Here is a 144179-nt window from a genome sequence, read left to right on the forward strand (position 1 = left end):
CTGTTCTCACTAACGTCCCCTGCAACTGAAAGCCCAACCCTGCTCAGCATTGCAAGAAGCCACAAAAAAAGGAGATAACAAAAATATCCAATTGAAAAGCATTTTGACAAAAAGTAAATAGACCCAGAAGCAGTATCCATGGCTGAGAACATGAAGAAGACAAATAAATCTGCATAAATACTCAAAATTCTTTCTCAGGGTCTTAAGTTAGATTTCTAGCAGGCATTGAGCAGGCCTTCATGAAGAACAGCAATCCCTGGTCCCATAAATCCTGTTTTCCCCCCCAGAAATGTACATTCCCATCCTGATAATCCTGCAGAACAGTCTGCAAACTTCTACCTGTGCAGCTACAGAAGAGGGACGTGTCACTGCCTGTATGGTCTCCTTCACCCTCCATCAGTCTTGGAGGGAAGGTTTAAAATGCACGGCAAAGAACAGAGAGGAAAAACATTTGTTCACTTGACTGGCACTTATCTGCCAAACCTCCCCACCCCAGACCAAGAGAAAACCCTCAAAAAAACCCCACTTATAAAGTGCTTAAGAAAAAACAAGGAGGATGTTCTTACAGGTGGACCCGAATACATAATTTTCTGCAGGACATGGGTTTACCATCCCTTGGCTCCTGTTGGTGTGTACAGGCATTTTGGGACTGGCAGCACCAAAGGGAGGGGCTGGGTTCAATCTGCATCACTCCCAGCACCGAAGACACAGAAATATTTAAGCTGATGCACGCTCTATCCTGGCATTCAACAGAGAGCAATGCCAACTTCTGGAAAATAGAGGAGCCCCCGGGCAGGCTAATAACAGCACTACTTAAGAACGTAAGACAATTATTACCTCCAACTGTGAAGGAGTCTGAGTAATTAAAAAGGATTCTTTATTTTGATTAAAAAAGATTCCTTTCAGTCCGTTTGAATCTTTAGTAAAAGCCCTGAACGATATTTTTAGATGCCAGAAAAGACACTCTGCAATTGATGAAAGATGCATAGCAAACTCATTTGAAAGATTCTCCTATAATCATCATCTTATTGTCCAGAATCAATTAATTTCTCATTCTTTCACCACATCACTTGCTGGAGAAAATGCAGGTCTAACCCAAAGCCTCCAAAACCTTCTTTGGATTAACAGAAATCCAAAATTAATTTGGTTTAATTACTATAAATTTCCTTCCCAATAAAATCTCAAGAATTTCCAATCATGCTGATTTATTTGAGTAATTAGAAAGCCATTCACAGATGTCACACTGTTAGGTAGTGTGGATAATGTGGGTTTTGCTTAACTGGATCCTGATACCACAGCACTGTGAAGAATGATGACTAAAAAAAACTCCTATAAAAACCAGGAGAGTAAGGGAAGGCAAACGGCACAACCTCAGGCAGTGCAGGCAGTGCCAGTGGCTCCTTGGAAACTCCTTTCTGTCCATTTGCTGCTCCAATATAACTTGTTCTGGTCCTTGCATTTTGCACCAGTAAGTCTTGAGGGGTTCTGAATTCTTTTCTTTTCAGAGGAGGAGGCCAAGGGTCCTAGAGATGATGCATCTAAACTAGGGTCACCCCTAAGGGTGGTTTCAAAGGTAAAACAAGAACTGAAATTAGGCTTGCAAGGGGTTTGGATGGGTCCTACATCTTCACAGGGGAAGGTGGTGCAGACACAGCAGACCTCATTCCCCAGGGGCTCATTATTTCATGAACCTGCAGAACAAATGGGATCATTTCTTGCAAAATTATTTTGCAAAGCAGGTGGTCTGTACCTGTGTCAAGGTGGAAATCATCCCATCCACATTCAGACAGTCCCTGACTGCTCTTGACTGTTATTTGTAAGAGTTCTGAGAGCTCCAGGAATTTAAAAATTGTGGAGAGTAACACAGATTTCAGGTTCTCCTTCCCTCCAAGTGAAGAGGAAGATTTGACACCCTCTCCCACCAATGAAACACCCTTGATTCCATTAGAAAGGTAATTAGTGAATTAAAAGAAAGCAGGGTCACCAAACTTGAGAGGAATGATTTAAGTTGCAGTAAATATAAATAACAGTTAATAAGTGGGGAAAAACATATTTTTAAAGACTCAGTTTTGAAGCTGAATCTAACAGCTTAAATCTGAGCCTTGACAGTGAATTCCCCCCTTCCCCAGTCCTCTCTCTCCCCAAATTATCTTGGGTTTATACATGCCAGTATTTGACTAATAACATAATATTTAAATACCACAGTAATCTTAGCATTGTAATCCTGACACTCACAGTTTGTCTTAAATAAGGGTCAACTGAAGAACATGGTGTTGTCCAACCCCCCGAGGCTGTCAGACATCCTCAGCCATAAGAAAATCATCTTTACTTTTGGCTTGAGCCTTTAATGGCTCTGAAAGCTGCTGCTTTTGTCTAAATACATACATTGTGCAGCAGTTTAGGAAATAGGTGAAAAGGCTTTAATGGAGAGATTAGTGCTAGACATTGTGAAGCTGCAACTAGGTCATAAGAGATTTCAGAGGTCAGGAAATTTTTTGCAGGGCTTAAGTGTTTTGTAATGTAGTTTAGTTTGCCCCTGGACCAGGGCATAATGGATGCTTCAAAACTTGATCAACATTGGTTAAAAATAATGAGACTGGTACTCTGAGCTAAGAGTCACTTGACAAACTCCATCATGCACCAGCAACTGCTCTGGTTCCTGCAATCATTTTAAAGGGTTGGGGACAGGTGGGGCAGAAAAGGCATTTCTTGCCAAAGGAAAGGGCCCGAAAGTCAATGAGTCAGAAAATCAGACAGTTAACAAAACCAGAAGCTTTTTTGCCCCTCTTGTCATAGTAGTAGTCATAGTTTTCCTAGTCTTTGGTCGGATGGATTAAGGAACATCTCATTAAAAAATTATGTACCAACCATTTAAATAAGGTATTCGTTGGGAAAGGAGGGGTTTAAGTGCAGAATGAGCCTTCCGTGTAAAATCAATGCTGTTAAACTCCATTACTCTCTCTCTCCCCCATGTCTGAGTAACCACCTTTCCAATACCAGCCAGAACATAAACAACCCCAACCAGCACCAGCGACGGGCAGGAAAAGAAAGAATTCATGCTTCAGATGAAACATTCTGGACAAATATTTAAAAAATTATATCTCAAAGATATTGACCCTTGTATCCTTTGCTGATCTTTAACCAATTTTCCTGTTTTCTGCTCTCCCACATTTGTATAATTCAGCAGAGATTCAAGGGGAAGCAAGGGAGACACACCAATATGGGTGAACATGAAATCAATCAGTGTTAGGTTCGTGAGATGCTACTGAAGTCAACCAATAGCACAGATGTTGACATCTCTGTGCATTCCTACTTACATGTCCAAAATGATGCCTTGGTGCAAATTTATTTGGGTCTATAGAGCACGTGGGTCATCAATAACCCATGGACATCGTCTGAGAAAAGTCATTCTGAAGTTTAAGGGGGAAACACAAGCTGTGCTCATAGAGAGTAAAAAAAGCACATGTCAGAGTCTTGTTCATGTTCAAAGGTAGCTCTCACCCTGGAGCAGTTTCTCAAAAAATCATCTTTGAAAAGGCCTGGGTTGGATGAAAAAGCTTTGAAACCAAGACTTGTAATGAGTCATGGTCACTTTGGAGGGAGACTCAGTGCTGAAAAGGCCTTTATGCATGAAGTAGAGACTGATTCTGGAGTATTGAGTACATCTCCCAGCCTTAAAACAGATGAGATGCAAGAATTCACCGAGATACAAAAAAAATACCATGGACAATTTGAAACTGACAGAGAGAAAGAGCTCCATTCACTAGGCATATACAGAGTGAGAGAGGAATTACTACCCTCCATCATGATACCAAGAACTTGCCCTTCCCAGGAGGAAAGTACAAGATTCGAGATAAGATCTGAAAATCTGCAAGGAAAGGCACAACAAAAATCCATGTCTAGAAGTAAAAAACCAGGAAAATCACAGCACGGCATGAGAAATCATTGATAATTCTAAAAGTAATTAACAAAGCATCAAGTAATAGCAGTGTACCAGGGGATATGGTGGATTCACCACTGATTAGTATCTTCCAGCCAAAAATGTGGTTGCTTCCCAGTAAGATATACTTCAGGCAGACACAAGTTCTTGGCTCAATCAAGAAGGTCACCAGACCGAGGTACAGAGGAAGCCAGACTGGCTGGCATTCTGGCCCTCATAAATCTCCAAAATCCTTCCACAGGGACTTGCCCTGAGATGCCAGAGATACACAGGCTAAGGCCGAAGTGTTGGGTCAGCCATGTACATCTTCACCAGTGTCTTCTCTCCCTCCTCCCTGGGCGAAAGGAATGGAAGATGCAGCTATCAAGCTGAGGGCCAGTTTGGTTAAGAACACTGATAATGCACTTCCAGTTCTTTCTTCGGAAGATCATGCGGTTTCTCAATGTGTGAGGCCAAAAAAGATGTGTGGCCCAGTGCACTTTTGACAAAAGCATAGATTCACTAAAGCTTACAATTAATATTTAATACCAACAAGTCTTCTGTGATGCTGTGCGGATGTAAATAAGTGGAGAGAATGTGATATTTACCCCACTATAAAACATTCATGAGAGCTAAGCTATTTACAAAAGCTAAATACGACACTGTATTTACTGTAGGTCACCTCCTAGGGTTAGAGATGAAAAGTTTTTGGTCTAATGGAAAGTAACATAATACACCATAATAACACAACCACTGTCTCGTCTGCAAAGAAATATCTCCTGGCTCCCTCTTTCTATTGCAATTACAGGTGGGTAAAGCCACTACAGGGGGAAAGAAATAATAATAATAATAATAATAATAATAATAATAACCAAAAGAAAAACAAAAGGAAAGGGTGCCTTAAGGAGACTTGATACCTTGTGCCTTAGGGACACTGGATACCTTGGGCTGTTACACTGTGTGCTCTCCGTGCTCATTATCAAACATCGTCATGTTCATGCAGGAACTCAGGTCAGTAGACAGGTATGCGGGATGACTTCACTTTAATTGAAGTTACACTATCCCAGGATTGCCAATTAAGTATCAAAGTGCATTGACGTGATCTGGGGCTTTCCTTCTACTCCAGTGGAATTCAAACTCACCCTGAAAAAGGCTCCTTTTTATATACCCAAACCTGCAATCAATATAGATGGTTAAATGGGATTGTCAAAAACTTAAAATGCCAATATGCTGGGAGCAAATTCACTGATGAAAGTCTCATGGTGTTAGGCTCAGGATTTATAGACCAGGATAGTTAGGAATTTGTTTCCACAAACCAGGCCCCACAGTGAAGCCCCTCAGCAGCCAGCTGCATTATTTGCTCCAAGTCTCGGAAATCATTAAAGAATTGTCAAATCCAAAGCAGAGCCCTGATTTAGGAAGCATTTGGGTGAAGCTGTATTACAAAGACTAACAAAAAAAATTGCTTAAATTGATGCATTTATCTCAGATTCCTGGATTGTTGCTTGGTTTGACATCCAAAAGCAAGCTGAAAAAATGATGTGAGTAATTTCTAAGGTGATAGTAATTTCTGGTGGAGCAACAATAAATGGAAAAAGGTACAGAAGCTTCAGCCTTTGGTGCATAGGAGAAGAGAATGTGGGTTATTGTAAACAAATTAGATATGGATCAACACCCTCTACCTCTGCAGGGAATGGTCACAGCCCAAAGGCTGAGAGAGCTCCAGGAGAATTTGGGCAATGCTCTCAGGCACAGGATGGGATTGTCAGGGTGTCTGTGCAGGGACAGGAGTTGTACTCAACGAGCCTGATGGGCCTCTTTCAGCTCAGTATATTCTATGATTGTTTTCCAGTTGGTGACTCAAAGATAGCAGTCTTCAGCCCTTTAAAGGTTTTCCAGAGAAGGCAAATTTAGGATGGCTGGATGGGCTTGCTTAACATTAATTTGGCAGATACTAAATGAGAGATAAGGTAATATCTAAAAAGAATAGAATCACAGAATCATTTAGGCTGGAAAAGACCTTCAATATCACTGAGTTCAATCTCTGACTGATCACCACCTTCTCAACCAGACCATGGCAGTAAGTGCCCTGTCCAGTTTTTCCTTGATCACCTCCAGCTGTGGTGACTCTGCCACCACAGCTCATGAATAATTCATTTGGAAGGAACCTACAATGGTCATCTGGTACAGCTGTCGACCAAATAAAGTTAGAACGGCAAAGATGACTTCCTTGTGCATCAGAGAGGATTTTGAGAAAGCAGACAATAGAAATGGAAGTAGTAGCTGACATCTCCCCTCCTTCTCACGTGCAGGACATCTCCCAGTAAAACAGGACTCCCCATCACATACTTGCCAAGAACCCTTTCAGTACAGATGCCTTTCCTACAGCTGCCCCAAGACACATTGCTCCAATGGACAGAAGAATCCCAATGCCACTCTGGACACCACCAAGTGACGTCTTCTCTCACTGCTCCTGTGTGAAACCCTGCAGTCTTTCCACCTCCTGTCTCTCCAGTGCACTGAACCTCAGGAGCTGAAAGGGAAGCACATCCTGACTTGAGTAGAGTCAAAATCCTCAAAAAAACCCACAATTTCCCATCTGTGTCAACAAGTTTGTAGAGCCAATGTAGTTTTGGTGATCTGGGGGCAAGTGGCTTGCCCGAGGCGACTCCACCGAGTTGGTGACAGAATCTCAAAGCGCTCTCCTGCTCTGGTTACTAAGGTGTGCTCCCTACACAGCCCTCTGAGATCAAACCAGAGCTGGAACCAGTGACAAGGTAATGAATAGGATGGTGGCCTATAACTAAGGCCCGGGGTCTATTTCGTGGGAGTAAATCCTACTACTGATATGCTCAGTGGACATACTTCAGGAGAGAAGATCTATCACCGTACAGTGGAAACCCTTTGCGATACCTGCTTACTGAATCCCCACAGAGACTAGTGAAGTTTCAACGTGATTGATGAAACAGGATCAGTAGGAATAGGGAGGCCTGTGCAGTTTGAGAATTATTTAAGATAAGATATCTCACCTCATAGCCTCAAAATTTTCCACGAAGATTGGAAGATTACTCTTAAGTGATCCTCAGGCCATTGGCAGATGGAGACACTGTGAGTGAGGCCAACAGCAGAGATTACATTATCACCCTCCTTTGCAGCCCAAAGATAGTGCGATTTTGGGCTCATCTACAAGTTCAGTGACATTTGGTGACATTTGGACCCATTGACAACATGCTGTAGGAGCTGTGAGTAGCCTTGCTGCTCAAACATCTCATCCATTCTCCAATGATGTACGTCATGTGGATGGAGATCAGTAAGTCTCAATGCATCCTCCAGAAAAGAGAGGTTGTACGAAGCCCAATTGCAAAGCAGATGGGAATGAAATTCCCAAAATCAGGTGTCCAGATGTCTCAGGATTACCCAGAACACCTCTAAGTGGGGGCAGATTGAAGTTATGACCTCAGGTTGTAGCCGGGTTGTGGTCCATGCAAGCATGGTGACCAAGTCAAACTGGGGGGGATCTCTGGGCCAGAAAATCAGTGAGAAGCTATCTTCAAGAAACCCAAAGCCAAAGCAAATAACTGCCTAGGTTCCTACCTAAAAAGCAGAGTGGTCCATAATATCTGAGATATCTTCACTGAGAATATATTTCCCAGGAGCAACGCACTTTTGGTAAACACGAAGTATTTCTCATACTGATTATAACAAGATTTTATACAACGAAACAGAAAAACTTTTTAGAATACTGAAATGTCTCATTTCAAGAAATTTTATTTCATCTCAAGTCATATTTCTTTTCATGCCTTCAGCAGACTTAAATTTAAATTTAGGAGTTCTTTTCAATTAAATAATCAGCTGAGTTTTTCTGAAAAGGTACAAAAATATTTGCTTATATTTGATTTCTAATTTTTATCGGAATTCAGCAAAATGTGAATTCTGAAAGGTTGAAGATTTCAACAAAATGAAAAAAAAAACTTTTCTCTAACCTGCTTTACACACAAAGCAACACCCCAAAACTAAGGTGCTCAAAAGCACTGTCATTAAAAGTTCTTGTCCCGAGACCCAGTTTTTGGATCTCATTCCTCCAAGGGTATTGCTGTTCTCTCAAAAACTGCTCTGGAGCACATTCCTTTTGCATCACTTTTTCCTACATTTCCAGCTGTAGTGTAGGGAATTACAGACAAACACTGGTGCTGTCATCACTTACACTCTTTATTTGGGAGCTATTCACAAGGAAGGAGAAACAACCCCAAATGGAGTGGAGGAGATGTTTGACTATAAGTGCTTTGAAACACTCCTTCTAAAGCCAACCCAGAGAGTTTCTCTACTGCAGATTTCTTTGTCAGCTGCAGAAAAGCAACATTTCTCATTTATTATGAGAGGTGACTCAGTGGAATGCTGGTGAGAGTTTGCTCAGCATCTGCTCCAGTTGCGGACTGCCTTCACCTGGGAGCAGCCCCTAACCTGGCATTTCTGCAAATGAACCCTACCAAGAGACATGAACATGGTGTTGTGGCACCTTGTGCTGAGACATAATTAGTGAAGAGATGATGATAAACACAACAAAAACTGGCTGCAGTGTGCAAAGGTGGATGGACAGCTCTGCAGCCCAGAAAACCAGCCCACGCACTGGGGCTCTCCTGCCACGTGCAGCTTGCAGAGATGATGTGCAGGATTTACTCCAACCTCTTTTCTGTTGTGCATCTTAACACCACTCTGCAGCACACACCGAATCGCTGCCACTTCATGGGAGAGGAAATATTTCTCCATTTACCCTGTCCATCAACACCAAGAGGTTCACAACTAAAAAGTAATTCATACAATGAAATGCCATCAGAGGAGACACGGGGGGAAGAGAAGATGCCCCAAATTGTAGTTCTGCCTCCAAGATATGGAGAAACCTTATTTTTCTTTTCCCAACCCCCTTTTCCTTAGTCTGATACCCCATATAGATACAGAAAGGCAACTCCTTTGAAAGGCTGATGACTAGAACTATGACATTGTGAAACTGATAATGCAAAAAATATTTAAATATCCTCCCTGCCAAGCTGTGCTGAGTAAGTCAGGTAATCACTAAGGGGTGCACAACCATTTTATGGGTCATCAAGTGATAAAGCTAATATGCTGCTTAAACTCCCCGGGAGAGAGGTCTCATTTGGTTGCATCAGGCCATTACACAGGGTTGTAAAAAATGCAATTGTTTGATTTGCCTAAATACAGGTGAGATGTAATAAAACCCCTTATTTGCCATCCCTTGCTGTGTTATGATGGCAATCTCAAAGCAGGGACTGACCTTTTTATTTGTTTATGAAGCACTATTCTTACCTATAGTACTGTAGAAATAAAACTTAAGTATTTGTATGCATACACATAATCTATTAACGGGATGGAGGGGAAGGGGGGAGTGAAAAGCAAGAGGCTTTTTCAAGACAAAGCCACACAGATAAGGAAACATGATTTCCTCGAGTTCATACCAGTATCTTCGGGCCTGGGGGAAGGGAGGAAGAGGAGAGGAGAGGGTAGTGCTCTCTTGGTTAAAAGCAGAATGGACCCAAACATCCCAAACACCAAAGCAAAAAGGTCAAAGAGGGAGAAATAAAAGTGTTCTCAACTGCGGTGGGGGAGAAAGAGAAAGAAAAAGACCCTGAGAGCATTACATCTTGATCAAGGAATGACTGATAATATTCCAGTGCACCATCTTTCAGGCCCCTCGTTTGATGACAAAGCACGGCCAACATCCCACATCCATTATCCGTTTCCCTCCCCGAGGCGAGCGCATCAATAACGCTCCCTCTGCCTCTCGGTGCCGCGTCCCCCCGTCTGCGCCGCGGCCGCTGCCGAGGGCTGGTGGGCATTTCCATACAGCCCGCGCGCATCATTACAGCCCACCAATCCTTCACCACTCACGCACAGGATCCTGCTGCTACACCCTGGCCGCAGCTTTAACCAGTTCCTCTCCTCCGGAGACGCTCCCTCCATCCCAGGATGAGTGCGCAGGCCAATCTTTTACCATGTAAGGTCCATCTCTCCTCGCTGTGCACCTGATTACAGGTGATGAAAAACCGCCCGGCGTTTGGGCACAGTCACCCCTTTTCTGGTTTTGCTTTGATTTTACTTCTCACCTTTTAATTAACAAGCAGCCTCATCCAAGGAGGCGAAGAGTGTGAATTTGAATGCAAACATCCTCAAACTTGTTGCTGTAATTTGGCTGGATTAACAGTCATGTTTGTTTGACCATCTGCTGCCATCCAGGAGCCAAGTAGGATCCTGGCACACAGGGTCCCATCAGCCTGGTGGCCCACACCTGCTGGACAGGAGGGTGTTTTGATTTTCTTCCAAACCTGGCGATGGGATCCAAGACCCTTGGAATTTAGGGGCAGATCTGAACTGCTCACCTACCAGCTCTGGGTGAAGATGTAATCATTCAGCTTGGGAAGGAGAGGAGTTATATACTCCACTGGGAGCCTGCTGTGGGTCTTGGCAGCACTTTAGAGGGGTGCTCAAGCCTGCAGAAACCAGCAGCGGCAATTTTCTTAAATAATTGACAATGGATCTTCCCCAAAGCTGCAACTGAGGTGTTATTGGTGTGATGGAGATGAGGAAGGTACCAAGTGAGGGGAGCAGATTTGGAAGATGTGGTGGTTAAAGCTCTGACTAGCACAAGGTGAAGAAAAGGTCTGTAGCAGACTGCTATCTGCCTGGCTTTTCAGCAGCCTTGAGTGACTCCTCTCAGTTGCTTCTGTACCTGCATTTTCCATTTCACAGAATCCTAGAATGACTTGGGTTGGAAGGGACCTTAAAACTCATCTCATTCCATGCCCTGCTATGGGGAGAGACACCTTCCCCTGGACCAGACATTTATACTGAACAAAAATGTGCAGCTTCAGGTGTGGTAAAGATCAAAATGGAGACAGGAGTCACCTGGCTGGAGCTGTAACAGCAGCAGCTTTTGCACCTCTGCCATGCCCAGCTCAAAACCGATTGTTCGTTACCCACTGGAACTGGCAGCAATTCCTTTTCTCCCTCTGCAGAAGCCAACCACCACCTGCCCATTCAGCCTCTTCATCACGGTCACCCAACAAGATGCCTGGTGGTGGAAAGCAGAGCACACCTAAGAAAAGCAGCAGAAAGCTTTTCTTCAAATTACTGGTTCAAATCCCAGCAGGATCAGTGGTGGATTTGAAACTAGATCAGGTAACTTCCAGGCAGCTTCGTGAGCTGCAGGAAAAGACTACGTAGTTCAAGTCCTTTGAAAATAAAAATTCAGCAAATCAGGAAAATTTTTGTCTCTTAACAGAACTCCCCACTCACTCCTAGGGCAAATAGGAAATATTCCAGGCACATCAGCCAGTAACATCAGTAATGAACCTTTGACAGTGCTACAAAACACATGGGGATTTTTAGAGGTGGTGCATCCCACTGTAATGAGAGAGAGAGAAAAATAAAGTTCCTCAAACATCCCAGATCCACCAGGGTGTTTATTTTTTTGCTCTTGAAGGAGCAACACAGAGCTCAGCCCATTCCTCCTGCCTTCCCCACCACAGGTTTGCACTGCCTACACGCTACAATTAGAGCCAGGGCTCAACCATCACTCCATCAGCCCTACACACACCAAAGCCTTCCCCTCTGGCAGGAAAAGATATGATACGTTGGACTGAAACCTGTACTTAACAGGAAGGGGTGAGGGCCAGGCACTCTCCAACCTGTCACCTGCTCCAGGATGGGCTGGGAGGGAAAGGTCAGCTCCATCAAAGCAGCCAGCAAAGTAAACCAGTTAATAGCAAACCTGTTTCTAATTGCTTGCTGTATTATAGCTACACCTTTCACCACCTGAGACCACCAGGAACCCATTCACAGCCTTGCTTCCTAGCTTATACATAAGCCTTTCATGTTTTATTATAACCCCGACAATTTTTTACTTTCATTTATGTGCAGGAGAAAACAGCTCTGTCTCTAGCCTCAACAGACAGGGGAGACTTTTTAAAGCCTTATTTCCACATACATTGCTTCCAGAAGCCCCCAGCAGATTCAGGTTCAACCCACCACACCCCCCCATCCCGGATCCCTGCAGGCTGCTGTCAGTGCATGAATGCGACGCCAGCACCCTCAGCAGCAGGATTTTCAGCTTTCTCCCTCTGCATTCATGAGGGCGATGGAACCACCCCGGTGCTCTTCACGCCGTGGTCGCTCTGTGGTTAAGTGCAGACTGTTATTTAACTGCCCTCCCCTCACAATGGCAGCAGCTGCCACGGTGTGGAGGAGGTGCTCCAAGGAGTTCTACAAGTGCTCTGGGCGCCGGCAGCTCTTACCACGGCCTCTCAGGTAGGTCTAAATCCGTGCAAACTCCTGTGGTGCCATGTGTGAGCTACCTCTGTCCCGCTCCAGCTGAGTCCAGTTTCCCTGCCATGTGATCCAAGCAATGGGTCAGGAAAGAGTTGGGGTGCAGAGCATGGGGAGCAACTCAGCCCCACAACGTTTCAACTCCTGACCATCAGACAACCACAGAATCATTCAGGTTGGAAAAACCCTCTATGGTCATTGAGTCCCACCATTCCTCAGCACTGCCAAGGTCACCACTACCCCATGTCCTCAGGTGCCACATCCACACGGCTTTTAAATCCCTCCAGGGATGGGGACTCCACCACTGCCCTGGGCAGCCTGTGCTGCATGGAAACAGAAATAAATTTTCCATAAAGAAATTTTCCTAATAGCCAAACTAAGTCTTCCCTGGCACAGCTTGAGGCTGCTTTCCCGAAGTCCAACTTTGGGGTTTTAAGTCCTGTAGGAAGCACCATGAGCTGGCTGTGTTCTGCTCCACTCCCCCAGGTTCCTAACATCTGGGCTGCCCAAAAAGCCCCTTTTTTTTTGCTGTTTTCTTTTGTTTTGTGGTATGGCAAGCCCTGGCCAGGTGTGGCGGGGAATTGCATCCTCTCCCCAGACCAGGTCCCTGGCACTGAGCAACTCTTCCCTGCCTGATTCACTTTTCCCTTGACGGCCTACACCTCTGACAGTTAATTCCTCATCACTGACTATTAATATTTCATGGCAACACCAGGACAGCACCACGACAGCTGCTTCAGAAACACGGGCAGACCATCCAGCTACCCTCATCAATAAATGGGTTAAGGTTGTTCTGGTATTGCACGGTGATTTTTTGGCATGGCTCAAGGTTATGGCAAGGGCCACTCACTGGCAGCATCACCTTGCCCTTACTTTTCAGGCAGATGTGCGAATTCACCGAATTACGGCCAAACCCAGCCATGCTCAGCGCTTAATCCTGGCTCAGCTGAGCCCCAGCCACCTTGTCTCTGCTTCTTTTTTTTTTTTCCTTTTCCCTGTTATTTAAATCATTTTGAGCAAGAAAGTAGGCCATGAAAAAGGGGGTAGCATTGTTTTAATAATTAGCAATTACGATTGCTGCAATATTAATTGCATATTTCCATAGCAAACATCCCCCTGGAGGGGAAAAGTGAGCGGTGGTTAGAGACCGCCGAAGCCTAAAACTGGAATTCCTGGGAACAGGGAGGGGAAAAAAAGGGAGAGAGAATATGAACTTCTTACATTCAAGTAAATTACTACAGGGATTCCTCAGAAACCTTTAATTAGCCCTGCTCTGCTGTCGCATTGATTGGTCTGAAACTCATCAATTATTCAATGGCAGCAGCTCTTTCTCTCTCTTGCTTTTTCCCCCCCTTCTTTCCATCCTTTAGGTGGAAGAGCCAGTTCTTAACCTGCTGGGGCATTTCTGTTTCCATGCAACTGAGCCACGGGCCAGGGAACTCGGCTCGATTTCCAACCTCCAGCCCAAACCCTGCGGGGACAAGGTCTGATCCTCATGCTGGAGGAAAGAGGTTCCGTGCCCTTGTCATGCTGTGGGGCCAGCACACTTAAAGGTGGTCCATGCTGGTTTTTAGGGATTGCTCACCAACCCTGGATGATTCCCATCTCAGGTTATTATTGCTCATCAGCCTCCAGAAGTAGGGTTTTCCAGACGACAAGGTGCTCCTTACGCCTGGCATCCCTGAGGGGTGGCTGCCACCTGAGGGAAAGAAGGTGTCATGGCTCTTCCCAAGCAAGGGGTGCACTTCCACGTGGGGAAACACGGTTTACAGAAATCAGAAAAATGAACTCCAGCAGAAACTCCCTCATCAGCCTCAAGGTGAAAACAGAGCTGACCTGGATTTGACTGCTGCTCCCTCAAATTTGTCCTGGGAAGAGTAGAATCCTGCGTGCACAGCACTACTTGCAAATCATTGTTTCCCTGGCTCGTGGCTGGAAAATCAGTGATGTCTGTCTCAAGTTGGTCACTTTCTCCAAAAAGACACAGATTCCACGTGTCCATTTGCTTCATCCCTGGAAATGTTCAAGGCTGGATTGGACAGGGCTTGGAGCAGCCTGGGGTTGTGAAGGTGTCCCTGCCCATGGTGGGGGAGCCGGAATGAGATGGTCTTTAAGGTCCCTTCCAAGCCAAACCATTCCATGACTCTGTGATTTCCCAAATGAGGCACAGCCCTCCTTAGATGATCCCTATCTCATCTGCACTGTGCCAGCACCACCTCGCTGGGGTCATTTATCCCACCAAGTAGCAAACCCCTGTATCTGTTTGGCCACCAAAAGCACTGACAGTCCCAGTCCTTCCAGCAGCACCAACCCACGGCAGCATCTCAGCTACAACCCACAGATGGAGAACTTGCAGCAATCAAACTTGCAACAATCAAAACTCATCCCTGGCTGCCTTGCTCTGCTTAAACTCTTAGGAGAGCAGCTTTGCTGACCCTGTGTGTATTAGCCTGTGTTTTTTTCCCCATTTTGTCCCCAAGAATTCTCTCTAAGGTCTGGCTTCTGGAGAGCCCTACATATGGTCCCATTCTCAGACTGCACAGCTCAGAGGAGCAGCCTGCTCACATTAGGAAAGAGACAAACTCACTGGGAATACAGTGCACAGACCTCGTCAAGAGTTATGTTTTTCAGGCTTTGGTCTAAACAGACTTCCACTATCCCAGGTTGGTCCAAACCCTGTCCAAACTGGCCTTGAACACTTCCAGGGATGGGGCAGCCACAGCCTCTCTGGGCAACAATTCAATTACGGGAGTAACAATTTGAAAAGTAGTTCTAGGCACTTGATCATGCAAATGGCTTCAGCTTTTCCCCTGCTGTTGCAAATACAAGGAAATTTTGTCCTCCTGAAGTCTTTTATCTCATCCTACAAGAAAGACAGAGGGATTTTTTTACAAGGGCATGTGGTGATGGGACAAGGGGGAATGGCTTCCCAGTGCCAGAGGGCAGGGATGGATGGGATATTGGGAAGGAATTGCTGCCTGTGAGGGTGGGCAGGCCCTGGCACAGGGTGCCCAGAGCAGCTGTGGCTGCCCCTGGATCCCTGGCAGTGCCCAAGGCCAGGTTGGATGCATGTGATAGGAGAGAAGAATTTGAATGCCAAACCATAAGAGTGACCTGTCCATGCTTGTACCTACAAAAAAACCATATTTAAACTAGCAGGGAGACAAAGTCAGGGCAGAAAAACCCCTTTGCCTTGGATGCTGGTGGAGAGATGAGCCATTCAAATGTCCATCCTGCCCAGAGCACTCCATGTCCTCCCCACCAGCTACGCACTGTCCTAGGGATCAAATTGAAAGGTTCTCCCTTTTTTTCCCAGCCCCTCAAAAACTGGGAGAAAAACAGCATGTGAAACCAATAAGCAAAGGGGGTTTATTTTTCTCTTAAAGATATTAAAAATTATTTTAAAGGGTTGTTTAAACCCATCTTGCTTCATTTTTTTTTTTTCAAAGACAGCAGAGGTGACAGGGGCTTCACATTTTCTGAGTAATTTTGGATCATTTCAAAATACTATTTAGAAATTTAAATATGCCATTTAGATTAACTTAAAATGATGCTTTGCCTCTTAATTTTTGAGCATTTTCTTTCTAGAAAAAATCTGTTTAATTTGATGTTATTTAGTAAATGCTATTTAGTGAATTGGTTCACCTTCTGACATGGGAATGATTTGTGCTCTCCTCCAGCTTTCATTCACCTCTAATATGCTCCATAGGTTCTTTGCAGTTAAGCTTGGTTTAAAATTTGCTATTTAAAGCAAAGAAAGGAATTAGTAATTGAAGTCAACTTTTAAAAAAAAATTTAAAAATAAGAAATATATTACATTATCCAAAATCAGGACTTCTGGTGCCTCAGAGAAGCCCATCCCCGAGTGTCAGGGATGTGCCTGAAGACCCTGGGAAGGTTGAGATGGTCCCACCAGGTACCCTGAGGTCTCCCTGTTCCTACTCTCACATTCAGGGATAGCTGCAAAGAAGTCACAGACGAACACAGGCAAGAAAAGAAATCCAAACCAAACAAAACCTGAACCCTTTGCCCCAAGAGGGGGATAAGAAATGATGCATTGACTATGAATTTCATTTATCTTCCCACCTTCCCCGGCTCGAGCCGTTGCAGCGGCACCGCTCACAATGCGTGTACACATATTAGCCTGTGTATTTCCCATCCTACTTATCCCCTGGAATTTATTCTAAAGCTCGCTTTTGGAAACCCATAAGTAGGACATAATTCGGAGGATTTGATATTCTGGTCAATGTTTTGCCAAGTAGTTATTCCGCAAGCCTTGATACTGGGGAGAAATATGTCCTTAAATAAATATCTATATATATATATATATAATATAAGATACACAGAAATATATATAATTTTACTTACATTACATTTTAGTAGTTAATTATAATATATAAAATCAGTCATACAGATCGCATCCAGAAACACCGAGGGCATTTGGTTTGCCTATGCTGGACAGGTATTTTTAACCTATTTTACCCTCAAATAGAAAAAAAAATGTGTTTCCTTGCTCAAGGCAGCTCTTCAAGCTCACCACAGGCAGTCACGCATGGCTGTGACAGCCAGAACTGGCAGAAAGGTCACCAGTTAGAAACTTTTTTATTATGGATAATTATTTCAATTCCTTTATGGAGATCTGAAGCCCACTTGCTCATCCCAGCCCCTTCTGCAGGACATGGGATTTCCTGTGTATCCTGTGTTGAAACTCACTGTGTAACTATTAAAAGTCATCAGAAATATTCATACTACAAGCTTTTTGAAAACCACTGGATTATTTTGTCTGGTTCTGAGGGTAATAGGAGGAAAAAGGTGACAGCTCTTTCCTGGCTCTCCATGAACCATCGCCCCCATCTGCCTCCTGAAAGCAAGGGAAGAGGAAGAAAAATTGAGAATAATATTTTTTCCTTATTTTTCCACTTTTGTTTCCCTTTATAATTCAAAGTACAGATGGGAAGCATTACTGTTTCCTAAGGATAAAGACAGGGGTGCTTAAATTTTGTACAAAGTCATGACACTGCTTAAGAAATGACCAAAGAGAATTGGTCAAAAAATTAAACAAAACCACACTTTCCCCTTGACAGTGAACGCATAATTAGAAAAAAAAAAAAAAAGGAAAAGAAACCAAACTACAAACCTCTAAGGTGTCTTAAGAACAAGTATTATTTTGGAGAAAGTATTTAATTGGATTTTTATGGGATATATAGAAAGAATTTGCTTCAAATGCAGTTTTATCTTTGCTGTTATAATTTAAATTTCATGGCTTAAAAAAGAAAAAAGTCAGATTTTTTCTCTTTAAATCCTTACCCACTCATCAGAGAGGAGGGTAAGGATTTAATTGTTGCTAATTTTGTTAATCCCCTGATCAAGCCACCATTGATCCCAACCACTTCCCTCCGCATTGCTAAGATGTAACCCCTTCCCAGAAACACAAGTTGACACCCTGACTGAAAAGAGGAAGGGTTGTGTGGGCTACAGACCCACAAAACTTGCTCAAAGACACTTAGAAAGGTGGGGTAGAGGGGCTGAGAGTGAAAAATCAACTTCTCTGCCCCCAAGGAGCCTTTTTTTCCCAGAATCAGCCTTGATGCTGCAACCTTGTGCCGCAATGCAAAGAGGGACACTGAAACCCCACCTGCCTCACAATTTTTTTTCCTTTAAGCTGGTGGGTTTAAGGCTGGATCTCTACTGTAGGTGAGAAAAGGCTTTTTCTGTTGATTTTTTTTTTCCTTTTTCTTTTGTTTTTCCCAGTTTCCTCACTATCACTAAAGCAAAAAACACATGTGCGCATCCCTGCCTTTAAGAGAACGAGGGTTTCTTCGCTCCTCTCCTCCCTGCCCCCCCGCCAAAATTCAAGGAGAACATACAGCTCATGAAAATTTAATGCCATATGTAACAAAGCAAAATGAATATTTAATTGGGGCTTTTATGTGAAACCAGATAACAAAACCAGTTACACACAGAGGGGGGGAAAAAAAAAATAATAAAATTAAGCCACTCTAATGTTTGATAAAAACTGGTACTGAAGCAGTTAAGCTATTGGCAACAAGCAGCTCCTAATAAACACTCAGCTAATTCTGTAGGAAAAGCACTAATTAGAAAAGCAATAATAATCGGTGTAATTGCTCTAAATTACCCTCCTCACAGAGAAGTGTGTTTGGATACTGCAACGCAGCTGCTCCTGCTCCATCCAGGCGCTTGCAGCCAAGGGTGCTCTGCTTTTCTCTGCTGCCCTCTCCAGGTCCAGGAAGGTGGGAGAGCTGTCACCTCTCACATGCCAGGGAAAGACAGGAAAATCCCACACACTGGGCACCCTTGGGTGTCCCAGCCTGCTCTGGTTGCATCCCCTGGATGTTGCTGGCTCCAGAAAACACAGCACTGAGCTCCAGAGCTGGGATTAGAGTGGATGAGGACCTACAAGGGAGGTTGGCAGGTCCCACTGGATGTCCAGCCGCCAAAAAAACAATAAAGCTTAATGATCTGGACACATTAGGCAGGACAGGGTTTCATAGATGTTTTTTATAGTGTGGTAGGGCTTTGAGCAACAGCTGGGGAGCAGCATCCCTCTGTGGGGATCACTCTCTCCCCACATCACATTGACAAGGGCACCCACAGGCATCCAGAAGCACAGCAGGGACAAAATCCAGAGCTCTCAGATACCAAAACGCAGCAGAGAGCCCAGAACTCAGCTCTTGATGCAAAAAGAGGAATATTAGCTCCTCTCCAACCTAGAACAGAGGTGCATGAAGACCTCATATCCTCATGGTGCACCCAGCAGGCATGTGAGGGCTGGCTGGATGGGGCCCTGAGCAACTTGATTTAGTGGCTGACCTCCCTGATGATGGCAGAAGGGTTGGAACTAGATGATAACTAAAGTCTCTTCCAACACAAGCCATTCTACAATGGTTCTGTGACTGAATCAGCCTTTCCTCTGCAAGAGGCTCCCACCATAGGAATGAAGATGAGAACCCTGAAGATGGTCTGTTTTCCACTGCTCAGATTAGAGTTAGATTTTAGATATTTGGAGCCCCCAAGTGCTCTCCCATGCTGGATACAGATCATGGAAATCATCGGCGCAACGAAGCTCTCCTGTGCAATATTTTTGATTATTGGCAAATGTGTTTACGTTAGCTTAAGTAATAATGAACAGAATAACAAACTTCCATTGATTGTGTGTCTGCACCAGACAGTGAGGCTGCACTAGGGCTGATAACTGGCATTTTCAGAGCATTAAATTACCTCCCCATGCAGTAAAGGTCAGTGATTGGAGATGACCAGTGTACGGAGGAGGCTTTAGCCCAACCATGCTGTTTTCCTCCAGCTACAATGCTGAGATCTTCTTTCTCAAAAAAAAAAAAAAAAAAAAGAGCAGCAGACCAAGAAGCCACACAGTGAGTTACCAAACTACATACCTGAACAAGTCAAAACTGCAGCAAATTCTCTGGCAGGTCAGCTAAAATGGTCATTGAGTTCCCCTCTGGAAGTGAATCTACAGATGTCAGATACAGTAGGACAACTCCAAGATCCTCTCCAAAAGTGGCATGGTTTTTTCATTCATATCACCGCCAACAACTCCCACAGCTGTAGAAGCAATGATCTTTTTTTTCCTTTTTAATTTAATTTCACTGATCTTGATGAAATCATTAGAGAGGAAATCATTCCAGGAACAAGGTAAAAAGGTCAGAGCCTGTCCCCAGAATTTTCTCTTTAAGCAGAAAAGAAATGCAAAAACCTAAAATGGTGTTTTGGAGTCTAACCCCTCCTGAGCTTGGTTTAATCCCCTCCCTTCCATGCCACAGCCTCCAAGATTGGACAGTCACGCTCCAAGTCTCCCTGTGTAATTGTGTTTAAATCCTCGTTGCTTCCATGCATGCTTCAGCGTTATTCATATTGGTTTAACGATCCATTAAACAAATACTGTACTTTGGGAAGTGCTACTTTGCTTATGAACAATTACAGTTTCTCCAGCGTTCAACGATGTTAACCACAAGATAGAGGACGGTGGTGCAGAGCTGGCCTGGAGTAGGGGCTTGGGGCTTCTGGGGGCTTGGGGAATGGCTTTTAGCATTATTAACATAACCCTTCCTTGGGTTTGTTTGTATTTCAAAAAGTAGTTTGAGGACATTCAGAAAGATTTTTTTGCTTTGGTTGTTGTTGTTTTGTTTGTTTATTTGGTGGTGGGTTTGTGTGGGGGTTCTTTTTGTTTGTGGCTTTTTGTTTGGTTTGGTTCGGTTTTAAAAAAACACCTTTCTGTAGTAACCCAAATTAATTGTAACCTGATGGCACTCAAGAGGAGACTCCTACTTGGCAGGATTTACTCCACTAGAGCCCAATCCTACAAATACTTGCAGAGTTTTGGTGCAGTGGACAGGCTCCAGGCGGTGAAGCACATCCCATGAGAAAAGCTCACCTTCCTCATCACAGACACTTTGTGTCCCGCTGGGCACACTCAGTGCGTCCCACAGTGACCATGTGTTTGGCCAAGAAGGGAAGATGTGGCCCTGTGGTGAGCAGCTGTCCTCAGCCCTGAGATGACCATGGGGTGAGAGGAGCCCACAAATCTGGGGCTGTACCAGGACCTTGGGAATGGGGAGCATTAGGTTTAACTAAAGTGGGGCTCTGAGGGCAAGAGGTGTAACGAAGGAAATCCAAGTGTGAGGGAAGAGATGGGGTTGGGGTCTCCATCCTTCAGAGGCAGATTTCAGCTCATTAGCAGTGGGATGTAACAGGCACAGCAGTTGCTTGCAAGCCCATCATTTCTGCCCACAATTAATTTAATTAATTTAAATATTTTAATTGATTTTTAAAACTTTTAAATGGTCTTCAGTGAGGCAGCTGAGCTTGTTTTATCCACCCAGTTTCCTGCAGAAGGGAGGAGAGTGAAAAGGAACTGAAGGTATAGGTGGGCAGAGACTATCCCATGACAAAGTGGTGCATGGGGACGATTTGGGATATCAGGGGGATCTCCCCCAGCCCTGGCAGCTTTCCAGGCTCTGGGATCCCATGAGCACTGGCAGCAGCTCAGATCTGCAGAAGCCGGGGCACAGTTTTGTGTTCCACTTAATTAGGGTGGCTGGATCTACCTGAAAGGCGTGCTGGGCTCTTTCATGTACCCAGTCACCCTTTACTCCTTTCCAAAGTGCTCTCTTGTGTCTTAAGGCCTTGTCTTATTGTGCTTGGCCTGGCAGAGTGGAAAATTTAATTTTAAACTAATTAGTTTCTAAGTTGCTGAATATCCTCAAATTACCGGGCATCACCTTTCCCAAAGGGGAAGAACAACATAACTCACCTGTATCCAACATTTGACACTGCTGGAGTCAAGAGCATGGAAACAAAGGACCCCCAATTGCTTATTGTCTTCGCTCAAAGGTCAAGAGTCATTTCTGACAAAGCTCTAATTAATAGTTTATTACCCGCAACTGACCATAGTCTCTTTTGTTAGCATTTAATATTATTAGCTAAAGGTTCTCTTTGAATGCAGAATGAGATTATCTTTGAAATCAACTTGTTCAGCTTTCCTTGGTCTTCAAACAAGGCTGCCCTCCCGCTCGTCACTGCGTGTTCCCAACTGGTCTTCACCTGACACCAAATCAATGATGTGCTGTTGCTCTGATTACTTGGTCCCTGGAAGGTCATATGGATATAAATACTATTTTCCAATTATTCTCATCAATGGGCCAGTAATCACACAAAGACCAGACAGCTCTTCAAAGCTAACAACAGCAGCAGTGACCCTCCATGTTTGATTTTTCAAGTTCATACAACATCTGTATTACTCTGCCAGCACAGAATCACAGAACTGTTCAGGTTGGAAAAGCCCTCCAAGACCATCCAGTCAAACCATTCCCCCAGCACTGCCAAGGCCACCACTGACCCGTGTCCCCAAGTGCCACATCCATATGGCTTTTAAACCCCTCCAGGGATGGGGACTCCACCACTGCCCTGGGCAGCTGTGCCAGGGCTGGACAGCCCTTTACAGAAATAATTTTTTCCTAATAGTTTTCAATAAAAGCAATGTTTTTCAAATAGTTGTGTTTGGATTTGTTCCTTCTTGGTTTTTTTTTTTTTCCCTTTGGTCCCTTGAAACACATGGAAACAAGAGCCCAGGCATTAGGGATAGGCACAGGATTTACCTTTGGGATGACAACAAGCTTCCACTCCCTGGTTGGTTTTGGAAGGGGCTTCAGGTTGAAGCAGCCCCATGTTTTCATGGCAGCAAATCATCCTCTCTCCTGGCTGGTGACCTGAGCTGATGGCAATGGTGGGGACATCCCAGCAGGGTTTGGGGAGGGAAGGTGCAGGACGGGCTTTGCACTTTTTTTTCAAATGGAGCACTTAAAAGTACATTTTTTCCCAACAGAATCAAATTCCAAAAGGAAAATATTTTACATACAAAAAGTTATTTTGCTTTAAGAGTGCTCCTTTGAGACATTCCCTAAAACTTTTCTTGACCACCCCTCCCATGACGCAAAGTTTGTCAGAATAGAAGTCAAAGTCACAGGATCATGATTATTCCTCAACAAGAGTTTCAATTAAGGAAAAAAGAAGTTGTCTTCAGTGCAATGTGCCACAGATGGCTGCCATGTCTCTGTGGCACACAGGAAGACCCACATCCTTGCCTATTCCAGCAAATCCTGGAAAGATGCTGATCATATGGCCACAAAAAGCTGTTTGTGCTCTGCAGAAAGGTGCCTGCTACAAGTTGTGGTCACTGGTCTCACCTCTTTCCCCAAGACCTGCATTGATACCAACCCTTCTCCTGCTTTTCAGTTCTTCTGTCCCTTCTAAAACAGCTCCCCAGTTTTGCTTTGAGGGCTCTTCTGCTCGAACACATCATGGGAAGTGCCCAAATTCCCAGCTAGGTCTATCCATGTCCCGTTCTCCCACTCCCCCTGATACCGACAGCCACCACCAGGATCATGCCCATGGCTGAAGGGACAGTGTCTCGAGCCAGCACCACTTGCAGGGGCCACTCTGGGCACCCAACCTGCAGCTGTGCCATCACAGCTCTCTGCACATGGATTTTGGAGATGCTGCTGCTGGGCAGAGGCCATCCTCCAACCACACCAGGCACCTCACACTGCTCATCGTGCCCTGGCATCCCCAAAAGCGGTACCTGAACCCCACGTGGACTTTTCCTCTCCAGGAGGGCACACAGATGATGTGAGTGAGCTCTTTCAGGGACAGGGTACATCGGCTGTTGCCATGGAAAGGCCACATCCCCAAAGCATGTTCCACATTTTGGGGATCCCCCGATGCACGTTGCGCACTGAGCAGCCAGCGGGGCTGGCGACCGCTCACCCAGCCCAGGCTCTCCAATTCCCCGTTCTCTGCTGCCATCAGGTGGATATTTCATTTTATTCCACTAAAAGCTGCAAAATCCGAGCGCCTTTTGCCTGGATTTAACCATCTTGCCCACAGGCAGCTGATTCCCTGGCCTCTGGTCACATAGGCAAAGCCACAGGAGTCTGAAGACACGGAAAGATCCCTAATGTTTCTGCCGCTGATTTTGGACACCACAGAAGGCTGCCAAGACTCAGCAGTTAGTTGTCAGGTCTTGTTCTGGTCTCTTAGGTCTCACCCCACCTGGGAGAGCAGCGTTATTTATTGCTCCCCTTACCCAGCATCTCCCTTGTAAATCCACCCCAGGAGAGGAAAGGTTTTAGGCAGTGTCAGGATTCAGCACTAGCACCCACCTTGGCATAACACCAGCACCAGAACATTTCCTGCACCCATTTGTTTCAGGACTTGGCAGTTTCCTGCACAGATGCCAAAGAAAACACAGGGTAAGGTTTATGTTCAGCAGAGTGTTTGGAAGATCTTCTGGTGCTCAATGCACTACAAGTGAAGCTGCTGGCAGAGAAAGAAAAGAAATGCACATCTTAATTTCCCACCAAACAGCACAAATCTGCCCCAGACAAGAACTGGTCCTATCTAATATCACAAATTCATGTTCTTAACAACATGGCACATGACTCAGAGTCATGAAATAGAATACCAGGGTGGTTTGGGTTGGAAGGGACCTTAAACCTCATCTCATTCCACCCCTTGCCGTAGGCAGGGACACCTTCCACTGTCCCAGATTGCTCCGAGCCCTGTCCAGCCTGGCCTTGGACACTGCCAGGGATCCAGGGGCAGCCACAGCTTCCCTGGAAAACACGTGCCAGGACCTCACCACTCTCAGCAGAAAAAACTTCTTCCTTTTACCTGCCCTAAGTTGACACTACTTCAGTTTAAAGCCATCACCCCTTGTTCTGTCACATCAGGCCCTGCTAAAAAATCTGTGTCCATGATTCTTCCAAAACCCCATTAAGTACAGAAAGCCTGACATAAGGTGTCCCCAGACCCTTCACCTGGAGAACACCCCCAGCTCTCCCAGCCTGTCTCCAGAGCAGCGGTGCTCAGCCCTCGGAGCACCTCCGTGGTCTCCTCTGGACTTGGTCCAGCAGCTCTATGTCCTTCTCGTGCTGAGGACCCCCCAGATGCAGAACTTCAGGTGGAGCCTCACCAGAGCAGAGTAGAATTGCATGGGCTGCTGGAAACTGCAGCATTTGCAAAGATTTTTGGAATTGTTTTGCACTCCTATAGAAAGCAGTAGCTAATTTAAAAGGTGTAAACCAGTATTATTCATGCCACAGCATGAAAAAAGCCCAGAGCACTGACACTTGAACAAAATATGATTATGCAGAAAAGCTTTGGTAGTCTGATGGAGGAGCCAACCAACCTGATCCTGCTGAGGCCCAGGGCACTGCCAAGATGCTTGGTGTCAATTGCAGCATGATGTGAGTTGTCACCCATAACCCAGGCTAATGCATTATTAAGCCTCTGAGCATCCACCTGTGGTGATTTATTCCCAGATCTTCCATTGCATTTCAACCCCTTCCATAGCTGGGGAAGGCACCAGGGAGAGTTTTCCCACTGATCACATCTCCCCTTGCCAGGCTGGAACCCGTGACTCCTGGCTGGCCAGAAGTTAGTGGTTCACCAGTGGCAGACCAAACAGAAGAGAAACATCAAGCTCACGTTGTGGCAGGGTAAAAGGTGTGGATCTTCCTTGAGGTGGCCCTAGAAGATCAGACAAGACCAATCCTCCTTTAGACATGACCTGAATTGGAGGGTGGGTTCAAGATGCCGTGGGAGGGGAGAGCCCGGACTGGCAATGGTGCAGGCACAATTGTGCCAACTCAAAAACCCACAGGGGACATTCTAAAGTTACCCAGAAAATCCACAAAGCAGAAAATCAGGATATTGAAGAAAGTATCTTAAATTTTGCCAGTAGATTTTGATCATCTATGAGTCATCAAGCACTCCTCTTCCCATTTTGGTGAAAAGAGGCCCTGGCATAGGGTGCTCAGAGCAGCTGTGGCTGCCCCATCCCTGGCAGTGTCCAAGGCCAGGTTGGACGGGGCTTGGAGCAGCCTGATCTGGTGGAAGGTGTCCCTGCCCATGGCAAGGGTGGAACCAGATGAAATTTTATGTCCCTCCCACCCCAAACGTCTCTGTGATTCTATGAAAATAAATCAACACTAGTGCAGGAGCCAGATCCACTTCTTGAAGCACCAGTAGAGCCAGAAAAAGAAGGTGGCAAAGGCAACAGGAGAGGGAGAGAAAGAAACAGCCACAAAAACTGTCTCCAGCTTCGCAGGTGCACAGAGTGCTCGTGGCCTCAAGGCCATCTGCCAGCTCCTGTTTTTCCCTCTGCCCCTAAAGTAAACAGGATGCCCAGGTGTTGACAAAAGACTATCAGCAGAAAGCAAGGTTAAAAAAGCAATAATTCAGCCAACTAACTGCCACCGCTGTTCCTCCCTATCTCTGCATTCTTGATAAACAAATTCATAACAAGATTTTACTGCTCTGTTCCCTGGAGCAGTCTATTAGTCTGTCGCTCAACATGCACTACCAGTCGAAGCCAAGCTCCCTCAGTACAATATCCCTTAAGATGATCTCCTTTGCATTCACTATGATGTAATTATGCTAATTATCCAGCCGGCTTTAATATCCTCATATTTTCCAGGAGGTTTACGATCAAACCTGTTCCCTTAATTTACTTTCCCTGCCGTCGGAGCCAGGGTGTTTTGATGCGCTCTGCCACACGTACGTCTCTCCGCGGCTTCTCAAGGCCATGGGGAGCTTAGGCACATAACTTCGTCCCAGCTGACAGGAATTTTAAAAATTATTTCTCCTAACTAGCATTTAGCCAATGTTTGATGTCTTCCCCCATCCATAACATTACACTGATAATGCCCATCTGCATTTCAAGGTTTCATCCTTTTTCTTTTTTTTTTTTTTTTTTTTTAGCTTGCAGTGTATTACATTTCCTGGGAAACCTTCACATATTTACCCTTCCACTTGAAATGAAGGCCCTGCCTGTTAGATTAACATTTATCTGTGCAAAAAAACAACCCAAAACCCTAGAAATTTTGAAGTCTGGGTCCTCACAGATAGTATAAAAATGATGCATATTATAAAACAGATGAGGCAACTCAGAAATCAATCTGGAACAAATTGCTTTAAGTAAAACATATGAAAAAATATTATTTGACATAAAAATCTCATTCTTTTCCCCGACTGCCTGAAATATAGAATGGTTAAAACCCTACCAGAGTGGATCATAGAAAGTCCTCCTTATTCAAAGAGCATTAGCTTACTTAAGAATATTTTCTTTCATGTTTATAAAGTTTCAGTGCAAGTGCTCGGTGGGGTATGGATTTCATTAGCTTTTTCATTTCAACTTCTGCTGTGTGCTTTCTTTTCTTAAAAAATACAATGAAATCTGAATTTTCATGGCTTGGGACTACCACAGATTTTTTTCCGTATAAAATGTGATTTAAATAGCAAGAATGGTCGGCTCTAATCAGAATAGGAAAACCAAAGATGACCCAGATCCCTTTTCCAGAGTTTTTTTTGGTGTGCATCATTTACATAAGTTCCTAACACATGCAGTGGCCATTGGTACTGCATAACTCAAAAGAGTTTTCACTATTTCCTGGTTTTTTTCCCCTCCATTACCATTTATCTGAATGACCTCACAAAATCACAGAATGGTTTGGGTTGAGAGGGAGTTTAAAGATTATCCTGTTCCACCCCCTGCCATGGGCAGGGACACCTTCCACTGTCCCAGGTTGCTCCAAGCCCCTTCCAACCTGGCCTTGGACACTGCCAGGGATCCAGGCGCAGCCACAGCTGCTCTGGGCACCCTGTGCCAGGGCCTGCCCACCCTCAATTTAAAAAAATCTATATTCCTTATATGTGATTAAGTGGTTAAAATTATGTTCTTTTCAGATTTATTTTTGCAGATTTATTCATGGGCTGTGCAGGGGGATTGCTCTGTATCTCCCTGCAACCACCCCAGCACAGCTCTGGAGACATGGAAAGGGTGAGGTGACATCTGCAGAGCCTGGACCAGTGCCCACAGCTCACTGCATGGGTGGAGGAAGGTCCATCCCACCTATTTAATTTTCCTTTCAGATACAGAAACCCAGCTCCAGCCGACTCCACACGTGCAGGTGGGAACACCAACCAGTGTGCACAGCTGCTTTTCACCCATGCGTGATCCTATCCCCACCTAATCCCATCAGTTCCCGTATGTCACTAATTCCAAGGGCAGAGGGTCAGCCAAAACGCTGCCATGGAGCTGCTCAGCCCAGCACTGACAGTGCCATCAGGGCTTCAGAGAGGGGACTCTGCTTGGAGAAGACAGGGAAGATGACAGGATCAATCTCTTGAGTGAATTACACATGGGCTTGGAGGGAAGACTCTGAAGGAACACTCCTTCCCTGAGAGCTGAGCTGTGCCAGCCACGAGGAGCCTGGTTTCCTCCATCCCCTCATGACAACCCAAGAAAGCAAATGAAGGACACAGATGCCCAAGACACAGCCAGGACAAAAGATCTTAAAAGAGCCAGAGGGGAAACACCAGCTGCTGGCTCCACCAGGTGTCCCAAAATACTCAGAAGCTGTAAGGGGAAGAGGGGAAAGCTGCTTTTAGGAGACCCCCTTTCCTTATCTCTGACCTCTGGTACTACAGGGGAAGAGGAATTAGCAAACAAGCAGACCTGTAGGACATCCCAGCTCTGAGGTACAGAATTTTAGAGTCAAGATGAAGCAAGCGGGCAAATCTCTGGCTCAGAAGGTCAGGGATTATCCCACACAGATTTCAGGACTTTGGTCTTTAGCAGACTGTGACAGGAATACTAAGTCACAGAATCCCAGAATGGGCCAGACTGGAAGGGTCCACAGTGTGTGTTGGTCCCACCTCCTTGCTCCAGCACGGCCATGCCAGAGCACAGGGCACAGGATTGCATCCTGATAGTTCTGGAATATCCCCAGTGAGGGAGACTTCACACCCTCCCTGGGCAGCCTGTCCTATGCTTGGTCACCGCTCAGGGAAGAAGTTCTTCCTCATCTTCAGCTGAAGGTGGAACTTCTTGGGCATCAGTTCCTGCCCATTCCTCTGGTACCATTGCTGGGCACCCCCCAGCAGAGCCTGGACCATGCTCCGAGCCCTCGCTGCAGACAAGGAAAGACATTGAAAATGGTCTCCAAACTGCTTCACTGGCCAGAATCTTCGGACCATCATTGTGTCTTCTTCAGAGCTTCACAAAGCAATAGCAAAGCTCAGGAGTCACAGAATCACAGAATATCCTGAGCTGGAAGGGACCTACAAACATCACCCAAGTCCAACTCCTGGCCCTGCACAGACACCCCAACAATCCCACCCTGGGCATCCCTGGCAGCGCTGTCCAAATGCTCCTGGAGCTCTGGCAGCCTCGGGGCCATGCCCATTCCCTGGGGAGCCTGGGCAGTGCCCAGCACCCTCTGGGGGAAGGACCTTTCCCTGATCTCCAACCTAAACCTCCCCTGGCACAGCTCCAGCTGTTCCCTGGGTCCTATCACTGACTGCCCCTTTGCTTCCTGAGAGATTCTGGGGAAGTTCAACCATGCAATCCAGAACATCTCAGAAAGACCCTGGGCATGAGCCTACTCAAAAGCAGAGGCATCCACCTTTCCTGATCACAATAGAAATAAGCAGGCTGGGTTTATTTACATTGGGCTAACCCCACATCACACATGACTTTGAGATAATTTCAAAATAGATCCCCTACCTGGGGGAAAAAAAGCAGAACTCCACTCAGTTCATCTCCTAGAGCACTCAAGGACAAGCAGGAGGGGAGCTGCTGAGACAAGCAAATCCTGTTGTCCTTACCCCAAACTCACAGGGAAATCAGGACTGCCTGACAGAGGAAAAGGTAATAGTTTTTGATATAGCAAACTGTGGTTGACAGACCAGAAAGCTTTGCATGAACGCCTTTTAAAACAGCCCAGAGCTTTAGGGCATGAATGTGAAATTTCTGTGTGTACCAGGACCATGCCAAGGCTACTGAAGTTGCCTGTATGAGCTTCTCTGACCAGAAAAGACGGCGTTTGCTAACACCAACCCGGGGAGAAGCAGGCTTTCGCTCCCAACCACCCAACAGGTCCTGCCACGGCACAAATGGTGACCAGGCTGTTGTGGGAAAGTCTGGCAGGAAAGTAAAGAGAGCACAGCTCCAGCTGGGAACACCTGGAGCAAAGCTTACAGATGAAACCTCAAGCGAAGAACAAAGGCCATGTGCCCACGAGCCACAGACACCATCCGACCACGGGGCTGGCTGGGATGTCAGCTGCAGGATCAAGTTTAGCAGAGGGGAAACCATGCCCATAGGAAGTCAAGATTGCCTTGCTAGAGAGTCACAAGATGCTCTAACAAACTCCATTCTCACAGTAATACATGATTCCAGTCAGATTTGGAACCTACCTAAGATCCCACCAAGCAATACAGTACAATCAATGTAGGATGTCTTCAAGTTGTGTTTTTGCGGCTTTTTTCCCCCAAATTCTAGCTTGGTGAGACCTAGAGTTTTGAAAAACCATCTTGAGAGGGGAATATGTCACCTTTCAATGACACAGATTAAAGGATTGCATCTCCAGGTTGTGAGATAATGAGGTTGGAGAGTTAAAGAACAACATAGCATGGACAATTTTTGGAGGACAAGACAGTCCTGTTAGGAGGTAAGGACAGGGTTTAGAAGTAGCCTGAATAGAGCAATTTTGGGAAATTACTGTCATGTAAACAACCACAGCTGGAGGAACTTCAGAACTGAGTGCCGCCCCCCCGCTGTGGAAAGAGGGATCATTTCCATGTTAAAAGGGAAAGGAAGATCCAAAGAGAGAAATATTCAGCAGGCTTGTCAGAAAAATTTAATTTTGAAATAGCTGGAGACACATGGGGTGACATCAGCTCAGGGAGGTTGTCTGCCTGGAATGATGGCCAAGGGACCAAATTATCTGCTTTGCTTTTATTCAACAGACTCACATAATCAACACTTTGCCATGTAATATTTCAACTTTGTCAAAAGTGCTAGGCACTTTTTTCCCCCCCTATTCTTAATCCAAATATAACAAAATTTGGTTGTTTCTCTTGCGTAAATTGAAAACGATCACCTAGCACTCTTCAATAAAGGCTTTCTTGATATTTTAAATTTCTTAAAACATTTTAATCAACAAAGGTACCCTCATTATTTTTTTTTAAATAGTAGTAATTTTCAAAGAAGTGGGTTATTCTTAACTCAACACTAAAGTCCAGATGAGAATTTGCTTTTGTTGTCTCAGACTTCTCCACTGTTATAAGCCCCAGGTTATATTTAAAACCCTGCTGGCAGTGACACAGCACGCTGTGTCACTGTCCATCCTCACCCACCTTCTCTGTGAGGTGAGAAGTGCACAGATTGTTTATCGGATCTCTTTGGAAACACGTGTTGGGTTAATGCCCAAGGTCAAATGAGCTTCTCTTACATAAGGAACCAAGGTCAGTGAAGGTTCTCAGGACTTGTTCAAAGCAGCTTTACCCTCCCCACAAGCAAGGGCGGCTTGTAGTGGTGTCACATCTGCAAATTCCAAGATTACCCAGAACAAAAATAGTCGGTCAACAGCTGTACAACCAGTTTCACAAATATCAACACCTGTTTCTCATTATTTTGACTCTTTGAAGAAGATACTTTCCCGTTTCAGCTGGTCAGAAGGCCAACCCCCCCTCTTGAGTTACATTCTGGTCACAGCACCTCCACCACTGTCTCATTAACCAAGGACAAGAGAGACCCTGATGGGTCTCACTGGGCTCAAACCAAACCAGCTCCACAAGCCAAAGGAAGGGGGCACAAAGCAAAACAGCTCTGTAGCCACACACAAGTCACTTCAAGGTTTCCATGACTCAGAGTTACGGGCTGCCAATGGTGGTGCCATCAGAAAAATACTGTGGCTTCATGAAATCAGCCTGAGGCTGGAAGGCAGGAAGACGTGGGTTTAAATGCTGGTGCTGCAGACGCATCCTCGGGTGATGGCAACAGAGAAACTCCCCAGGAGTTTAACCTTATTTGAAAGTACATGGGGCTGACACAGGCAAGAAGTACCCGAGGACTCCAGCAAAACAAGGGCATAAAACACTACCCACTGACTGCACTTATCTGCTTTCCATCTGTACACAGATACTGCTCATCTCAGTCTGCCTCCCCTGGCACTCCTCCACATAAACTTTTAGCAGATCGCTTTCCCTCCCATGGCTGTGGAGGTTTGACGCCCGCGTGCAGAGAATCTGATGCCTCTTCTGGATGAAACAACCCATACAAACACCTTTTAAGGGAGTGAGGCTGAGAAAAGAGATCCCTTTTTTTAACTTCTGAAATTACGGTATTACCTCGATCATGTTCAGTATGAGTATTTAATTGGTTTTTAATCTGCACACTCAATCAGTTCTTTTCTGGAGGGAAGAGGCTCTGAAGGACCTGGCTTGTCACAGAGTTGACATTTTCTTGACCACATGGATAACAAGAAGACAAAATACAAAAAAAATCCCATACTACTCAGTGAAAGGCTTTTTCACCCAAGCCAGCCAGAGCACAGGACAGTAGAGAATATAAAATGAGGGGGAATACCTGCTGTACACCTCAAAAGGCACATCTTGAAAATCATTAGTTTCAGAATTGGCTCAATCACAGCTGGGGAAAAGTCTTACAGACAGAGCTCTTTGGATGAAGGCACACCAGTATTAGCATCCTGTACATGAATTTTGGGTTGAACTGGATGTGCCACTAAAACACCCCCTGCCAAGGGAAGAAGTCCACAAATTAGTCCCTTGCTCCTCCATTGTTTTAATGCACCTCCTTAACTAGATGATTTTTTCCATAATTAGATGACTTTCAATGATTTGGATTAATATCAAAGAAATATAAATGCTTTTCAAAAGTTGGCCCACCCACAGAACTGGCATTTGACAGGGCCATGGGAAATTTTAGGCTAGCAGCACCCTCTGCAAGGACACTGGAGCTCCTCAGGCCACAGTCAGAAAAACATCTGTCTTTATTTTTTGTTAGACACACAGCTGGACACAACAGGCCCATCACTAGCAATTGGTGTGACCAGTGCCACCTACTGCAGAGCTAATTAACAAGACATCAGTTTTAAACACACCCAGATCTTTTGACAGCAGCAGACCTGGAGGCTGGGGGCAGACAAGGGGAATCTTTGCTTCTCCCATGCCAGGGATACAACTTCCCAAAATTCTGCTCATTGTCCCAATGTCAGGATAAATCATTCTGTCTGCTCGTGTGTCTCAGCCCTTGGAACATGCCTGGGGGAAGCACTGGGTACAAACAGATCCCAAAACGTTACAGTCACCTTTTGGATGAGCTCCAGGGTTTTGACTCCCAGGGGTCCAGTTGTATAAACTCATCACAGCAGGTAGAGCTCAGAGAGAACACAAAAATTATGGTCATTATCGTTTAATTGTGGCATTACTGCAGGAAACCTCTGTTGGACCCCCTTGATTTCAACATGATCAGAAATAAGGTCCAAGAGGGTACGTGTGAATGTGCACATGGGAAATGAGAGTACTGATCTTGAGTTTGCGTCCTTGGGATGGTACTGAGATCAGAACTGCCTTCCCAGAGGCACCAAGTTAGTTTCTTACATCACACAAAATCAATAATTCAACCGATGGCTGACCTGTTTCCAAGAGTCTTCAGTGGAGAGAGAAAACCTTTGTCACACCGCCTTTGTCAGCCAAGTAAAATTACACAGAACAAGGGTGTCTGTTGACACAGCAAACTAAAAATACAATGCACATTTAGGACCAAGTGTCCTATGCTTGAAATTAAGTCTCTTCAAGCTTCAGTTTGTCAAGGCTTTGGTCCATCAGCCAGGCAAGTTTCAACCCAGTGCAATTCAAACACAATTAAAATCTTTAAACTGTTACTTGCACGCTAATTCCATTCCTACCTCCCCCGCCCTGTTTTAAAGCAGAAAACTTTGAAGCTGGTTTTTTCTTCCCCCTAATAGTACTTCCTGCTATTGGCAACTAAGTATTCTGGAAAAATTTCCTCTTTAATATTCTTCCTCAGGGCCTCAGAGGAGCATAGTGTTTTCTCCACATTTTACAAGCGTGCCTGCTGTCATGCAACACTCCACTAATTTTGTACTAAGCATTTTTAGAACAAAAGCAGGAGACAAAAAAGTTTTTTGACTTACTTTCAGTAAGTCAGTCTCTCTTCCAAATCCCTCAAATACAAAGCTATCCCTCCCAAAACCCCACCACAAAACACCTTCACGCTACAGGATGAGATGTATTATTTGCCAAGGAGCACTTGAACACTTCCAAGGACTGTCCAAGCATTAAAGAAAAAGCTAAAAACGTCTTTTTCAGAATAAAAACTAATGCAGACATTACAGAAAACCTCTTCCCACAGAGGTTGTGGGGTATTTATTATAATTGATTTATAAGACTGCTTATCCTCGTAGTCAGGTCACCACCAGGAGACAGGACAAGTCCTGTCAGTTCTTCCGTCTTGAACTCAAGTTGCTCCAGAAGAGACGATGCTGAGCCTTATCTTTGACAATAAGAGAAGCAAAACTGGATTTGTGCTCCTCAGCCCCATTTCCATTTAACCTGCTCCTGTGCTCCAACAACTCTTTCAGTGCTGTAACAAAAGGAAAATGAGTTTTATGATCTTTAACGAGCAGATGCCTATCACGAGCGTTCAGGGAGCTGCCCAGAGTGCCTTTGTGGCCACGTATCACTGCTGAGGCTGAGCATCAGCCACCCTCTCATTCTTTTTTTCAGCTCCACCACTTTTCCTGTTTTACTAAACCTTAGTATTTCTCAGCCTTGGCTCTTTGTCCATTTTAATTTTGTACGCTGCACAAACCTCAAAGTCTGAATACATTACGAAGACATTTTCCCTCCCATCAATACTAACAGCAGCGTTGCTAATTGCTGTGGTTTTTCTTCCCATTGGACTCTTAGACTTCTGAAGCTGTAGAAGAAAAGATAAGTGTACTTGTCTACAAGGAAATTATTGTTTCTAAATTAATGTTATCATTTCCCAGGCCTAAGTACCAACAGAGATGCTGGGTTATGAACATACACCTCCATGATGGAGATGCATCTCCTGTGCAAAACTGGATCCTGTTAGGAATGTCCAGTCTGGATGTGGACACTCTCCAGAGTGACCACAATGCTTCCCAACCCACAGCCTGCCCCAGTGCCTGAGAGTCCTGACATGCTGCTGAGCTCCTCAGATGCCTGACAACTCTTCATCCAAAAGACATTTTAATTTGTTCCTCACTACAATTATTTTTTTCTTCCAGGACCTCCTCTACCAAACTTAATGCCCATTGCTATTCATCAGACCACTTACAAAAACACATGGCAAAAGTCCTTTTTCCACTGTTAGGCAGCAGCCTGGGTAGTGATTATTCATTCAGCCCTCAAGTGGATCTTGTTGATCAGTACCCATTTATGCCTGCAGGGGAGACCAGCCCAGGCCCCCCACCTTTGCCAGCTTTGGAACCAAGCACATGAGGAAGCACAGCACAGGCACACAGCACAACTAATTCTATCTGTGAACAACCTGGCTCAGGCCTGTAAGAAGTTTCACTTGGGCCTGTACCTGAATCAACAGGCCCTGTGACAGTACACTGTTCTTCACATGGTGTTACCCAGCAGGGTAATTCTTCCTGCAGCTCACAGATCTCTTCGCAGCAAGATCAGGGTGATTCTTCCCAGAGCTTCACTACAATCACGTCCTGCCCCTCTCCCAAGAAGCTCACCTCTGCTGCCTGAGGCTTTTTGTTCTTAACCACAGACTCCACCAGTGATCGCATGGGGGAAAAAAAATACACCAACACACAGGTGTGAAAGAACCGGGGAATCTGCACTGAGTAACCCCCACATGAATCTCACCAGCTCACACACACATTTTTCTCAGCTTCACTTTGTGAATTCTGAAGATGCACTCTTCAAGGACATGCAACACAAATGGAAGAGGAGACAGGACTTTGAAGTGTTTCTAAAGTCATTATGCATTGGTGTCATTTCAAAGTCATTAATGGGTCTAGACAATTCCAGTGTATCTGTCCAACTGTTTGGTATCTCTGAAGAGTTCTAAGTGTGTGGCAGATATCTGGGGTGCTCGCAATTCCCTGGTCCAGGACTTGGCTCTACACCTTGACCGGCCTCTACTCCAGTTTCCTCAGAAATTGCATGCACATTTGAGGCACCAGCCTCCCTGTGTAGTTACTCCTTAATCAAAGGTGACCATCTTCTAAACAACTCCTCTTCAAGATTAAATATGAACTGATATTATGATATATAACTGATTACCCAAAGATAAACTGCAACTGCTGGCAACCTACATTTAATAAGCCTCTACACTAAGTGCACAACAGCTGTTCTTGGAATTTTACTTCAAAATGAAAAGGCAAGCAAACAAGACTTTAAAGCAGAGTTAAGTTTTAAAATCAAACTGAATTTGCAGCCTCAGGTACACATTACTCATAAGCTCAATTAATTCATGAGACATAAATTCTTTATGATACCTTATTATAGTTTTAGGCAAGCAAATAGAGCAAAAATTCTGCTGCTAACAGAAAAATCAAGAGCGTCAGAAGCTTGCTTTGTTTCACCTTCCCCTGCTGGGAAAACAGTAGGGCCAGAATGTCTATGCCCATAGACAGTTTGGGTCCTATTCCAAAAGGAACAGGATAAGCAACTGGGCTTTATCAAATCCATTCTGACTCAATCTTCTACACGGCGGAGAAGGATCAAGAGGACCAAGGTCTGACATCATTACATATCTGTTGTCATTCACTTTTCTTCTGCCAGCTATCTAGATTTAATCCTGATTACAGTTAATGAAACAACAGCTAATGCAACATCAAAGACTGCTCTCAGCTTTGAAGCCTTGGTTCTAGCACCTGTAGCTGTGACAATCCAGGACTAGAACCTTGCTCCACACACTGTGCTTTCCCAGGAGAAGAAATGTCAACCTTACTCAGATAACTTTTTACCTAAGAGAGATGGAAAAGAGGGCCAACATGACTGAAGGGTTTTTTAAATGGCCTTCTTTAATATGGTTTATGACAGTTATTCACTAGCCAAGCTTAAGTGGTCAGGGAAAACACATTTAATATTTTCTTAATAGTGATAAAGTTTCAGACCAGCTGCAAATTAAATCCCTGAGAAGGTCCTTCCAGAAGCAGTTACTAATGCAGCTGGCATGTTATTTGCTATTTTTATAATTTTTTTAACGAAGACAGTACTTCAATGATGCTTCAGAGCTAGCACTGAAGCTTCAGCCTCCCTAAAATTAGGCAAGTCAAACTTGTTTTGGTAAAAAGAAAAGTGCTTCATACTCAAGTAGAACACTGTGTGGGTGGAGTATAGTGAAATCCTGTATTTCACAGTATTTTAACTCAAAACCCAGCTGCAGTAAGCTTTCAGTTTGCAATGCTAAAAAAAAAAAAAAAAAAAGCTGTAACCACAACGAAGTGTGACAAGTTCGAAGGCTAAAACAAAACACAGTTCATTGTGCCAGCTATTCAGAGCTGCAGATGATTATCAAACCCCCAAACTTCACACCCTCCCACTTCAACATGAGAAGTTGGACACATGAAAATAAAGAGCTTGGTGAAGTATAGTAGTTGTGATTTCTAGCTGTGTGTTAATTAGTTTAAACCTATTATTCCTAAACATCTTAGCTGACTACTTTGATAGCTTCAGAGAACCTTTTAAGGGAGATATTTATATTTACTTTATGCACTTAAAACAGGCCCCTCAGCCAACAGCCTATGCTACCAGACAGCCAAATTCAGATTTTACCTCTCCCTGTCGATTTCACAGGGAGTCTGAAGTTAAATTATTTACTCTCCTTGCCTGCAATTGGTCTCAAGGAGGTTAAGTTCTGGTTAAACACAATATTCTGAATAAAAACAAGAGAACACTACAGCTGTCAAGGTGTTCTGCATTTGTGCAGCACCGCCTGGAAGTCAAAGGACCCCACACAAAATCATGAAGTACAAGAGAATTCCTGTTGCAGGGAGCTTGCCACCTAAACAGGAACCATGCACAACAGGAAGGGGGATGACTCTGCTATCAATTCTCACAGTTTAAAGCTGCAAAAGTCCAGGCATTTGACATTGCTATCACAGCTTCAGCCCTGAGACAACTTATAAACGAAATCAGGTTTTTCTTTGGAGGAAGAGTTCAGAAAAGTCAACTCTGCGCCTCCAAGCTGACAAAAGGCAACTCAAAAGTTATTTTTAGGCTTAGATGTTTACATCAACTACCTGGTGTTTGGTCACTTGGCTTTGGCAATACTATGAAAATCAAGCTCAGGCAGGGCTAGTGACAAGAGATCAGGACCCAGGCTCATGGAATTAAAGTCAATGCAACCCAGAGTCTGTACAGAGTTTTTCCAGCTCTGATACAGGTAAGGAGCTGGCTACCCATACTTTAGTGAAAGCATCTCCACTCGAGTACTCCCTGCTTGCTATGTGTTATATTCTAGAAAATAGCCTCACTGAAAAAAAAAATTAACTTTTTATTTGTATTTTGGACATCAGTACTTTGGCAGAACCGGAGAGGGAGGAAGTCACATTCCTTAGATACAATGGGCATTCTGCATTAAGATGCTGGGGTCATCTGCATGATTTTGAAGAAGAGCATAACAGCACTGGCTAAGTCAGAAAGGCAGTGGATTAAGAAACAGGGGTAGGTTAAAGTTAGTAAAGAACTGCCAAAGGCATTTAAATGGAACACAGACAAGCAAACATTACAAATACAGCTAAGTTCCCTTGTACCTCTAATCTGTGGCTGGCAGCAATGGCAGAACATTTCAGTGGCACAAGCAGAAGTCAAAAACAGTGACTTCAACACAGACCAGAATGGTCCTGCACACAGGCAGCACCACAGGCAATGTCTGCAGGGTCCTGGCACTCTCCTTGGAAGCACCCACCACGAGGAGGCAGAGTCAAGATTACTACAATGTTCAAGGCAAAGCAACTAACACTGCTACAGTGTTGGGCACATTCAGAAATCCACAGCAAGGAGACCACAGAATTAGGCCACCCAACTGATTCAAGTTGCAACCTGCTCAAAAACGTGAGTCTGACCCAGACAAGTTGCTCTTATCTGTCTCAAAGGTGAAAGTAAACACCGGAGATAGTACGATGCAATTTGATTGCGGTAGGGAAAAGCAACTGCTTCAATAAACTCCATCAGGAGTAGGAGTCTGCACCACCAAACACACACAGACCCAGAACCTCCACAACAGCTGCATGGAAAGTGGTATTAATATCTAAACTCTACCTTTCCACCCACCACATGAAGGACACTTGTGTCATTTATCTGGGTGGGTTAGGGTAACTTCTAACCTTCAACCAAAAAATAGACAGCAATTAATTAATTTTAAAAAAACCCAAAAAAACAACAAAAAACCAAACAGCCATTGTGAGAATTAAAATTTTTATTAGTGTATTCACATATTAGGCAAATGCAACACGCATGAAGCTTATCTCTTAGGTTCACAAGTTCTACCAATACATTAGTCTACTGGTAAAACTAGCACAAACTGGTAACTGCTTTGCCAATTTTTGAAAGGTGTCTGGCCCACTTTTTCAAGGCTTGATTTTTGGTATTGCTTCTATGCCCTAGTCATTATGGCATAAAAATATCCATCACTATCATCAATTCAGTCAAGTGATTAAAAGCTGTAACACTGGCCACATTTTTGTTCTCAAAGCTAAGTTATCACTAGCTGTACTTACGAAGTACAGAACTAGTGTAATTGATGAAACAATGGAAAAAAACAGACAAAGGCAATCCTGCTACTGCCACAATAACAAAAGAATGACAGACAGCTAGATCACAAGATTGTTAGTAAGATGTGTATTTTTCAAGTCAGAATAACCCTTCTATACAGTTTCCCAACCCAGCCCCAACCCAGACTTATTTGTAGAATATATTTCAGAATATTTTTAATATGGTGCAGCTGTAGTGTCCAAGGGTTCACAATAACATGCACTGTCATGAAGAACCTGGAAGTCCTCCTTCGCTGGTCATACCTCAGCAACCACTATCCTAGAGGTTTTGCAGAAGCAACTACTTTTAATAACAAGGCCCATTATGACATAATGAATGCATATGATCTGGTGTGTAAGTAAACTATAGAAGCGACTCAGATAAGAAATTTAACTTCTGTTACTGAAATATGTTAAGAAGCTGCATCTATTTAAAACCTAAACAAAAAGAGTCTAGCTTACCCCAGGAAATGATTTCTCAAGGTATATGGCTCCAAAAACTAAACCCCATTATTTTTAGTGACATATGAAAAAAATGAAAAAAATACAGATAGGAAGGGGTAAGACTTATTCAATGAAAAAAATACAGATGTAAGGTTTAAGCCAATAACCTTGTGCACTTAATCAAATATCCAAAGCCATGGTAAATTCCCATTCCATGAGAAAAACCACTCATTTCAATGATTCAAGGTACAAAAAAAGTCCCAAATTACAGCACTGCCAGCAATACTGCTGGCAACAGATGCATCAACTCAGATGGGTATCAAAAAGTAACTGCTAGTGTGATGGATACTCAGAATTTTTAATATGAATTCACTTTAGGCCCCATTAAGTATATAAAGTGTCTTAAGCCTTCACAGATGAATCTCAAGACGTTTCTTTCCCTTCCAATGGAGGGACTTTCTTTTTCTTTAAGAACGCAGCAAAAAATTAAGCTTTTCTATAAGGAAAGTTTTTTTATGATTAGGACAACTTGAAAACCTGCTTATATAAAAAAAAAATATAAAAGAATAAGGGAGCAAAGTCTTGGAATTTTATGGGATACTTGCCCCAATCAAAAAACCAAAATGACTATTTATGGGAACTAAAATGTAGAACAGCACAATACCGTGATATTTGAGATCGTGATACATTATCTGTATATATACTTAGCTATTCATGTTATTGATAACCATTAGGACACTCAATTATATACCCAATAAAAAACACCATTAAAGAGTCTTTAGAACTGTCCCTTCTTTCTGAAGAAGGCTTTTCTATACACTAAATTTTCATCTAGTATCAGAGTATAGGAAACAGAATCCACAAGGTGCTTTAACTGATGAGACCTCAAGTGCTGTTTTTTCTTTTTTTTTTCCTTTTCTTTTTTTTTTTTCATTTTCTTTTTTTTTTTTTTCTTTTTAAAAAACCTTTTTAGATAGTAAACAGTTCATGGGGACCACACACAAATACTACGACAGACGAGCTGTTATATTAAGTCTGTTGACTGGACTTGAGTTTTAGCCCACTGGTGAGAGAGGAGAGTTTTAGGACATGCTGGAGCAGCGAACTGAAGGGGAACCCATCTGAGTCAATACTTTGTCCAGCCACTGTAGAGGCCCGTTCAGGTGAAGCTCAATCCAGCAAGGAGTGCTTGTTACTGTCTGCCGCCTAGAAAACAAAGAATAGGGAAAAGTCACTGTACTGGGTTGGGGTGGCCAGGTTTTGGTAGTTGCAGGGGTGGCTTCTGTGAGAAGCTGCCAGAAGCTTCCTCCATGTCTGGCAGAGTCCATCCTTGGCAGCTGCAAAGATGGATGTGCTGCTGGTCAAGTCTGGGCCAGTTAGGAATGGTGATGCCTCTGGGATACCAATTTAAGAAGAAAATAAAGTTGTTGCCCAGTTGTAATTGTGGCCAGAGAGAGAGGGGTGAGAACATGTGAGAGGAACAACTCTGCAGACACCAAGGTCAGGCCAGGAGGAGGAGGGGCAGGAGCTGCTCCAGGTGCCAGAGCTGAGATTCCCCTGCAGCCCCTGGTGCAGCCCATGGTGAGGCAGCTGTGCCCCTGAGGCCATGGAGGGCACCAGGACGCAGAGATGCACCTGACTGCAGAAGTTCATGGTGAATTGTTGCCCATGGGACAGACTCACACCAGAGGAGTTCATGTGAAAACTGTCTCCCATGGCAGGGACCTCACACTGGAGCAGGGGAAGGATTCCAACTCCTCCCTAAGCAGTGGCAGGAACAACATGTGAGGAACTGACCATGACACCCATTCCTACCTCCCTTCACAGCTGGGGGAGGAGGAAGAGCTGGCAAGGAGGGGAAGGTGCTTAAAGTCTTATTTTACTTCTCATTATCTTGCTCTGATTATGTTAGCAATAAATTCATTCAATAACTCTGATTCAAGTCTGTTTTTCCCACGATGGTATTTGGTGAGGGATCTCTCACGGTCCTTATCTCAACTCACGACCATTCTGCTACATTTTCTCTCCCCTGTCCAGCTGTGAAGAGGAGTGAGAGAGCTGCTTTGGTGGCTGCCTGGAATCCAGCCAGAGTCAACCCACGACAGCCAGAAAGCAGGTTAAGCTGCCACAAATTCTGCATCATATGAATAAATACATTTCAGAGAAAAAACAGAGATATAAAAATCTGTAACCATTATTATAACTGTTACTAAACTTTTTCCAGGGGGAAAAAAAAAAGCCTCAAAACTCCAAAGCACTTCACTTATGTAAGACACATCAATAATTACATGTTTGTCCATAATACATCAAGAGAATATTCCACTCTGGAGAATAGTAACAGCAGTATTTCCTTCAAGTGCCACACCAAGCGCCTTACTTCTAAAAGGAAATTAAGAAATGAAGGTTGTCCAACCAATGCAGTGTTCACACCACAAACAACTGTGTGCAGCTGTATCTCAACCTTCCAGGAGTCTGCATGCATAACTGGATTTGAATTTTACAGACAGCTACTGAGAAATATAGAATAAAAACCCTTGGCTCTGCACTGCCAGGTGGCAAAATAGCACAATGCTATGGTGATCATAAGGTCTGGCTTTTTGGAGAAAATGACATGACAAATGTATAAGGAAATTGGTAGATGTTGTCAGAAACACTGTATCAAAACACAGTGTGTGGTTATACTCTGCTAACTGACGGTATCTCAAAAGAACACCAAAGTTTATCTCTGATTTCCTGTAATCTTACACTTCTGTATGTGTTTTGTACTGTAACATCCTCACACAAACAACTGAAGCAGATATTGTGTTTCTCTTGTCTTCTATACTAACTTGCCCATAATTTTCCACAATAGAAGCCCTTAATTAAACACCATATAGCAACTTCCAGTAAGGACTGGAAGGACTGACAACCATGAAAGCTTCATTCTCTCTCCCATGTTCCTTTGTTTCAGAGACCTGTTATTCAAACATCTTCCTTCTCATCTCCAAAGTAAAGAAATCAGTATTGGACATACTCTGACTGAGAAATCCTGTTATTTCACTGCACCCACTCCAGGCATGGGAGTTTTCCCTAACTAGATTGGCAAGACTGTTGTTGCTAAGCCAGTTTTTCCTAGTAATTCCAGCTATCCCAAGATTCAAAGGCAGCAGATTAGTCAGACACAAACCCAGCTCCTTCATTTTTACAGTCGGCACTGCAGTCCTTTGCTTTAAGGAAAGCTGTTTATATAAACAGAGGAACTGGAAAGGCAGAAAGATTAAGACAGTGAAGATTGATTTCAAAAGTTTCACATTTTCTAGGAGAAGACAGCAGCTGGGGTCTGTGCTCTTTCAGCACTCTACAAAACAGTTATCTTAGCCCCAAATGCCTATGCCAGAACAAAGTGATACAACAGAAAAACAAGTCTGAACCACAGGAAATATAATTCCATTTACTCTTGAATCCTCTCCCAAAAAAGGAAGTTCATTATTCCACCACTGTAAACTCCCCTACGATGTATTTCACAACACACTTCCTCAAAATTTTACAACTGGGTCTGTTCAACAACCCTGGCTTTGCACTAGGCTGGTAAAAATTGATTAAATACTGACAGTCACTAAGTAACCATCTTAAAGCTAAAAACTCATCTTCTTCAGCCCACAGACTTCCAGTTAAAAGATCACTAATTACCTCTACTGAACTTTCTCTAAAAGATGATCCTGGATCTGGATAGTTCCTGCATGAACATGAACACTTAACTGGTGATCTGACCTTCTAAACTTCTACCATCCCCAATTTGGGCCAACATGTAACACAGCAAAAAGCTTTGTAAGGTATTTTGTCTACCAAGCCTATAAAACGTATTACCTTGCCATACCTGCACATTTATGCACATATGCCTAAAGTGCAAGCAATGCTTTGCCTTTGCCCAAGCCTGTTCTATGAGAAACACTTTCACATAATAACAAAGCATGGAGGTTTTAACAAGAGTGATGGGGTTTACAGTGTTCTTTGGTCTATTTTGACAAGTCAGACTATGTTAATTTAAATTCAAGGTTGAGTTTGCTGGAGCTACCTCTTCTTGCTCTAATCCCAACTGCAGCATATTTACAAGCTTTGTGTATCAGTAATTTATTAGCATCATCTAAAAGAGAGGTGCAAAGAAACTAGTTCAGTATTACTCAGCATCCAGTTTTTGTGCTATTTTGGCAGTGCTACTACTGCACTTTTTCAATCCTATGGTCTACAAACAGTTTATAGACCAACCACCAACATTCTCCCCACTCAGAAGTAACTTTAACAAAAGCCTCCCCACAGTTTTAAACCAGCACTTACACTCTGTTCACTTCAAGATGCTTCTATATAATCTGCCTGATTAAGCCTTTTTTCTGCTCAGATTTGAATGTTGTATTTAATTATGTCTAAGTGTATACATACTCCTCCAGAGCCAAATCCAATAGCTCTTTAAACCTGAGCCAGACTTTTTGTGTACCTCTTCGTAACAAAGAGGTACCAATTTATTCCATTACTCAAATTTCTCATTTCATCTCATTAGACTATTACAAAGTTGGCTTCATTTAGCTGAGAAACCTCCCCCACATACTGGCACTGCTATTTACATGTATGTATTTCAAGAGCGGATAAAGGAATCAACTCAAGTGGAGCCTACATGCCATTATTCAACTTCAGAAATTATACGGCATTAAAAAAATCATTATGTACTGCATTAGGGTACAGACAGGTCAGACTTCATTCTTTCAGAGGACAGTTTCTAGAGAGGTTTAAGAGATTTGTTTAAAACCTCAGTTACAGTTCTCCAAAATAATGAAATCTTTAAAACTGCTCAGTTAGAAGTCAATTCCTTTTCTTCCTGAATTTCCATACTACATTAAAAACAGGCACTGTCCTCAACTACAGCTTTTTATTTGTGCTAATAGAGAATACAATTGGAATCTACTCAAAAGCAGATAGAGTGCTATTTTTTCCACTCAAAGAACTGTTTTTAGAAGTTTTACTACATAAACAGTCATCTTACTCCTGCAAAGCTTTTTCCACTACAAGTTCCAAAATACTTGCCATCCCTTAGATGCATGCTCTCCACAGCTATTTCATTCTGCAATAGGCACTGCAAGTCTCTCCGTTGGGTACCACCAACCCCATCCTGCATCAAAACCTAAGGAACTCATGCTACATTGCAGAACAGGACAGAGACCAAAATGACTGCAGGTCTAACAAACAGCAAATAATCTCACAGCACAAACTGTGAAACTTCAAGATGTTGTCATGGATTTCACCACAACATGCAAGCCAGCAGGACTGAGCAAGGGAACGGAACTTTGACAACACTCCTTGCTCAACAGTTGGCTTCAATGCAACACTAAAATCAGTTTATGGACTTTGTAACTTAGCGGTTCCATAGCTGAGGGAGACAAAAAAGGAAAATATGGGTTCAATTTGCAGACAGCATATCCACAATAGCAGCAAGAAGTGTGTAAGTATTCTGTACGGCTTTCAAGCCAGACAGAAATGGTATACTAGTGAAAGAACAAAAATAACTAACTCTAAATTTAAGAACAAAGGGTTTTCTTTTCTTACCTGTATTCAGCCCCCCATCCTTTAACAAAGCTCATTCTTATGGTACACATTCTAGTAAGCTGATAAACTGCTTCAAAGCCCTGATTCACAGATTGAGCCAGAAGAGCAGCAAATTCTTGGTTATTAAAGATTTTTAGATTGCATCCTATGAAGAGTCAAAAAGGTACAGTTAGTGAATACATTTGTGTTTGCTACACAGAAGACTGAATCAATGAAGAAATTACAAAAAAGGAACGCAAATGTCCTTCAGTGAATAACTCCACTGGGTACTTTCACACGAGACTTTTGGTAGGCTACTAACCTGGTGGAATTTTGCACACAGTTGCAGGATGCCAGCCGTATCTTTGATTACAGTTGGGGCTCTGAACGAAGATCGCGCTATCACTCAGGCACTCGGCAAAAACTTCTCCGCCAATGTAATACAGACGCACTCCCCTCCCTGTAGCAAAATCCAAAGGAACTCTAGTTATGACACTAGCAGATTAGGGAAAAAGGGAGTTTATTTTTCAGAGAAGGCCAAGGTTTTTCTTTACAACAAAAACAGAAATCAATTATCTACAGAACCTCACTGCTGTGCTAACAGCTGTAGCAGGAGCAGAACACAATTAAGTTGCACTTTTTTCCCACGAATGCACAATATATGAAGGAGAAGCAGAATTATTTTTGGTCAAAAGTGAATTTTCCAGCCAAATAATGGCTTGTAACGAAATCCAAGCTCAGAAGCAGTGTTCATTAAAACAGAATTAAAACTTGTGCTAATATTAAAGCATTGTATGTGAAGCAGTACAGGCCACTATGGTCAAAAGAGAAAACACAAGATCACCACTGCAATACTCTTGCTTACATGCACCCACAGTTTCACAACCTACTGCATACACCCCCATACAAAACCGGTATGATTTCATTTAGCCCTATTACAAAAAAAAAAAAACCCTGAGAAAAAACCCCCAGTTGCCCACTTTTAAATTGTTATTTTGTTCTGTCCCTCTGAGTGGAAAAAAATCTGCGTGGTTTATTTCTAGCAGAAAGTAAATAATGTGCAATTGATCTCCCAGAGAGAACTATTTATAATTAACAGACCCTTTATAGCCCGTAGTTTCCATTTGCCTTTTTTGTAAAAACAATTTTTCAAACAAAATGTGAGCTCCTCTATCAGAGAGTGAGGGCTCATGAGATTCTTGCTTTTCACCATCATTGATCATTTTGACCAGTCAGCACAGGCACAGCCTGTGTTTCTGCACATGTAAGATTTTATTAAGATGAGCATTTGGATTTGGCATTTGGACTTGGCATAAAAGGTATCAGTTCTACTGAAGAGGTTGAAATTTTACTGAAAGTAAAAACAACAACAACAACAACAAAATCTCGTAAGTGTTGCTAATGAAAATATCCAGAAAAAAAAAAAGAATGAAGGTAGTTTACTGAAGAACCCAAAGTCAAGACACTGCGTTTTGGAAAACAACATTCTTGATTAACTGTTACAAAGAAAATCTTAATCATGTCAAAACAATGTGCTCTCAACAATAGTTTTTTCTCAATAGCAGCTTTTCCCATTTGAGAAAAGAATTCAGAATTTCATCCTGTCAGTGTCCATTCTGCATTTTATAAACTACAATAAACTAAGCAACATGTTAATATTTTGTAATTAAAGCTTAAATTTCAATTCTGAATATAAATGCTGCCCAGGGCAGAGCAGCCCATTGAGGAGCCTGGGACCCAAGAATCTGCCCCCCAGGATGCTTTGGTGCATCATCATTTCCAGAAGGCAAGAACAGCAACGTGAGCAACAGGAATGCCATACAGCAGTGGCTTCCTCCTGTGCTGCTCTCAGCGTGACAGCTGTGTGACTGCTGCTGCCACCAGCTTAGGGGCTACTGAGTGAGGAAAGGCAGCTCCTTTCAGCTCCAGACATCACTACATCTCTTCCCAATTTAAACTGGCTTCAGTGGCAGAGGATGCTACATTTATCCCTAATTTCAGAAGCAGTGACTCTGTGTCTTTCCACTTCTGTTCTCAGCCAGAGAGACCAAACTATCCTTGACAAGCCCTGAGATACAATATAAGGCTGATGGCTGGCTGCACAAGGGTGAAAGGAACCCAGCACACATCCTACCTGGATCACTCCAGACAATTTAACCAACAAAATGAAATTAAATAGTTAAAAGATCAGAGATCTTTACCTATATGTCGCCTTGTCATTTCCACTGTAGCATTTCTGTTTACATTGGAAAGCAGACCTAGACAAAATCGTTCTGAATTTGATGGATCTGTAAAGCCATCTACAGTCAGGGAAGGCTGAGACGCATGGAAGGTTTCTCCCACTCTTTGATTCAATTCATAATATGCTATTGAACACCAAAACGCAGGCTCCGAGTAAGTAACTGGTTGCAAGTCTAAAAAAAAATTTTAAAAACCAAGCTTAACACAGATTTTGAGGCTGAATGTAGATCGATCTACCCTGCTATTTGTCTCTCCCAGAAATGAAAGCAGTAGTCTCCTCAAACTACTTAAACTATATTTTGCTTGCTGTCCTTTTTACCTACTTCAGTAAACAGAATGGAATTCAATCTTCCACACAAGGGAAGGAGGAGGGGAAGAAGGGGTGATCTAATCTGACCACAGCTCATTTAGTTCAGTACTTGCATTTTGCTCAGCAAAATGATTAAGCTAATGGTGCTCTGAGCGCCAGACGTTGAGACATTCCTGTTGCATTTTCTATAGCTTGCAAACATTCTGGCAGCATTAAAGATTAAACTATCAAACACTGAACAACAAAAAGGGGAAAAAAAAAATGAAAATCACGTTCTTTTGTATTACACTATCTCTTTAGATAAAGGTACTTCTAAGATATTTCATTGTCCCCTGCTAGAGTGCAGTATCTTCCCAGTGTATCTCCAGTCTTTTCTTCACTGCTTCCCCTTTTTACCTACCCTAATTACTTACTCAGCGTTCTGAACAGCATTTTCCTGTCACATCCTGTCACCATTCCTTAAACAAACCCATGGCAATCTGATCTTCCTGAGGCACTTACACAGACACACAGCAATGGCACCGGATCAAAGCAGGTGGGCTACTAATGTGGGAGCAACAACTGTGCTGTGGTTATAGGTGAAACAGTACATGAGAAGAGCAGCAGAGCACACACACAAGGGAGACAGCAAGTCTAGCCAGCATTATGGACAGGCAAACATCCTTTAAGCTATTTATTTTATAAATGCAATTCTTGCACACACAAAAATATCACTCTTTCTCTTTGCTAGGAGCTCAACAGGTACAGAAACACAGTAATTGTTAACAAGTGATTAACCCAGCCCCATCATACTTAACATCAGGAAGCCAACCCAACAGTCACCTCTTAATATAGCCCTTAATTTCTTACAGTGCATTTTCACTTTTAAAGTAATTACATACATAATGAAGTGTCACCACACATAGAGAAATAATTGTAAGTATTTCCAGCTTACCCAGGCTATGATTAACTGGAGAGAGAGTACTAGGAGACAGCTCTGCCGGAGATCCTGTTGAAGCAAGACAGACAGGTTTCAGAGCAAATGGTTTTCATTATTTCAGATCAGTAGGCATAACCATTATCTAAATCAGGTTTACATTTAAGTTTTTCAGAGTAAGAAACCTCAGTTTTCTGGAATATCACACACTCACTCTGAATTAGGATTTCATTCAATTTTCCAGACTTCTGAGAACCCACCCCTCCTCATAAAGACTCAATTAACTTAGCATTGTATTTGGTAGAACTCTCACTTCGTGCACACTCTTTAACATTATTTATGCACTTATCCAGTGAGAAGGTAGTGTCTTCCCAAATTCAGTGAAAAAGCAGGTAAGAAAGAGAGGATGAGAGAAGACATATCTGTTCTCAAAGGAGAAAGTTTATCTTGAGAAAGACCTTCCAGTATCTGAAGGGAGCCTTCAAGAAAGTTGGAAAGGGACTGTTTACAAGAGTAGGTGGTGACAGGACAAGAGAGAAAGGCTTCAAACTGAAAGAGGAGAAATTTAGATTAGATATTGGGAAAAAAAATCTTTATGCTGAGGATGGTGAGGCCCTGGTACAGGTTTCCCAGAGAAGCTGTGGCTGCCCCATACCTGGAAGTGTCCAAGGCCAGGCTGGACAGGGCTTGGAGCAACATGGGGTAGTGCAAGGTGTCCCTGGTGGAAAGAGAGGGTCTCTAAGGTACCTTTTATCCCAAACCATTCTGTAATTTACGATTCTATGATCTCCAGAAAAGAGCAAGCTAGATTTCCTCATTTGAGGAAATAATTCTTTCCCAGAAGGAGGATTAAAAACTCAGAAAAACATGAACCCTACAATACAATTTGCATACAAAGCAGCAAAATACAGAGACTTTCACAGAAACATTCCTACAGTGACTGCTGATGTCAGGCTGTTTTAATTAAGGTATTTATTGTCACATAAGTGGGAAAATATTGCAGTTCTTACAGAAACTGGTGCAGCTGATTCCAACTTACTGAAAATGGCTGCTAACATTAGCTAACCAAGCACACTCATGTCTGCCAACACTCAGTAGGAGGTTCTTACCCAGCACATTAACTGTGCTTTGTCCAAGTCTAAGGTCAACCACATTATCTAGAAACTCTTACATACAAAGGCACAAATGCTGCTACTTTTGCCATAGAACCTTCCATGCAAGAATTAATGGCAGAAGTGGTAAGTTTGTCAGTTAGAGACAGGTTCTCAGAACACAGATTGTCTATAACTTGTTTAGGCCAACAGACATTTTGCTTCAATGAACCTGTTTACTGGGGAATGGTTGAAACCAATTAGCTATTAAAATCTATTTTAAGGCTTTCTGGTGAAGTCTTAATTAGACTTGTATACTTCTGTTACAAAACAAATGTAATATACTTAATATGTCACAGAATGTTTTAAAAGCATTTCTCTGGCAAAAAATTGTTTTGTTCATTAAGGACTGAAAGAGGTATTTTAAGCAGAAAACACCAGGTTTTACAGAGAAAAACTGTGACCATCTTTTGGGCTGAATTCATGCCCCTATGCAGAGGAATCACAGCTAGTAATCCAAAGCCTGGAAAGTAATGAAAAATAAATGTTACCTGTATCCATGCTTTGGTTCAGCTGCTGGTCACTTGTTTCTCCATCTTCACTGATATATCCTGGAGGAGGTGTTTCTATTAAAAAAAGAAAAATCCACCGATTTGTAGAATGACTGGGAAAACTTCTGTAAGATTTAACTCTTGTGCATTTTGCCATCACATCTTCATGAGCTCTGTAACACCTGAACACTGAATCAGAATGTCATTTTGCTGTCTCTTTTTTCTTCAAGTAGGACTTCAAACACATTACCTGCCTTATTGGTATGTAAAATGTATCTTCACTTGTATGTCACTCAACTGCTCAAATGTGTTATATAATTACCAGAATCCTTGTTTGTTCCATTTAAGACAAGATACCGTCACTACAATGAGTAATAATTTTGCAATTGTGATCAACAGCTTTCATATTTAGTATTTAGTAGAATTACAAATGAAAAAAACCATCCGGTGACTTCCACAAAAAAATGTGAGCTGTCTTTATGTAGGATAACCATCAGATCAGATACCCTCCCACACCTTATTGAAGTTGTTAAATTTAAAGGTTATTTTTCAGTTCAGTCCCCAAACATGTATTTCTTCAATACCCAACTGCTGATTTGACTCATTTGTAACTATATTAATTTAGAACATTGCACAAGTTCTATTATTACTACTACTAATACTTCTAAACTCTATTAAAACTACCATTAATTCTTTTAACTAGCTTTCTTTAAAGACAGAATTTCACAGACTGAAGTAAACTCAGTACCAGCTTTGAAGTGTTCTGATACCAGAAACTGTGTCTAATTCCTCAGAAATATCTTCAAAACCCAGGAGAGTATGTATGTACATCTTCTCCATTCAAAATGTTCTTTGTAATCCAGATAACGAGTTAACCAACTGCCTTTCAGGAAATAATTTTCTTTGAACTGGGAAAATGTCTTTTCCTACATATTAAAGGCAGAACCTGCATTTCTTTAGTGAAAGTGTTTGAAGCTAACTATCTCTACAATCACTTTAGAATTGTCCCTGAAACTTCCAGGGATTAAACACCTTTAATTACATTATTACCAAACAGCAGAAATTTAAAGATAAAGCCTTTTTGCTTAAGAAATAAAATAAAATTATAACAAACATCATGTCTGAGATGTACTGCAATATCATGAGATCAGAAGGAAATTAGTGAGAGGAAACTAGATTAAGGCAGTTGATTAAATTAAAATGAACTGAGAGAATTTTATCTTTGATTCATCCTGTGTGCTAAATATAGATGTGACAAAATTCAAGTGAGAATTTAAAAGGACAATTAAGGGAAATCTTCACTAGTACGAAATACGATAACAAAAATCATACCCATTTTGAAGATTTTTACAGCATTCATTGTGATAAAAGGGACTCCACCCTTCTCCAAATCATTTGCTATAGTTAAGCCCACAGCTGTGGCAAAAAGTCAATACACATTTCCAATCCAGCCCATAACTCCTGTTTCCAGCTGCTAATCTAGGCTCTTTGGCACGGATTATTTTCCTTGTCTAGCCTCTGCCTGAGCAGAGAAGATTTACTCCACCTAGTACTATTAATAGTTTAGGGTCAGAGGTTGAGCACCACACAGCTGGAAATGAACACTCAGGTGGGGTACTAAGAATCTGTAGTAGAGCCTGAGCGCCGCCAGAAGTGTGGACGATGCAGCTCAGCCCATCCAGAACCTGAGCTGGAACACGCAGCTCCCAAAGACCATCCTGCACCTTTCATGATCACCAAGCTCTCTTGCAGATCAGGTACTGAGACAGGACTGGGGTGCAAATACCAGATGTGAGCCTGCCCTACCACTAAAGAAAACGGTTCTCTGAAGAAGGCTGTCAAGGAAATAAGGCTTATCAGAGCCCAGCCAAGCGTTCCGGATTAAGTCAGCAAGGTCAAATAAAGTAAGATACCACGATATGAGCAAAAGGAGGGTGTCAGTGACAAAGAGAAGGAGGTGTAGTTACCTGTGATGCCTTCTCCTGGTCTTAAAATCAAGAGTCAGACACAGTTAGAAGGGGAAAAGGGATTTTACCTTGGTATTTATTTTAAGGATCCTTAGGTGCACTATGTCCAGGTCAAATGCACATCCCCAAAAGATCTGGTATAACGCTATAGGTCTTACTAATTAGCATATCTATCAAAAATTCCCCAATGAGAAGCTTGAATGAGCCCCCCCCCCTCCCCAAGGAGCCTTCCCCTGGATGGTTCTATCTTAGTTTACAGCATGTGCTCTGGAGAGGACCTTGGGGTCTGGGGCACACTAACCCCTACCTACAAAGCCTCTAAAGTGTTTAGTCTCTCAGCTTGACAAACAAGTCCAAGAATGTAGGCAAAAAGCACTAGGAATACAGAAGCTGTAAAAAGGTATAACAGGGGTATAAAAGAAAAGGCAAAAATCTTCATGGCATCACCTGCATAAACATGTGAAGATCATGTGAATTCCTACAATCACCCTGAGCAAACTTCCTGGAAATAACTACTTTAGCTCATTTCCATAGCACTGGATTTGCAAAAGGTGGCTTTCCAGTAAGTTGTTTGCAATTGTTATCAAAACCCTTCAGTTTCAGTCAAAAAAGTACACACAAGAAATCAACACCAACTTCTAGCACTTTAAATTGCTCTATAAAGGTGGCAACACATGTGGCCAAAATTAAACAGAAAGGTCAAATTAATTGATTGTCTAATGCCATTTCAATTCTTGGATATATTTAAAGAAAACACAAGCAACATTCTGCTTAACACCTGTAGGTACAATTTTTACATTGCACATATTTGAGTTCTGGGGCAGTCATCTCATTCTTTCAGAGATTCCAGATGTGAATTTTCAGCTTATTTGTAACATGAATGAATGTATTAAACATTTATGAGCAAACTTCAGCTTTACTTGGTTTTACACTCCAGGCAACTTCCTGAAGAGATACGAACAGGAAGCTGGGGCAGGAAACAAAGGTCACTGATTTTATGTTTCAATGAGGGTTAACAAGGTTTTGGGTGCAGCAGATTAGCATTGGCGTTTGTTCTGGGGTGGAAAAAGGGCCAAAGAGGGGGAGGAGAAATTCTTTAATAGTTCAATATTGTTAGGTTGTTCTTTCATACCAAAAAGACAAAACTGTATGCACACAATAGTAACAAAAAGCTAAAGCAGACCATTACTGATGTGAACTACAGATCAAGACACTTTTTAAGTCACTGCTTTGCAACTTAAAGGTTTTCTCCACATATTACATATGATGAGATCGAGCATCAGTTAATTACGCAACCTGCAATGCACAGCATTTGGCAACCCCTGTATGTTTGTGGAAGAGGCTTAAAGCATAAGGTGAAGATCTACTTTGCACTTATTAGCATTCTGAATCTTAAATAAGCTAATGAAACCAAGTAAGCTATTGTGAAATGACAGCAATATGGTTTCACACAGGATCATGTTCTGCAAACAACAGGGTTTAGGTATTTCCATTGGAATTAACACACAAAATCAACTAAATCTAATTTACTGGTGTGTATTTCAGTTAATTTGATCACTTACAAGGATGAAATGACCATCTTTGTTCCAGTGGCACAACGTGAGAACACACTGTCTACAGGCTGTGGGAGTTCAGAAAATACCTGGTATGTAATTGCTCTGTGGTTCAATCCCAGCTGGAAAGTTAGTGTTCTCAGGAATGGAATGAGTATAGTCATCCAGAGGCGGCAGCTCCGTTAGGATCTCAGTGTGGCGCGGCACAAGCACAGGAGGCAAGACTGGAAAAGTAAAATTCAAAAAGCATTGGTAATCAAAATACACTACTCTGTGAGCTAAAGGGAAGAAAATAAATCTAAAAGACCTAACAGTTTCGTCAGATGTTTTGAAATTTTCTGGAACTCAGCACTGCTAATACTACATTTGCACAGTTAGTTACTGGAAGAGATGGGATTCCTGGGGTGCCTTAAGTAATACTATTCCACATTAGCAAAGGTAAGTCAACTTTTTTGTCCTATTCAGTCTGAAATGCACCTGGCCAGCTGGAAACTGCTAGCAGTCTTGGAAGTGTTTATAAACAAATCTGTAAGAATTTTTCAGTAACTTTACTATTAAAAACTTTCAGGGATATGATCTCAAAACTGTATCTCTAAGAATCTTGCACTTCTATCAAGAGGACCTTTCTCTTATTTTTCATTTAAAACACTATGCTGAACAAGCACACACAGATGCTGCAACAGAAAGTCGGAAGCAGTCCTCCTACCTGGTGTCTCCACTCTCTGGTAGTGGTAAGGGTTTACACATACTTCATCCTTTTTAAGATTAAAAGCATATTCACAGTTTTCAATTGCCTTAAGTTCATGGTGGCTGTGAAGGTCTGGCCAGCGCCACAGGCGGCAGTAAATGACATGTGGCAATCCCTTGCGGTGAGACACCTGCAGACGGCCATCGAGAGATCTGCAGGGGAAAGATGTTGAGAAGCGTTTACAGACTGCGTGCCGCCTCGGTCACTCGAGCAACAGAGCACACACACGGCTAGTTCATTCTCAGAATTCAGTGCATTGACTCTGCTAGTGACATTTACACTCTAGTTAAAAGGCTTCAAATGCAATGAAAATGATAGTATCAAGCAATGACAACTTATTTTTGAGCTGCTCCAATTATTGCCAGTGAATTTAGTGTTCATTAAAAGCCACTTACATCCAACCAAGTATTTAGAATGATTGCTTCATATACTTTTTTTTAAATGCAGAAGACAGTTGTTAAAAATAAAATCACACACTTAATGGACCCTTCCACTGCTAAAGGCACCTCAAGGCTTTGCTGTGGCATGGATGCTTTATGGTTTTAAGCATAAGAATTCCCACAGGACTGCAAATAAGCCTATAAGCAGTCAGCTGCCCAAGTGATCCACATGGCAGTATACCGGTAATGCAAAAAAACATGAATGCACATCTTGTAAGGGCTGTACAGTTTATCTTCTTCACTTCATCTGCCTTGCTACCAGCTGAAAACGTTTTGCTAGTTTTAAGACAGACTGCATATGCTTACACAAATGCAGATGTTTATGATTGTTATGGGATGGGAGACAAACCTCAATACACAAATCAAGTAATGTGACATGAAAAAATAAAGACCCTGTTTAGAATTTGCCCACCATTAACTACTAAAGAATTTACAAACAATTCATTAGTAGCTCGTATCTGAGCCAAATAGCAAGATTTAACGGAAAGCTTGTGGCATACAAAGCAGTTTAAACACTTTGTAAGATTAGGTCTAAAGAATTACGTTTTCCAACTTTGTTAATATTAATACCAAATCATGTTAGAGCTTGCATTTAACAAGTCTTCCCATTCTTTCAATAGCACTGGCATGAAAAAGGAGTAATTGTAGAATTAAGAGTTTCATTGGTCAAAACATCAGCTGTGAACACACTGATTCCTACATTGGCAAGGAAATACTTCAAAATGCTGCACCATGAGAGGCCTAGGAATCATTTTAGTCTATTTTACAGCTAAAGCATCCCATTACAGACCCTCCAAAGCCAATCCCTCCCACAAGATTTTTATGATGCGAGAGAGGGCAGAATATTCACCTGGTTTGTTCAGAGAAGCTGTAAAGGCCTGTTGTATCCCACTGATCTATCGTGTTTGGTGTACTCAGTCCCCAAATTTCAGAGCAAGTGCTGTGCATAAATTGAAAACAAAAACAAAAAATTGATATGAATATGGAACATGGTTATTCAAAACACCATGATGTCAAACATGGAAAAATGTACAGAATACTTCCTTTCACATAGAAGATAGAGCACTGTTAGACTGGCATTTAAACTGACATCTCATGCTATATTTTCTATATGAAGGAGGCTATCAAAATGGAACAAGTGATTCAAGGTAAATGATAAATGTTTTTAAAGGTGAACAAGTTCTCCGGTTTTAAATAATTGATACAGTTGCAATGTTCCTTAAAACACGCAAAACTTCCTCAGCCTAGTTCTTTATAAAATTCAATTTTAAAAGGTAGTTTCTGGGTTGTTTTTTTCTTCTTTTTTTTTTCCTTTTTTTTTGGTTTTTTTTTTTTTTTGTTTTTTTTTTTTTTTTTTTGTTTTTGTTTGTTTCTAAACATAAACTGCCCTAAGACTTGAAACAAAGGCCATGTGTATCCAAAAATGAACATCACAATCTAAAGTTCAAGTACCACCACTTCAGCATTAATCTCATTTTCCATTCACGCACTAATTTGTTGCTATTTCAAAAAACAAAAAATTCAGACACTGAAGAAGTCACATTATAGGTGATACTTCACTGTTTTCTGTACTCTCCTTGATTAAACAGCTAAATATTCTTTCACACAGTATATGAAACATAAAACATTTAACACAGTTTTACAGTGTAGTACTTTGAGATTCAACTACAGAGTAACAATTTTAATTGCTAAATCAAGCAGGAGAAAAGGAAAGACAACTGTGTCTTTACCAAACTGGTTCAAGGAGAAGATCACGACAACAAAGATAAAGGAATAGTCAGTCATAGACACAAACTAAAGCAGAGGAAGATTTAAACAAAGCAAGAAAACAACATAGGATTGTAAAGAGGCAGCAGACTTTCAGAGGCATAAATGAAGCTCAGTTCTATAACATACTTGCTCAGTGACCACTGAAAACAGACAGTTTATTTTATAGAAGTAACATACAACTAAACCTCACACCTCAGAAATGAAGAGAATTTGATTCACAAGAAACTTGAATCTCTGCTTCCTAATTATGCAGCCTGAAGCTTGGCTGGCTGCTACATTACCTTTAAAATTAACAGGCTTGAAAAATTTGCAAAAGGAAGAGCCCAAGATCACCAAACTTCTGATTTTAAATATAAGTGCTATGACTGAAATCTAAATTACCAAGTTTAGCCAATACACTCAAGTTTGGATTGAGTGCTTCAGAAAAGAAAAGTGAGGTTGGTGTTTTTATTTCTCTTCATTACACAGGGAAAATTCATTAGCATTGCAAAACAAAAGAGCAGACAGCACAGCACTGGACTTTAAACCACTTTCAGGGCTGACAACCACCTCAACTCCACAGTGAGTTCTAATAAAACCGAAGTGTTGGCTACTGGTGAAGGGAATGAATGCATCTTGCTCCATTCTTGCCTCTACCACACACCTCATTTCTAATGCCATCCCAGGGAGGCTGAAATGTCCATGCCAATGAGAAGTAACCCAAATCAATAAACTGACTATTGACCGAACAAATACGGCTGAAAATACATGTCTTGAGTTACTTTTCAGGCAGATCTCTTCTATTCACTGTAGTTATACGAGCACTACAAAGGAGAAGTGAGAATGTAATTGTGGGTGGCAATGGCCTGCATTTATCACAAATAAATATGTTAAATAAAATGCAGCCTTTTGATATTTTACTGATTATAGACACAAGTAAAATAGTAAAATCTTGTACTAGATGACTTTGCCTAGTAGAGAGCAGCAGAGAGCCAGAGATGAAGGCCCATTCTCTGGCATAGATCCAGCTCTTCACAAAAGCCAACCATCCCGAACAAGTTGCATCCATGTCGGACACAAGCAGCGTCACAGCTCTCCAGAACGAGTGGGCAAAGAGGGATCCTGCCCATAGCTGCATCAGCAGAGCCTGTAGCCTCTCTTTTCCACGTTCCTAAGATGTTGAAAGAACAGTGGGCCACCAGAAGCTTTGCAAGGATTGAAGTAGTTGCCCTGAAGACACATGGGCAGCCTGTGGGACACCAGGGAGCATCTCTGCACTGTACTGTGTCCTTAAATATGCATCACTACTGCTGGTAAGACAGATCATCCTGTACATGCAATTAGAAGAACAATCAGCAGACACAAAGCCTGCTGCATATTAATTGACATAGTGAGCTCTGACAGCTCGCTACCTTTGAGCAATGGATCCTTCATACAAAGCAGTGCTCCAAAGCTGACACTGTCACACAGGATTACATGTTCCCAAAACTGTGGGGTGCATCACTGGTGTAAGCATGACAGGCCATGCATTTGGTTCACAAGGCTTTTAAGACAGCACATGCAGAAGTAAAATTGACAAAACACAATGAACAGGAACAGTATTTTATATTGCTAACCTCTTCTCTCTATAAATATTCAAACTATCAAAGCTGACAGCATATTCCACAACCTACAGAAAGACAAACAGTATCGTGAAGCAGACTGTGTGACAGAGCCACAGCTTGGAATGAAGCTCGAAACACCATGGAGGAAGGACAGGCCAGGAGGCACAGAAAAGTGATCAGTTAGAGCAGCAAAACTGCTCCAATAGTCATTGGTTTACACGACATGCTATCTTCTGGGACGCGTATCTGCTTAGAGCTGGGATTAGTATCAGTGTTTTACTGGCTCATCTACACTAGGACTATACTTAAACTCCAATAATGCACAATCAAACACAGAAGAGCCTGCAGGAAATCATTTTATATGATCAATAAAGTCAGCTCAACAAAGCTTTTACTGTTTGCTGAAAGAAACATCCAAAGAAATAAAGAGGTTTCTCCACTTCCCGCTGACATAAAAGATCCATTGCCTACAAGGTGCAAGAACATCCCCTCACCACATCACCCAGGCAATAAATCAAGACACTTAATATTCACACACACGCGCACCAGATCAAAATAAAATTCCTCACAACCCTAAAAGCCATACTTCATACACAGTACTTCCATGAAAGGCCACAGTACTTTCATTCATACACAAGCCATTGCCTGACAGAGGCAATGTCTACTCATCCCTGAGAGGTAGCACTGGAAAGGTGACTGAATTCTGAAAGTTTTTTTAACCACCACTAAAACCATCTGAAAGTAGGACAGAGGTACGGATTTTTAGTAGTGCAGAATTACTGCCTCAAAATAAACAGAGATCACTCACTCCTAAATCTACCTTTCTGAAGCATCCAAAATCCCATCCAATGTGAACAGTCCTTTCCATGCCTTAGTCCCTAAAGATTTCAGGGGAATCAAGGACTAACATCTGTACTCTTAAGTCAAGCCTTGTCTGGAAGTATTTCCAGGCCCTGGAACATGATCATGTAGGCTAGAAAGCAGCTAGGACATTCCCCAGCATTAGGCCATGCCAATTACTGTTCTCCCACACAATTCCAGGTCTGTGAGCCGCACACCATCAGGACCCACTCACACTGGGCAGTTCAGATGCAGCTCCCCTGCTCTACTAGCTAAGGGTTGAAGAGTATGGTCAAGGCAGTTTTGAGCCAGTTGGACGTGGTGCCTGGAATGTTCCCAGGCACGTCTAATTTATTAGGAGGGAGGCAGCCAAGACATATCACCATTTCACCTTCAGTAAGCACTCCAGCTGAAGCCTGGAAGCACACTTCAGGCTTTGTATTTTACCAGACAAGGGGGTTTGGTTTTGAACTCACTGTACGCTATCACTGGTAAGCCATCATTGTTTTCAAAATACAATTTGGCTTCTGTGTCCAAGCTGTACCTAAATCTTTCCTGTGCAGACAATAAACTCCAAAACACAAGCTCAAAGCTAATGTATTTCCTCTCTCCTGAGTGAACACTTTCATTCCGAAGAGCATTTTCACTGCTGTTCTCAAAACAATTTGTTGACAGAGATGTCAACATCTGGTCAACAATACAAAAGCTAGTTTTTTATCTTTTCAACACTTTTCAACATTAGCTCAGAATAGCAGATCCCCATGTTCTGTGGCCTCTAGCATGCCCTGCTTGAACAGTAGATTGTTACTTTTGCAGATCCCACAAGTGAGTGAATTCATTAGAAGGGACTTCAGGGATATAAAGCACCAATTTGGCTCAGTGTCCCAGATGATTTGGAGGTCTAACAAGAGAAAACTATTTCCTAGAGAAAGGAGAAATGCTGAAAATAAACCTGGAAGGAGTAAGAACTACTCTTTGAGACCCAGGTACTTTTAGGGAAAAGTCCAAATCTAGCAGGTATCTGGTTAAGCTGCTACACACTAAACCTGGGACAACTGGGGTTTGGGACTGATCAGGGCACTGATGTGGTGAAGAAAGGATCAGACAAGGTAATACATGGTGGAATCAAAGCTACTTCTGTCAGAGTCTTTCCCTGAAAGGAAAGGGCTGTAAGAGCTGGTGTTTCAACTTGACTTTTTATCTGCTTATAAGGAGCAGCATCTCAGATGATACCGTGCAATTCTGGCAAGAAGAATCTTTAATGTGGCTATCAGCATGCAACAGTACACAGTACACCTTCATTTCTTCCATTTCATCATTTCCTTTAACAGGAAAATCTGAGTTCCAAAAAACCTGTACTCTGGGCAAGAAATTACCTACACAGCAATGAGCTGTAGCAATGCTTCACAATTTTCAGACAAAATGCCAAAACTGACTGTCTTTATTCAGTAAGACAGAAAAAACTGACATACACAAGAAAAATGTGGACACAGGAAAACCCTAACTATTAAAGATAACCTGAAAGTATTTGTATTGTCTTATCTGCATTACATGGATGATGTTCCCAGTCATTATTCCACTACCTTAGTGAAATAACATTTAACTGTAACTCTACTACAAAAACTGGACTATCAAATCCTGGTGCAAATACAGATAAATTATTGATCTGCCCATGAAAAATGAACATGGACAAACAGTTGGTGCTACACTCACGAGTAAGAAATAAAATTGTTTTAATGTAATGTATCTCTACCAGAGGAATAATATTCCTATCAAAATCCATACCAACAGCAAAAAAAAAAAAACCCTACATGAATGAAATAGTTTAAAGAAACACACTGTAGTGATCTTCTTGAGTACAAAAATACACACAGACATCATATCAACAGAAACACACCGCCCAAAACCAAGTTCTTGTATTTGATATGATTAGGTGGCAAAGGACACTGCAGGAGAAGGCTGAACAGGGTAAGATGACCTGTGACAGCACAACCTCATCTCAGTGAATACAGAAAGACATTTGCATCTTGGCTTGCGGCAGTAGTAACTCTAAACTAGAAACATCAGTAGCTAGAGATGTATATACACAGACCAATCCACAATCCCCTCACTGATGTCCAGATGCCAACTATTAAAGCCTTTTGGTACTCAACATAGGCTGCTTAATTAGGATCAGTTTCTAAACGCAGTTAAACGCCAGATGTACTCATTTGCAGATCCAAGCAAGTATGTGCAAGTACTGTCCAGATATTCATGGCCACAGCATCAACAAGCTGACATCTACACGTGGCACTGCACATCCTCCAAGACATCCCTGTGCTTTCCCCAAGTGCATTTGCAAAGTAGGAGATACAACCAGGGATAAAGGTGGTCAGTCTTGTCAATAATACTCATTTTTTCAGAGATGCTGTTTATGTGAGGCTATAGCTGAAAAACCAGAAGCCAGCAGAGCTTTAAACAGTATCCTGTGTGCACCAAAACTATTACACACTGTGCTTGGGCTGCAAGCAATTATTATTACCAATTTTTACTGAGGAACAGAATCAACAAATAACTATCCTACCACTATTTACAGTGTTGGAAATCCTGTGTGCTCAAGGTACTTTTTGTACTAAATGAAGTGCTTTCAACAAGTAAAACATCAGATGAAAGTAGGCAGAACCACTTCAAAGATATTCACATATGAAGTGCCAGAAACTCTATAAAGAAGTTGTTAAATATTGCCACAATTCATATATAACTGCAGTTATATATTTTTCTTCAAAGTCTTGCAAGGTGGAACAGCTGTAAAGGAGCTAGAAGGCACTGCATTCAGTCGACAGCCTCCTCTTCACCTGAAGTGGTAGCACTAGAAATATGACAAATAAAACCTGAAATGCAAATAGCATGTGGTAGTCAAAGCCCACATTATAAAGAAAACATTATAGAAATGGTCTTGGACATTTAATTTGCTTATTTGTGAAGTATTACACTGAGTCTCTAAGATCCTTCCTGAATCTCTCACATCTCTCAGAATCTGCAGCCACTAACAAGTCTGCCAAGTTCATGTTGAAGGCAATCTTCTCCATTTGCCTTTCTCCTCCATCTTAAATATGAGCCTTTCTCCCCTGAATCTGATTTGTCTGCCCTTACATTTTCTGAGACATTTGTAGTGCTGGAGCTGTGGCTGACATGAAAAATAATTTCAGCAATCTGTGACAGTACTCCACTTATCTCTTTTAAAATGTGAGATGAGAATCAAAGTCAGTTTTCCAATTCTAGAATTCTCATGCAAAGTCTTCCCTATAGAAGTGAGCCTGACACTGGTTTTCACTCTGTTTTTACTCAAAGACTAAACAAGAAAAAACACAACAACAAGAACATAAAAATGATTAGGTTTTCCCTTGAATTAGAGAAGTTACTTATACAAGCACGCAAGCACCTTTACACCAGCCTAACATTTACTACACTTACAACTTTGACTGTTATTTTGTCAAGGAGGCAGAAAAGAGGCGGAAAATTTGCTTCAGGAGCTAAATCAAGCCATCCAAACTGGAGTTAGAGCAGTAAGAAATGGCCACTAGACTTATGGAATCCCATTTTCTCTTAACAAATGGGCAAATGCCAGTGCTGCAGCATTGTTCATGGCTGCTTCTGTAAAGTTGACCTGAGAAAACAGGTTGAAGTATGCAAACTCAAGATCTGTATCTTGTATACTGTTTTAGAAAAAATAAATCCATCTTGCTATGTAAGATCTTCGATCCAAGACTTCAGAACAATACACTGAGCAGGAAACCAAAGCAGGAACACCACAACACTGAGTTAGCCTCCAATTTCTCACTGGTGTAGCTACACTGAAGCTGCACTCCTGCGAATACACTCCCATTACACTCCACTGATGCTATCTTTGAGAAAAGGACCAGTGAATTGATGTACAGAAGAACAGAATTCTCCCTCTCATACCAGTTATCTTCTTCCTGATGCAACTGAGATTCAAGAACAGCTAAGGAGATATATCAAGCCTTTGGAGCTAGTTCAGAGAGGGTCTCAAAGTCTCCAGTAATAGGAAAAACTGAATTGAATGGCTTAGGTGTAACAAAGATGAAACTAAGTCAGCAATTAAAAAAGTTCACTGGCTTACATACAGTATTGTATTCAGCACAGACACTTCCTACCAAATCTGCCTGATCATGGTTTCCTTAATTCTGGGTTTCAAATGAAAATATGTGTAGCTGCTTTTATATTTGGATTTGATAGTCCTTTCTATACACTGACAATTTGCACTTTTTCCCTATTACAGCCTAAAATGCCAACAAACCAGAGGAGCAATGCTAACTGTATTACCTGTCTTTCCAAACAGCACCTCAGCTAGCTGTATAGCCTGAACAAACACGCTCTAAAACGCAGTTTGATCGACCTAAGTGTCTCAACTACTGAAATGGATGTTGCTTATGTTTCTTTTCCCCATACTGGGGGTGACAGGGGAAAGGTTACTTGCACTATGCTCACTTAGGAAAGACTGAAACAACCTCCAAAAAGGACATTATTGATAAGCTCCTTTAATGAGATCTCTACCATACTCCTCCTTCAAATCATTTTGCATCCCTGCAGAACTGATCAATGTTTTCACTTGCATCTCCAGCATCCCATCTTACAGTGACATAATGTCATCTGCTCATTAAGTGTACAGAACCAGGCATACACATTCATCAAATGGAATGACTCAAAGCTACAGCAGTTCATTCCTGCTTGTCAATGACATCAAGTTACAGAGGTCCTGATCTCATTATCTTGCAACAGAAAACGTAAAGATTCAGTATGAAATGTAATTCAGTATGAAATACTGATTTCTCTTCCAATCACCTGCTAGAGGGATGAACTAGTAAGTTAACAAAAGTCAAATAAAAACCACAGGTATGAATTCTTCCTGAAAATTATTTACACTGCTCTGTGGTGGCACTCGCCTTTAAGAGAAGCTGGACAAAGGTTCTTCCATTGAGACCATTCTGTGATAGACCCTGGGGTAGAAAAGCAGACCCCCGGAAAAGTTCTGTTAAAGGGCAGTATTAGCAACCAGAGTAAATGAAAATTTACACATATTTACACATAACTATAGGTGGATAGGTAGTTTGCCACCAGAATCCCCCATTCTTCAAAGGAGAAACAGAGCCTGGCAAGTCTACGAAAAGGATATTAAGTAACGTCTTAAAAAGCCCTGGACTGAATATTCTTGCAGAACTGAAAGTACAGATTTCTCTCTCAGTATAAGTTCAACAAAACAAGAGTAAAAGTGTGAGCTGGGCACTGAGCTCCTACAACTAGGAATGCTTCCTCAAGTGTCTCTAACCCCTCAGATTTACTTATTTAAGTAACTGGCCTTACATAGTTACTAAAAAAAAGAAAAAAAAAATTTGTTTGCCTTCCTCCCCAGAATCCAAAAGCAGACCTTTATGCTTCAAGCAGAAGACAGAGATTACTTGCTGAAAACTGTAACTGCACCTTATTTCCCTGCCTCCCTCCACCCCACATACACATTCAGGACACACTACAGCCAAGAAAAAACATTTATGTATGTGCATATTTAGTGGAATATAAATCAGGAACCATTACACAACCTCTCACCTTTCAGAATGCTTTGACAAATAAAGTTTACATAGAATTTTATAAAGTATATTCAAAACCATTACATCAAATACAAAATGCAGCATCTGAACTGAGGAAAATGACTTAATAACCTTCCTCATAAATGGATGTATGCTAAAAAAATTAACACATCAAAATAGCCAGAAAAGCAGGAGGCACAGGATGCAATTAACCTCTCTAACACTGTGGGAAAAGAAAAAAGTCATTCAATGACTCCCATTTACTTCAGATTAAAACTTCAAGGATGTCCACAGGGGACACAAAAGTGGAACATGATGTACAAAAGATACTGTTAGAGCCCAGCATGTGAGCTGCCCAGTGTTTGTTTCAGGGCCAGTAGCTAGTTTTCTCCAGCTCTGCTGAGTGCCAGGCCAACAAGTGATCTTGATGAACACTCAAGGCTCCTGCTGCCTTTTCTAAAGGCACACTTCTTCCTGGTCACATATGCAACAAAGTGCCTACACAGGAAAAATACAGATATAAGGCTCTTCAAAGCACTTTATCATCCTCCCTTCTCCCAAATCCTGACATGCTAGCCCAGTGCTGTTAGACAGAATAAAGCAGCTGACAAAAATCACTGCTACCTTTATTTTTCTCTCAATGCTAGGAGATCCTGGAAGGATAGCACCTCAAAGTTCAAGAGCAATTTTCCCAGGATACCATGGAAACCAAGCAGAAGTAAAATATTTCTTTCTTTTTTCATTATCCATATGGTCTGTTCAAACGCAGATCTGATCAAGGAGTCTCTACCCGGCGTTCAAAGGCAGGTGGGGAGTAGAGCCTGAAAACTTCTAAATGGCAAGGTCAAGCAGCACAGAGGTGGTGTCAGGGCTCAGAAATAAAAGGTATGCAATGCAGCTCAGCCTTCTTCAAGACTCAGCAGGGACTTGGCCACAAGTCTTATGCTCAAAGACCAAGGATGTGGAGCATCCAAAAGCAGCCCACAGAAATCATGAGCTAACAGCTTTGCTGGGAAACTTGCCCTGCAGTTCCCTACTCTCCACCAAACACCACAGCTTTCAGCAGCTCAGCATCTCACAAACACTGAAGCAGTCTAACCGGAGGTAAGAAGAACCTAAGCACAGAAAAACTGCCCCCAATCACATATTCAAAACCAGCCATCAAAACTAATGACTCCTAGATGCCCTGTATCTAGTGAAGATGACAAGCGTGCAACACCATTCACAATGGCAACTCCCTAAAGACTAACCAAGGGGTGGAGGAAACCCAACGAAAAAAGCAAAAACAACAACAATAAAGAAAAACCTATTACCGTGTGAATCCAACAAGCTCTGAGGACAGGGATGTTTATGCTTTAAGACGGCATTCTTGAAATGGTAACTTTGAATTCCTACACTGCTTTCGTTACACTGTTATATTCAATAAAGGTTTTCTAACTGCTGCAGTTTCTCATCTTTAGAAACTTAAACTACTCTATGATAATATCAGGCAGCGGGTTGAGATGACACTCAGTGCATTTTCACAGGTTAATGCTATTTCTTTACAGCTAATTCTTTACAGACCTGAAACTCAGAAATATCAAAGGACAAAGTACCTGTACATGAAGACCTATCCAAGACAATAGTGGCTGATATATTCACAACAAATTGGTTTGTTAACAGCAGGCAAATCTCACAGAAGATCATACTTTCAACAGACATTAAAAAATGACCTTTATCTCAAGTTCTCTAACCACTATTAGTCACAGTAGGGGTGGTGAAAGCTTCCCCCACAAGCTAACAGGTACAGCTATCAAGCAAGGGCCAAGTCAAGTAATTTTTCTCGAGTAGTCCGTCATCCTCCAAGAGGGTGAGTGGCTGATGCTACCACTTGCGTGGGCTGTTTTGCAACTGATGGACAGCTGAGAAAACATGAGATGTTTTGATTAACCTTCCCAAACTACTGTGTATTCGGGGTAGTGAGGGGGAGAGATTAGCTCTGCAAGATATTTCCCTTGTCCACAGTCCTCAAAAAGTATGTTAACTTGGCAAAAAGATTACTCCTAGAACAACAGTTACAGGATCTTTTAATACATTATTTCAAACTGAACTTTCCTCTGGACAACCCCTATGAATTACACACCCATCTTGAGAAACCCAAGAAGAAAAACAGAGGTTATACGTTATGAAGTGCTAAATGCAAGGAGGCCACCACAATCCCTGCTGCATTCCAAGCCATGCACACCTGGAAGACAGCTGGTGAAGCAGAGAATACACTGACCTTGATCCACATCCCAAACAACAGACTGTCTTTAAGAAAACTTTAAGAAACACCAACTATTATATAGCTAAAGCATAAATGTTTCCTATAAGGAATTTTAAATGAACGCTTAGAGAACGCTTCCCCAAGCAACACACTATGGCAGAGAACCAAATGATACTTGTGACATCACTGTTTGCCAAAAAAAATACAAAATTATGCCTGAAAATAACATCACCCACACTGACAATGCCCTTATTAAAGACAATTCACAGCTAGCAAGGAAGCCATAAAAAGCCTTGAAGAGTTGAATTGTTCAGATAGAAGCAAGCAGTATTTTATTTCTAAAATGCACTTTGCATCTTTGCTTAGATATTATATTACATTATATGCTTCTGATAAGGCAAAATCAAGAAAGTAATAGCAAAGGTGCCTAACTAGAGGCCTCTACTCTCCTCAGGCCCAGAAGAGAAGATGGGACCCCACAGCAGATACTATAACCAGAATACTGGAATATGCAGGAGACACCTCTAGAATAAGAATCGAAGCTACTTCCTGAGCTTTGCTGACTAGAGCTTAGGCAGAAAGGATGTGTTAACACCTTGGCCAAGTCCTAAAGTCTTCACCACCTTGCTAATGATCCACACCCACAAAATGCATCTGAAGACTGTGCCCACAAGTCCTCTTGCCTTACATCCAATTGCTTAACAGGTAAAGCACCTTCCCAGGACATCCAACAGTTTCTTTTCCTCACTCCACCTACCAGAAGTCAGCCCTGATCTACCACCACCTGCCCTCTGCTGAGGTGCCAGTTGCTCTGCTCTCTCTCTCTCTCTGTCCTATGGCAGCCAAAAAGATGGGATTTTCAAAGGCTCAAAGAACATTAACATTGAACTTAACAAATACATGGATTTTTCTCTAAGGACAGCTGCTTAAATCCTTCTTGGAATCTCTGTGGTTGTTGGCCAAAACGATGAGGGGTTCCCAGAGGATCAAAAAACACATCAGCACTCAACTCCAGTAAAAGTGTCTTCCCATCAGTGAACAGAATTACAGAATTTTTTAAATTACTGCCATTAATACAGCTTGCACTAGGTAGAGCCCTTCTGCTTTCCTCCCACATTCATCTAATTGAGACATAACAGTGGACAGCAAAGCATTAATTTTTGGGTACTAACTCTGTTTAGACAAGGCATCAGACTGCAAGACAGGTACATGGGACAAACAGAACATTAGACATTCAAAATTAAAATGCAGAAGAACTGAAAAAGCATTTTTGTTATTAGTTTTGTGGATTTTATGGGTAGGGACACATTTGAATTCCTTTCCCTGGTATGGCTGTTGAATTTATATTCAAGTTCCCCTCACTGTAGCAGAAGGGGATATTTATGACATAAAGAGAGTAAAGAATTATCAATGAGCTTGGGTGACTGGACGCTGTGCTGCTGTAGGCTTATGCAAACACAGCAAGGTTCAGAAGCCACTCCTGAAAAATGTAGTTGGAGTCCATGAGATGAACATTTGAATAATCTATTAAAGAGACAAGACTTTTTCAGCCAAACACCTGAGTCAAAAACCATTTCAAACATGACTTGTGTCATAAAGCTGCAAGATTCCACATCAGATGGTATAAGCCTTTCTTCATGTTACCTTCAAAACTACAGCATGAGTTGAAATTATTTCAAGTATCAGAGGAACTCAACCTGAAGCCTTCCACAAAACTAACGAAAACTAAAGACCAGTTCTGGGAGGTAACTCACTAATTTAACTAAACAGTAACTCTGAAATTCTGGCATTTAAGCAAAACTGAGTATGCTTCATTTGCACTGGGCTTTTCTCTATCCAGTACTCAAGAAAAGAACAAAGGAAGTACCCAAAAAAGGGGTCTGTTTACCTACAATTATGAGCAGAGATTCTAAGTGAAAATTTTCAACTCTTGTTCTAAAACTGGCTTGTACATTTTGTAATGGAAAGTGACAGTTTGGAGGATCTTTCCTGCACAAACGCTGAAGTCAGATTACTGTGCAGCACTTGTTCAAGGGGATTTCCCCAACCTCATTGTTCTTCTGCCAATTTTAAAGCATATGCAGCGAGATGTGAAGTTACTACAGCTCCCGATTGTTCTCTTGTATCCTGCCAGTCGGCCTCAAACAATGCAGTGTGACAGAAGCCAAAGAAAGCTGTTCATAATGAGACTATGGCACTTCACACAGTAAATTTTAGAAGCTTTCCACCAATCAGCAGTGCAACTGAGTCAGTGGAAAAAAAAAAAAAGCAAACCCCAAGCAGTAAACAAGACATGGGAAATTACTTTTATTAAATTAGCAGGTGTACATTACAAGCAGGATTAAATCAGTAGGGAGCCTATTAACAAGCTATTTGTGTTCAAAGCTGCAGCAGTAAAGGAACTCCAGTATCTTGTTTAGCCTATAAATTCTTCCTAGGCTAATAGCCTGAGCTACATATTTGGGAAGTTTTTCCTGTAAAATTGGGCGGGTTGTCATAAAACAGTCACACTAGTAAAAACAGCACTGAGGTGTTTTGTTACAGTACCAAGAAAATTAAAATGGCTGACTTCTACAGAAGAATATAATGAGGAGAGGAATCTTCACCAAACTGAACAGCTGGCCAGATACAAAGGCACAAGTTACCACAGCAAGCTACGGAATAGTTCAGCATTGACTGGGGCTGGGTAAAGACTAATTCCTTTATTGGAGAGAAAAAATAACAACTACTTACAAGATAATTTTGGGGTCAGTATTGACAATAAAGCACAGTCAACGTATTTTTTTGGAGTGACTAATACATCGTCTTAATGACAGCACGACCTGACTGTCAAGATGCAGGTATTACTCTTCCTAGTCAGAGCTTTCTACCAGAACCTACTGTGCAGGTAAGTTGCTAAAGTAACACAAGTAGCCCCAGTATCAGCTGTTAACCTGATAATTAATCGCATATTTAAAAAAAAAAAAAAAAAAAAATCAAGCAAGCTTTAACACCTATTTTTGTTTCAGACTCTTCCTGCTTCTTACCGTTAAGGCAATCCTAATGAAGTACAACACTAACTTGAACAAAAATTTTCACAAATTCTAACCGCTCACATTTTCACCCCCAAATTTGCTTTCACATCACTGATATTCCAACAGCAAAACATACTTTATGGTTACTCCCTTAACAATTAATATGCCTTATACCAGTGAAGTGAAGGTGGCCTTATTACAATCCTTAAAAAAAAAAAAAAAAGAAAAAAAATCTCCATTTATAGACAGAAAAATGACAGCAAATTAAAAGCTTAGGTTACCTGGGAAAAAGCAGCAGAGCCAAGGCCAGAATCCACATTCCCCAATCCTTTATCCAGTGTTTCAGTTAGTATACAATATCATCCTCAAAATTCAACACTTTTTCCTCCTGACTCAAGAGACAAGTGCTTTTGAACTATACAGCATTTTGCTACTGGCTAAGTATCTCACACATTTATATTTTTACACATTGACCTAGCTCAAATGACATGCCAATACTCTCTGCCTGGCACACCAACTCTAAATTATGTGGCTAAGTCACATGGCTTCCTGACTCACACGAGCTTAAAACTGGCAGCCCTAAGTATCTTTATTTAATACTCTAAGACTTCCTTTTTCAGGATGACATCGTTGTAAGATGCTGTAACCTGAGCTATGTCTACACTAAAGCTTAACCTCAGCTACAGCAATTCAGTCCTCACCACTAGCCACAGCTGTGCCACAAAACAAGTTAACAGTTACGCTTTAGTATTTGTAATTAAACCTCACTCAATTACACTTGAACACAATTGCTAGTCTTAACACCCCCTGCCATGGGCAGGGACACCTTCCACTATCCCAGGTTGCTCCAAGCCCCTTCCAACCTGGCCTTGGGCACTTCCAGGGATCCAGGCGCAGCCACAGCTGCTCTGGGCACCCTGTGCCAGGGCCTGCCCACCATCACAGATAGGAATTCCTTCCCAGTACCCCATCTAACCCTGCCCTCTGGCACTGAGAAGCTATTCCCCCTTGCCCTGTCACTCCAGGCCCTTGTCCAAAGTCCCTCTCTTGGAGCCCATTTAAGGTACCTGAAGGGGTTCTAAGGCATCCCTGGAGAGAGACTATTCCAGTAGGAAGTGGCAGTAGAAGAAAACTAAGCTATTAGAGGGAAAAAAGCATTACCTTGTGCTCATATTAATCCTGTGTCCTTCTCTACACATGAAATATACCAACATCATGAATCAAATAGGAGAAAACTAACAAAATTAGCTTTTAGGCAATAATGTGGAAATTATATTGAAAGGGTTAATAAAAGAAGGAGTAACATGGTTCAACACGGTAACATTACCAACATTGCCATATTAATTGCTAAACTCAAGTTTAGACATTAAGATTCAGGGAGACTTGAAGTCAAACCTCATGTGAATTTTTATTTCCCACTGTAGGTCCATGCAGCATCTAAAGGTGTTTTGCAGCCTACAGATTGAACATGTCATTTTACATAATTACGGCCAGTATCCTGTTGTCTATAAGCACATCCTTTAGTCTTTTACAGAGAACAATATTGAAGTGCCACCCTAATTATGGGACTGCAGAGTAGGGGCAGTTTGATCCTCCTGCTACACCTTTCCAATGAACACATCTGAAGTATTCACACCACCAGGTATCACAAGGAGGAGCACAAGATTATGAAGCTAATCTTGGCTAACCCTCCACAAAATCTCAGCTGTTTCTTGCCATACTTCCAGAAAAGATTTCTTTGGCTTTGTTCTGAAGAATTGTTTTTATTGAATTTCCAACAAGAGAAAAGCAGAGGGGGGTCTGCCTCATTCTCATGAGATGAGGGAGTCATGAGAAAAGGGAGTCAGTTTACCAAAAAACAATTTACAAGCATGTTACTCCTGTAATCTCAGCAATGAAAAGGATACTTCAGTGAACTCTGATGCATTGTCTTAAATATCTATACGTATTTTTGAAAGCTTAAGATGTTCAACTATAGTTTTGATACATTTAGAGAACTAATTTACATCTAACTGAATGCATCCAGACTGAGAAACACACGGTTTGAGAACATTTTTAATATATTAAACTATGATTAAGAGTAAGTGTCCATCCCCAGCTTGAATACTGGATTACCCCAGCTCTGCTACAAACTATTGGACAGTGCCAAGTTTTGTTTCTGGGAAAACAGGCTTCACCTCTGTCTGGACTGCAATGTTATTTTAGGATCTACTATGCCAACCCAACTGCCTACTGCTGTCCTCTTCACTAACTCATTCATAGCTTAGCAGATGTTGGGAACTCTCCTAGAACAGTTCCCAGTGAAACTCTCCCTACTCTCCAGTTTGATTGCTGAAATCACCCATGTACTATGGCTTTAACTCGAGAATGAACAAAGGAGTACCTACCTGTATTGCTGTCCTCTGAAGTAATCTATTTTGGGAAAAGATATTAAAGCCTGAAAACAATCTATTCTAGAAGCCACATCAGCTTGACAGCTCTGCTCTACTGGTGATCAAAAGCATTCCTAAAACTAGGTTACTGCATGCATCACTTTCCTGCCAAATATTCCCAAGAAATCCAAGAAAACATGCTAACTGGTAGAAGAGGAGGTTTTTTTCCAATAAGAACTGTGCTCTTTATACCCAAATTTACTTTTTACTCATTTATGTGAAGAAAAAGGCATCAAAAAGCTATTATTTTAAAAGATTTGTTTGTTTTCAAACAGCATTTACATGCCAGTTGTCCCATCTTTGAAAAGGGCATTTCTTTGCCCAGTGTACACTCTTGTGTAGAGACTGATATCAACACCTGTAAGTTCCACATATGGAGGCTCAGAGTAACTAACAGAGAGAGCCAACCTTCAGAAAACAATTCTAACAAATGCCATAAACCATGCCTAGGCTCCCTGTCTTACCCACAGTGCTAACTCACTGTAGGGAATGAGGAAAGGGCTGCAGGGCAGGCAATCAAAGGAATAACATTTATATAATAGAGAAACACAGGTTTTTTTAAAGGATTTTGATCATGTCAAATGGCCTCATTTTCATGTGTTCGATAAATTCTCATCAGATTCTGCAGTTTTAAGTACTGAGCCATTGTAGAATACATCAGAAATACAGGAAAAAATTAAGATATACTGGATTTATTTCCCTGATACTTTAAGCAAGTCTAAGAGAAGAAGTCAATTGTCAATAGCATTGTTCACTTCAGCACGAAGAGCAGTCTTTCAGGCTCAGAAGTCACATGGATATTTACTTGACAAAAAAAACCCCTAACCAAACAACAACCAAACCTAAAAACATTACAGCCTTCAGATGCAATCAAGATATGCTACTCTATTTTATATTCTTTAGAAAAGAGTATCAGAAGGTATTCTGAATGCAATGCTTAAATAACAACACCTTATTTCCCTAACAGAACCAGGGTGTGATCAATTCCATGGCAGCAGTTAAAAAGATTACCAGCCTTCACTACCGGATGAAGTAAATGCCATACAAGTATGGCTTTAAAACACTTGAGATATTACTACTTCATCCTAAAAAACTCACAGAAACACCAAAGTCAATGAAGCTGATCAGTAATTCCAACCAATCACTTCATTTGTAGCTGTCTGCTTCACATTCCCAACACTCCCTCACAATCTTCCACATTCCCAAAACCATGGAACCCATTGCAGGGCTTTTTCTTTGATTCTGAATGGTACAAAAAACCAAAATTCAACTCATATTGGAAGTAGAATGCAGGTGCTCTAGAAATCTAACTGTGGACTGTGAATTCCATAAATCATCTATATTGTTACTCTCATTCTAGAAGTCAAAATTGGGAAGCTGCAGAAAAGCAAGCAAAAATAAGCTTCTAAAAGCCACAGCACAGAGATGCTCTCCTCATGTTAAAAATGACAGAAAGAGAGCATATGTAAGACCAGATAATACTAAAGCTCTAAGGGCAAAGCAGGCTGAAAAGCAAGAGCTTGACAGGAGTATTAGCCCTCGCTCTGCTGTGGAAGCGACTGCTGCGTTTCACCTGAGACTCTGAAGCACCTGCATGGAACCAGCACCCCAGAAGAACATCTCTAAGCTGCTATCTCAGAAAATTGGGGTTTTAAAACTTTACTTCAGCCAAAAATCTGTCAGATTGCTTTACATCAACATTCCACATTGCTCTGCATTTGTGATGCAATTTAATATAAAGCAGCAGTAAAATTTACCTCCTCTGCAGGAAGTAAAGCTGGGATTCAACTGTAACTACTGTTCCACATACAGTACCAAAAACAACTATACATAATAACTGTAATATAACTACTGCTGTTAATGTCAAAAAAATTTGTCCAAATTCAGTGCTTCCCTTCCTCTAGCTGTTTTTTAAAAATTTATTTCCAATTTTGCAAAAATAGGAACTACAACAGTCCAGTCAACATTATTCCAAACCTGACCCAACTAAATTCTTTTATTAGTTGTACATTACCAGGCATTTTAGCAAAGCAACTGGTTTTTGGTCTCATTTAAAAGAAGCAAAAATAAAGCATGAAGCGTATCTTTACTCTTTTTAAGACAGAAAAACCACTTAACTTATCACACCAAAATATTGGGATGCTGAAACTAGTTGTGTTTCTGTACTTTGGATTCCAATTCTCTGTGCTGTTACCACTGAAACAACTTTTTAAATGAAGATAAGACTACCAATATGCCAGTTGATTATTCACTACATGGCATGGTTTGGTTCGTTAAATGCTTGGATTTTAGCTGTCACTAGTTACAAAGCATTTATGGACTGGGTTTTGAGGAACCAGGTCTAGTGGAAGATGCCCCTGCACATGGCCATGGCAGCAGTTGAAGCTAGATGATCTTTAAGGCTCCTTTCAACTCAAACTATTCTAAGATTCTATGATTCAAAAGAATAATCCAGGCTAAGAAGGAAGAAACTGCTCCATCAGAAGAAGGATGCTCACACTGTTTCTTCACTGACTGCATCTTGTGCCCATGTCAAAACTGCAACGGAAAGCATGAAGACAAGCTCTTAAATGCCACCAAATTCATTATGTATTCTAGAAAAGTGAACTCATGTGCCAACATTAGTTTCAGAATACATAGGGATTATTTGATTAGAATCCCACTGGCTTGCTGGGAGGATTCAGCGAGATAACTACAAATTACTTAGAGGGCTGGTGTCAAAAGGACTTCTGTACTTATTTAGCCTCTGCTCTAGATTACTGACCCACTTATGGAGAGCTAAGAAGTCCTGCTGTGCAATGCCAACACCCACTCCATCTGTTTGTTTCTGCTTTCTCAGAACCTCCATTAGTCTCCTAAGAAGTTGTGTTAATTACCACATGAGCAGCTTTTGTGTAGTACACACAGGATCAGCCTCCCTTAGTGTGCAGTCACCTTGACAAACAGCACAGGAGCAGAACAAACCTGATTCACGTGATTATTGATAACACACAGTAAGAAATGCAGATTTCTGAGTAGGTGATTTAACACAACTTTTGTTCAAGCTGCTCCTCAGTTTTGCAGAAAGTCTGTAGGAGTTTAGATGCTTTAAGTTTCAATGATGAAAAAGTATACTAGAGTTAAACACTGTATCAAACTCTCTGGAAATCTCCGAGGGGACCAGAAACTTGGGAAATTGCAACTGGAAGTTTTCTTGAGGGAATAATGCAACAGTGGCAAACAGAAGCATCCCACAACGGTTGTCAGTATCTACAGCAAATAAAAGAGCATTACTAAGTAAGACTAAAGCTAGCTAAAAAACCAACACACACAAAAACCCTCCCCAAGCAGAACAACATTTGGAAAGCTAGCCCAGCTGTCACATCAGAACTGCATCTCAGCAGCTTGGCACCACAAACTTCCTGCTGACTAGTAAGGAAAAAAGTTTCAAATTCAGCATTTTATTATTTATCCCTGCTGATCTGCAGATCTTTAAGACATTCATTAAAGTGGGTCTCAAGCAGTGGTTTCATTAACTTACTAAATCCAAGAACAGAATCTCCAAGAAGTCATTACAGTACTGAGTTGATGTTTGTTATTTCTTGGGAACCCAGACTACTGCTGTCAAAGTGAAGTAGTATCAACAATACAAAACCCAGCTATGAAATTCAAAATTTCTGTATGGCACTGCTGGTGACCCTGATATCACCCTGCCCCTTAATGCCAAAGCTATTTTTTATTTTAAAAGTAAACCCTGTATAATAGCCAACATCACTTGAAAAACTCTTTCTGGCTTAACTCCTCGGGTACTCAGGAGGAGTAAAATCAAGGTCCAGTCCTTTTTACAGCTGAGTCGAGGATAAAGAACAGCAAGAACTGCTGGTCCCAGAACATTTGTATTCCATTTTAAAGAATTATTTATTATGTCTACTTTAGCACAAACGGTTATGCAGGCATACTCATAGCAGACTAGAGCCTACTCAAAAATAATGATGTATTAGAATATTGTTTGTATCTTCTAACAAAATTCAGTGTAGACATCTGTTCTTCTGAGGTAGCAATATCTACTGCTCCAGTGTCCCTGCAGGAGAGCTTTAGAAAATCCAAAAGCTCTAGAACATAGATACACATTTTATATCAAGTGCGTTTAACTTCTGTCATATAACACCTTCCAATTAAGCATTTCATCTTAGTCACAGTAAAGACTTGCTAAATACATAAAGTCATCTCAAGAAATATATAACCTTACAGGTTCCAATCTTAGTCTGCTGATAATACACTAAGATAAGAAAGTGCTAATGTTTTTTAATTGATTTGTTTCCATCTGGCAAATGGAAAAAAGCAGAAGGGAAAGACAGAAAATTTTGGGTATATTCTAGGGAAGAAAATACAAGCAGAGGGCAGCATTAGAAACAAAAGGTGAACAGAATAGAGAAAAAAAAAAAAAAAGAATTAAAGTAGTCATTCATTCAGGGCATACTCATGACCTTCCCAGACAGCTGTGTCAAATCTGAAACAGAATGCTGAAACCATTATCAGATAACAGCTACAACACATTTGATATACAGAATCATTAGTGACATCAGTCAAATCTAGTTTGCACTATGATTAATAAGAAGTTTAAAAGGAGCTGGGATGAATGTGCTAATACAGAAATGAAGTTCATATACCAGATGTACTTCCTCTTCCCTATAAATAATTTTTAGTGTCGAATGCCCGGAAAAGTGAGATCCTCTAACTTTTTCAGGGAAAAACCACACCTGTGAAGTGATTTGATACTTCTGTCACACACAATGAGCTTGCCTGGCACCCCAGTGGGACTTCAGTGCAACATGAATCAAGAGCAGACTGCATTATACTTACAAACATAACCCTTGCTCTCGCACAGCAGTTGCTATGAATTAAGCTGGGAAAGTCAAAGGGGTAGAATGCAAGTTGTTCATCTAAATGTTTGTATGTATCAGGAGCAGAAGAGTAATTCTAGAAATACCCCAAGTTATTAAACAAAAGTGTTTTCATTAAATGATAACAATAATTACAGTAAATAAACTGGTCTTCAGACAACCTGCCTCCAAAGATAAAATTTCCCGTCAAAAGGGGGAATGGAGGCAGCTTGTAAAATTTAAACTAGCAGATATAACTGAAAATAATTAGATGACTGAAGTGTTGACCAAGGAAAAACTAGTCTTTTGGGTTTTTTTTAAAGTGAAAGTGTTGCCTCAAGTATGCCCCCCTCCCCAAGTATAGACAGGGTTATTAAATAAAAGCATAAGGCAGTGCTAAGAACTAAGAGCAGTGTTAAACATCACCAGAATACACACAAACAGGAACCTACACAGCAATGAAAATTGAAATGTAAAGAAATTGTGACTTCACAAAGCATGTGACTCAGTTATAAGCAAGCACTATATAAATCCAATACACGTTTCACATAATTTTAAAGAATCAAAAGCATGCAACTGTTTTTCTAGTCATTTGTCCACAGGAGGTATGAGCATCCATTTAGTCATTTCCTAAGTGTCTGTAACAATCTCAAACACAACAGCACTTACCTTGGTATTGTCACACATTTTGTATTGCAATTCTGAGTGGTAATTGCCTTCTCAAGCTCATCCAGCTGTCCCGTTTTCTTTAGCTTCTTGACCAAGCTTTTCACTGCTTTTTCACACCACTTCTCCTCCTGACCATTCTGCTCACCACCACCAGCCCCTGCAGTGCCACCAGCGGATTTCTTCCACCCCAGAAGTCTCTTCACAACTGGTGGAGTGAATGGCAATATGGACGACATGACTTTCACCAGACAGAGCACTCAGCAAGCAATAAAATGGAGATTCCCGTCTGACGCCTAAAAACACAAACAAAAACAAGAGACACGTTAGCAGTGAGGTTTCACATGAAACAAATACCTATCTCCATTAGGACCTTTCACTGCCAAATGTCACAGGACACTGCATCCCAAAATAAAACACAGATAAACAGCTCAGAAGTAGTCTGTATCACGGTTAGGTACTTCATGAATAAAGATCAAATGTGCTGTAGACTCTTCAACAGCTAACACAGACCAAGATTACTGTTGCAATAGAAATTTAATTTTTTCTCAAGTCTTTCCTGACTAAAGCAAACTTCAGCAAATACAGAAGGTAACTTGAGTCTAGCTTTGCACCTAGGCTAGCTGGTTTAAGTAATCTATTAATATTTTCCACAAGTGACTGGCAAATTATACACATATATACACATGTTCTGCCCATCTCCAAATTAATTGAGCAGGCAAAATTGTGTTTGGAAGGTCATTTAGTCATTATGGCTTGACAGAAATCTTCCAACAGCCAGCCATTTCGCAAACCTTTTCTCATTTTGTCCTGTTTTAAATAACTACCAATTTTTGTTCCATGGGGGACACCAATTTCAAATTCCCTCTAAGTCTGGTAATAAGCCTATTCCCCTCTAAAATTCAATGGCCTACAGATAATGAATTCCCTCAACTGGCAGCCCTTAAAATCAAGTCTTTCAAAATTCATTAAAGGAATAGTTAAAATCTTAGTTTGCAGGCACCAGCGTAGTAGAACTGTCTGTTTTCAATTTTGATAGCCTTTCATTCAGTATAACTACCTGATCAGGATATTAATATAAAATGAAATATTAAAAGGGATGCTGAAACTGGGGCTATGTTTAGCATTCACTGCAATATGCACTTCAAATCATTTGAAAGAGAAATGATAGCCACTTAGAAAAAAGGCAGCTTGCTTTTGCAGCTTCCATTAGGCCAGTTTTAGGTATTAAAATAAAATACCTGAAATCAACAGGCGGACAGCTGTTAGAAATTGCTCAAGGACATTAATGGGCCTACAGATGGAAGCATAGCTTTGAAGTCTAAAATGATCCTATCGCCAGGCAACAAATGGGTATTTGAACTCCAGAAAGTTCCCATATTCCCAAGCTGTGTAAGTTAGTTCAGTCAGCAGAAAATACCTTGTTTTCGCTAAAAGCTAGTGCTACCTTCAGGCTACTTGATTTGAGCTTTGAAGGCAGCTTACGTGCCTCTCCAACCTGTACGGGCACACTCCCCATATCTATCCAAAATATACCAACTTCATCTTACTGAAGTCTCCCACCTGCACAACAGCGTGATTCGAGGTAATTCAGGCTACAGCATTCATGGCTAATTTATGCCTTGTCACATTTTTGCAGTTTCAGTGAGGGTCAAGTCAACAAACACTAGATTATATTCTACAGGTAACTTTAAGTCATAACTTTGCAGCTTCCACAAAACAGAACATTCAGTAGGCATAACATTTCAGTTTCAAATAAATTACACTTCCATAAACCAGTTTCTCAGACCATCCAAAAATATGACTGAACCAGGCAATGTAGTTTTCTGGGGTCAAGGAGACAGAGGTTCCAGTTAACAGGGACCAAGACCAACACTGATAATTTTATGCAAGTCATTCCAAATACTCCATCCTAAATCACAGAATCACCGAGTGGTTTGGGAGGGGACTGTTAAAAATCATCTTGTTGCACTCTCTGCCATGGGCAGGGACACCTTCCACTATCCCAGGCTGCTCAGAGCTCCATTCAACCTGGCCTGCAACAGCTCCAGGGATGGGGCAGCCACAACTTCTCTGGGCAACCTTTGCCAGGGCCTCACCTCCCACAGAGGCAAGAATCTCTTCCCTATACCCAATCCAGATCAACCCTCTCTCTCAGTTTTAAACTGTTGCACTTTTTTTGTCAGTAGAGACCCTGTTAAAAAGTCAAAGCATTTATTTTCACACAAGACTATGAAGAACTTTCATTCTTCCAATAACGTTACATTATTACCAAATTGTTCTCAGTAACTCCAACTGCAGGTTTTGCTGACTGCAAAAGCATTGCATTGGAGGCCTGGCTACAGCAAACAAGAAAAATAAACTGAATAGACATTTTTAATGAAACACTGACAAGGACACTCAGGGTACAGTTTCATAAGGAGTCAAACCAACACAACAGCTTCTTGCCACAGGAAGCCCACTTCTCCTTCCTTTCTTTCCTGTGGCACCACCACCTCAGCACCATTGTTAATGGTCTTCCACAAAAATTCAGCCAGGTTGGAGTAAAAACCGATCAATTTTGTGGGTTTTTTACCAAGTTAATTCTTTTAAGCTAACAAGCTGCTCACACATGGTACTGATGTACTACAGGTGATGTCAGATGAGTTACAGGAGTGTGGAAAGAGAACTCTAGCCCTGGACTTCAGTTGAAGTGCTAGTGTTGACTGCATAGCTGCAAATGTGCTTTAAATTCAATCATTTTGGTAACAAAGCCAAATTAAGCAGCCTGACATGTTCTGAACCATTTGAGGGTCCAGCAGTGAGACACATTAGACCCCTAATGAGTACACCAAGTAGCTCCAGAGATTAAACAGGCAAGCTTGCATGGCCTCCACTGGTTGAAGAAGCACACTTGGTTTCTAAAACATGGAGCAGCAGTCACTGTGAGCTTTATAAAAAGACTTCAACCTTTCAGCAAGGCCAACATTGGGTGCTTCAGAAGCGCACACAAGAAATTCAGAAAGACTGAACTAAAGGAGACAACCTCTTTGGCTTTCAAGATCCTGTTTCAAAGAGTAGCAATTGATGGTGTAATATCTGAACACTAAATTCAGTGCTGACAGATGTAGGCAATCAAGTAGCACAATCATTGCTGATCCACACACCAATTCTTATCCTTATCTGAGTATTTCCTGTTCTTTAGTTTCAAATTTGACACCTTTCAGTGCCACAGAATACTCCTTTGACTGTCAGCCTTAAAAAACGCAGACTTCAGAAAGGTCTCATTTACCACCAAGGTGGTAAATAGCCTCTTTCAGAGCCTATTGTTCCAGGCCCTCCAAACATTCTCAATACTTTTACCCAATTTTTCAGCTTTATAATACTCCCTGTGATGAGGTACTCAATTTTGCAGTATTCTCTCCCTTAAGAATGATACGTAATTTTCTGTATTCTGGTTTGGTTTTTTGTTTTTTTTAAACAAAGATTTGCCTTTTGGCTTCAAATGCACATTGAGTGACTTAAGTCTTAGAGCAGGAAAGCATTTCAAAATTCCATACATTTCAGTTTTTCTCTGTATTTGAACTCTCATTATTTTGACATACTCAGAGGAAAATAATTTTTTTTTAAAAATCTCTTTTCACATTTACGAAACACCGTAGGCTCAGACCTAATTAATCAGAAGTTTCCAGATACCATACTTAATTTTATATAGTTGCCTTACAGATCTAGCTGCTCATCCATCTTCTGCAAAAGATGTCAAAAAGCACAACCTGATCTGCTACCTCCATGAAAATTAGCTGTAAGAAACCCCAAAACACCAAGGCACACATTTGAAGAGCCAGCCCTTTTATAACAATGATTTTTGCAGATTAGCAGCTATTTAACAAAAACATAACATACATCACAGCTGCAGACAAGGAGTCTGGGAGGCTTAAACTAACTTCTTCCTTCTAGCTGTTGTTTTGCCATGTCAGGGATTTGCCAGGAGTTATCAATAAGAATTTCAGTAAGTTACTCCAGTAGTGGCCCTGTATCTTTCAACGGGTGAGCAGAGAGAATGTGACACAAGTAGGACAGGACTTCATTCAGCTTAATACTTCAGCCAATTGTGATGAGTACTCACATGAGAGTACTTCAGACAGCTTAATTTATGAAAAAAAGGCACTCTGCACCAAGCCTAGAGAAGACAGTGCAAACTGCAAGGCATGACTGGACTGAATTACGAGCAATTCGGATAAATGCACAGTTTGCAACAAAGAAGCAGCAATGGCGCACCCAGCCTAGTGCTCCAATGGCTCCAAGGGTGGCAAAAGGACATGCTACTCAAGGAAAGCACGTGAATCTGGCTGTTTTATGTAGCCCACCCTCCTCATAATGCTTCAGCAATTTAAACTGTTACAACACAAAATTAAAGGCTACATTGCTACTTATTCCCATCAGCAGCAATTTATGGACTTTCTGTCCACAAACCCAACTAGAAACACCTTTTGAACATGCCTCCACAACCTCTTGTGGCAGACTGCACTAGTATTTAACTGTCCACCGTTAAAAGAACTGCTTTTAGTAATTTAATTTATTCCCTTCCTAGTTTAAGAAAGTCCCTCTTGTTCTACCACTGCGCACCTTGCTGAAGAACCATTGATACTCATCTGGTCTGCAAGCTTCATGATTCTGTACACTTAAATCACGTCCCTCCCTCAAATAAGAGGGCTCTCAGCCTCTTGTCACAAAGAAACTATCTGAACACAGCTCACCCAGCTTGGGATGCTCCTCTGGACAGATGCCAAGCATGAAAACTTTACTTCTTCAATTAAATTACAAGTACTTGAAGACACTGCATAAGGACTAATCTAAGGACCATAGAAAAAAAAAGTATCAGCCTAAGGTTATCTTTGCACTTATCCCTTTGGCCATATTAAAGTACAAAGACATTTACACCTCATGAAAAACTGGAGATAGAAGGCAGGGTGTGTATGTCTGCTGCCGAACATCTGTCAGGAGCTCAAAACAAAAATATGGAGCCCTACACCTGTGCTGGGTTCTAACTGTACCCACCCAGAGAGTACCAGAAACACTTTGTTTATACTAACGGGTTTAGGAGCCACTGTTAAAGCCCATTTTTGATCAGCACATCCCATTTCTATTCATCAATTATACCTTCTACCTTCAAATGGATACAGTAACAGAAGTTTTGATCTCCTAAAGAACAATAATTGCATACATTGCCACTGCTGACACTTGCCTCTTGCCAAAAATGCTCCTCTAGATTTTTGCCTGGTACACATTCTTAATCTGCTAAAAAAAAAAAATAAAGTATGTTCTTCTCCGAAACGCACACAGAAAACAATCTTTACCAATGCTGCAAAAAACATTTCCACATTGCTGAAACGGCCTCAGATTAAATACATGCTGAATATGTAATGTCCCCTCTTACTTAAAATGGTTTTTTTGTGATTCTCTTGTAGTTTACAGCCAACCGCCTCAAAAAGCCTTTGCTTTTAAAAGGAGCTCAGAGGTGCTTCCCCATCACTTACTCTTTGCACCATCTCCCTTTTGCTCTCCTTTACTGAGGCGCAATGGCATGGGCCAAATCTGATCTTTTTTTCCTTCCTCTGTACTATCTCCAATATCCACTACAATACACTGAGATTCAGGGACTCAGTGGGTAACCATAGGGAGATTTTCAAGATCCCTTTCCAAGCTCAACTGTAGTTGAACTAGTAGTACCAAGTCAGCAGTGTGTTTCACAGCAGAAAACTTCCACTGCATCCCTTTCCATCCCAAGTCCATCTCTGGACTGTGTCTTCAAACTGCAGCTTTGGATACTCAGGGAGTACTCCCTGTTACCCAGAAAGGTACAAAAGTTCCTTTAGATTGCTGGAACACAGAAAGCATGTGCTGTTACTCCCAACAGATTAAGAATGGAAAAGCTACAAATTGCCTAACTTTGGTGGTATTTGTTTCATCTCTGCCCCCGCAGCATATCTCTGCTCCCTGATGCACACATGTTTCTATAGTTGGTCAAACACTGTCATAGTTGGCAACTTCTAAAGTCAAAGTTTGAGTCATGTCTGCTATTATTCCATTCTACTGTGGTTCTCTGGAACAAGTATTAAATATTAAGCCCATGATCCCAGCAATAACTAAGCATAAAAGATGAAGAAAACCTTAAGGGCAGCACGCTAGCAGACTAAAGTCTTCAAGGGAAATTTTCCTTTCCTGAGTGTCTGGAACATACTATAAACACACTGGTGCTACCAAAAATATCAAGTGATTTCTGGCTAATTTATTCTAAAGCCTTATGCAACATATTTCATATCAGTCTGCTTATTCATCTTAAACTTGAAATAAAGAAATCTGATCTCTCCTGGTTTTACTAGAAGTATTCTGGCTTACAGAAATCTCATTTTTAAGAGCTCTTCTGGAATAAAGAGGACAGAAGTTAAGCTCCCAAGGAAAGAAGATCGAGGAAAATAATTTGTGGTATTTGAGAGAAAGTCTACAAGCTTATTTCCTCCCTATTTTAGTCCCATTTTTGAGATTTTTTTAAAGGCAATGATTTTTTCATTAATCCTGGAAGCTGGACAAGATTCTTTATCAATTTCACCAAGTGCACAACATGCACCTGCATTCAGTATGAACTTCGAACTAAAATCAGAAGTCAGTCTCTTCCATTTTAGACAGAACACACTCTAGCTTAAATCACTTGGTGGAACAGACAAGTCTTCTGCACCCACCACTCCTCCAAAAACTGCTTTTCAGGATTCCAAAAGGGCCAATTATTTCATTTCCTACAAATGAATAATGGATACCTGGTTTTGTGATACCTTTCTGGAAGAACAATCACCAAAAAAAAGCGATATGGTGCTCATTCTTACCTCCTCATACTCAGGTCAGAGTAGGACAGTATTCCCTTACTGGGGTTTGGGTGGTAGGGTTTGTTTTGGTTTTTTCTTTGAGGAAAGGGGAGATCAGCCCCTACTGAGTAATGTCCTCAGACTCATTTAGGTTTTCAGCCAATTAGCCAGTAAGGGGGGTGGCTCTGAGGAGTTCCCCTCCCAAGGAGCTCTGGCCAGCTCAGCTCAGAGACCAGAGCTCTGAGGGGCAAGACCAAGGTTCTGTTTTGACACAGGCTGATGAAGTTCAAGGCATGATGCTTGTGATCTTGGAGGGCAGGAGGAGCAAAGGGATTTCCTCCTCTGGGCCAGCTTTAGAGTGATAAATTGAAACATGCCTCTACAGAGACTCTATTTACACATTTCTAAGTATACCATGCTCTAGTATTGCAATGCATCTTGAAACTCGACATAACTGTATTCATTGAAAACATAATTACTCACCTATTATGACAGTGTATTCTTTCCCTCTTGCTCACTCCACGAAGTTCATTTATGAATCAAATGAGAAAACTCAAATTTCTCATATACTAAATTAAATAAGCATGATCATGATCTTAAAAAAGCTTGGGAAGGTGGATTTTTCTTCAATTACTAACAGCTACCTCAAATTGCAGCCAAATGCAGTAATGAAAAAGTGTATTGCTATTAAAAAATTAGCACTCTATCTAACACGTGAATTCACGGCACACAAAAATTGCCTGCAACAGGAGACACGAGAAGGAAGAGTTGTTAATTTTACTGACCTTTGATTAAACTACTGGAGGGACCAATGTATTTTAGCAACTCTCTTAGAATTGCAGAAGAGGAAAATTACCACAACTGCAGTTGGCCAATCCACCTGTCTCTACAAAGATGCAAAATTCTTCCACTTATTTAGTATTACGAAGAACATCGGAGTACTGCTTCTTAAAACTCAAAGGACATTAACAGCCCCAGAAAAGCAGTGAATAAGCACTCCAAACCACAGTACTTTAGCCCTTCTCACCTCATTAATTTTGACTAAAATTTTCTATGTGCAACAGGCAAGTGTCAGCTTCATTATTTTAGAAAATAAATACTCCTGGGCTAAATTTGACAGGAATATTCACAGAACTGCTATCAGTTACCTAGGTACCTGTTTCAGTTTATAGCTTAGCATTTAACAATTAGTTAACATGAGTTCACTTTCAATACAGGCCTAGTGTTACCACAAACAAGCCATTCCCCCACCCCCTTGATAAGCAGGGTTCCACTGTGCTATGTATCTGATGTTAAACTCTTATGCTCCAGTGTTTTAAACCAAACTCAAGCCCCAGACTAAGCTGATGGGAGACCCAGAAGCTGCTCTCTTGCAGTCTCTGCTTTGTCTTAATTCGCACAGTAGCTGTCAAACACATAATCAGAGTAAAAAGTCATCTGGAATGAAGGCTTGCTGTTTGCATCGGAGCTTCTGTTACTGGAAGTGGAGAGGAATGTTTAGGAAGGTTTTCTGCAGTAGCCAATTTCTTCTAGCCCAGAGAGTATTGAGCACAGGGCTGCTCATACTCTCCATTCTATTACAAAAACCTAATCCCATCGCATGACCTGCAGCAATTCAGTTTAACAAATCAACAATTACAAATATTTTGGCAAAGTAAGCTTAGGTATTGTTTGCCTCTCGGCACAGTTCACAACCAGTTTATGGCTTTATGATAAAAGTCATTAAATCCAATCTGAAAAGCAGAATTTACAGCTCACTTAGCAAGTCAGGCCCATAAATGGATGCTTTCAATTACAGGGCATTTACATGCACAACCATTAAGGCAGCATTGAATACATTTGAAAACTCTGGAATACTTTTTATAATAATTAAAACTTTGCGTACTGTTCTTTATACAAACAAAACTTAGGAATTTGCTTCAGTCTCAAGCAGAGCTCAGATTCATTGTTACCCAGAACCTACTACAAAGCCTGTTCTCCCAGTACTTTTGTGGAAAAGGGATTAGAGAGATGGAAACAAGGTTTGTTTTTTAAAGTTGTTCTCAGTAGCAGGGAGGTTTTTTGAGCTCCAATAAACTCAATTATATCAACTGGTGCTCAAGACTTCTGAAAGATCAAGTGGAACAGGAAGATGGAGGAGGACCCAGGGACAGCCTTTCATTTGGAGATTTGCTGTGCAATTCCAGCATATTTGATTTTTTTGGTGAATGTAGCTGCTGGGTGGAAGAAAACAAGAGAACAGTTCAGAGACCAATTTTTTAACCTCATTTTTTTCAACTGTGCTGTTTCTTTTACCGTTAAACAGAACCTCAGGAAAGCCGATGAGTTCTTCTCCAAGACTCTATCACGCACGTCCAGCCTCTTCAATAAAGAAAACTGGATCTTCAAACACTTACACTCATTTTGGTGACTGTTGGTGTATCTGACCCACACAACTGCAGAACAACAATCAGCTGCCAGGTTACTCTTCTCAACATCCCAATATGATGTTCAATATGTGCTCAGACTCATCTTTAAGTAGAAGCCACCTTAAAAAAGACCCTCCCCTTCCCCTTCTTAAAGGCATTTGTAACTAATGTTATCTTTCATCATGATAGTGCTAAGCAAAGGGGGGAAGGGACTTCACAAACACCTCCTTTACTCACATTCTCATCCCCCTCGAATTCGCTGGAGCTTGTAAACTTAGAAATTTGAAAGCTGCACCTCAGAACAAGCACACAAACAACCTGCTCACACGCCAACACCTTGACAAAGCATGAGAAAAGCTAAACAAGCAACCTCGCCCTGCTGGCCTCTCACCTCAACCAGAGGGTGTTTCTTCTCCAGCCTAGAGAACAGAGCAAGGACTAATCAGTCCCGCGCTACAGAGTCCAGCCCCCACAGAAATAATGTCATGAATCAGCCTGAAAGTACTGCTCTCCGGGCTAAGAGAGAACACTTCAGAAAAGACAATCCTGCTGTTACCTGCGGTCTCCTAACACGCTGTTATTATAAACCTCTTGCTACCCATGGAATCTAACTCGTTTATGCCTGTGGACTGGGATAGCATGAGCTCCACACACAATACACAGAGGTTGCAGTTTTTCGGGGACACTTGTTTTGGTAAGCCCAGTAAGTAAAATTTTCCCTAATGTTATCCTGCTCGCAAAGCATTTGAAAAAAGCACAACACACATGTTGGGTTCTTTTCAGTCAGAAACTGTGACGGACAACCAAAAAGACAAGACCAGCCTGCAGCCTGAATCCCAGCTGTTCAACAGCTCTCCACAATCATCACAAGAGCTCTTCACTCATTCACACACTTTTTTTCCTTCTTTTATTTCCGCAGAGTGAAGACTAAGAGACCACGCTGTATTGCACTTTTCTTCCCCTCGACTCTCCACAAAATGAAAAAAAAACCAAACTACAAACAGGAACTCCACAACTCTACAGCAACAACACCAACTACTTTCCCTTATCACGACACAACTTGCCCCGTGCACTTATCAAGACAGATGAGACACCAACCAGGTTATGTTTGTTTACAAACAACACCCAGGGATGGAGGGAGCAGCCACAGCTTCTCTGGGCAACCGGTTTCAGTGCCTCACCACCGTCACAGGGAGGAATTTCTCCCCAGTATCCCACCTACCCGTGCCCTCTGACAACACACAGGTTGCTGCAGCATTAAAGGCGTGAATAAAACCAGTAATTTCAAGTCCTATCTCAGGCGGGCTGTGTGTATTTTACACCCGCGGCTCTGCAGACAAGGAGAGGGGACAGACAAAAGGCTAAGGAGAAGCCTCGCAATCCCAAACGCAAACTCCTAGCTCCAAACACAGCTCCTCACCCCACATTGCTCCTAACTTTCTCCTCCAGAACTCCACGGAGTTTGGCACACCTAACCCTGACTGCACGTCCAGGAGGCACATGGGGGTGTCCTGTGCAGGGCTAAGAGCTGGACGCGATGATCCTCGCGGGTCCCTTCCAGCTCGAAATATTCTGCAGACCCCTGCAAGGAGAACACACCGGGAACGGAGAGAAGCAGCGGGGGAGAGAAGAAGGAGCAGCACAACTTCTTTATTCCCCCCTCCCCTCACCCACACATACACACGGGCGGCACAGCGCGGCCCTCCCACCCCAGCCCGGGGGTTATGCCGGCGGGAGCGGGGTAACCCAGCTCGGGTCCCAACACAACAAAAGGGACGAGGGCGTAGGGAGGCGCCCCCGGCCCCGCCAGGACCAGGCCCGGACGGTTCCCCACGGCCCGCGCAGCGCCAGCGGGGCGACCCTGCCCGTGGAGCAGGGACCCGGACCCGGCACCCACTAGCACCTACCGGGAGCCACCAGGATCCGCCAAGAGCCACCGCTCCTTCCTCTCCTTCTTCCTCCTCTCCCCTTCCTTCTCCTCCTCCGTCTCCCCGAGTGCTGTGCGGCCGCCGCCTCTTCCCTCAGCGTTACCTCCTCTGAGGGCCCGCCCCCCACGCCGCCCCGCCCCCGCCGCTGGGCGGAGAAGTCGCCCATTGGCCTCGCTTATCCTCTCTTTAAGGAGCCGGGCGGCAATTGGTCCAAGTCTTTGATTGGCAGTTGAAATCACCAATGGAATGCCCGCAGCGTAAAAAAAAAGAGATAAGGGAAGGGGCGTGGAAGAAACAGGCGTGAGGGGAAGGGAGGCTGGTCGAGGTCGCGGCACTCATTGGTTGGATGGGCTGCCAATCACAGCCCCGCGCGCTCGCTGCGGGAGGTTGATCGGGGCGCATCGGAGGTTTGGGTGAGCTGCAGCAGCGCAACCGCAGTGCGGCGCCCCGGAGCCGTATCCGTCCGCGGCGGGCACGGTGCGAGCCGGGAAAAAGTGCATCGATTCTCGGCAGGAACTGCCGCTGGACACCGGCTGAGGCCTGCCCGGGTGGGCAATGGCACCTGGCTTATACCAGCAGTAGTGTGACACCACGACCAGGGCAGCGATCGCCCCCGTGTGCCGGCACTGCTGAGGCACCTCCAGTGCTGGGGACAGCTCTGGGCCCCTCAGGACAAGAGAGACATGGAGGGGCTGGAGCGTGTCCAGGGAAGGGAACGGAGCTGGGAAGGGGCTGGAGCCCCAGGAGCGGCTGAGGGAGCTGGGAAAGGGGCTCAGGCTGGAGCAAAGGAGGCTCAGGGGGGACCTTGTGGCTCTGCACAAGTCCCTGACAGGAGGGGGCAGCCGGGGGGGTCGGGCTCTGCTCGCAGGGAACAGGGACAGGAGGAGAGGGAACGGCCTCAGGTGAAGTTGAGGTTGGAGATAATGAGGAAAATTCCGCCGTAGAAAGGGGTGTCCATCCCTGGCACAGCTGCCCAGGGCACTGGTGGCATCCCCATCCCTGGAAGGGTTTAAAAGCCACGTGTGGCACTTGAGGACATGGGCTAGTGGTGGCCTTGGCAGTGCCGGTGTCACAGTTGGACTCGCTGGTCTTGGAAAGCTTTTCCAGCTTAAACGATTCTGTGGTTCTAAATAGATTCAAACTGCCCAAAGCTCCATCTCCCGCAATGGCACAACATTCCAGGCCAGGGGTCCCGAGGTGTGAGACGGACATGAGGCAGCCCCGGAGCCTTCCCAACCTCCCTCTGCTGCCTGCACCCACGCCGGGCTGCCCCCCAAACTCAGTAAGTCTTAACACAACAGTTTCCCCTCACATGTTGTTTTTTTTTTCTTTTAGCTGCTGCCTTCAGTAGACTCTGCAAAGCTTTAACCACCCATGCTGTGGTGATGGTGAAAGGTTACCAAATACCTGTGCCTAAGCAGGGGCCTAGGGTCACCACAAAGGAATCAGAGCCTGTTGCCTGCCAGTGCATGTCTGGGCACCCGTCAGTCTGTGAAACCCATGGCTGTTCTGTGTGCAGAGACCCTTGCAGTGATGCCCAGCAGGTTCCCTGGGGCTGTTCAACCCGGCAAAGAGAAGTTTGCATGGAGACCTCACAGCACCTTCCAGTATCCAAAAGGGCCCACAAGGAAGCCAGAGAGGGACTCTCTGTCAGGAACTGCAGTGACAGAACAAAGGGGAATGGGTAGAAATTGAAAGAGGGGAAATTTAGGGTAGATATTAGAGAGAAATTGTTTGCTGTGAGGATGGTGAGGCACTGGGATGGGATGCCCAAGGAGGCTGTGGATGTCCCAACCCTGGAAGTGCTCAAAGCCAGGTTGGATGGGGCTTGGGACAACCTGGTCTCTAGTGGAATGTGTCCCTGCCCATGGCAGTGGGGGTCAGGACTAGATGAACTTTAAGGTCACTTCCAACCCCTTAACATTCTGTGATTCTATGAGTGGGAAGCCACAAGGTGGGAGTTTAATGGGTTTTTTTGGAGGTGAGAAGGTTTGCTGTAAGTCTGTTGGAGATCCTCTGGTTTTTTGCTTTTCCCTCTTTGATACTTTTCCTTATTATATATCTCCACTTCAAGCCTCTTCCTTTACACCTGAGGTCACATCTCCCTAACATAGCAGTTGTCTCCCCATAGTCATGCTCATCTTCTAGACTGGAAGGGTTTCTGCACTGAGTGATGTAGGTGTTATGATTCAGTGTCTTGGGCACAGGTCCCATCTCAACAGGGCTGGTATTCCCGGGAGCCAGGTGAGACACCTCACAGTATTTAGCCCTTCTACAGAATGGTACATGTGGACTCACAAAAATCCACCTCTTGCCTCTTTTGTGTTTGGATTTTTCCAGCTTGAAGCAGAAATGTGGCTTGATTTTTTTGTAGCATTTTCACCCAGTTGCAAACGTTTGAGATTCAAGCTGGTCGTGAAATTAACAGCGAAGTGAAATGGAGAAGATCCCCTGCTGCAGACAAAGCAGAGCATCTGAGAGATTGCCATCATGTTTTTGAAAGATAAGGTGTTCCAGTCATGTTGTGCCTGGAAACAGGCTATTCAGCCAGCACAGTACTTGCTTTGTGGAGGTTTCACTGCATTCAGAGAGAATTTTTTTTTTTCTATGAACAGCAAGTTAATTAAGCTCAGTTTTCATATGGATTTGCGTCAGACATTCCCTTCACCTCTCCTCTGCAACAGATTCATGGCTCCTTCTCCTCCTATCTCCAAGGCTGATTCCTGATACATCCAAATTTCCCTTCTATGTCCGCAGCCTGCTTGTGTTGGCCTTCTGTCTGGAGCAGCACATGCCGTGCCTGGTTCAGGGATGTGTGTGCTCTGGCTGGCCAGCTGCCTGGCCATTATCTACTGCCAAGGAAGCCAAGCAGTGCTGATAAGGGCTGAGCTCTCCCTGCCTTTCTCCCCGGCAGAGCACTTAACAACATGTGTCTTTCCTAATGCAGCCGCTGTTTGCCATGAAACTCGATAGACTTTGTATTTCCAGAAGCTCTACTTCTCTTTCAGGTGTGGTTGAAATCAGTCAAAAAGTTAGCAAGTTCCTCCAGGGGCCCCTAACACACACACACACACACACGCACCCCCACAAATCCAACATTGCATAAACCTTTCTCTAGGAAAGGAAATTGCAAGCAGCAAGAGGAAGAAAGCAAATGGAAGAAGGCAACATCTGGGCTGCAAATCCCAGAGCCCAGAAGTTACCTGAGAAGCAGGGTGGCTGTGGAGAAGGCAGCCAGGCAGGATGTGTATCTGCTCTAAAAAGAACTCCCAGCCACACACCTGCACCTCCAGGAAGAGCATTGATTTATGCTGGATATTAGAAAGAAGTTTTTTTGATGAGGGTGATGAAGCACTGGCACAGGTTAGCCAGAGAGGTGGTGGATGCCCCATCCCTGGAAACATTCAAGGTCAGGTTTGACAGAGCTTTCAGACACCTGATCTCATTGAAGATATCCCTGCCTTTGGCAGGGGAGTTAGACTGGGTGACCTTTAAAGGTCTCTTCCAAATCCAAATCCAAATTGTTCTATAATTCTGTGAAATAGTACTTGATGTAGTAAAACAGGCTGCAAAACTCAATCCCTGACTCCAAAGCTGGATATTGCTAGATCCTATTAATTAATCACGGAATCCTAGAGTCATTTGGGTTGGAAGGTTGGAAGTTCATCTCATTCCACCCCCTGCCATGGGCAGGGACACCTTCCACTATCCCAGGTTGCTCCAAGCCCCGTCCAGCCTGGCCTTGGACACTTCAGGGATCCAGGCGCAGCCACAGCTGCTCTGGGCACCCTGTGCCAGGGCCTCCCCACCCTCAAAGGGAGGAATTTCTTCCTAAAAATCTAATCTAAATCTTTCCTTTTTTAGTTTAAAACCATTCCCCTTTGTTCTTCCACTATCTGCTGTGTAAAAAGTGGCTCTCCATCTCTTTTATAAGATCCCTTTAGGTACAGAAAGCCCTCAGTGAGGTCTCCTTGGAGCCTTCTCTTGTGCAGCTGAACACCCCCAGCTGTCCCAGCCTGCCTCCAGAGCAGAGGGGCTCCAGCCCTGGGAGCATCTCCGTGGCCACCTCTGGACTCACTCCAGGTCCACAAGTTTCTCAAACCACATAGCTCAGCATATTTTGGACATTAGCAGTTAGGTACAAATGGCTGTCAGCCCCGTGCGGATTTGAGGCTTCAGTGCAAGAACATCTCCCTCAAGGTCTCTGAATGTGTGTGAGGGGTTCAACATCCTCACAAAGGACGTTCATGTGCAGAGACAGCAACAGGTCAGTGGTATCTGTCATCTGTCTGCTAGAAAGAACAAAGGAGGTTGAGCAACTTAGTCTAGTGGAAGGTGTCCCTGCCCCTGGAACAAGATGATCTGCAAGGTCCCTTCAAACCCAAACCATTCTGTGATTGTATGAAATAACCTAGGACCTAAAAAAACATGATGAAGCAGTAGCTGGCTGTGCTATTCTACAGAGGACACACATTGACTTTCCAAAGCCTGTGACCAAATCCTGTAAGAGGTAAAAGAAATACAACATCAATATCAGATAACTTCAAAGACACCTAGGATTTCTGAATGACCCAACACTAGGAGATATCACTGCATGGAGGTGGAGACAAGTGTGAAGTGCAATGCCAGGGAGACAGGTCTTGGCGGCAGAGCAGATAGTTTGTGTGTTGAAGTCATTATTACCAACATGTCAAAGTGATGTGTTAAACTGAAAAAAATGAAAGAGCTTTGAGCAGAGTTGTGATACATAAGGATCAGCCAGCATGTTCAAGACAGGAAACAGTATATGACTGAGGGAATCCTCACCCTGGTCTGCAGCTTCTTCATGAGGGGAGCTGAAGGGTCAGGCACTGATCTCTGCTCTCTGGTGACCAGGAACAGGACCCAAGCAAATGGCTGGAGCTGTGTCAGGGAAAGTTTGGGATGGATATCAGGAGAAGGTTCTTCCCCCAGAGGGTGCTGGGCACTGCCCAGGCTCCCCAAGGAATGGTCACAGCCCTGAGGTTGCCAGAGCTCCAGGAGTGTTTGGAAAATGCTCTCAGGGATGCCCAGAGCGGGATTGTTGGGGTGTGTGTGCAGGGCCAGGAGCTGGACTCATGATCCTTGTGGTTCCCATCCAAGTCACGGTATACTGTTTACTTCTTTGTATAAAAACAACCACAAATCCATGGAAAACCACTGTTGAATGTTCCTAGATTTCTTAGCTCATCCTATTGAAGAACTGTCCTGTACTTCAGTAGGTGCTTTGTCTCTTGCATCACTGGCTGCAGTGTTGCTTCCCTGCTTTCTCTAAATGCCATCTGCGCACATTATTTTCTCTCCAAATTTACATGGAAGTAACTTTCCCCTTGCACAAATCTGCAAAAGATTACGAAAGAGGGAATGGCGCTGAGTCTGGAAGCTGTGAAAGGGACAGATTCCCTTTGGCTCTGCATTACTTCATGGCCAAACATGGAAACAGCCTGTCCATGCCATTGCAGGACGGCCTGCCGTGGGGGAAACAGTACAACATTGGCAAAAACTGCCCCTGTTGTTGGTACCAGCATAAAAAAACTCCTGGGGGACTTAGATCGTGTCTCCCTCAGAGGGTTAAATATGGATTTAAACCCCTTTTCCTTGTATCTCATCAAGCTTGCACACAGCTTCACGCTGTATCAGTTCTTCTGGCAGCACAAAGAGGGTTAAAGAGAAAACCACACTCTGCTTTCCCCATCACATCATGAGGAACATGTCAGTTGATTTTCAAGACAAGTAATGTCTGGCATACCATCAAAACAGGCACTGCATTAAAAAGTGACTAGAGAAGAGCTTTAGCATCATCAATTTAAATAAAGCCATTGCATGAGGGATAAAAATCTCCAAAATAAACATCAACTTAACTCAGTCATACCAGCACAAATTAAATACTCACAAAACTTCTTAAACTTAAAAAAAAATGCTTTGACCTAGGGCTGAGAATAACAGCAAAATACATAAAAAAGGCATTGCATATTTCTGTTACTCTTATCTTTTCAATAATGAAATTATTCATTATTTCAGTAATGAAATTAATAACTTCTGAAACCTTGAAACTCAGATCTGTTCACTACCTCTTCTGAAATGCAGAAGTATGTTTCCAATATTACACAAATCACTGTCACTTCAGACTGGGCTGTTGGGAGATTTCAAAACAAAGCCAAAAAAAAAGAGGAATCAGTTCCACAGTGAAAAAAATATTGACAAAAAATAAAACTTGACAGCTCTTGATGTAAGCCTGCTGTGTCTGTCCTATCCTGTTGGCAAAGCAGACTTAAGAAATAACCACTATTCAAAATAATACTCTAAAAGCAAAGTTCTGCCTTTCTGACCCATCATCGCATGAACCAGTTGGTGTTTGTGATATAAAGTACATGGCTTTTATCAGATGGAATGGAGTCAGACATAGTCCTTAGAAGTGACATCCCCCTTGAGACATTCACAGCACAATGAGAAGACTTACATATCTGTTCTTAATTTACACTGTGTAATTTTGATGAGTAAATTATTTAACTGCCTTAACTTACCTTAATTCCTAGTGCCTTTGTGCACGTAAACCCAGTTGCCGTGAGTAACCAAAAGCATGATGAATTGACAGACGACTTTGGCACGATCAGACACTCGAATTTTTAATTCCTTTGCTGCAATAACTTGCTTGATTTTGTGCTGAAATTGACAGGAAACTTTCGTGCACTGAAACTGGCTTTTCCTTCCCCAATTCTGTTTTTTATTGCTTAGAAACATTTCATGTTGCCAGCATTTCTGTTTTTCCTCAGATTATTCCTTTGTCCTTTTTTATTCTTCCAAATACTGCACCATTCATCTGCCTACATCCTTTATTTTGGATTAGTTGATTAGAAACACATTTATGCTAACCCCAGATAAGCCATCATTAAAGTGAAATAGCCTTGTTTACAAAGAGATTTACACAAGTTTATTGACTTAAATAAACAAGTGTAATTTGTGGGTAGGCCTGGGGGACAATAGCTTTGTTTCTGAATTAATGGTAGACCTTGGTCCAGGAAGGATTTGGGTATGTGCTTAAATCTGTGCAGTGAATAAGCCAGTGGGACCAGTCATAGAAATGAAATTCAGCATAAATGCAAACCTGGTATGATTAATTTTTTGATCATCTTCATTTCTTTTTTCTGTGTGCTTTTTCCAGGAAGCTGACATTAATTCATTATGCTGAAATCTGGAAAATAATCAAGAAAAAATAGTTTGTGCCTCCGTAGGAAGGATCAAAATAAACCAATTTATGCTGTGATCAGTTATTGCAATACAGTCTGTTTCTGTTTTACACCGTGTAAGATGCACTATGCTAATTAAGCATATGTTTGTATAGATTAGTCTCAATGAGATTTACCCCAGTTTTCTACACCATCTGTGCAAGATTGGTAGCCGAGTTGGAAGTGATCTCTGTATATATTGTTTGTACTAGTTGAAGAAGTGTTTAGAACACTTTGAGGTAGAAGTTTTCTTTTTGTTATTGTTGGTCTACCAGACCTTTACTTAAGAGATTTTGGCCATTCTCCCTGTGTTTTCAAAAACTAGTGATTTATGACAATATCAATTTAAAAGTTTTGATTAAAAGTTATAATCTTAAAAGATTTATTCTGATGGACCAAATAAATCAAGCAGGACTTTAAGGGACCTGACAAATCCTTTTTTGCTTAGATTTATTTAGAGATTTAAAACATATATTACTGTTAAGCAGGTGAAGATAACACAAAATAAAAATGTTGCCATAATAAAAAATTAGGCCTAAAAAATATAGTGGGACTTTATCACTACAAAGCTGTCATGTTGTTTATTTTAGCTCTTGGCATTTATCATGATGAATAACTGATGCAAAAAAAAAGTCTATCCTTCTTGCAGTGCTTGCAGCCAACTGATAGCTTTTACTTTGTAATCCCCAGGGAAGCCTGTGTCAGAGCCTCCATCCCTGGCACTCCACATTACCAGGGGCTGGTTTCCTCGGCTGGGGTGGCAGGAGAAGGAGCTCTTTGCTGTGGACAGCCCTGGAGCAATGCTGTGACTGCAGCTGTGTTTATGAGGACGATGGGGAGAACTGGAGTTATCCCTGGCTCTGCTGGTTAGTGTAAGAGTCAGCTGGCTGTGTCCTCCCTCAGTGTAGGATCGAGCTGGTGCAAGAAGCTGGTGCTGGGCATGTGTCCTCTCTCAGCACAGCAAACTCCACTCTGCAAAAGTAAATTTTGCCCTGTTTTACCCTTAGGAAGTACTTTGCTGGCAACACACACCAGATCTCACCAATATGTGGGCAGTCATTGTCCTCATGCTGTGTTCTGGCTGCAAGGCACCCAGAGGTTAAAAATTAACATTTTACCAGAGTCTTCAAATTTATGACTAAGATGGATCATTATGACCATCTACTGTATGTTACTCACTTCAAAGACCAGATAACTTCCCCCAAACAATCCCTTTTAGGGTCCACAACCTTTGCAGCTTTGAGCTGTTGCAGAAAAGGCAGCTTGGCTTCAATTACAAACTTGGGTTGAGAAGGATCCTCTATCTGCCTGGTACGTTGGTGTGGTGAAAATGGGGCCCTCTCTCTTTTATCTTCGTGCCATTAGATCTCATTATACCTTTTTGTTGGTTTTGTTTTGTTACACTGATGTCTTCACATAGAAATCTTTATCCCATGTAAGTATTTGGCAACTGGGAGTGAAACACCTCAGTGTTTTTTTTTCTTAAATAAATGTCTAAACCAAGTTTCTTTGGTCTTTCCCTGCACGGAGGATTTCCAAACTTCCATGTTTATCCCAAAGTTCTTTACCTCTTTAATTTTCTTTTTAAAGTATGGACATTGAAACCATGAACAGCCCTTTAATTCATTTACAGTGGTATAACAGTTCTCTGCCTTTATTCAGTTGTCTTCTGTTTATGCATTCAAAGGCCGCTTTGCACTCTAGGCTACCATGTAAAACTGGGAATAGATACAGTGACCTGTAAATCCTTTTTTAAAGCCACTGCTTTCCCAAATGCAGTCCCTGCTCTTCAAGTTGAGATGTGCAGCCCTTATTCCTTCAGACAGCTGTCTTAAAAACACTAATCTGAGTGACTACATTTACTGCACTGTGTAGATTGGTCTGTAAAAGTAGTTTGTCAATATTTATGAGACATGGCAGTAAGAAGAGACTCCCTGCTTCCAGCCACAGGCAAGGACAGCTTTTGATTTTTCAGACATCCACGCTTTACAGGTGAGGAAAGGTCAGACAAAAATGAGAACTTAAATGCTTTAGAGTGGTATTGCTGGTGGAAATGGAAATGGAAATGGAGAGGTATGTCTTCTGGTAGGTGTGACCAAACGAAACCTGGAATTGCAGTCTGGCTGAGTTAGATCCTTCATGCAAGTTTGACATGGCTGCAGGCAAACAGATTACAGGTCATATAGTTTTACACAGCAGAGATAAGGAAATCACTGCATACAGACTGCAAAAGTCAGATTCAGGATTAATCAGCCTGTTGATGTGTGTCATGGCAGGGAGCGGGGCAAGAACAAGCTACAAAAGATGAAAACCTTGGAAAACATGGGAGATGACACCATGGACAATAAAAAGAAGCAGCATCTGAAATAGAAACAGTGGTCTGCAAAGGGCAAGAAACAAATGGAAGAGGCTAATATTCAATAATCCTGCTTTATGTGTTCATTCCAAGATACATTGCTTTCCAAGCCTGCACAAAGAGCAATCTGCAGCAATTTGGAGTCTACAGCAACAGAAGAAAAACAGTAACAGCATTCAGAAGGAGCATCTTGGTCTCATCCACTGGCTTGAAGATTAAAGCAAAAAAGTCCAACCCAACCAACCGAAACAAAAAAACAGTTTGCACCTCAAGCATTATTAGGCATTATATGAGAAATGTTCCAAGGACATTATGTCTTCGTTTGCAGAATGAATGCAAGTGTCTTTCAAAAACTTAAAAGCTAAATTAAAGATTTAAGTGAAGATTTAAGGCAAGTTTTTAATTTTTGGACTCAAGGATCCACGTTGTCCTCTGTGTGTAGTTTTGACATTAACTGTGTTCAGTGTAACCACAGACTTCTCCTTTGATAACAAAGGGGATAGATGTTTGTGGTTTGCAGGGCAGAGGCTAAGAATTTTGGCCCAAGCACTCCTGGTGGGTGATTTTATCACAGTGCAATGCTTTGGAGGACCTTGAATTAGGTGCAGTTGTTCCTGTTCAGTTTAGTGTATGAAGCTCAGCTGAACTCTGGCCCACCAGTGAGAAAAAAGCCCCTTAGAAGTTAAAGAAAACAGAAGAATCATCTGGAAAGCCATTTTCAGGATTCATCTGTAGTTTAATGAGAGTTGAAAACCTCTTGATCGAGCTCAGTATCTCAAGGTTTGTGAGCTCTGTAACCAGCGCAGTGTGGAGTTCAGGGCTGGCTGGCTACCCAGGCCCTGGTGGATTTTGCAATGCACCAAGCTTGGCAGATGATTACATTGTTTGGGGAGGAAGAGAGTCAGGGAATGTCAGTTTGAACTCTGTCCATTCTTAAGAAATACCGTGGAGACATGCCTGGAGCGGGTTTGAGTTCAGCAGTCATTCTGCCCAAGGAAAGTGCCCGGCACAAGCCCTAATGATTCTGCTGATGGGCACTGGCAGTCACAATGCTCCGTGTGAGAACTGCCCTCTCCTGAAAATGCTTAGACAAGTGACAGCCAGTCACTTGGGCTTCTTTCTGATCATCCATTCCTGGATGCTACCTTCTCATCCTTCAGCTGATGCTCCTGCTAGTTCTCCTGTAGTTGATCGGGAGGCAAAGCACCTGCAGTGTCTCACCTACCACGTGTCAGTGCCAGACAGCTGATTGTCAGCCTACCCGTGGAACTGTCTAGACGCAGTGATGTGCTGTCAAATGCACAAAGTTAACAAAATGATAGGGGAGAATATTTTCCCCGTGAATCCTCTTTCAGTCATGATCTCAGAGGTTATTTGTGTCAGTGGCAAGTACAACATTTTCAGATGAAGATACAATTTGATGAATCAACTCTGCCTCTTTAAGATGTTCTAGGGTTTAGGGCTTTTTTTCCAAAGTCCATCCCTGTCATCAGCTCAGGCTTACACAAATTCCCCAGGCACATGCAATGCTGCAGTTACAGGTAGTTTGCACTTACTTAACAGCTAATGTCAGTAGATAGTGGTCTCCTGCTGCTAGATAAAGCCAGAAGAAAATCCGTGACAATTTACACTCTGCATACATTTAAAAATTAAGGCTAATGGCTTGGAAAAAAAAAATCTGTCTTTAAACAGAACATCAGTATCTCTTCTTAGCTTGCTCCCCAGCAAAAGGGTGAGGAGCAGAGAAGAGTGAGAGTTATCCCTGCATCATTTATGATTCAGGTAGATAAGATTGTCCCCATGAATGAATCCTGCCGTTCCCCTCTCCTGTCTTTTTGCCCTTTTCTGAGCACAAAGACTGGCGTCTGATATGGCTCAAATCTGTGACATGACCCAACTACAGCCTCAGCTGTTGGTGAGGCTGCCAGGTCACTCACAGAATGCTTTACGTGGAAGATCTCCGTGCTCTGAGCCAGGAGCTGCATTGCACGGCCGCTGTCTGTGGCAAGAACAAAGCCTTGAGAAGGAAGATCAGGGGAACAGGGCCAACCTCATTCCGTGAAAGAATATTTGTAACATGGTTTTGCTCTATAATATATACCAAAAATAAATGCATTTGTGGGATTTACAGCCCCGGTCTGTGCTGGCTTTTGAGGGTACCTTGAGGCTATATCCAACACCAAATCTTAGCGGACAGATGGCTGGATGCACTTCGCCAAACGTTAGAAGTTAGACATCAAGGTCCAAGTTACTCACCCTGGAGTTTCTAGAGGGCAGTTCATCTGGCCGGTTTTAGGATGAGATGAATATTTATAGGAATTCCCTCTCTCTTTCTGCCCTGGCTTTAAAAGCAGCCTCTTAATTTTTAGATACCTCTGGCTGCTTCAAGTCTGCAAGCCTGGCTCCAGACACACAGCAGAGCATGAAGGGTCTAAACCTGCAGGGTCTAAACCTGGAACCAGGTCTGAAGCTGGCCACAGCAGTCTCATTTTCCCCCTCCTGCAGCAGTGTGAGCAGATCAGCAGAGCATGGTGTAGGTACTGCAGCCAGTGTGGAACCAGCAACACCCAGAGAGAGCCAGATTTTCCACTTTCCAAACAGGGCAGGCACGAGGAAGACGTTGCTGCAAATGGTCCCTGGCCTGACCTACATCCCAAACCATGCCCAAAACTTGTCTGTAGAGAGCAACTGGCCCAGGGCCTAGCCTTTGCCAGGACTGCAGCAATCAGAGAGCATGGACAGTGGAGCTCTGTGTGCTGGGCTTTCTCATCTGCTTCTTCTTGGTGCTGGGGTCAGACTGAGCTGTCCCCAGGCTTTGGCATCCTGTCCTGCTGCAGAGCAGACCTGACATCCTTCTTGGACCAACTTGAAATTACCCTTCAGTAGGATAACACGTATACTAGGCAACAGGCTGGGGTGCAAAGTTGGGGTTTTTGGTGTTTCTAAAGGTTTCAAGCTTTGGTTTATTTGTTTGTTTTGTTAGGTTTGGGATTTTTTTGTTTTGATTTTTTTTAACGTACTGAGAAAAAACCTTGCTGTCCCAAAAATCCTGAGCACAATCACAAGATGTAGTCTCAGTTCACCAAAGGCAGGCATGATAAACTCAAGAATTAAAATACAGATTTGTTGACTGCCAGAATTTCTATCTGGCATGTAAATCTCTGGTGTAACACCATAGTGCCCAGCATAGCTGGGAAAACTGTATGACAATGTCGGGACAGAGATTGATCTGGGAGCTCTGGAATTCCCTTCCTTGCTGACCTTGCACAACATGACTGCCTGCCAGCTGTTGCCTTTGCTTCCTGTTCTTCATCCTACAAGTTTTTAAGCAGCTTTTTAGATTATTGTATGTTTGCATTCCAGTGTGTTCAGGAAGAGAAGACTAAGAAACTTCTGTAGAATTTTTTTCACCTTTTGATTTTCTTTTTTTTCCATTTTTGTACAGTTTAATATCTAGATGTCAGGTGTTCTCCTGTGGGACTGCCTAGGGGTTCTGTGAGGGGATTTCTGATTATTTTTCTGCCCTTCCTGTCAGTGGACAGCCATCCATATCTGCCAGCTTTGCCACTGACAGCAGATCTGTCCTGCATGAGTTGAAGGAGCTGGTGTGTGGCTGCATCTCGCATAGACACCCTTCACAAAGAGCCAGTAATTGTTAAATAAATTATATGCTTTATTGTCCGCATGTTAATAACTCTAATCCCACCTCCAACTACCACGTTTAGAAATGTGATTAGGGAGGATTATACCTCACCTAATGCCTAATCAGTTGTCTGTTCTTAGCTGGCCTTTTATTTCCACACACGCAACATAAGGGATCTAATCAAACATCTCGCACGCATGGAAAATGCCGAGCGAGTTAAAAATCAGTTGAGTGAGAAAAGGTAACAGCTAGAAACCAGACGTGACTGAAACATCAGCCAGTGTGGTTACAGCTCTGGGCAGCACCCAAACTCACACCCTGAGCATTTATTTAGGCTGATTAAAAACCAAAAGGGCTGGAGGTAGATCTCCATCAGACTGGTTTTCTGGTGGTTTGGGTTTTTTTCCTGACAAAATGTGGTTGGGTTTTTTTCCCCTCCTCATACAATTCTTGGTTTTATTTTATTTTATTTTACATAGGAAAATATGGATGCCTTTTCCAGCAGTACTAATGAGCAGGCTGGTGAGTGCCACAGTTCAGGAGCTGCCTAACCAGTGTCCCTCAGAGCTGGTCCCTGAGCACCACTCCTTGCTCCCTATCTTGATGTGAGGTTCAGTTGCTAGGACTTGGCAGTGAACATGAAGTGACATCCTACTGTCCCAAAGTAATCCATGGGTGAATCTTCAGTGAGCAGAGTCATGGGATAGGATGCCTTTCCCCCTTGACTGTGCAGCCTGAAATCACCATCTACTCCACCTCACCAAGGATTCACATCACACAAGCACCCAGAAATAATCACCTCTTCCCCTAACAAAGACAAGGGAGACAGGCAGCACGTCGTGGAGTTCCCCAAGTACTTTAACACCAAGAGAAATGGCTTAATGAGAGCCAGTAGGGTCTAGAAATCCCCTTCCAAAAAGATGAAGGACCAAAGAAACCTTCCCTACCATAACTTGGCATAACCCTGTTGCCACTATGGGAGCCACCCCAGTCATCCAGCTGAGGTTTATCTCCTTTTTCTTGGAACACCAGCTCTGTCTGCTTTCTCCTTTGACACATCCCCATGCCCAGCAACAGTTCTTGGGCAGGCAGAGCCAAAGGGACCCAGCAACTGGAGACAGGGTTTGGAATTCTGGGGGCTGCTCTCCAAGAAAGGTTTGTCAAGTCTGTGTACTGCAACAGCACAAGGACCTGGAGCTGCTGCAGCCAGTCCAGAGGAGGCCACCGAGATGCTCCAGGGCTGGAGCCCCTCTGCTCTGCAGCCAGCCTGGGACAGCTGGGGGTGTTCAGCTGCACAAGAGAAGGCTCCAGGGAGAGCTCAGAGCCCCTGGCAGGGCCTAAAGGGGCTCCAGGAGAGCTGCAGAGGGACTGGGGACAAGGCATGGAGGGACAGGACACAGGGAATGGCTTCCCAGTGCCAGAGGGCAGGGCTGGATGGGATATTGGGAAGGAACTGCTGTCTGTGAGGGTGGGCAGGCCCTGGCACAGGGTGCCCAGAGCAGCTGTGGCTGCCCCTGGATCCCTGGCAGTGTCTGCGGCCAGGCTGGATGGGGCTTGGAGCAGCCTGGGACCATGGAAGGTGTCCCTGCCCATGGCAGGGTGTTTGGAATGAGATGATCCTTAAGGTCCCTTCCAACTCAACCCAATCTATGATCCTACAGATTTGTTAAAATTTAAAAAAAGAAAATAAAATCACATTTTCAAGTATTTTCATGTTGTTGTCACTTTTTGTTTCAACTTTTTGTTCTCTTTTGCTTTTAGTTTATAATTACAAGACCCTGCTGAGGCCTGGAATGGTGAGAGCCTTGTGGAACCTTGGTGCTGTTGGTTTGTCTACAGTGTTTGTTATCAGGAAAGCCAAGGACTATGTTTAGGGGAGAATAAAGGAACAAATAATTGGCAGAGAACTGAAATTATGTCCTGAACATCAACAGAGATGCAAATCAAAGTATCGTGGAGAAATACCCAAGGATTTAGCAATTCTGGATTAGAAAGAGGATTTCAGCCACGTATTTCAAATCTCTAATCTCAAGTGAGCAAGTAATCTAAACCCACTTAATAACAATGAATGAAATTATATCTTAGCTAAGTAATTACTCCCTTTTTTCCTTCATATCATTCAGAATAAATATATTTCATGAGCTTTCATTGGAACATTACTTTACATTGCAATGATTTTAACTATTGAATTTTAAATATCTGTTCTCTTGGTTGACCGAAATGGAACTTCCTCCTGTACAGCCTGGTGCTAATGTAACCCCAGCTGCTCCTTTACTAGAGCTCTGTCCTTGAATTTGCCAACTTGGCTGCTTCAGAGAATTCCAGGTGGCAACTAAGTTTTGAAGGGACACAGATGAGTTGTGGTGGAGGCTGTAGCAGCCAGCTTTCCGATGGACACCTTGAATCTGATCTTACATAGTCCAGAGATGCTGTTAAAGCCATTCCAGCAAGGCAGCACTTGAGAATTCCATCTGAGGGCCAATACACACAGTGAAAGTGGGAGATACTTTGCTAGTGGCTAAGCACAAGGCTGAGCTTGCTTATGCCTGGGCACAAACATAGACTAACTTCTGGAGTAATCAGAAGAAGGGGAATCAGAGCATATCTGAAGATGCCCCTTCCCTGGGAGTGTTCCAGGCCAGGTTGGACAGGGCTTGGAGCACCCTGGTCTATTGGAAGGTGTCCCTGCCCATGGCAGGAGGTGGAATGAGATGATCTCTAAGGTGCCTTCCAAGCCAAACCACTCTGTAATTCTGTGAAGAGGGCCATGAGGCCCTCTGGGGTTTTCTTGCAGCCCACCAGCACAGTGTGGCACCTTGTGGGCCAGTGGTGTCAGGGGCTGCAGCTCTGCCTCTCACTCAGTGCAGTCCCACAGCACAGATGGGCTCAGCCTCTCCCTCTCCCCTACATGATCTTGAAAAGCCTTGGGTGGGTGCAAGCAAGCAGAAGCATTAGTGGAGCTTCCCCATGGCTGAGTGGGCAGAGAGAGGCAGTGATCAGAGAGACACTGGTCCAAGCCTTGCCAGGGAGGGCAGCAGCCTGAGTCTGCACTCACTGCATTCTGGTTTATGCTGTCATTTGCCTCATAAGTGATTTCAGTATTAGGGAAGGAAAAATAACTCACAACCCCGAGGAGTGGTGACTCAAGGGCTGTGCCACTGTTGCACTATGGTGCCTCCTATGGCCAACAGCTGATGGGGAATCGTGGAGTGGCTTGGGTTGGAAGGGACCTTAAAATTATCTAATTCCAACCCCCTGCCATGAGCAGGGATACCTTCCACTAGACCTGGTTAGTCACGGCCCCACCCAAACTGGCTTTGAACATTTCCAGGGATGGGGCAGCCACAGCTGCTCTGGGCAGCCTGTGCCAGGGCCTCACCACCCTCACAGGGAGGAATTTCTTTCTAATATCTAATTTTACCCTGCCCCCTATCAGTTGGCAAACATTCCCCTTGTCCTGTCACTACATGCTCTTGTAAAAAGTGTCCCCACACCAAAATCTAATCCTGCAGTAAACTGTCACACTCATCCTCCCCCAAGCCTGAAGCCTCTGTGCAAACCACAGCCTGCTCAGACAAATAAAAAGAGAGGTGTTCACCCTTTCCCCTGTGATGATCCAGTTCTCCCCATGCCCTGTGGATGATAAAAAGCAGGAGAAGAGGAATTTTCCAGCTGCTGGAGCATTTTGTGAGGTTTCCCTTTCTCATGCTTTAGCTGAGAAACAGTGGAAGGCAGTTCTGTAAACTAACTCTCTATCTCACACCTGCACAGACTTGTTTTGGTTCACTGGGAAAAACATTTTGGAAATGGGTGTTACACCGTTCAGCCAGTTCCTCTGGGAGGCAAATGGTCAAGCATCCAATGGTTTTATGCCACCCTTGCGAACAAAGCTATATAAGCTGAATTATGTAATTAAATAGAGCCATTTCTGGCCTTTGAACCCGATCCTGGACTTGTGTCGTTTCTCAGTGTCCCTGGGGACAACAGTGACAATGCCCTGAACCTGATCCCCATCCCACTGCAGGCAGGCTGCAGATCATGAGCCCGTGGGAGCACAGTTATGTCAGACACTGCCCAGAGCTTCCACATCCCCCCAGCTGGCTCAAAAAGCCATGACCTACCATTTTCTAACCAACGTGACACAGCCTTGGCTGTCCTTGTAGCCAAGGAGGGGTAGTTTTTGAAGGCTAGAGTAAATGGGAGGAAAAACTGAGGCAGGGGGGGCAAGCAGCATGGATGAGGTTAGCAGATTTGGGAGGTAGCACAGTTAAAAGTTTGGTGTTTGGGCCCTGACACATGCCAAACTTTTGCCTCAAAGCTGCTTCACCAGGACAGCAGCATATCCTTGTGGAGGAGCCATTGCCTGTGTGTTCCAGCCTCCCCACACACAGAAAATCACTTTTAAGGCCATGTCCAGGAGGGAAGGAGAAGCTGAGGGCTAACACATTTCAGCAGCTGCTAAATTACCTCTCCTGTCAGAGAAATTTCCAGCACAGAGACCATCTCTCCAGCTGCCTGACAACTCTCAACACCAAGCATGAGAAGAAGCTGCCCGCTTGGTCACTTCTGCCAGTGAAAATTGCTCCCCCAGCAGCCTCCAGCTCTGTCTGCTTGTGACTGATCCACAGGTGGCCTTTTAGCTATCATACTTTTTTCCTCCTCTCTGCCTTTGCAAGAGATGAAAATTAAGCTGCTGGGTGAATGCTGACCTGCAAATTAGAGAAAGTGCATGGCGGGGGGGGCAAAATGCTTGTGCCTTCCATGTTCCTGCAAGGAAGGAAAGCAAGACCAGCAAACTTGTACTTTGAAAGAAAAAAATTAGAAAACAGTGAGATTCCCCTTCCCTACCATTATTTGTATTTTGCTTCAGCTCAGTCTTGGATGTGAGGATGGGCATTAGAAGCAGGGACCTTTGAGGGCTTCAGGACATAGCTCAGGCTTGACCAGAGCACAAGCAACACACAGCAACAAACACAGGGGCCACACTTCGAGCTACCATAGCACTGCCAAATCAGGCATCTGAATCCCATTTTAGGTATCCACATCCAAAATCCAAGCCCTAAATATTAATTTTCAGCCAGTGTTGATGTTTGTCATCATCTGCCAGACTCTGGCCAAACCGCTCAAGTCACTGCAGTGGCGTCATTCCCCACTGCCCCCTCCACACTCAGCACTTGTGGTTTATGTAGCTTGGGTTTCCTCTGCCATCCCGTGGCCTGCTCACTCTACACCATGATCCCGCTGCTGCTTTTTGCTTTTAGTGACTCTGAAAAATATTTGTATTCCCTGCAATTGCCCACCCACCCATTTTGTGTGCTCTGAAAGGACTTCTGCCCGTGTTGGAGGCTACAGTGAACACTCTGCCACGGCCGAGATGTGCTGGTGACCTCCCTTCAGACTGTAAGGTCTGGATAACCAGCCTTCAACTCGCATTCTTTAGAGCAATGTTAGCTTCTGCAGAGGCACATTAGGCCTCGAAGATGTCCTTCTCCCCTCACTTAGTCCCGTCTTTTAGCCTTGGCTTGATATCAGAGTCCTCTATTCTGCAGAAGCAGCAATGCTGGTGTCACACAAAGGGGGCCACTCCAAGGCTGAAGCCTATTTTTCAGTTGGTTAAAATAAATAGATTTTTCTCCCAAGACATAACAGTTTCCACTGAGGATGCCAGTGTCCCCCACAACTGTCCTTTCTTGGACTAGAAGAGAGCTATGCAAGGGCATTGCTATTCGTCTAGCCATGTGTTTTACCTTCTCACTAATGAAAACCATCCCTGTTTTTCCTCTCAGAAGCTGACACGGGCTCCCATCCCAGCCTGTCTTTGAAGTTACGGTTTCTGACTTTCGCTGTCTCTCCCTCCTACCTACCCTCCTCATTTTGAATTAAGGGATCATCCAAGGGACACCAGTGTGTGCTTGATTGAGAGCCCTCCAGCTCTGCTCCAGAACACGAGCAGACCAGACTGATAAACCGATATGCACCATCCATCTCCAAGGAAAAGGCTTTCAAACCCATCCAGCTCCCATCCTGGGGCACAGGCCATGGCTGTGCAGGCTCTCAGGGAGGTGGGCAGGCAGCTGTGCCCACCCCAGGGACAGAGTAAGTCTCAACAACAGATCTATCCTCTTTGGAAAAATAGATATTCAGGGGTTCCCTGGGGCACAAATACTAATAATATTCCAGGAGCTCAAATTGATCATCCTTGTGGGTCTCTTCCAACTCAGGATATTCTACGATTCTATTATTCAAATACTCACCAGGAGCCCATAACCTGGGGAAAAGTCATTTTGGGAAAGAAACTGTGGATTTCTAGTAAAGTTTGGGAGTTTTTTAGTCCCTGATGCTCAACTTCTCCGCCAGCTCAACTAGGAATGTGAGTCTGACACAGAACCCCTGTCTTGGCAGGTGATTTGATGAGCCACCAAAGCTATCAAAACTCTCTCTGTAGTCAGTGATGTGTTTAATTCTGCTGCAGATATTTCCATAGGACGGGATGGGTTATTCCTTGGGCAAACCTCTCACCACCACACAATGAAGTAACCTGGGTGCCAAGGCACCCTACACAGGGAAATTCCATGTTTTGTGATACAGAAGTTTGAACAGAGCATTACAATGATGGAAAAGTCATAAAACACTTGTCACAAACAAAGATTATGGCTCAGTCTTGCTCCCTGGACCTGGAAGGAAGCAAACCCAGTCCTTAAAATTTCAAGGTTCTGGTGAATTTGCAACATAAATTATTCATTGTCCTAAACAAAGTAATGCCCTTATGTAACTCATCTCTACTTGCTGGAGGAATAAACATGGCTGCAATTAATTCTGGTGCAGAAGAGCCAATAAAATGAATTATGTCCCAGAAACCTTTCTTCTGCATCCTATTTTAAGACCAGTAACGAAAACACATTGCCAGAAGCTTCTTTCAGACAGACCATCATGAATTAGAAAGACATTGGAAGACAACATGCAGATGCAGATCCTCCCAGGCTTTGGTCCTGCATCAGCAGAGACAACAACAGCTCTGTCCTCTTGCCTTGACTGAGTTCAAGGCTTGCATGGGCAGGGAGAGACACCTTCCACGGTCCCAGGCTGCTCCAAGCCCCATCCAGCCTGGCCTCAGACACTGCCAGGGATCCAGGGGCAGCCACAGCTGCTCTGGGCACCCTGTGCCAGGGCCTGCCCACCCTCACAGACAGCAATTCCTTCCCAATATCCCATCCGTCCCTGCCCTTTGGCACTGGGAAGCCATTCCCTGTGTCCTGTCCCTCCATGCCTTGTCCCCAGTCCCTCTGCAGCTCTCCTGGAGCCCCTTTAGGCCCTGCCAGGGGCTCTGAGCTCTCCCTGGAGCCTTCTCTTGTGCAGCTGAACACCCCCAGCTGTCCCAGGCTGGCTGCAGAGCAGAGGGGCTCCAGCCCTGGAGCATCTCGGTGGCCTCCTCTGGACTGGCCCCAATGGGTTTAAGGCCACAGCAAGACTCATTTCTCCTTGTACTCAAAATTCCCCTTCTCTTTGTGAGCAAGCAGCTCCTTCCTTCTCACTGGGGTGAGCCTGTACCTGCTCTCCTGACACTGAAATCAGCTCCCCAGTCCCTCCCTCCCGTTCTCCCCTCACAAATCCCTCCACATCCTCGGAGCCATAGCAGGGAACCAGCATCCCAAGCAATACAGCTAATACAGCCCCATACACCAGGCTCCATCATCGAGGCACAGCAGAGGCTCAGATTAAGCGATAAGCCCCACCGCAGCCCACAAGGATGGATAAAGTCACCATTTCCATTTTACAAATAGAGGAGCTAAGGCAGAGAGATTAGCTGCCTTCCCTCAAGGAGCCTCAGACCTGGACTCCAATTAAATGAGTTTCTCTCTAACCAGGGAGATGGCTCAGGTTACAGCTGTGGGCTGTAAATCACGGAGTGTCTGGTGCAGGCTGATGGGAGAGAACACATGATAGTTTATTAAATATAATGAGGCTTAGGTCCCCAGCTTTGTTTGAGGCCAATACCCTAATTTGTCCAGATAAATTGACTTTTCAAAGCAAAAAGTGTCTTTTCAAGCTTTTTCACTAACCTTTTGCATGATGCTGGTATCCTCTCCCTTTCTCACCTGTACCTGTCTGAGCTACCAAGAATGCAGGAAAAATCCACATTCACCCCATGGTGAAGGCGGTACAGATCCCACCCTCCTCTCTCCCCAGGGATGTGGGATTAACAGCACAGCCAAACACCCCAAGTTACTTGGGCTGAATCTGTGGATCTTCAGCTGGTGGTGTCCCTTATTAGCCCTTCATCCAGAACCTGAGAGCTCTGGGTGCACCCACAGCCTCCTGCCTCTGTAATCTGCTGCTCCACAGAGAATGTGGCCTTTAGTACCATGCTGTATGCCATCCTGGGTGTTTAAATGTGCTGGGGTCTTCAGTGGGGATTGGTGAAAGCTTTGAACACTGGGTGCAAGGACCAGGAGACTGATAACCAAGGGGACAGGACACTGAGGACATATGTCCTCTGTTACCTGCCACTGGAGAGCAACCAGCATCTCAAAAGTGTGGTTATCTGACCCCTTCCAGGTGTTAAACTCGAGAGGGATTGCTCTCCCCTTGACTGCAGGAGGAGCTGGAACACCAGTGTCTCTCTGTGAGTGTCTGACCTGGATGAGCAGCACGCTCTGATTTCCACCACGACATTTTTCAAAGCTTGATTGTGTCCTGAAAATCCCATTTCATAATAAATTTTGAAAGTGCAACCTGCTGCCGAATTGCTTTAGAGAAACACATTGCCAAGGGTCAGTGGTGCACTCCTATACCCTGTTAGCATCCTCCTGCTCAACTTGCAGCTGCTTTATACCAGGGACCCATTGCAAAAGGTCTGTGGTGCCCCCCAACACGCCCCTAACACCCTCTAGTTCCCTTGTGCTGCTGCTGCTGGGCAGAGACATTAAACCCGTGCTGTCTCCCACAATTGCCAGGCATCCTTCCCACAGCTCTGATCCCCGAGGCCTCTCTAAACCCTACCTGCTCCCACATGCTGGGATGTCCCTTGTCCTCCCCAGGAGGCCCACCCAGCACCCCCCTGCGTGGATGGAGCATATGGCCGGGCATATGGGGCGTTAATGCAGCAGCTGGCGCGGGGCGGTGCAGGATTCGGCACAGTGGCCGCAGGCCTGGGCTGCAAACAAGGAGCCCATGTGTGTGACCTGGCCACATCCCATGCTTTGGACATCCCTGCCCGACCAGGGAGGTTGGTGGCAGTGTCTACAGCCCCTCCCTGCTGCTGGGATTTACTCTGATGCCGATTTTAGGGACGTTGGGAAAGGAGTTTCCTTCCTCGCTGGCATTTGGAATCATCCCGGTGTTTCGTTCTCCCTCACTGCTGCACAGTTGCTTCAGAGCATCACCAGGGACAGGGGCATTTACCTCTGATGGTGGGATTTTTTCAGGAGCGGGGTGTTGGCAGCTCTCCACCTCAGAGACAAACCTCTATCACAGATCACAGTGCCCTGAAGCAGCCACAGCCACACAGCTCCTGCTGCTCTCACCAGCTCATCCTGGCATGGTCTCGTCTTGGGTAAAAAACGCCCTCTCTTGGTTACTTCCTTTTTCCCTCTTGCTCCAGATTTCATCCGCAGCAGCTGGATCGTATTTGTGGCCAGCTGAATCAGACAGGGATGCTGGCAACAAGGAGATGGGGTTTCCTGGGAATACTCCTTCCTAGCATTTAATCTTACAGACGGATGAAGCCATTGCGAAGGTCCAGCACTCCCCAGGGATGATTTGCACCTGTGTAAAGGGTAGGCTGGCAGCACACAGAGATACCTGTGTGAATAAATCTCCGCGCCTCCCTGTGCCTCAGCTTCTCCTTCCAAAGGAGAAATATTGTTGTCTTCTATATAAAGTCTGGTGAGGATAACACCTAAATGCATATTAGATGTATGTAGGTCTGGGTATGCACTCACACATGTATTAGGGTTGTTGAATCTATCTGAAAAAAAATATATATCTATATGTATGTATGTTTATGTACACACACACACACATATAAATATATATATATTGTCCAGCTTGGCTGCTTCTGCTCCAGGGGAAAAGCATCCCAAGCGCTTGGAGCTACAAATCTCTGCCATAGGCTGAGCTGATTGAACACAAAGAGCAGGAGGGCAGGACTGAAGATAAAGAGCACCAGGTAGCTGCATGAGGAGCTCATCTGCATCTGGGCTGCTGCTCCAGCACTGGTGATTGCCCCTAGCTCACAGAATTGCAGAATCATTTAGGTGGGAAAAGCCACTAAGATCATCAGATCCAACCATTCCCCCAGCACTGCCAAGTCCACCAAACCATGTCACCGCATCTAGACATCTTTTAAATCCCTTTTAAATCCCAGGGATGAGGACTCCACTGCTGCCCTGGGCAGCTGTGCCAGGGCTGGACAGCCCTTTCAGGGAAGAAATTTTCCCCATATCCAGCCTAAACCTGCCTTGGCACAATTTGAGGCCATTTTCTCTTGTCACTTGGGAGCCAACCCCCTCCTTGACTGCCCCCTCCTGTCAGGGACTTGTGCAGAGCCACAAGGTCCCCCCTGAGCCTCCTTTGCTCCAGCCTGAGCCCCTTTCCCAGCTCCCTCAGCCGCTCCTGGGGCTCCAGCCCCTTCCCAGCTCCGTTCCCTTCCCTGGACACGCTCCAGCCCCTCAATGTCTCTCTTGTCCTGAGGCGCCCAGAGCTGGACACAGCCCTTGAGGTGTGGCCTCACTGTCTCCCCATGGGAGATCTTCTTCCACCTCCCACAGAGCTTCTGTTCACTCCTCACTTTTCTCATTCAGCTCCTGTGTTTAAATTTTGGGGTGTCACAGCCTGGCTCACACCCCTGCAGCAGCACCCAGAGCAAATCCCTGCTCACCTTCGCTTCAGATTCAAGGACCATGTCTCAGAAAAGCTGTGAAGACTTAGTATTTCCAACCGATTTTTTCAATGAATATATCATCAAGACCTCCAGAAAAATATCCTAAAAGCTGCCTAAATGAGAACCCTATTTCTGAGAACTCAAAGGTGAAGCCTGAAATATTTCCCCCAACGATGCAAAACTCCAGCTCACATTGCAGAAGTTGGTCCCACTGAGACAACCCTGTCCTGTTCACTATGGAAACGGAGTTAACAGCTACACCTTAAAAACAGGCAGGATTACAGACATCCCTATCAGGATTTGCCAGAGGTTACCCAAGAGCAGAGGAAGGTTTTAGCTGACAGGGTCAGTCCTTAAAACCTCAGCCCTTGCCTGGTCTGGCTTTGCATCTCCTGCCTGCAAATTGGCTTCCTGAATTTGAGATGACCCCTGAGGCTCAAGGCACTGCATGAACTATTAGGAAGCCCAATCGGATTTGTGACATCTCAGTCAGTGTCATCTCTGCAGACAGAAATAAATAAAATGAAACTTGGGGGGTTGTAGCTCAACTCTGCTGTTTGGCTTCTTCCTTGGTATTGGCACATACAGTTTTTAGTCTCAGTTCCTAAGGAAATGAGCTTTATATAAATTGCTTAAGATTTACATTTGAAACCCCTACTTGCCCAAACTGATCAAATTATTAGTGGTACCATGAGGGGAAGTGGGAAGCATCAGCTGAGGTCACATTGGGCATCACAGAGTCCTGTCCTGGCTTACCCTTCAGGAAAAATTCCCTAAAAATCAGAATTCTCATTCAGAAATGAGGCCACCGACAATTTGGCACGTTCCCAGCCTCACTGGCCTTATTCCTTGGTTGTGGTTAATTAAGGTGTAAAAAATTCTTAGATCATAAAATCACTTAGGTTGGAAAATACCCTTAAAATCATCAAGTCCAACCATTAAACTCCCTCTGGACATGACGTTTGTATTTCCTCTTCCTGGCAAGCAGACGTGGCTGGGTGCGACAGGAGGTTATGGAGGGTCCTGCATGTCCTGGTGCAACCGAGACCCCCAAAACAGCTCCAGATGTGGGTCCCAGCCCTCTGCTGTCCCCAGCGCGGCTCCGGTGGCAGAGCTGCCTCCGGGCCACCACACGAGGGCAGCCCAACTTCGGGTGTGCAGGGAGCTGAGCAAGCCGATGTGCCGAAATGGGGGAAAACAACACCCGAACGATTCTACTCTACATATATAGCATTTATTTGACCCCCCCCCACACACACACGATTTCATTCGGGCATCACCAGAGGCTGCTTCTCAGCCCCTGCACCCTTGTGGTGACAGCCCAGATGCCACGTGAAGGGTCACCCTGGAGGGCCACCACAAAATGCTCCATCACCCCTGCTCACCACCGTTTGATCGCAGCATCATTTAGGTTGGAAAAGACCCCCGAGATCACCAAGTCCAACCACTAATCTGATGCCGAAATCTGAATTCCCCAGACCCAGAGCAGCGTGAAGGACACAGGACAGACTCACTGCTTCAGGTAACAGTTTATTTTCTCCAGGGGTGTAAGATGTGCAGCAGGTACGTGTACAGGACCGCCAAGAGGAGTCGCAACCGAACAAGAGACTGGAACAAAGAAACCTAAACAGTGTCCTGCCCTACAGCAAATAGTGCAAGTCATGTAAAACATTGGTTCAACATAGGAAAACACGGGGGGAAAAAAAGGTGTTTCCAGGCCACAGGTATTTCCTCTCCCTCTGCTGGAAATCCCAGAGGTGGGGCTGGGAGGCGGGATGGGGATGAGTTCACTCGGGCTTGGACTATATGGGGTGTTATCTTCCACAAGAAGGGATTTTTCTCAGTTCTTCCCTTCTTGGTTTTGGCTTGGAAAGAAACTCAGGTGCATAGAGTCAGAGGCACCAAAAGGCAGTGGCAGATCTTAAAAACCCACGGGTAACCTGCTGCCAAAACCAGCATTTTCTCAAAATGAGATGGTTGGGGTCTGGCTTCATTTACTCTCTTACCTTAAAAGTTTCATCTGCAACCACACAATATTCCATTTTCAGAGCCCTGAGACTGTAAATAAAGCACTAATCACCCCCAAAACAGAAGGAAAAGGATGGGGAGCATAGCAGGCCCCAGGGGGCTGCGGGCAGGGCACGAGCAGAGCAGAGCAGAGACTGGGCAGCATTTGCAGCCTCACTGGTGCCACCAGGAGTCCTGCTGACACATTCAAGTCTAAAACATTTCAGGCTGTATTTTGCAAAATTATTCCCTTTTTTTTTTCTTCCTGCAGGTGACTGCCAAATGGAAAAGCTTGTCACTTGCCAACCTGCAGGCTCTTTCTCCCCTTTTTAAAAACACGAATGTTTTTTTCTGTATGCAATTTCCTTCTGCACAACTGCAGGAAAAGGCTCTTGCAATGCTCAGCAAAGGGCTTCAAGCCCAGGGGAAGGGTTTGCCCATCCAGCTCCCTGCCACTCGTGCCAGGAGATGCTCCTTTGGCAGCAACACCTGGTCCAAGCAAACGCTGCTTGCGCAGCATCGCCCCAGTGCCATTCCCCCTCCGCAGCCTGGATGCTCCAGCAGATAACAGCAGCTGTTCAGGAGCAAGCATGTAGCCATATGTTGTTGCTAACAAGCATTTACTGAAGCTGGTTTCTTCCCGTGATTCCCATGTGTCTGATTAATGCACAGCTCCTCCGAGCGGTTTTCAGATTTTTTTTTTTCACCCTCCCCTTGCAAATCTATCTCTTGTTGTTGTTGTTCTGGCATTATAAGCAAACCAGAATGTGAGCATAAAATGGGGTTAAAAGCCAGAAGACCTGAAAAAAAAATTATAAATGTATTTAAATAGCTAAAAAGTCATTCACACAATTTTCATTTGTGGGGTTTCTTTGTGCTCAGGAACACACAGCTTATGGCCTACCCTGCTGTGGTCCTGCAGGCTCCAAGCACAGAGGAACTGCTCAACAACTGACCACCTGCCCTGAGAGGGGGAATGGTATTTCTTTGTTCCCAAGTCACATTTCTGGACTCTGCTTGCAGATCTGGACCGCTGCCCAAGCACCTGATGCTGCGGAGTCCTTCTCCAAAGAGTGAAGAAAGGAAAATAACCTGTGGCTGTAAGAACTTGGGATGTTTTACTGGGATTACAGCAGGGTGTATGACCTATGAGCCTGAATCCCTGGTCCCCAGGTTTGGGAGGATGGACTTGGACCTTTATTTCCCATTGCACTCCCAGTGGAAATGGACTGGGAAGAAATCAAGCTGCCTGACCCGGGTCTCCAGGCTGCGCCAGCATCCCATCCTCCTGGGAAAGGTTTTTCCAGGGACTGTCCCATGAGCTGAGCAGAGAGGAGGGAGCAGTGGTGGTGGGAACATCCCTCCCAGTGGTTAACCTTATCTCACTGAGCTATGGGAAAGCACAGCACGCTGGTAGGTAGCAGAGAGGTGCCCAAAGGTGATTCATCCCACCCCTGGGAGGTCTAGCGTAGGTGGGGTGAATCACCCTCCATCAATACTTGCCTTCCTCCAGAGCCAGGATGGCTTCAGAGGAAGGCTGGAAATCCCGTGCCAGGTTGCAGGACAACACACAGGTGTCCCAATAGGCACAGGGTGCCTGTTTACTTCACTTCCAAATGGCTGAACAATGTGGGACAAGTCCCACCGTTCCTACCTGGAGCTTATTTCCCAGGCTTTTGCACCTCATTCAAAAACAACAAAGCAATTCCTGAGCGGCCACATGAATTACAGGGCTCATGTTCGTGTCAGTTGTGTTTAAAGAATCATCAAAAGGTTTGGGTTAGAAGGGACCTTTAAGGGTCATCCAGTTCCACCCCCTTGCCCTGGGCAGGGACACCTTCCACTATCCCAGGTTGCTCCAAGCCCCATCCAACCTGGCCTTGGACACTCCCAGGGATGGGGCAGTCACCACCTGTTGGGGCAACTTGTTCCAGTGTTTTCACCACCCTCATTGTAAAAAATTTCTTCCTTCCATCTAGACTGAATCTTCTCTCAGTTTAAAACACCTCCTTTTCTTCTATCACAACAGGCCCTGCTAAAATGTTTGCCCCCATCTTTCTCCTAAACCACCTTTAGGCCCTGCCAGGGGCTCTGAGCTCTCCCTGGAGCCTTCTCTTGTGCAGCTGAACACCCCCAGCTGTCCCAGGCTGGCTGCAGAGCAGAGGGGCTCCAGCCCTGCAGCAGCTCCGTGGCCTCCTCTGGACTGGCTGCAGCAGCTCCAGGTCCTTGTGCTGTTGTTCCCCAGGGCTGGGGCAGCTCTGTAGGTGGGGTCTCACCTGAGCGGGGCAGAGGGGCAGAATCCCCCCTCCCCTGCTGTCCACACTGCCCCTGCTGCAGCCAGGACGTAGGAGCCAAGGTGAGATGAACAAGAAGCCACCACACCATGAGCTGGGACAGAACCTGTGTCCTTCCAGCCTGAGGTTTGGTGCTCATTACACCCATCCTGGATAGGAAACGGGAGCAGATCCCCAGGAAGGCACCTTCACGCTTAGCTGGGCTCCCACATGGATACCTGTGGCCTGGACTCACCACAAAACATCAAAATGGTAAGAAACAGGGTTTTCTCTAATCATCCCTCTACACCCCAAAACATGATCACTGCCAGCACTCAGCTCCCTCCAGCCCTACCCAACCCAGTGCCAACACGGGAAAATCAACCTTAACTCCATAATTATCATCAGCATCGCAACGCCAACAGCCCCTCGGGCTGGAGCCCGTACCAGCTCAATGCTTAATTAGTAAGTGATTATTCTGCCTTTCCAAAAGGTGTCAGGCAAACATCCACAGAGCTGAAGCCACACGGATGGCTGCGCTGGCAGCTCAGCAACTGCAGCGGCTTTGCCTTCTCACCATGGCCACAGGCAAGAGAATCAAGTCCTGCTAATAATTTAAAAGCATCAGTTAATACAGTTTAATAAATACATAAAATGACCTAGTCTCTTTTTTTCCATCCGCTTTTTAGCATCAATCAAAGTTAAGGGTGATTGTCCCGTGAGTAACTAAGGCAAATCTGTTTGTGTATGTGTGTGTTCCTCACTACTTTTTTGATTTTTTTTCCATTGTTTTGTACATAAAGCAATCACATAAAAATAGTTATAAATAGAAAAATTGCAAAGGTTTATCCCCACTTAGACATATAGGAAAAAAAAAAAAAAGAACCCAACTGACCTAACAAACAAACCAAGACAGAAAAAACACCTTGCTTCAAGTCCTTGCAGATCATACAGTACTCAGCATCTTTGGATATTTTACAATGACTCCAAATCGTAGACAAAAAAAACACCTGAAGGAACCAATCATCTGCAAAATGTCGCTTGTGTAAGGAGTTGATGTGGATTAAAAAGAAAAAGTTTGATGCAGTTCTAAGAAGATTTCTTTTTCTTCTTCCTTTTTTTTCCTCTCCATTGACTTTCATTGCACGTGGAGTCCTTATGATTTCTTTTTGGAGGAGGAAGCCAAGTGTTGGGCAGTTCTTTGGGATCATTCTGCTACGGGTGGTCTCAGTGCAGAAGTCCCTCACACCCTCCTGGGGGCTGTGGAACCCTTGACTCCCTGTGTCCCCCTCCTTGCCTCTGGTGGGCAGATTCTCATCCAGCCACCGCGTCACTGATGGAAAAACCAAAAAACTCATGAACCCGCGGTTCTCACATTCCCTTCTCTTTTGCTGACATTGAAAGGTCACAGTAAAAAGAGAAATAAAAAGCCCTAATTTGTAACATTTACATTTCCAAGTGTTGGTTCCATGTAAAACAACCACTGCAGCCCACCTCAGCCAGTGGTGGAACTGAGGTCCCACCACGTCTGCCTCCAAGGCTCATCTAGGAGGAGCCACAAGAGGCAGATGGCCACCAAAAGCCTTTATCCTTCAGAGTAGCTCATGGATTTGGGGCTGAAGGAGGTGGATAGGGCTATTCCAGCCAATCTGCCACTTTTTTTGCCCCAAAACAATTACCAGATGGGGTGGCCAAGATGGGGTCTGCAGGGATGCTGAGGAGTCACCCCAAACCTGTTGGCCACCGTGTGCAGCCTTTGGCTTGGAGGACCCATATGTCACCACCTTCTCTTTTGAACCAATGAACAGTGAAAAATAGCATTTCTACTTGCTTGCAAGTAGATGACATCACCATCAAGACACCTTTAGTGAACTTCTTTTCCACAAAGATCCCGTGAGACAAGCAGCAGGGATATTTGCACACCCAATTGTTTCCCATCAGCACTGCAGATTTGGGGACACACGAGTGTTTTGTAAATTTTTCTCATCACTATCACATAGGAATTTGAGGGAATTAAGGACAGAACCCCAGACATTTCAGAATGGTCAGCGGCAGCGAATTCTGACTCTTTGGTTTGAAACGAGTTTTTCATTTCAAAATTCCCACGTGGTTCATTTTTTCAAAGCAAGGGTTTAATAAAAGCTCAGTATCGAAACATTTCTGATTCTTCCAAAACTTTTCCTTCACCTTTTCAAGCAACTGAAGTTAAAATACTCAAAATAGGCTTTGGTTCTCCTTTTGAAACTTTGAAATAGGTAAAGAACCAAAATAAGTAAAATCCCCCTTTTCCACCCAGCTTTGCGCTGGGTGTTTTTCTATCTCCTTTTTTTTTTTTTTTTTTTTTTTTAATGTTTTTAGGGTCCCAACTCATGCTGCAGATCAGGGCTTTCACCAGCCCTGTAAATCTGATATACTGCTGAGAAAGGCAGTGGCCAGGATCCTCCCTCTCCCATCAAAGCTGCTAGACCTCCCCTTTATCCCTTGTAGAACAAATATTGTTGCCAGACATAGGAATTAATTAAAAAGAAAAGAAAACAAAACCAGAAAGAAAACAGAAAAGTCCTTTTGACCAAAAGGGCCAAGGAATGCAACATAACAAACCCAAGTCTGGACGGCTTGTCAGTGTCCACTGAGCTCTGTCGGTGGGAAATGGGTAACAGTTCCCACAGAAAAGCCATCTCATGGTGATGGCCGAGCCCTGGACTAAGGCAAGTGACATTTTTGGGAGTGTTGAAGAGAGCAGCAGTCCTGGCCTGGCCTTCCCAGACAGAGCCATGAGTGGTGGGATGGGACAGTGAGTGCCCGATGGCCCCAAAGCCAAGTGCTGAGTCTGAAGTGCCGGTGGCCATGGGGCACGGCACCTGCCCATCCCCTGCTTGCCCCAGGGATGGCCCCGTGCCCCAAGCCCCATGGCAGGCCATGGCAGTGAGGGGATGAAGAGCTTCTCAGGAACCTGATGATGCAGAAGGGCAGGTGGGAGCCCCGGGGGAGCCGGCCGCCTTGTTGGGATGGGAGCAGAGGCATGGTGGGACCAGGTGCAGGTTTAGTTGCTGGCCTCTGAGATGGGAGCCACGTGGCCAAGCCCCGCCAAGCCACTGAAGCCTGTGCTCCAAGGGTCAGGGAGAGGGAAGAAAGGTTGGGCAGCGAGGTTTTCATTGTGGCCCAGGGCGAAGGCGAAGATGCCCGCGTTCCTCTCCATGTCCATCTGGGCCCGCCTGAAGAGCTTCATCTGGGTTTCTTCAATTTGGCTCTCCAGCTCCTGCAGGCTGAAGGGGGTCTTGGCCCCGCTCAGGAAGTGTTTGGGGCTGGGGCCGGGAAGGCACATGGCCGTGCTGCTGAGGTGGCTGCTCATCTCCTCCAGCGTGGGCGGCATCACGAAGCTGTTCTCTACGGGCGGGCCCCCGGGGGTGAAGAGCAGGCCGGCCGCCCGCCACGCCGCCGGCTTGCGGCCGCGCCGGGGCCGCGCAATGCGGCAGCTCTGGCGCTTGATGTGGCGGTGCAGGTGGTCGGAGCGGGTGAAGCTCTTGTAGCAGAACTCGCACTGGTAGGGCCGGATGCCCGTGTGGATGCGCATGTGGTTCTTCAGGTCGTAGTTGTGCACGAACTTGGCGTTGCAGTGGATGCAAAGGTAGGGCCGCTCCCCCGTGTGCTTCCGCATGTGGATTTTGAGCTTGTCCTGCCTGCAAAAGAAAAGGCGCTTGGTCAGCTGGTGTGGGCCGGGGGCAGGGTGGTTGGGATTGCTCTTGGGATCAGGGGAGGAGGTGATGGGAAGGTGGGGAGCTCATCCTGGGGCCTCTCCCAGTGTATGGATGGTCTTGCAGGCTGATGTTTGCATTCGCCTTCTCTTTCCTGGGCACCAAAACATCACACACAGAGCCCTCCCATGTCAGGAGTTTGCAGCCCATCCCAGAGTTCAAAACAGCTTAAATTGGAGGGAAAAAACCCCTGGAATAAACCCAAAACCCACAGAATCGTTAAGGCTGGAGAAGACCTAAGATCATCAAGTCCAATCATTCCCCCAGCCAAGGCCACCACTAACCTGCGTCCCCAAGTGCCACATCCACACGGCTTTTAAATCCCTCCAGGGATGGGGATTTCACTGCTGCCCTGGGCAGCTGTGCCAGGGATGGACAACCCTTTCAGTGAAGAAATTTTTCCTGATTTTCCAAGCTCAAGTTCCCCTGGCACAACTTCAGCCCGTTCCCTCTTGTTCTGTCCCTTGTTCTCTGGGAGAAGAGCCCGGCCCCCACCAGCCTTACAACCTCCTTCCATGTATTTGTAAACAGCAAGTATCTAAATATGGGAATATATCTATATATAACTAAATCTGGGATTATTAAATAAGTACAGCCCTATTCCAGCCTGCGAATAAGGAAATTAGTTGGGATTCGAGAGCCTGGCAACGTGGGACAATACCACTTAAATTCAGTCCCTCTTGGAGCCGATTATCCTCTCCTTTTATTCTTGCACTGACCACATGGTGTCTCAGGAGCTTTCTTATGGAGCAGGAGCATCACAGAGGGTGATGCTGCCAGAGGTGCAGCAGCCAGGCACTCTGTACTTCCCTGCCAGGGTCCTCAAGGCCAGCACACATCCAGCCTCCCACACAGTCTGGAGAAGTTTTTTAAATCCAGCCACGGAATAGCATAATATCCATCCCAATGGCACTTATTTACAAATATATATGTATGTATTTTTTAAGGGGAACGTCTAAAAGCAAGAATATTTTTCCATGCTGGCGATCCAACCACTACGTTTTCCCCCAGTAAATGAATGTTTCCTTTCTCAGCCAAAAAAGCAAAAAAACCAAAATCACAGGTAAAGCATATGATTATAGAAAGTGAAGCTGACTATGGCTCAGCTGAGCTGAACACTGCTTCCTAGGTTGCACCAGTGAAGTTCAAGTAAAGAGCAAAGTGGGAAAATTTACATTGTTTTCCAAAATTATTTCAGTATGAACCCTCCAACATGCTAGTATTGAGGCTAAAAATAATGCAGAACATGTGGAGTAATGTAATTATTAAATATAAAATATATATTATATATTACAGATATGCCATATAAAACTATACTGTGTATTTTAATATAAACAGTAAAGAATATACAATTTATTATTGTTTTAAAATATAATCATATTTTAAATTACATCATATTAAGTATATATTACGATGTTTTAATTTATGTAACATAAAAACCACACTAACATTTGTTTCTTCAGGCAGGTCAAGCTCTCTAAACTTGCAAGGTGCTGCCTTTGAACTAGTTTTTGCCACCCAGCCCGTGTGCATATTGAAACAGTTTTTGGTGACATGCCCAGCAGCACAAAGGCGTTGGCCATACCCTGAGGAATGCAGCCCTGGGCTGGGCATCCCTGCACACCAGTCCCTCAGGATCAAGGATGCAAAGGAGTATCCCTAGCAGGAGAGTCACTTCTTCACCAGACGATGCTTAATTGCCCTTGGGAGACTGATCCCAGCCTGGTCCTGCACCTACAGATTTTTTTAGGGAGACACCAAAAAAGGCATCTCTCAGGACCTGTGCCAAGCTCAGGGCAACTTCCCACTCTGGCATTTTTACAGATGGTGCTACCCCAGTGTTCTCACAAGGGTGCATTTCCCCTGGAGGGGCTGGAATCAGCGCTCAGCAGCAGACAAAGCAGCAGCAGCAGGGAGAATTCCTCCCTGAACGGAGAATCGCGGCGAAGCCGTGCGCGGGTGAACGCGGGGGCTCGTGCTGCAAAGCGGTGGGAAATGTTAATAAAAAGCAGAGCTGCCGGCCCCACCTATAATTTAATTTAAACCCCTATATGTAATGTTTAACCTAGCAGGATCGCTTTTCCTAATAAACACGCCGCGTGCCAGGACTGTATAATGTAAATACAGGCAAAGCTCTTTTCGGGCTATTACCCATCTCCGGCAGCAGACGGAGAGAAACCCAATCCTCCCTGCCCCGGCAGCATCTCCGGGGAATGCAAGGGAGGTTTGTGGCTCTGCCTGGAGCCTCTCAAGGGCTGGGGGGGCGAGGTGCTCTGTGGTGAAGCACCCCAGGGGGAATGTGGCACAGGCAACTCTGGGTTTGTGAGCTGGGAGCTGGGCTGGAGGCTCGCTCTGACGGAGACCCACGCTCCGTGTGTGTGAATAACCTTAATGCAATTGCATTAGGAGAGCGATTAGGGCTCTGTGAGCTGTCACAACACAAATAATAGGAACAAATAATGTTAACCTTTCTGGCTGGAACAGTATCTCCTTGAGTACTCTGGGGTTGTCTTGGTGGAAAAGCTGAAATATTTGCAGCTTTCTCCAGTGTTCTGGCAGGGTAGAACAGCAGACTAGAAGCTGAGCAGCCTTTGTTTAAGGAAAAAATAATTAATGAGCTATTAAATGAAGTCCTGCTTCCTGCGATCAGATGTCCCTGGGCAGCAGGAGTGGCAGATCCAGGTGCATGTGGGGTCCTTGCCCGGCGATGCGAGATCCCACTGATGTGAAGGGGAAAGGATCTGATGGGGAGGTTGGGGCACTCCTCACCCAGGAAAATATATCTTCTCTATTTCCCCAGTAGATTTTCTCCTCCACAGTTTCTTAACTGCAGAAATAAGGCAAAGGACTGATTCATACTGAAATTCCATTTGGGAACCTCTGCTTCCCTGCACCTTCACTCCCAGGGGACCCCAAGAGAGACCATATGAGCTTGCATCTCCCCAGTGAAGGCACCGTGGGTACAAGTACAAAGCTTTCATGAAGCATGGGACTCCCCCCTGAGAGCAAAACAAATAATGCAAGTGGCAGCACTGAGGAAATCCCGGTAGAAATCTCTTTCTACATCTCAATCAGTCCACTTTGCTTAAAAATACACTTTCTCCTGAAAGAGAGCTCTCACATCAGAGTAATGATGAGAACAGTTGAAAACACCCTAACCCAAACAAAACCAATAAGCTGCATGCTATTCAAAATCCTTTGAACACATTTAAAAACAAATCAGTATTTCAAGATATCCACTTTGCTTAGGGTGTTAAAGAAGGAAAAGACCCTTCAGCACCCTTCAGCTCTGCACAGGGTGACCCACAAGAACAGTTTTCATCAGTGATGCTGGGGGACTGCACTGTTGAGCAGCCCCAGCTTTGTGATTTTTTTCCTTGGATAAAGTCCCCCTACCCCTGTGCCCTGTATTGAGACGCTGCTGAGCACATGGGGGATGTCAAAACCAATGGGTTTAGTCCTACATTAGTAATGGATCATGCTAGAGCAGCTCTGTGTGGAGTTTTTAACTTCCACTATGCTGACACAGCCCATCTGGATTAGGGGTCAGTATCAGCATCTCTCTGTGTCTCAGTTTCCCCAAACTAAGTGAACAACACTGCCCTTGCCGTTGGGACTTTGTAAAGGTTTCTGGGAGCCCTCTGGGAGGGCTCAGCTCTATTATTCCTGTTACAGGGAAGTTGTCAGTGATGGATCTAGCCAGACCATTTCCTCATCAGCAATTAGCACCCACAGCAGCACACACAAGGGAGTGATAGGGACCACAGGATGGGGCTGGCCAGGCGTCCCTCCAGTCCCAGATGCCACCACGCTCACAGGGCTGAACCCACGCTGCAGAGACAACAGCCCAGTGCTAACCTGGGGATGCAGCACCAGCAGGAGCCAGACCCAAATTCCTGCAGGCAGGAATGATCACCATGCAGTGGCCTCTCCCCTGCAAATACCAGAGTGAGCTGGCTCATGTCGCACATGCCCGCCCGAGGCACGATGCTCCCTGCATTATAATACAGCGTCTGCTGCGTTGATGGAGGGGAGCATGGAAATTTATTTTCAGGTCAAATTCTCATCATCTGCATATCTTCCATTCGAGTATTATCATAGGGACAGGAGAAGAAAAGACAGGCTGAATGCAGGAGCACCCCAGGTGTCCGGCCATTGTCAGGAGCTCGCCTCTGCCTACTGTGAAGATTATTTTCCTCTGGTTTTCTCACCCTAGCTTAATAGGGCTCTCTCTCTCTCATGCAGCCAGGAGCTGAAATACCATGCTCTTGTCAGAAAGCTTTATTATTATGGTAAAGATTGTTCTCATTAGATATTAATTATACTCAGCAAGAGCAGGTCCAGGAATCTATTTGTCTCTGCTCACCGATTAAATTTGCCCAGCTTTGCAGAGCACAGTTGCAGGCTGGGACATTAGATCTGCACAGCTAAATACAACTTGGCAAGAGTAGCTGTGGCTGCCCCATCCCTGGCAGTGTCCAAGGCCAGGTTGGACAGTGGTTGAAGCAACCTGGGATAGGGGAAGCTGTCCCTGCCCATGGCAGCGGGTGACACTGGATGAACTCTAAAACTCCTTTCCAACCCAAACCATTCTATGATTCTATGAGTCCAGTTTTTCCCTCAGCACTGCCAAGTCCACCAAAACATGTCCCCAGGTGCCACATCTACACAGCTTTTAAATCCCTCCAGGGATGGGGACTCCACCACTGCCCTGGGCAGGCTGTTACAGTGCTCTACATGAAGAAATTTTCCCAATATCCAATCTAAACCTCCTCTGGTGAAGCTTGAGGATGTTTCCCCTTGTCCTGTCATTTGTAACTTTGGAGAAGAGACCGAGACCCCAGCTGCCCTACTAACACATAATAATTAGGGCTGCTCCAGCCCCAGAAAGCCCAGATACTGTCATGTCCAAACATGTGCAATTTGGTTGTGGTCTACACTGATGCCAAAATGTGCAAACCCAAACTAAATACATCCTGTGGCTAAATGGCCCTCCCAGCTCCATGCATCTCTCAGCACATTAGAGATGAAGCCTCCTTGGCTGTTTGACCATCTGTTTTCCAGCTCACTCCGGTCCCACTGTGGTGAACTATGGTGGGGTTGAAAATATCCCGTTACTTATTTAAGCTTTTGTCCAGCGAGGGGATGGATCCAGTGAGTTGTGGATGTCATCCACAACCCACAAAAATCAGTAGGTTCATTTTCTTCCTCCACCCTCCCTTTCTCCTTTTTTTTTTTTTTTTTTTTCCTGAAGGGATAGAGATCATGCCCTGCTTTCTTCCCTGTTTTTGTCTGGGGGGGAAAAAAACCCTGATGTGTAGCTGAGAAATCAGTAATGTATTGTGATGTGGCCCTTCCAGCCACCACCCCACTCCCCACACACAGCAGAGGGGACCAACACACCTGGTAAAGCGAACTTCACAGATATTGCACATATAGGGCTTCTCCCCCGTGTGGGTCCTCATGTGCCTGGGCAGCTTGCCGGCTCCCATGATGACTTTGTTACAGATGGGACACTGCTGGGATGCCTTGGGCTTCATTTTCCTCTCTTCCTCCAGGGGCCATGGGGGGAAAACTCCTCCAAACTGGGTAGCACTTAAGAAATTGAGATAAGCGCTATAGTCAGTCTCTGCCTTAATATGCCCTAAGGGAGCTGCTGGGGTGTTGGCAAACATGTCCTTGAAGAAGTCATTAGGGAAAGGAGGCGGAGGCAGAGGCAGGTCTTCCTTCTCCTCCTCTTCCTTGATCTTCCTCTTTTTGATCACCAAATCCAAAGGGCCATTGTCTACTTGCGGCTCTTCAAGCTGGGAGAAGGAGTTAAAGTCACCATTCCACAGATGGGGGAAGAAGCTGGGGGCGAAAGGAGATAGAACTGGCCTCCTTTCTGGGATGTTTGCCTTAGGGTACAAGTTTTCACTCAGCAAGGACTCGATGGAGAAGTCTCTTATCATGCCCAAGTGTCCAGAGGAGTTACTGGCTGGGAAGTGATTTGGAAAATCTTTAGGTGCTTCTGTGTAAGCTTCTTCAGTAAGATCGGACTCAGAAGGGCTTTGGTGGCAGCTTACTTCTTGTACATCAGTTAGGTTCTCCTGATTGACAAAATCTTCCACTTCCTCCTCCTCCTCTTCCTCCTCATCTTCATCTTCGTCTTCATCATCATCGTCGTCCTCTTTGTCATCTTCCTCCTCGGCCTCTCTGTCGGGCTCCATGATTTCAAGGCATACGTTGATGATGCTCTGGATCTCCAGCATCTTGGCAGCGCTGAGGATGTGCTTGACGTTTGAGGTGGTGATGGTGAGGGTTGAGGTGTAGGCAAACTCGAGGATAGCAGAAAGTGCTTCAGGCTTGACAAAGTCAATCTCGTAAACATAGGGCTGGTCTGTTAAAGTGCCGGTAGTGAAGAGTTTTTTGAAGTACTTGCTGCAGGCAGCCAGGACGGAGCGGTGGGTGCGGTACTCCTGGTCCTGGACGATGAGGATGACATCGCAGAGGAGCCCGTCATGCCTCTGCTCGTTTAAACCACACAGGACCTCAGTGCTGTGGTTCGGGAATGGGATCCCGATAAGATCTTCAATGCCATTGGCCATATTCTCATTTAGTGCCCTAGGACAAAGCACAGACAGCAGAGTGTTAGCTGGGGATTCCCGGTCAATAATGCCAAAACGATGCTGCCTTCCCTCCTCTACCTCACCTGTCCTCACCACCTGCTTGCACTAAGCGTGTCCCTTGGCCACCTTCAGCTCCTTCCAGATCCTCTGTAGCTGAACCTCTGCTTCCCTCCACATCTCTTCACCTCCTTCTTTGTCCTCATCCTTCTCGATTCCCACCCTACTCACCTTTTCAAAATCACCACGAGCTCCCTCTTCTGTTTCACACCTGTCCCCCAGCAGCCTTGTGCAATGACTCCCTCCCCATCACATTTCTTCCACATCCTCCTGGAGCCAGCATTGTTCCAGGCACATGTTGGATTCGTGAGCCAGGAGCTATGTGGGTAAAGTGGGATGCTGTATTGCTTCACACTGCCAAGAGCCAGCACCTACACTGCTTAAACCAGACAAGCCAGGGAGTGCCCATCTCATCTACGTGATTGTTTTTGGGACTGGTACAACTGGACATCCCAGATAGGAGGGTCATGGCTTCCTGCTGCAGCAGGAGAGTGATCCTTATGCATCTTCAGTCCTGCTACTTCATGCCTGGAAGCTATGACATGTCACCTCACACAGGGACAAGCCATGTAGGAATGTCTCCCTGAGGGATCTGGGAATGGGGAGGAAAGCAAGGATTTGTGTCGCAGTGTGTATCTAAACACTCAGAGGAAGACAACCAGGTATCAAGGAGCTGGCCAGACACAGATTGTTGTCTGCTATCTCTTCCCATGAGCTGAGCTTTCTCCATTCCAAATCCTGCTTGGACTTGTCAGCAGGGTATCAAAATGCCCTGTGCATCTGGCAAACGTCTTCCCCGGCTAGAGCAGCTTTAGCTTCAAAGGAAACTCGGAAGCAAAAAGCCCACACCCAAGAGGAAAACCCGATTTTTTTTTTTTTTTTTTAATCTGTAAGATGTTTCCTCTTTCACACGGCTCCAGCAGCCCTTCCACATGAGAAATCCCAGGAAAGGAAAGCAATTTCCTCCAGCAGGTGACGAATACATTAATCCCCTCACAGACAGAATACATCAAACAGACAGAATAACTTTGAATACACTAACCCTTGGAAACTCCCAGGACACAGAGCATGTGTTCCTGCAGTGTCACCTTTACCTGGTGCAGGTAGACACTTGGTTCGCTGCCGAGGGACAGAGCAGTTCATCTCCAGGAGAACTCAGGGCACATGAAAGCACAACTGCAGCCCCATTCCATTCCTTTTGCAAGGCTGACACCATCAGGCAGGTTCCCAATGTCGCCCTCTGCAGCTCTGTCAGGTTCCCAATTCCACACCATCCCACCTCTGCACCTCTCCCGGGATCCGCTGCCACGTCCTGGGTGTCCTTCCCTGCTCGGTTTCTGGCTGCGCTGATTCCAAACCTCCTTCAAACCACCAGTGGGGACCTGGTTCACTTCAGCTGGCTCCCACCCTCCCAGCTGCCTCGGGGATGGAAAGAGCCTGGTCTGATGGAGGCTGTCCATGAAAACCTGGGCTTCACCTTGGCCAGCAAGACAGCAACCCTTGGGAAGCCTGGGGAGCCCGTAGAAACGGGCTGTGGTAAACGCTGGAAGGAAACGCTCCTGTGGTAAAAGGAACGCTGTATCCCTTTTCCTCCCACCCCAGGGAGACCTTGCAGGTATCTCCCCCACACTTAACCAGCGCTGCCAAAAACGGGTGTGTGGGAGCCAGAGAGTGAAGGTCTCAGGAGGATGGTGCAACCCAGAGGGAGGTGATGGACCACAGGCCTGCTGGGAGCAACAGGGATGGGGGACAGCTGTCTCTGGTCAGTGAAGCTTCACAGGGGCTGGAGGGCAGCCCCAACCATGGGAAGCCCTCTCCAGCCACCTCCCCATGCCCAGAGCTGGGGAGAGGAACCAGGAATTACACCCAGCTCCAGCTACCAACATTTTCAGCGGAAGGAGGGTGCTCCAGCCCCGCATCCCGCAGTGTGCCCATTACCTCCACGCTAATTACATCTGTTGTCTGAAACAAATTGATTCATTACAGTGTGCTGCGCTTAACCATGTTAACCAGCAACGCTCCTCTGCGATCCCGACCAGCTCCGTATCAAATCCTCCTTGAAAATCGCCGATAAATGACAGTAAATCCAATACCTTCTCCAAGTGGAGTGTAAGATAATAAATAACCCCTGAGCCAGGGAGGAAAAGACAGCTTCCTTTCTAGGGCTTTGTATCCCGAATAATAAGCATGAGCAATTAAATTTCTATTGCTGTTTTTATCATCTACTTGGTTTTTTTTTTTTTTTTGGAAGGAGCCTGAGTGTTAAAGGAGCTCCTCGCATGAAGAAACGTGTCTTCCTATTTTGATCTTTCACTGCCAGATCACCCTAAGTGCCAAAAATCAGAACAGCAGAATACTAGAGTACCCTGAGAAATGTTTTTACAGAGGGTTTTTTCTGGACACTGAGCTTCATTCTCCCTAATTAGTGGATTATTCACTCAACAGCAAGAAAAATTAGAATTGGGGGATTGGGGTGTGTGATTATATATATGGTTACATATAATTTATATGTATAAAATATATTAAAAATTATGGGGTTTTGGTGGAAATTAGCTACTTTTCCTTTCTTATCCCCCCACCCCGGTCCTCCTGAGATGTGGTTCTGTTAACTGCAGCGTTTAGGCAAGCCAATAACTTTACAGGATGCTGGCAAAATTGAAGGTGATTCATGTCATTTAAACTGGGGGTGAGGGGGGAGAGGGAGAGAAACAGCCCATTCATTTGCATACATCTGCATTTTTTAAACTCGCAGGGTGGTTTGACAGCTCTGGAGCTCAGCGAGTTTGAGAAATGACCTTATGGTTCCCATGCCCCCGGGGAGGTTGATGGCCAGAGGCTGGAAGTGTGCTGAGGCTGACGTTTTCCTTCCTTCCCCTCCCTCCTCTCCCTCCCCCTGCGCTCCCCCCTTCCCCTCCCCAAGCCAAGGGTGGGGTCCTCAATAATAACAGGCTTAAAAATAGCATCTGATGGTGACAAATGTCACCAGTGCATGCACACACACACACACACAGAGAGAGGCAAATGCTGAGCAGACGACATGGAGTTAAACAGAAAAATCCCGTTTTATAATAGAAAATTACAGCATTGTTAAAATAAACTGGAGGGAGATGGTGGAAAGGGTGGAGGGCACCTAAAATAAACGTATTCTGCAAATGACGTTGTGAAACATTGCATTTATGGTCATGCTTAAAACTCATTCATTACTTTCTTGCCAGGAAAAGCCCCACTTATAAAAAAAATTATGGTGGGATACTGGACCGCTTCCCCCCATGTTCTGCCAACAGATTTAGACACCTGAAGCTGCAACAGGAAAAAAAGAGGGGTTGGGAGAGCTAAGCTTTGTCCCCTTTTTGGATGAAAAACCCCAGATACAAGCCAGGGACGACAGCAATGCCATAAACCACCTGCATCCTGCACTCCCTGGGTGACCCAAAGCTGATCCAGGCATTCTGCTGCTCAAAAACCCCTTTTTTTTTTTTTTTGTTGTTTGTTTGGGGTTTTTTTTTCTGGTGTGGTTTTTTTTTGTTTTTATAATCTTTTTTCTCCAACTTCCTTCAGTATAATACTGAAGGACCTCAGCATCTCCAAACCAGCAATGTAAAACTGGAATACCAGTGAGAAGAAGCAAAATGCTCGTTTTAGCACCGTGGCAAGTGAAAACCAGAAGCACACTCAATAGATTATAAAGATATATGCACAGAAAACAGATAAAAGCAAACTTGTATTGCCTATACTCATTTGTAGGGGTGGAAATGGAGCACCAACACAGCTCAGAGCAGCCCTGGAAAGATGTGCCAGCCCTGAGGAGGGACAGGACCCTGCTCCTGGGTCTCAGTGCTGCTCAGTGGCAGGAGCAAGAGACCTGTGACCTGTGAGGGCTCTTCACCAGCACTTCCCTTTCCCATCTCCTTCCTCAGCCCCGGTGACAACGCCCTGAAAAGCCAAGCCCTTGGAGGAGATAAAGGCTGCCAGGGAGAGCCCAGGCTTGTGCAACGTGTGGCTGCTGGTTCAGGGCTGTGTCAGGGATGGGGGATGTCCCCTTCCCACCCGCTGCATCCATGGGGACAGTGCTTCACAGCCTGAGCCTTGGCTGGGAGATGGCAATTTTGACTTTTAATTGTGTGTTGGCATGCAACATAATTGCTGTAACACGCAGTGTTTCAATATTTTAATACTCTAATATTTTAATATATTAATATTCTGGTACATTAATATTTTATTATTTGTGTATTTTAGATATTTATACTTTCACATTAATATTGTATATATTCACATTTTGTGTGCTTTTATTTTATATTTTTGATATTCACATTGAGATTTTTCTGAGCATCTCCCTTTAAAATGTGCATTGCTTGGCCTTCTCTTTGCTCTGATTTTCCCTCAGGAAAGTGCTGGCTCCTGACTGTGTTTCTTTTTGCTGTGCCTACAGTCACTCTCTGTGGGAGCACCCCCCCCAAAGATATGGGGGTGCCCCAGGGCAAGCAGGGGATGCAAAGCAGCTGCCCCCCCATGCCAGGCTCATTCTGCATTCAGCACAGTGGAGGAAGGAGCCTAAGGCTCTGGCTGATCTCTGCCTGCTCTTGGTGTCAAAATGTCATTTCTCCAGGCAAAACAAGGTGTCTCCAGTTCACCCCTTCACCCAGCCTGTGTGTGGAGAGGGATTCAGGGTGCAAGGCCAGGGGCAAGGCTTGAGGTTGAACATCCCTGGCCACTGCTCCCCCCTCCCAGCCAGCTGCTGGCCCTGCCTCCTGAGCATCCCTCGGTACTTGCTGACAAAAACCCCTGGAGGAACTCCAGCCCCTTTACCCCTGAAGCATGAGACCACCCAGCAAAGCATCCCAGAGGTGTCAGAACCAGGCTTTGGGGTGCTGAGCATGCCAGACCACCCCAGGCTGCTGACCTTGTCAGGAGAGGGAGTCAGAGAACCACAGAATTAATCTCAGAATGGTTTGGGCTGGAAGGGACCTTTGAGCTCATCCTTCCACCCTCTGCCATAGGCAGGGACACCTTCCACTATCCCAGGTTGCTCCAAGCCCCATCCAACCCAGCCTTGAACACTTCCAAAGACAGGAGAGTCAGCAGGAGAGCTCAACACCTTTCGTCACCCTGATTTATTTTCTACCACCACCTCCTCGGCCCGGAGCACTCAGCACCCTGAGGCTCAGATGCTTTGGCTCTGCTGCTCTGCTACCTGCACCTCTTTCCCAATCCCTGCTCCAGGCTGCAGGAGCAGAGGCAGCAGCCAGGGTGGGCTGGCTGCTCTCCCTCTGCATCCACCCATGGTCCCGTCAGTGCAGACCTGCCTGCTACATCCATCAGCCCATAAATGTATGTGGGTTATTTTCTTCCCCCAGTTTTATTTGTGCCTCTTCATAATGAGGCAATTAAGATGTGCATGTGAGATCACCGTAATCTGTCAAAATATTACAGCTACCTTCAATGGGATACGCTGGCCAGTGATTGATCACTCCTGCTCCTGTTACTTGGTGGAAAAACACTGGCACAGGGTGTCCAGAGAAGCTGTGGCTGCCCCATCCTTGGGAGTATCCAAGGCCCGGTTGGAGGGGGCTTGGAGCAATGTGGGATAGTGGAAGGTGTCTCTGCCCATGGCAGGGGGCTTGGACAAGATGGTCCCTTCAAACCCAAACCAATCTAGGATTCTATTTTGGTGGCATAGGGACACTGAGGCTCTGTTCCTGTATCCACCAACTGCTCCACGACCTTGAGCAAGTCCCTTGTGCAAATGTCCCCAAGCAAAGCCACCCACGGTGACACCCCATTCAAAGTCAGCCCCACAGGGATAACACCACTGCCTTGGCCAAGCACTTCACTCCAGTTTGGAAGATTAAGAAAGATTTGGGATCCCTAAAGGCCTATTTGAAGGCAGAGAGAGAGGTGGGATTATTTTTTTTTATTTAAAACAGCAGGAAGGTGTAAAACCTAAAAAAAGGTAAATATTCCCTTTATATTTATTCCTTAATATAGGGGCACACCTCCCCTCTGAACACCTTGTCTCCAGAAGAACATGTTATTAAACCACCCACCCCAGCAGCAAGTGTTTCTGCCCTCCAGCAGAAAGGTGGGGCAGAGAGCTCCTCGCCTTTCAGTCACTTCCCTGGGATGCCTGGAACGATGAGGAAAACGTGGCGACACCAACCACTGCCTCCCTCACAAGGAAATCAGCGGGGTTCTGAAGGACACCATCCACTCTGCAGACCCAAAGGTGGTTCTGTGGGAAGGAACCACCTCACAGCAACAGCACCAGGGTCTTACTGCCGGGCTGGGCACCCACCCCAGCCTCCAGGAACTGGGACCAGTCTGGGAAACACAGTGTTGAGCTGGGAAAGCTGGGGGTGTTTGGCTTTTAACTGAGCTGATCCACCCAAAAATGAGGATCTCACCAAAAACTCATGGATTTTGCTTGGATCTGGACAGAGCAGAAAAGGGCAGAGGTTTCCAAAGCGATGCTTTGAAGAGGAAGGATGCACAGAAGGTGCCGTTCTCCTTGGAAGATGCTCACTGGCAGCACGGATGGGGAGGAAGCCCTGTGGGTGGGTGCAGAGGTGGCATCACCCCACAGGTCTCTGGCGAGGGAGCAGCTCTGTAAATGGAACAGGTCAGCACAATTTAAAGGGATGCTCCGTGGGACACCAATGGCAAAGGCCAAGCAGAGTCCCCACGATGATGACACAGATGGAGACCTCCCACTGATGACGGGAGGAAAGGGGTGGCCAAGGAGCCCAGCCCTCCACAGGATGCATGAGATGGAAGAACCCCAGAAGTCGAGCATGGTTTGATCACATAATTAAAGTGGTTAGGCTTCAGGGAGTGAGATCACAGAAGTGACCTTCACCCTGGTATTTCTTCATTACTTACTGGACTTGTCAGTATTCACACTAATCTCTGAACAAAATCCTTGGGCATACAAGGATTCATCCTTACCAACATCTGGCTGGCCAGTTGAGCCCATGTGAACTATTTATATTTGCACATACAATATAATACTGACCTTTTTTTTTCAGCTGGAACTACTAGTTTCCTACAAGCAGGGCACAAAAAAGCCATATTCACTCAAGTACCATCAGGGAATCCAAAATAAAACATGCTCTAGAAACCTCTCTGGAGTTTCCAGTGATCCCAACAACAACCCTTTCTGTTCCCAGCTTCCAAAATCCATGTGGGAGCTTATCCAGCCACACAGATCTGGGGCACATCAGTGCTGGAGATCTGCTGGATATCCCTGGTACAACATCACTTGGGAAGCACCACGAGGACTATTTGCCCAGGAAGGTGGTGACAGGTGCCACTCATTCGGTCACCAGGGTGTGGAGGCCAAAGCACCTCCTGGGCCCTTTGTGAATCCATCCCAGGGAATTTTTGAAGACTTCTTACACATCACAGCAAATACACATCTGTCAACAGATCCATCCCTGCAGGTGAACCCCAGCTACCCAGAGTCTACATGAAGCACTCTGTACTTCATCAACTTTGTTTACATACAAATACAATCTGGCAAAATTGCAAATTATGAATCCAATCATCCCTCAGAGAGCTGGACAGTTGGGTGCTGCTGGTTAATGGCAATTTGCTGCTGCTCCATGACCACCAGGACCTGACCCCGGTCCATTTAAGGCTAGATTTTTTGGCCTCAGTTCCTCTCTGGGGAGGAACTTGTGGCTCAAGTTGAGCCCTTGGGTGGCATGTGGTGATGAACAGGTTGAGCTCATGGCAGGCTTTAAGGTCCCTTCCAACCCAAACCATTCTGTGATTCTATGATCACATCACCAAGTCCCAAGCCCCTTCCATTTCCTTGGAACCAGCTGTCAGCCCCAGATAAACACCAACAGGAGCCCTGGCAGGGCCAGAATAGAGTTCAATGCCTCCTACAATTGAAAGGCCATGTTTTCACTTTGGTTTCCTTTTCCTAGCTTGTTTAAATTGCCCATCAGACTTCCCAGTTTCAGAATTTATAAAAAGCTCCAAAATCAGGAGCTCCAGGTCACTTCTTGGTGGCAGCTTGATGAAGTTTGCATGCTGCATGACAAATGCCATCTGATGTGCTGAGCAGGTCTTGGCAAAGGGGGATTCTGGTGATAAACGGTCAAATAAACACAAACAATTAGTGGAGCTACATCAAAGGCACCGCCTGGCTCCAGATGGTGTTTTGAGGACTTCATGCATGCACAGAGCAGAGACTAATTAATTAACCACAGCATCTAGGCAGGTACCAGAGGGGAGACTTTATAGAGTGGTCACATCTGACCACACTCTTTTCTTGCAGCCTTGTCCTCCCCATTCAAGCATTTTCTTGGAGGTCTGGAGCTTGAGGGGATGGTGCTCCAGGCATGAGCTCCCTACTTCTCCTCTCTGCTGAGGCTTCAGAAGATGCTGCAAGGCTGAAGATGCTCAATTTCCCTTTTTTTTTGCTTGAAATCCTGAGTGGACCCTGTCTACACAGCTCTGTGTAGCCTTGATGCTCTCCCGGCCATGCTCTATTTGATGCTGCTGGTAGAGGCAATGACCCTGGGTGATATCTCCCCCCACTATATCTATATGCACACACTTAAAACACGTGTGGGAGGGGGGAATATGTTAAGTGAAACAGGAGAGTTTCCAGGCATCCTTTGCAACCACCCCACTCTCATGGAAACTCATTCACACTTCAAGTGACGTGCTCCCCCTCCCACACCACCAAAATGAGGAAGAAAAGAGAGAGCAAGAGGAAAATCCCCACCGAAGATATGCCCATGCCAGGGTCTGGCTGAACATCAGGTTGCTGGTCCCCCCAGCAGCTCTGGCATGAGATAGACGAAGGTCCGTGAGGTATGTGATATTGCTGGTGGCATTTCTGTCCATGTGTGTGCAGCCAGTCTCCTCCAGCACCGTCCCCTTTTGCCCAGACCCTGCTATAGGGAGTGATATAGGATATATATATATATATATATATATATATATATAGGATACATCCCTATGGACACACAACATTACAATCCAATGAGTACATCAGTGGTAGGTACCTCCTTCCAGCACGGCCTTAAAAATAGCCAGAAAAGCCATTTCCTCCCATTCTGAACTCTCCTGGGAGAACAGGCCAGCCCCTTCACTCTCTCTTGTCCTGTTCTTCTTCAGAGCCAGAAAAAGGAAAAGAAATTTTAAAAAGGCTCCTATTGAATGGCCTGCACACACTGGGTGGGTTTGCTTCCTGACAAAAAAAAACACAAAAAACCACCAACCAACCAACCAACCACGGCGGAAAAATGTGCCCAGCTTAACCATGGAAAACTGGTTTGGCACTCCCTCCAGAGTGGACAGGATTGCGAGGGACTTGGACGCAGATCCGGGTGAGGCTGTCACCAGCCTGCATGAAAACACGGCTCCAAAATAAAATACATTCTCTGAGGGCTCCAAAAAAGCAGAGGGCAAAGGACAGGGATCCAGCTTCCCCTTCTCTTCTCCCCCCCACCTCACCCCCAGAGAGAAAGCCACCAACGGGAGGACTTTGGGAATAAAAATAAAAGGGTCAGAGCGCTTGCACATTAAATCAGAAGCAGATGTGTGCCTGCTCGCCAGCCTGAGTCACCGCGGGAGGGTGGGGAAGGGGGGGTTATCGCTATTTTGGTGCTGGGTGTGGGGTACAGAAAACAATGTGTTGAGAAGGCGGTGCAGTGTTTGAGCAGGCTTAATATCGGCCTGGAAGCAGGTACAGGCAGGCTCCAGCAGCGGTGGGGTGGGAAGCTCAGCTCGGCGGTGGCATTGGCAGCAGCTGCGCCCCATCCCCTGCCTGGGCAGGACTGCTCCTCCAAACCCTGCCCAGGCTCCCTGGCAGCATCACTGGGCATCCCCAGCGGCACACATCCCTGTTTGGGGGGGGTTTTGCTGGTCTCCATTCTGTCCCTCAGTATCATCCCTCCAGGAGTAGCACCCAACCATCCCCATGCATTGGCTGAGACGCTGCTGGGCCTGAGGTGTCTCCAAACTCACACCAAGGCAGAGGCAGGAGTCTTGTCCTCTCTCTCACAAGGACAACCTCAGCAGCTCAGCACCTCTCTAAAGCCCTGCCTGCTTTGGGTCAAGCCCCATAACACAAGCTCAGCTTCTCCTTTCAGCTCCCTCTGTGTCCTGCGCTGCTGATACTGTGTTGCCGTTCATTAGGCTCATAATCCCACAGGTATTTAGGAGAAAGGTACCTCAGATTGGTCTATTTAACTCTGGCATAACTCAAAATATTCTACTCCTGCTCAACTCTCATGAGAGCCCTTGCAGCCTCATTGGTTTGTAATTGCCATTTCAGTCCTGGAGCTCTACACACACGAGTTCCCGTGCTATGGCTGGGCCAGAAGAGTTCCCACACAGACATGAGGTGGCTTTTGGAGAGGTGTGCTCATGGAAGGTGCCTCTGCAGATCATCTTGTCCTGCAATGGCAATCCAGTTGGCAAAGACACGGCCCCTCCAGCACCACCACCCATCTGTACCATGGGCAGAAGGACAGTGCTGGGCTTGTACAGTGCTGTCGCAGTCAAACCCAACACAGGATGAAAATTCAAGACCCTGGTTCAGAGAAAAGACCAAAGAGACACAGATGTTACCCGTGAGTGAGTGTCTCCTCTGAGTCACCTACAGACTCTGCCCCATTGTAGAGGGGAGTTAGGCAGAGTGGGTGAATATTGCCTCTCCCCATCCTTTGCTGCCCCAAAGAGGAGCTTCACAGCTGCTCCATCCATGGAAAGAAGAGGTGATGGCTTTAAACTAAAAGAGTGGAGATTCAGACTAGCTAGGAGCAAGAAATTCTTACGATGAGGGTGGTAAAACACTGGCACAGGTTGCCCAGAGAAGCTGTGGCTGCCCCATCCCTGGAAACATTCAAGTCCAGGTTGGACAGGACTTAGAGCACCCCAGTTTGGTGAAAAGCGTCCCTGCCCAGGGCAGGGGGCTGCAATGAGATGACCTTCAAAAGTCACTTCCAACCCAAGCCATCTGATGATTCTGTGGTCCCATGGCCATTTTTTCTGCAAGCCAACACTGTCCTGACCACACTGAAGTCCCAGTGAGATGCATCATGGCCCTAACTCTTGAGCTGGGCATTTCTAGTGGAAATACTGCCAGGTTTCAGCACAGGTTTCAGCACAGGATGGTCAGGGAAGGGGGATGAGACTTTCATCCAGACTTTTTATATGTAAACCAACCATCTAATGAGCTCTCTGAAGACCACAGGTAATATATGGGCATAACCTTATGGCGTGGCCCAAGCACCAAATATCCAGAGGCAACTCCCTGTCTTCCAGGGATGATTTAATCCAGCTCTCAAGGTTACACAGCAATTTAACTGAAGATCTGGGGTCAGATTCAGATTTCATTTGTATCTCAGCTCTTTCTGTGTGCAAAGTCCCTGGTTTCTCTGCCAACCTGGTTGCAAGCTAAACAGGAGCTGAGTCCTCAGCTCAACCCTCAGATCCTGCAAAGCCTCGCCCGCCTGAGCAATCCGTGCGATCCGGCGGGGCCCACCCATGCCCAGCTTGGTAAATATAGTCAAAGCTGGTGGAGGACCAACAGAAAAAAAACATTTGAACTCTCCCTGGAAGAAGGAAAAGAAAAATATCCACTGCTTAGATGTTTTGCTCAAACACATGGAAAAAAAATAATACTGAAAATCAATAGGATTAATTTTTTCAACCGATGCTTCTGCAAGCAAGGAGAGGGTCCGCAGGATCAGGTCCCTCAGCAGGCAAGTCCTATGTCCCAGCTGACTCTTTGCACATGCCAACTCACAGTCTGATCTGATTTAAACCAGCTGAGTTGTAAATGAGGCTTATAATGGAATTGGCAAATGACCCTTCAATACAGCATCACAAACCAACAGCACTCAAAAATAACCAGGGGTCGAGTCAGGACTCAGCTCCCGGGCAAGGGTGAGTGCAGGATCTGTAGTGCATCATGCCACAGGCTACAAAACACCCCAAGCAAGCAGGGAGAACCCCTGGGCTCTCCCCTCTTTAGAGGGGGGACCCTTCCAAAACAACAACAAGGACCACAAAAAATAGGGAAAAGGAGGAGAAAATACAGCCCTGACATGTAGAGAGAGACAGTCTTGCCTGTTTGTGTTGGCCTATACTGAACTCCAGGCAGTTTCCAACTGGAACCCAGAAATGCTGATGGTGTTTGGATTCTGTCTGCATCCCTCCCATGACGTGAAGACGCATTCAGGATGATGGGCTAGGATGTTGGTATTTTTTTTTCCCCTAACAACTATATTTACTGTTACATTTTGAACTCCCCATGCTGTCATTACAATGTCAGATGAAATTACACGTGTGATAACCGTAACATCGACACATGCACAAGTTCACAGAGGCTTTACAAGGAAACAGCTTTAAGGGAAGAGGGAAGCTGCTCACATGCCTCAACTCAAAGGGTATGTCCAAAGGAGTCTTTGAATTACAGGGCACTGCCTACAGCCTGAGCTTGGCCTTGCCGGAAGTGAATTACTTTTTTTTTGGGCTTTGCTGGGTAAAATGTATTCTTATTTATACTGGTGTAATTCTGGATTGACTCCAGGGATTTAACTGATGCTGTTCTGGATTTGCACCAGCACAAAGAGGATGAAGATGTTACAGTGGTCTGCAGGACAGACTTGCAGTGATCTGAATTGCACTGGGATTCTGTGCTGGAGCCACACTGAAGACCACAAATCCTGGAGTGTTTTGTGTTGGAAGGGACCTTAATGCTCATCCAGTTCCAAGCCCCTGCCATGGGGACCTTCCACTAGACCAGGCTGCTCCAGGCCCCATCCAACATGGTCTGGAACACTTCCAGGGACGGGATACGGAAGTGCAGAATGAAGATAGCTACACCACTGCAAAACCATCTTGTATCAACGTGGCTGATCCCCTTTCACAAGTATGCCCTTGTGAGGGCAGGTGCTCTCTTCTGATCCAAGATGTGCTAGAGCCATAAGAAAGGAACCCCAGCTTCAGATCCACTACCAGGCCAGAGGTAACTGCTGCACAAAGCTCAGCCTTTGAGGTGTTAAGAAAATCCCAATTTCTGCGAAAAGAGAAAAGCAGCAATCAGATTTCTTCCAACTGCTTTGGGCAGCTGGGTGAAGAGAACTTGGCTGGTGCTCCAGGAGTATGGTTCCAGCAGCAAACTCCAGAAGAGAGGCATATCTTCCATTGGCACAGCTGGATGTGTTAGGCAACATCTGTACAGCTCTGATTGCATCTGCTTAGGGGGAAATGGTGCAAGTCTAACTAGGACGGTCCAGTTAAAGTGCTACAGCTTCCACAGAAACCTACAGGATGTTACAGATCAACCTTGCAGTGCATTGTGACATACTGAGACAGATTGAGGGAGTTGGGGATGTTCAGCCTGGAGAAGAGACCTTGGAGACCCTTCCATGTCCTAAAGGGGCTCCAGGAGAGCTGCAGAGGGACTTGGGACAAGGCATGGAGGGATAGGACACAGGGAATGGCTTCCCACTGCCAGAGGGCAGGGATGGATGGGATATTGGGAAGGAATTGCTGTCTGTGAGGGTGGGCAGGCCCTGGCACAGGGTGCCCAGAGCAGCTGTGGCTGCCCCTGGATCCCTGGCAGTGTCCAAGGCCAGGCTGGATAGGGCTTGGAGCAACCTGGGACAGTGGAAGGTGTCCCTGCCCATGGCAGGGGCATTGGAATCAGATTGTCTTTTTAGGACATTTCCAACCCAAATTGCTCAGTGACATCCATACCTATGGATGTTTTGGCTCTCAGCTCCTATACAGAGAACATCTGAAGGAGCAGCTGCTTTGCTCTTGCTCTCTTACATCAAAAAAAAAAAAAAAAAAAAAAAAAAAAAAAAAAAAAAAAAACACAAAAACAAAAACAAAAACAAAAAAAAAAACACCAAAAACCAAACCAAACACCTTACACAGCAGCAACCCCAAGGATCTGTGGGCTGGAAAAGGGCACTGCACGTGTGTGGAGAGCACACGGCTGCCTCTTTGTACACTTCCCAGGGTGCAGGTTTGATTCACCTCCTGAGCAAAGGACTGGAGGATGCTCTGGGTGTGCGTGGTTGGGAAATGTTCTCAAGAGCACCAGAAGGCATGTAGAATCACTCACGCTATCCTAGGACCTACTTTTTGTCCTGTGTGGGAAAACATCAGGGTTTCACCCCACTCACCCTGCCATCTCATTGTCTGTGCTTCACACCTCCTTCCACAGCACAAGTACGACAGCCTCTGGTTAAATACATTGCACTGATCACACTCTAGGAGAGGAAAATTCATCAGGTATGGGGCTACAATAAAACCAGACACTTGGAAGCATCTACCTGTCCGTTCACCCACCCCGCCTCCCATCTGTGGCTCTCTCTAACCCACATTATCTTGTTTCATATACCCCTCACATGAACAGAACACCCCTTGCAGCACACTAATTTCTTCCCCATTTGTCCACGAAGACACACGACAAAAAGGGGTGTGGATACAATCTCTTGCACAGTTTTAAACATACAGATATGAATATTTTTGTTCACTCAGTCCTTCCCAGGGATGGGCAGGAGCCCAGCAGCTTGCTCACACCACACTTCAAAGCCACACACCAGCGCTGGATGAAACACCGGCACCGCAGCACGCCGGAGACTTTCCTTTTCCAAGCCGGCACTTCAAAATATTTATAAAGGCACTTAAGCCCCGTTTTGACCACTGCCTGTGTTTGCAAACCCTGCCCTGGGATTCATGTCAGGTTGCGGGGAGTTCCGCTCGCATTGTTGGCATACCTGAGGAGAGGCAGAGGGACTCGCTCCCCGCTCGCAGAACAAAGCCCCGAGTTATTGCAGAGCTGTGCCCTCCGCTGGGCGCAATTACGGTTAGAGAAAACCCTTGTTTATAGCAGGATCCTTCCAGTCGGGGAAAAAGAGATTTAATTACAAGGCAATGGTGCTGTGGGCGTGTGCGCGAGCGCAGCACAGATGTGGCCAAGAGCTGGGCTGCTCCCCCTGCCCAGGTGGTTGCTGGGCGGTCCACCCTTTGTGGAGGGTGAAAAAGGGGGTTTGTGGTTGTTGACGACCAGGCATTGAATCAGGGGAGCCAAAGCATGGAGAGTTAAAAAAAAAATCCAGGACAGCTGCCCGTCCCAGCAGGTTAGGAGCAACAGGAAGGGGATTAAGGGGAAAATTTACCCACAACTTTTCTCTTTCCCTTTTCCCTGAGTCATGGCCTTGGACACAGGCTCCCTCAGGTAGGTCATGAGACTCACAGAATGGTTTGGTATGGAAGGGACCTTAAAGACCATCTCATTCCAAACACCCTGCCATGGGCAGGGACACCTTCCACTGTCCCAGGCTGCTCCAAGCCCCGTCCAGCCTGGCCTTGGACACTCCCAGGGATGGGGCCATCACAGCTTCTCTGGGAAACCTGTGCCAGGGCTCCACCACCCTGACAGCCAAGAATTTCTTCTCAATGTCCAATCTAATCCTGCCCCTTGGCAGTTTTAAGCTATTCCCCCTTGTCTTATCACTACCTGCCCATGTAAAAAGTTGCCTTCTGTCTTTTTTTATCATCTTCCTGTAAGTACTGGAAGGCTGAGGTCTGAGATGGGTTTGGTTTCAGCTCCCTTTTCCAAATGGTATTGCAGAATCAGAGCCCAGTGTGAGCTCTGTGACACACAGAGATGGACTACAGGACATCGTAAACCCAAGAATCGAATCCTTATTAAAAAACCACCTTTAGATGAAAAGGTACAATCCTGTTGGACACCCAGAGCCCCTCAATGCTGCATTAGCCAAGGTACTGCTCATCAACTGCGTGCATCAGAGAATATTTTTGTAGCCCTGTCTTTTCTTCCACTAATTCTAAGGAACAGAGTGTGGTTTCCTCTCCGGTGTTTCTCATATTTTGCTTAAAAATAAAATTTGAACCTATATCAAACCAAACAGCTTCTTGCCCGAGGTGGTAAAAAAAAAAAAA

The 144179-nt window shown here is 44.4% G+C and overlaps 2 protein-coding genes and 1 long non-coding RNA gene across 13 annotated transcripts in view; 1 reads left to right on the top strand and 2 right to left on the bottom strand.

Moving 5' to 3' along the window:
* Positions 1-39074: 39074 nt before the first annotated feature.
* On the bottom strand, positions 39075-89526 carry SMAD2 (SMAD family member 2). Of its 5 annotated transcripts, XM_048291799.1 has the most exons (12): positions 89389-89525; positions 78238-78530; positions 56091-56180; positions 54759-54952; positions 54142-54276; positions 50533-50607; positions 49546-49608; positions 48909-48962; positions 47625-47837; positions 45746-45883; positions 45445-45589; positions 39075-41076 (listed from the first exon to the last, which is right to left on the bottom strand). In XM_048291799.1, the coding sequence occupies exons 2-12, from the start codon at positions 78471-78473 to the stop codon at positions 40953-40955; spliced, it is 1467 nt and encodes a 488-aa protein (XP_048147756.1). In that variant the 5' UTR covers positions 78474-78530; positions 89389-89525; the 3' UTR covers positions 39075-40952. The 5 variants fall into 5 exon arrangements, with proteins under 5 accessions (XP_048147756.1, XP_048147758.1, XP_048147757.1 ...); XM_048291801.1 differs by lacking the exon at positions 56091-56180 and having other exon boundaries at positions 89389-89526; XM_048291800.1 differs by lacking the exon at positions 49546-49608.
* Positions 89527-89734: 208 nt separating this feature from the next.
* LOC125320542 lies at positions 89735-96674 on the top strand. The gene is made up of 3 exons (XR_007201169.1): positions 89735-89822; positions 90544-90691; positions 96590-96674. It is a non-coding gene; the product is annotated as an uncharacterized LOC125320542 (long non-coding RNA).
* A 22070-nt stretch (positions 96675-118744) lies between these two features.
* ZBTB7C (zinc finger and BTB domain containing 7C) overlaps positions 118745-144179 on the bottom strand; it is a 151071-nt gene continuing 125636 nt past the window's right edge. For all 7 annotated transcript variants that reach the window (XM_048292682.1, XM_048292688.1, XM_048292685.1 and 4 more), the window contains 2 exons: positions 126973-128172; positions 118745-121494 (listed from right to left, as the gene is read on the bottom strand). In XM_048292682.1, the coding sequence (XP_048148639.1) occupies positions 120858-121494; positions 126973-128172 (1837 nt within the window). In that variant the 3' untranslated portion in view covers positions 118745-120857. The remainder of the gene's footprint in view (positions 121495-126972; positions 128173-144179) is intronic.

The sequence above is a fragment of the Corvus hawaiiensis genome, chromosome Z (assembly GCF_020740725.1).
Source record: "Corvus hawaiiensis isolate bCorHaw1 chromosome Z, bCorHaw1.pri.cur, whole genome shotgun sequence".
NCBI lineage: Eukaryota > Metazoa > Chordata > Aves > Passeriformes > Corvidae > Corvus > Corvus hawaiiensis.

Bases quoted from the DNA above. Each gene is read 5' to 3' on its own strand.
- SMAD2 (XM_048291799.1), bottom strand. From the start codon at position 78,473: ATGTCGTCCATATTGCCATTCACTCCACCAGTTGTGAAGAGACTTCTG. The intron at 54,277-54,758 runs GTAGGAGGACTG...TTACTTTTCCAG, and splicing joins CCAGAGAGTGGAGACACCAG to TCTTGCCTCCTGTGCTTGTG. The intron at 45,590-45,745 runs GTTAGTAGCCTA...GACTCTTCATAG, and splicing joins TGTGTGCAAAATTCCACCAG to GATGCAATCTAAAAATCTTT.